Here is a 144,179-nt window from a genome sequence, read left to right as displayed (position 1 = left end):
ATGAAATTAACATAGTTAAAAAGAATTTTAGTCATAGATTATAAATTACTAGGTCTAAATTTAGTTCAATTGATTGTACTAAATGATTTATTTACATGACCTCCCTATTCAAATTTTTTAAAAATATGTATGTGATAACAGACATATAATATTTCTTTATTACATCACTGGAAGGAAAAAAAAGATGCCTAGTGCTTCAGCTAACTGAACCATATCAAATAAGTGTTTAGATCATATAATTGCATAGAAGTAAAATTTATCGTACTCTTATTATCTTCAAACCTATCCTATTGGATTGTTTTAGTTTTAGTTCAGCTTTTAATTAGAGGATTAAATTAGAGGTAAAATTAGAGGTTTTTAATCTTAGCTTTTCGACATCGTAAAAGCGAGTCTACGTAACTAAGGCCGTGATAAGGCCAGAAGTATATATGTGCTTCTAAAATATTGTTATTTTTATCATATAGAGACCATATCTCCTTGACATGGTTGGTTGGGGTCGGAAGATTATGAGTAGTAACTGGGTTAGTGAAAATATTTGGTTTTTTTTTATGAACATGAACAATATGAAGCAACCAATACTACATGTTTTGCGAACACAAGAAAAACAGATTTGTTTACGATAGATTTTTATAGAAAATGGTGGTTCTTCTGCAGATGAATCCAAAAATTTGGTACTGAAATTTAAAATCTCTGTCGAAATTTTGGAAGAAAATTAAATTATTCTGTACTAAGTACATAATATGTGGCACTAGAAACATGTTTAACGAATGGAAATAATACAGCTACTGTACATGAATATTGTTGCGTGCGCACGGGTTTGTTACGAAATGAATGCACAAAACCGATGAAAAATCAACAAAATTTATTATTATCACAACAAAAATGTTTAAATCTCCTCAAATATTCGCGCAGTATTATATCTCACAGTAGTTATATTTTGACTACTCAAACGTTCAAGAGAACTTAATTCAAAACAGCTAACGAAAGCTAATCCGCGAATTCGTTAGTCAACAAGAGCAGTCTTCTAAACAAACTCTTAAAACAACAACAAACTAAGTAACTACAACGAACTGAAAGGTTTTCCTCTTTTTATAAGATTTTAAAATCGCACGCGAGAATTTTCTAGTATTTTCTCGAAATCAAAGAGAGATATTTATTAAATGTTACATGCACGCATTCTAGTATTTTCAATTTTCCGGCTTAGCTTTCTTTTAATATTCGTCATTCGCTGCACTGCGCGGGAAGTAAAACCATTTAATTTACAATTCAACTAACATAAGCTATTTAAATACCAAATCCGTAACACTGCCCCCTTCCCAAGGACTGCACGTCCCGGGCAGTATAATCCCTGGACAGGAAGCCAAACTTACAACTGTGGCATAAATGCAATAATAAGCATTACACTACACTAATAAACAGCATGAACAATAAATGTAATAAATAAAACAAATCAAATGCTATCAAATACAAATCAAATACTAAATACACATTTAGAAACAAAAAGGACCATGGTCTTACACAATTTACAATTATTTACATTACGTACTATGGCCATAGTAATGAGCTAACCTGTCGTAATGAACGACTTTAGGTTTAGAGTTCGAAGACTTACGATTCCGAACCACGACGTCATTCAGTCTGTTTAGGACTGTGTACGGACCATCCCAAGGTGACTTGTCCCTTCCGTTGAATCGGTTTCCACACCCACACCTTGTCTCCTCTGTTGAATCTATGTCCAGTAGCTCTCGTGTTGTATCTGGTCTTCACTTTCTCCGTCGCCAAGTTCACTCGCTTTTGTACGGAACGGTGCATCACTTCAAACCGGGCTTGGACATCTTGGATGTGTTCCTCAGGCGATGAAGGCGCATCGGTAGGGTGACCAAACAAGCGGTCACAAGGCAGACGAAGGTCTCGACCGAAGAGCATCTGAGATGGAGAATAGCTGGTAGTCTTGCGTTTCTTTTCGACCCTAACATGATTTCGACAGCTTCTCGAGCTGGTTCTTTCGGACAAAGCGTCGGCATTTCCAAGCGAGGATCCCTTCTGAGAATGGATAGTCATGTCTTCAGATCCTGAAAGCAGTTTATTGTTTTTGAAGTCTAAGGAAAAATTGTATTTCCTTAAAACGTCCGGTCCGAGTATGCATGGATTTGTAATATCCGACACATATGCCGTGTGATGGTAGGCGGCACTTCCAAACGTGATGTTCAGGTTTAACTTCCCAGCTATGTCGATCTTGTCACCAGACGCAGTCTGAAGGGTAACACTGGATGGCGTCCAAATAAGTTTATCTTTAAACTGTTCAGCTAAATCTTTCCTAATGATGGTAACATTAGCTCCTGTGTCAATGATTATATTCTAAGGAACTCCATCGATATGCCCATTGATGGACAGTCCGTTACTGTTGCCACTCATCGTAGAAATCTTTAGTGCTTTAAAACAAGGTTTCTCATTATCTGGCAACCTCCTTTCCTTGATATGGTTATTAATTTGTTTCCTGCCTCGTTGCTCAGAAATGGTCTCAATTTTCGTACCTTGGGGTGCTCTGCAATTCTTTTGTACGTGGCCTTCAGCTCCACAGTTCCAGCACTTTAGTTTCTTGTCAATCTTTTTTCGTCCTGTGGCATTTAATTGTCTGTTTAACCCACCTCTCTTATTTTCCGTGCTCTGGGGTGTTCTGTAGTTCCTTCGTATGTGGCCTTCAACACCGCAGTTCCAGCACTTTATGGTTGGTTTCTTCTCACCAATATTTCGTCTCAAGGCATTCACTGGTCTTGTCAAATCATCCATTTTATTATCCGTGCCCTGGGGTGTTCTGCAATGCCGTCGTATGTGCCCTTCAATACGACATTTCCAACATCTTAGAGCCACTTTGTTCTCACTCCTACTCCGTATCAAAGCAGTGACTTCTCTTCCTAAATCATCTAAACGAGCCATCAGTTGATCCACTGGCTCGTGGACTCGCTCAGCTCTGACTGGGTAGCGATCTATACTAGTTGCTTGCTGGGCTGCCTCGAACTTCATGGCGTACAACAGAGCGCTTTTTATGTCCCTCACATCTGCCATTCGAAGAGCTTTCTGTATTTCAGGATCCCGGATGCCGTCGAAGTATTGCAGGGACAGGATTTCCCTTGTTTCTGTCGGGCACTCCGAAAAGGCGTGATGTGACAGCCTTTCAACATCCGTGGCGAGCTCCTGAAGTGTTTCGGTGGGCTTCTCCTGACGGGATTTTAGTTGAAGCCTGCTGTAGTCTTTTTAAACACTTTTCTCCGAAGCGCAGCTCCAATGCGCCAGACAGAGCTTCAAAGTCTAATCTTTGGTTTTCGGGAAGAGTTTGCAGGATATCCGCTGCGTCTGCTCTCAGGGAAGCGGCGAGATGACAGGCCTTAGCTTGGGAATCCCATCCATTCGCATCCGCCACTATAGAAAACTGTGTTTTATACACTTGCCAAGAGGTCTTCCCATCATATGTAGATAACTTCAGAGAGGGACGAGCAGGCATGTGTAAAAATTTAAAACCATCACTATTGTTCCCTGCCGTCGCTACGAATTTCTTTAAAATATTCACTTCCTTTGCTACTGCAGAAACCTTATCATCAATTGTTGTTCGATTTGGTGTTGGACGGCACAAACTCTTCCTTCAATTCGTTCCTCCACACCAGAAACTCTCCCTTCTATTTGTTCTTTGACGGAGGAGACTTTCTTCAATTTCTCCAACCTTACTTTCGATTGAGTCTATTCTACCTTCTATAGCCTCGAATTTGTTTTCTATTACGCAGGTAATTTCTCTTTTTATTTCCTCTTGACCTGCTTTCATTTCGTCTTTAATGGATTTCATCTCCTCTTTAACGAATTCCAGTCCTGCTTTCATTTCTTCCTGTACCGCTTCAATATTTTCCTGATTAGATTTCATCTCTTCTTTCATTTCTTCTTTAAACGAGGCAAAGGCTGATATCAACTGCGCTAATTGCTCTTCCATCGCTCTTCTTATTGGCATTCAAACCCCACTCCTGACACCAAAAATTGTTGCGTGCGTACGGGTTCGTTACGAAATGAATGCACAAGACCGATGAAAAATCAACAAAATTTATTATTATTACAACAAAAATACTTAAATCTCCTCAGATATTAGTGCAGTATTATAATATCTCACAGTAGTTTCTTTTGACTACTCAAACGTTCAAGAGAACTCAATTCAAAACAGCTAAAGAAAGCTAATCCGTGAATTCGCTAGTCAACAAGAGCAGTTTTCTAAACAAAGTCTTAAAACAACAACAAACTAAGTAACTACAACGAACTTATTTATTTATTTCTTATTCACCGCAGGTATACAACTACATTGAGTTTTGACCTGTTCATTCTGTGCAGCCTATGAGGGCCATTCACGGTTTTTAGTACATTAAGGTGTTACTGCACCTCGCCCGGGTGCGTGACATTAGAACAAGGTGCAATCATTCCGTAGCGAAGTCAAGCTGAATATTCGAAAATTGGGAAATTAGTACTTGGAAAACAAAATCATCCAGAATTCAAGTCCATGCATGATGCATTCGGTCAGGATAGTAGCGTAAGGTTACTGAGATAGGGTGCGCAGTCCAGCAGGTAATCAGGAGTAGAACCACAGCAGTGGGCGTGGTGAGATCACACAATCCTTAACTCTTTCGCATCAAAGTCGCCCCAAACGCCCAAACATTCAGACATCGGTTGGACGCCCGAAACGCCTGAATAATTTCCTACCCAGTGCTTTCCCCCATCACGTTACTGCATTACTCATTGCTTTCAGGTGTTGTTAAATCACATGACAATCATTCTTTTGAAGCTACTAAAAGTAGCTTCCTTGTTTCCTTTGTTCCTTCCTTTCCTTTGTTTACTGTCAGTGTTTAGCTTTTGATGCCCGAAGTTGCAATCCCGTCCCAAGGGGAAATTTCACATAGTGTCAAAGCGTCGAAGAAAGAAGTTGTCGCTTTACTTAAGTAAGGCTATTGTTAGCGCTGTAGTATTCAACTTGTCATGGGGGAAGGAAAAGCATTCCAGGAGAAATTCTTAGGTACGGGCGTTTTCGATGTTTGGGGAATTGAGATTTTGCCCTCTCTCGATGCGAAAGAGTTAACACATATTAACACAGTCCTTAACACATATTAATTAATTCAGAGTCTCTAGCCTGCTTCCAGGCAAATAGCCAATTTTGGCAGTAACACAGTACTTGGTTAAATAAGATTAGATAGAGCAAAAGACACAACTTCATATGTACACTATTTACATATTTACATCACCACCGCGCATTATGGTGAATTGACCTAGGTCTCTTCACCACGCTGTCCACCGTAGGATCATAATTACCGAGTTCTCTTAGCGTGTGCACTGGAGAATTATCCACTTTTTCGAAGAAGTTGTGCGCCTCCATGAGGATTTGTTCAGGAATGGGCTTTATTTTCAAGTCTGCATGAATGATGCTATTTCGTACAAACCAGGGCGCGTTAGTGATGGCTCTCAAAATTTTGTTTTGAAGGATTTCTAGTTTTCTCCTATCCGTCTTATTGGCAATTGCTCACGCTGGGGCGGCGTAGAGCATAACTGGCCTAATCATAGTGAGATAGATCATGCGTTTAGCTTTTAAGCTCAATTTCAAATTCCTACCTATAACAATATAAAGCGACATGAAAACTCCGTTTGCTTTATTTAGTTGGTCGTGCTCTTTGAAGGTGAGCCTGTCATCTAGGGTAACTCCCAAGTACTTTGCGGACGAGCAAACTGGAATCACATCATTCTCTATCTTGATATCCGTGTTCGTAGTGACATTTCTTCTGTAGCGACGGAATTGGACAATTTTACATTTCGCGGTATTAATTTTAATTCTCCAAAGTTGACACCAAGCAGCTACTATGTTGATGTGAAACTGTAGGTTAGTAAGAGCAAGTTGGGGGCTTTTAGATTCCGATAAAATCACCGTGTCTTCTGCATATTTCAGGGTTTTAGCATTCAGTAGGTTGGGTAAATCATTAACGAAAATTTTGAATAATTTTGGGCCAATAACAGACCCTTGCGGGACGCCGCTGGCAATGATTTTCCTTCCGGAAAGGGAGTCTCCAACTCTCACCTGGAAGGTTCTTCTTTTTAGGTATGAGATGATTAACTTTACAAGGCTGACAGGAAAAAGAAAGTTATTTAGCTTGTAAATCAGTTCTTCGTGCCCGACCTTGTCGAAGGCCTTCTCAAGGTCTATGAAGCACGCTGCCACACCAGTCTTGTGGAAAAAAGCTCTCGTGATAAACTCAACGATATTTAGTACTTGATGGGTTGTACTGTGGTTTTTCCGGAAACCAAATTGGGCCGGGTCTATCAGATCCAATCTTTCTAGGTGGTCTGTAATTTTGTTGTTTAAAGCTTTCTCAAATATTTTTCCGATAGCCGGAAGAAGGCTAATAGGACGATAACTGTCTGCATGTGAGGGGTTTTTCCCCGGCTTCAGTATAGTGATAATAATCGAGTGTTTCCACTGCGAAGGGTAATAACTCGTCCTGATGCAAGCATTAAAGATGTTTGTAAGTAGCACTATACACATTGGAGGGAGGGCCTTCAGAGCACGATTGCTGATCCCGTCAAACCTGTGAGCTTTCTTGGTATTGATATATTTAATAATAGTATGGACTTCTTTCGGGGAGATGAATTTTATATAATCCGTATTATCCCTGTTTTTGAACATGTTAACGACATTTTGAACCTCCTCTTCGTGCTGGGGGTTGGTCGAGGGGTTGGGCCTAAACGTCTCCTCAAGTTTCTCTGCGGACACATTGGCTATGTCTTCTTTAGAATAGTGGGTGGATCCCATGTGACTAATTGGAGCAATGTGATACGTCCTATCTTTTTTCATCGCATTTACAATTACTCTGACGTAATTTAAAGCGTTTCGAAGCGCGTCACAAATCACAAATTTTCAGAAACGTATTTTAACACCAACTTACTTACTTCAGTTACTACGAACACTTACAAAATCTATAACTTAACTTAACTGCGAATATGAAGACAACTTTCATTAAATTCTAATACCTACAACGAACTGAGAGATTTTCCTCCTTTTATAAGATTTTAAAATCGCAAACGAGTATTTTCTAGTACTTTCACGAAATCAAAGAGACATATTCATTAAATGTTACATGCACGCTCTCTTGTATTTTCAATTTTCCGGCTTAGCTTTCTTTTAATATTCGTCACGCGCTGCACTGCGCGGGAAATAAAACCATTTAATTTACAATTCAGCTAACATAAGCTATTTAAATACCAAATCCGTAACAATATTATAACGTAGAAATATTATAAAATGAACGTCGTTAAAATCATCTAGGCAAATTAGTACTAAAGTTAAATTAAACAACGATGGCTATAAGTTTTTTTTGCCTTGCTGATATAAGGGTTTTCGGTTATCCTTCATTGATATACTGTAAATTATTCAGCTTGCTAAATTTAAATTAAATCGGTGATTGGTGACCAATAATTTTGTCAAGCAAATTTAGCTTGATTATTAAAATAAAATTAAACTGAAAAAAAGACGTATTATAGGGTATGTATGAGCTCACTATTAATTACGTCATCTGTGGCTCTATTAGTGGTCATTATGGTTTGAAAGATATGGGTGTCGGTTAATACAATGTTTGGTGCAAAGGCAACTTTTGCCAAAGTGCTTGGATGATAAGTAAGAGTTGCATAATATAGCGTAAAGTAATAGCGTAAAATAACCGTAAATTGCCGTATCGTTCCAAAAATTTTTCAAGACTCTGCTAAAGACGTTTCTAATTTCAATATTTTTATCCATAACTATGATAAGGTAAAATAAATATATTAGAGATATAAGCATACTAGTATTCTGTTTATGATGATCTGAATTAATGCCGGCAATTAAAGAGAATTATCTGATTGTGTCTGAAAGACCATAAATGCAAATAACTTAGGCATTAAATGATATTTTCACACTGTTTGAGACAGTAACTTGTCATCTAAAAACGTAAATTAATTAATTAATCAGTTGATTATGTAAATATACGTGGCATTTGGTTTCTAATTGTTATTATTTCTTAATAAAAGTTATTCCAGGCTGTACATTTAATGTTCAAACGGAATATTTCATAGAATGAGAGATTTTATCGAAAAGAGTTGCACTTTTGCCTCTCATAAGAAATATTGCCTTAAAATGCACGAAACAACAGCTGATATCCCTAACGGTATTTTAGAAAATCAATGCTTAGCTTATTTTGATTATTCGAATGCTATGTGAAATTAGCTAAAAGAGAAATATTTTCTGAAATTCATTCTAAGGCAATAATGATGTCTTGCAATTCATAACGATGATATTACTGCAAGTGTAATTAGCTGTCCACTTTCAGTAGTCAGTATTTTATTAACTTAAGCAAGCAGAAAGAAACTTCTTTTACTTCTACATCTAGATGTTCGAATCGGATAGAACATTCATTCTTATTTATGGCGAAAATTACAGTCACTGTTATAAATAGAACTGATTAAGCACTGATAACTAACTTCGCGTAATTTTCTATCGCTGTTTGTCGAAATTAAGCTAGGTGCAGCGTACTAAATTAGGTAAACGTGTATCTCATTATGCATGTAATTAGATCACTAGAGAGAATACACGTGCTTCCTTTGAAGTTTAATTTCCTTCTGTACAAAAGAGTTAATCCGGCGCTTTTCCAGAACTTTTCGTTGAACCTCTCATGAAAAGTAATTGTATTTTACAAGATTACTCATGTTATTTTTACAAAAGAAGTGAGCATCATTCTAATTATTCACGTAACATTTTTAACTAATTTATTAGCTAATGAGGCATATGATTTTTTGACGTGACATAATCCAAAAGGATTTCTTTTAAAACAGGCTATTTGATTCTATCCTAAATACTTAATGTTAATGTTTTAAGTTATTTTCACAAAGCACAACAGTTCAAGATAATATGGCGTTATTAAGGTGCATTTAATTTCCTTATCGCACAGGTAAAATAACAGCATCGCAACTAAGGGGAGAAAATGGTAGACTTAATTTTATATGACTTAGGGATTAATAAAACTAGATCTTTAAATGAATTAAATGTTTTTCAAGCAGTTCAAAATCTTACTATTAGGGGTAGAAGTGCTGTTTGTGGAATGAACTATGTTTTAATTGAATCAGTACAGTTACTATCATTTTACAGTAGGTATGAATACTTTCATGCTATTTCTAGCACAGAAACAAGGCATTTCAGAAACTAAGTAACCATAGCATTCCAGACGCAGGAGTCAGTTGGGGTTTTGCGATTGAACATTTTTCAAAAATCGGTGCATTGGCATAGCTAAAAAGCAAAATTTTCTCCTTTTATTTATTTATGTTTTTATCATTTTGAAGATTTGAGATATATTGACGTACGATGTTACTCTTCTAAAGGGTAATATTTCCAGTTTATTGTATTGTTACGTTTTTCTTCTGACACCAGTTTTTACGTTTTTCTTCTGACACCAGTTGTCACCTTATTTTCTTCCTTCACGTTCGCACGGGGTTCGTATGGATTTGGAATGAATAATGATGACACTACTTGATGAAATACCGAAACACACTTTAATTAGCTAATATTAACGAGGACAGCTCCAAAATCACGTTGCAGCCATCGAAGAACTACTCTAAACACGTTGACACAATCAGCGACACAGCCTCCAGGTTATCAGGGTATCACGGTGGAGACAGCTTTACTGCAAAGCACCAGAGTACAGCTCCCGACTCTGCTCGGTCGTTCTCGAAACACGTACTCTCGAGACTCTCCACGTTACAACTCGCGATGCACTCGACGACAAACAGAGCACAGCTCCTGACTCTTCGGTTCAGTCTTTCCCGGAGCTCAACACACTCTCTCGACGATGCACTAACCGCGATACACTAAGAGATTCTTCGATGCACTAACCGCGATACACTAAGAGATTCTTCGATGCACTCGACGACCAACTCGGCGCTAGACTTCGGGACACTCGCTCAATGACTTACTACCAGCTCGCTAGACGAGGCACACACTCGATACTAACTATTTCGCACTCTATGAGGCACTCTCTCAATGACTGACTATCAGCTCGCCAGGCGAGGAGCACGCAGTAACTGACTGCGGGCCAGCAAATTTTCTATAGTTTTCGGCTTGTGTTCGAGAACATTCTGGGCTAAACCGGTAAGAAATCGTTCCAGAAGGTTCTCCAACCGTCCATGGTATATCGCCAATTTTGTCGCTAAATGTGGCAACCCTGCTATTTTATGGCAACCCTAAAATTGCTTTGCGGAGATGGCATCTCACCGCGCCTGTACATTTCGTAACAGTATATATTCAACGAGAAACCTTTCTCAAAAGCAAAAATGAAAATCAAATACATAGTTACAATCACTTAGATCCTCATTTACGTAACATGAATGTGACTGGCACCACTTTCGTTTGATGTCTGGATCTATGGCCAGATATTACGTAAGAAAGCCATGTTACTCCGAAAATTAGAGCTTCAGAGTTTACATAAATTGCCATTCAAAAATTAAAATTGAAAACTGAATTGTTGAAAAGTAGGACGAAACGGAAAGACTGAAAAAGTATGTAACACTACGTTTGTAATGTATGTAAAATTACCTTTTGATGAATCAAATGGGAATTTTTAATTTTTAAAGAAGTAACAGAAGTTATCTGGTGAGTACAAGACTGCTAAATACGAAAGCATACATCGCATTTAGAAAAGCAATAGCCAATACAGTCGATGAATGTCTGTTCGTCAAAGGTTCGGCTATAATAATTTTACAGCCAGCGAACAGAAGGTAAAGCAACGTTGTATTAAAATATTTTCTAATTATGTTGTGTTATCTGCATCTCCAATATAATGATATTTTTTGTTATTCCTTTGAAAACTATTACATGTGTGTTTGAATTTATTCTAAAATGTTGAAAAATACTACGGAAATGACATAGCAAAATATTACATCAGAAGAAGGGGATAGAATTCTCTGAAGAATAAAACATTTGTAAAAATGTTATGTGGCAAGATCCCAATGCAGATAATTAGCATTTACTGTTGATAATATCAGTTGATGAATGAAATAGTAACTTCATATAAGCTAGAAGTATTAAGTTTTTATTTGTCTGCATGGTGTGTGTCACTATCAGCCATATGTTGAATCGCATTCGAACCGTTCATATGTCATTATAGAGGCTGCTGAACCACTTTCAAACCGATTTCAGGGCCATTTAATTAACATTTGAAATGTAAAGAATACATTATAAAATGACCATTCTGATAGCCGTTTTTTTTGGATTATACATATGCATTTTGATTTCCACGATACTAGAGTTTTTCTTAAAATTTCTAGATATATTTATTTGCATTCCTCTTTCACTACCTTTCAGAGTCGTGATAAGATTTCGCTGAGAAAGAGCTCCTTTCAGGAGACCAAAGGCGCAATAGTCCATAAGTAAAACGTTAAGGAACTTCCAAGTAATACACTTATAAGGCATTTCTCCCGCCTTCTTGGCATGCCTTCGTGGTGTGGTGGTATGCACACTGGGCGCGTATTCCAGAGGTCCACGGTTGGATTCCAGGCAAAGGCGTTGCTAACTTTTCCTCTTTCCTGCTTCTAAAAAATTACCTAATGTCTCTACACACTGAAAAGGTATGTATGCAGTACTTGTGTCAATCTTTATTTTTCTAAGTAATGCAGTGGTTAGTTTCAAAGTATAACTTATTGCTTTTCTTGTTGAAGTTTCACGGAGTTTCAGTAGTTTGAAAGTCACTGGGATAAAGGAAAGGGCATTTTTTTTTTTTAATATTGGAAGGAAAACATTTTTCTTGATAGTACGTTGAGTTGATTTTTAAATAAAAATCCCCTCTTCTTATTTTTAATTTCCCACTGCAAGAGAATCCTGCGACAATCATACACGCCTTACTGAAACTGCCTTTGCATTGACAGAACTAGATGGTTACTTTTTCTCCTCTTTGTTTTCGATAATAAATAGATAAACACATTCTTGATTAAGTGTCACAATACATTTCCATTTATCTGCTGCTATATAGATTTCGCACACGTTTCTGAAAATTGTTCTACGTTCAGCCACATGCCTCGGCATTATAATTTTTAGCTTTTGTTGAAAATCTTGGTTTCATTATTTTATTTATTGTTGCTAAAGATGTATTCAGAGATTCTGCAACTGATTTCCACATCGGTGAATTTTCTCTTTTTACCAACGATTTAACTTTAGAAACATCGGAAACAGTGTGTACCTTTCACACAATGTTTTAAATTATAGACTAAGAATACTTCTTAATGGAAAGTACAAAACATAGCCTTCAGTCCACAACTTGTTTACGTGCGACATTTCGAAAGAACTATAAATCTAAAAGTAGCAGACGATATTTCACATTTCATATCGCTGTAAAAGTGTTCAAACACCATCTGCATAACTGGTTACGGCAGTTTGAATACATCATTTGAATTACGGTTACATATTAAATATGCAGGGAGATTTCACTGTAAATAAAGATCTGTTTTCTATATTTATTACCTTATCGAGAGAGCTTTCTGATAATGAAATATGAAAAATATGTTGTGGGCTACCACATGACTTCCTTATATGGTCTATTAAGTTATTCACATTTTTACTGCATTTCATTTAAACTTATTTCCTCGAATTTCATTAGAGATATATTTCTCATTCAATTAATTCAGTTCGCACTTGGCGGCAAAGCAAAAATTCATAAAAACTCAAAACATCTTCATTTAAAATTGTAAAATACAGAAAAACATAAAACACCCATTACAGCTAAAGCAGTTTAAAAAAATTACAATTAAAGTTAGAGTTCTTGCGCAAAAACAAGCAATTTGGACAGCGGGCAAGAAGGCATATTTTTCGATGCACAAAACTTAAAGTTCACTTTTGGTCCCACTCGGAAAAAAAACATTCAAGGTGCAGAAAGTGATATAATTACTGTTCTACTGAGTTTCAAATGCAAACAAATGGAGGTTCGTTACGCTTAACTCACCACTTAAAAAACTTTTAAATTCTTGGAAACTCTACAACTATTGCATGCAGAGTAACAAAGGCATAAAAACCTTAATAGGAACATAAAAAGTACAGAATTCAATCACTTTTAAAGCCAAAAATGCGCAATTTACTAACATATAAGAATTAAATATAATAAGCTTACTGGGACAGATAACAGAGCAGGAATATATCTATCAATGTATCTATCTATCTATCTATCTATATATATATATATATATATATATATATGCATTTTTATTTACAAGTGGTGCATCGGATTGCAACGAAAACGGGAGGTGCACAATTACATGTTATAGCAGTCCCATATACAAAATTTCAACGTTCTACGGCTACTCGGCTTGAGTTATGCGATTTGCATACATATGTACATACAGACGTCAAGAAACAGTTTCTTCTGAGTCCATTTTAAATCTATTTTATCTATTTTAAATCTTTTATTCTGCCCTTACGTACAGATGTCACGTAAAAACTTGGTTCAAATGGTTTCGTGAGAGGTTGAAATGGATATTTTCGTTGAAATATGATAAACGAAATCTTCCGAGATTATCATATATCCTTTACTTCGTACAGGGAAGTAAAAAGTATAAACAAAAGCATTTAAAATTAAAAAACAGTTTTTACAATGCTATGCAATGATGTAGCGCTGAGGAAATGGAAGACCAAACTCTTTTAAACTGCACTTCTTTCTTGGGAATGGATATCCAGCATTTCTGTTTGGAAGTACAGGGTTAAGAAACTCGCTTTCCTTTTATACAATTACAATGCTTGAAAGAAGGTGTAGGTTCAAGGTTAAATTTCTGCTTGTAATTAGCCTCGTCATTCTCATCTGTTGAGTAAAATAAAATGAAAATTCAGAAAGAAGTTCCTAATTGCAAACTGAAAGTGTCAGCAATTATGAAAGCATTGAAAAAAATTTGCCCCATCTATCACATGCTTGTCAGAAATTGTTTTAAACCGAAACGAACAAACCGTGAAAGGGCTGTGGTATTGAGGTTCCAGTTGTACATCGTTACTGGAAGCGTGCATATGTCAATCAAAGTAACAAATGAGGCACATAAACAAATTAAACCGCTACCCAAACACGTCTGTTCATATAAACTCTGTGTAAGTGTTACGTAAGAGAAATAACAAAGAATATAATGAGATAAACATCATGAGTGCGTTCTGAAAATATAACTCATACATTGCTTATTCTGGTATAATATAAACACTTAAAACTGTTCTAATTATAATCTCAAGTTGCATATTTACTGGATTTCTGATAAGTAAAGAAGAACTTTCAGTGCTCAATTTCTGAAATTAGAAGAACGGGAAACAAATGAAAGGCAATCAACAACGATGAATAAAAACAAATAAATAAAATAATAACAATTAAAATAAGATAATGCATGAACACATAAATATTTTTTTTCATTTACAGACACATACACGTTTCGAGAGCATTTGGAATAACGCCACTTTGGGCTAAATGTACTCAAAAACAGTATATCTTTAATAATTTCCGATAGAAAGTCTGGCGCGGTGGAGACCAAAAATGCCTTTTTTTCCTAGCTCGCAACACTGTAGTTGCGTTTTTATTAAAAATTTCGTTAAAGTTTTACAAAACATGAAACAGACAATGAAATAAATTCCAAATTCTGACTTCCAGGTGCCCATGTTGGGTGGAGGCTTATCTTATTCAAAAGTGAGTGCCGTTGTTTTTAACAGTACGAGAAACATAAATTCATGCAGATTCTTCATTATTTAGATTCTTTAAGTATAATACAAGGTGATAATATTTGGTGGCAATAATTTGGAAAGTGATACATCGCACTTAACTGATTAAACGCAAAATGCCGTTTCGAGACTGATAACCCTTCTGGACTAAGGCCCCTTTGGGCTATTAATAGGTTAAGTTACGAATGCTTAGATAACAAATTGGAACTGGAATTGCAATTTAAGGAAAAAATTAGAAGTAGCAGAGCAGATAGCTAAATAGAAGGTTTAGATTAAAAGAAAAGGTTAATTAAAATGTAAAAAAGACCCCCTCCTAAAGTTCAGTCAAATTTCTATCTAACAAAAAGTAAACCTTATATTTTTAACATAATGAAAGATACTTATATATATAATGAAAGGGATTACCTGAATAACTCATGCAAAATTGCTTTGTAAAACTACTGAATTGAAATCTGCTATTTTTCTTATTCCATTGGATAAACATATAGCGCAGTTTTTATGAAAATTATATCAAATTAAAATTTTGTATTATTACGAATACTAAAATATTACTTTAAATATTTATACGGAAAAAATAATGAACTTTTGAAATTCTTCAAGCATTTTAGTTAGGGAAGATTATTGAAATTCCTTATCACTAAATTTTTATGGCATTAGAAATTTACATTTCAGTAACTGAATAAAATAAATTCTATTATGAATTATAAAATTTTTAAACATTTGAATTAGGGAAAACTCTTTGAAAATTTAATGTAAAAACAATTAAGCATGCATTGTTGTTAAAATTTTGAATTAATTTGAAAATAAGACAGAACTTAAATAATAAGGAAACATTTTGAAGATTAGCTACGTTAAAAAAGTAATGATATTTATATGATGAAGATTGGTATAAAGTAAATTATGTAAAATGACTGCTGAATGTAAAGAATAGAGTTATGATGAAAATAATCTTGGGTCAGAATCTGAGGGCTGTTTTGATCTCTGAAAAATTGTTTCCTTTATCCTGACATACAAGGTATCATTAGTACGAATAGTGTAATATTTTTTACATAATTAAATTATTTTAGGAAAGTCTTAACGGAGTTCTGAAAAGGCCGATTACCTTAGACAAGGAATAGAGGCCTATTTTAAATAACTGCTCTTAGCATCCTTTAACCACTGATAAAATAACACACCAGTTAGCGACAGGAGACTGTCCATTTTCTTTAAAATTGTTTTGTATTAATTTAACTTTGTCCTGTGGAGGTCTTTTTAAGGGAAACTGACCCGTATCCGAGTTTCACATTAGGAAAACCACGAAAACAGCCATGCAATTAGCCCGTTCGTCGAGATCTGAACTCCGGACCGAATTACCAATATTCAGCGGCTTTTACCAGTCAGCCGCTGGTGCGCTCTTACCTTGTCTTAGGCAGATAGCTTTCGTGTACTTTGCCGTATTCAGATAACTTAACATAACCTGAGGTGTTTTGGTCGAAATATCAAAATATCATCTTATAGCATAGCTGTAGTTTATCTGAAATTTTATTTGTTTTTATTCTGACCTAAGATTATTTGCATTTTATTTGTTCTCATCTTATAATGATTTATCCTGTTTCTTTGCTCCACAAAAAATAACTGTTTATATGCAATTTGTGCATTTGACATTTGTCTTTCGCAGCCTGTTCCTACTCAGGCTTTTAGCTATTAAAGAGCTGTAACAATTATTTATCAACATTTGGCAAAATGTTTCACACTAGTTTATGTTTTTTTTTTTCATTTCATGACACTATCGCAAAAATCCTATTGATATCTCATTTTACACATTTGTTTATTTAACAAAATTTACCAGAGTTTACTTACTGCTCACTTTTCAAGACATTTCTACTGCAGTTCTTCGTTCAATCTGAAAGATCTACACCTAAGCTAAATTTAGAAAATTTTTGGAGACTTGATACATGTTGGATATAACAAGACAGTTTGCACTTTTATATCAAACAATTCAAATCGCGCAGGAAAAATGCTTAATTGTTGCTGTTGTTATTATTATTCTCTCAGCTTTCTTTTTGTTAAGGTATCTCAAAATATATTAGGGATGAATTAGATTTCGATGAAGCCTTCTGTTTCAAATTTAACAGTATCAGTAGTATTAATGGTTTAAATTCAATTTTCATTATGTATGGCTGTTTCCATTACTTAGATCACGCATTATTTTTTCAAGTATTTTAAGTGTGAAAACGTGCTACATATTGATTTAGTAGAGCGTAAGACAATAACAGGAAGTATTAAATTACGTGGTTCTCAATTACAATGAGTATGAAAACTGTATTCTGTGATAATACATTGAGTTTTAATTGATATTAATGTCAAACAAAATAAGATTTTTTTTTTAATTATTCTGTATTAATACGGAAATTTTCTTTTCTTATTTCATTGCTTACATATAATTAAAAAAAATATGGTATTTATGAATATCAAGGAACGCAGCGTTTGGAGAAATACATGATGAAATAGATGCAAAAACTTTAGACATATGTGCCTTAATAAATTCTAAACGACTGATTGATTGATTTAGTTTGGAAAAAAATGCTTTGAATATTTTTTTTCTAATTTTTATAATGTTTCGCAGACGATATAGTAAATAGTCAATTTTTCAGCTTGGCACAGGGAGGATTTTTGCATTTCATTCAATCCTGTCACATTAACTAACTATTCCCGATTTAATTAGCAGATTGTTCAGATACTCTAGCGCTGATGGATTATCAAAAACTAATAAACTCGATAAAACTTGCAGACTCTGGAATTTCTCTAAATGCCACTGATAGACTGCCGTCATTTCACGATTATAGTACAAGTGTACGGATCACGAAAGCAATGCTATAAACAAATAATTACTCAAGAGAGACTTTCCCTTTTCCCAAACTGTTGACAGAACACCACAAAACTGTAATTGGCGTACATAATGGGAAAAGGATGTTTACATACTCCGTCAACTAATGGAGAAAACCCTCGGGTTTACGAAGCAAAACAGAATATCATACTTGAAGATCACTGGTATGCGCACTGTTCACAAATAAACAGAGCGGTCGAAGACAGGCTGTAGAATGTGTAGATCTGGTTGGTAAGCTGTAGCAACCTAATCTGCTAATACATGAACCGTATTGTGTACTAATTAGTTAATGAGGCTAATATTTGATCATTTAAGCCCAAGTTTCTCTAAATGCGTTAAATTTCTTTAAATAAATAGTTAAAATTTTAGTATAGTTAGAAGCAGATGATTTTTCATATGCTGTTATTCAGGAAGGTTCCAAGGTCGTCGCGACTACAACGTGTTTTAAAATTAAGAGAAACAATACCAAAATGTTCTAAAAACTATTTAGAAATAGATATATTTTAATTATTTTTCTGTACTGCTGCCGCAATAAACCCTGATAGAGAATATCAAGATTTGATTCTCATGTGTCTTAATAACTTAAATGATGACTTACCCAAATTATAATACCACATATTAAACATGTATTTACTCCGAACATTAATGTTGTAGTAGAAATTTAGATAACACCAGTCATATAAAGAAATTCTCCACTTCATCGTAAGAGAGGAGACATCGAAAGAAGTGATATGTCGAAACATCGTCAAAGTCACAAATTAAATTTCGACGTCTTGCTTACAGGACTACAGGACTTAATAACAAATAAAAATATTAAACTGTTTTTAACGAAATGCGCTGCTGCTTAGTCGATCTCTTGACAACGGCTTAAAGAATTTGCTATAGGATTCAATTGTGAATTTACAAATACTTCTTCATCATAGCAATGCATGCGGTGAGGAAAAAATATCTTGATGAACGAATATTAAACACGTTCACAGATATGAAAACAAGTAGTTATATGAAGAAGCACAAGGACTTGCCAATGAAAACTGTGGCATCAAATTTGCGTTGGACAAAAAATTACCGGACGTGTCCTGCAGCCTTCATTCGTAAGTGCAAGCGTAATAAAGAGAGAAGAGACCCCGAGGAAACTTCAAAACCGGTCTCCTGCAGCTAACCAAACTTATCATGTAAACGACCAACCATATATTCCTATTGGTCAGCAGATTTCAAAATTGGTGGAATTAAATCCACGAAAATCTTAAATGATTATAATTATGCGTGATAATATATTTTGATACATTCAATTAACAAAAAAAAAAAAAAAAAAAGCTCTATTAAATGAAATGCTTTTAATTTGTCAGATTAAATCTGAAGCGAAATCTTTACTAGTTGAAATGATTGATATAATCTTTTCTATAGTCATTATTACCTCTGTAAGAATGTAATGTCTTCAAATAGTGTTGCGAGCATAATAATGTCCTCTATATGCTCTCTGGGAATACTTATCTTGTTTAGGAAGTTACCACCAATTTGCTGTTAAATGATTCTATTGCATATATGACAGGATACTCCCTAAAAATCTATCTATGTTAGGGGAGCTAGAAGCATTATGATTGATTCTTACATTAAGAGTACTTACCGGAGTTTTTTGAGGAAGGTTATTTATTTCATCTTTTAATTCCTTAATAATTTTATCTCTTTCATTTCTTTCTTCGACGAGAGCATTACTTTCTAAATCTCGTTCAATGTTTATACTAGTCAAGTATTTTTTTTTCATTTAATGCATTTTCTATATTTCTTACTACTTCTACAGCATGGTCAAATAAATAGGGACCTAAATATTTTACCTCAATTCTAATATCCACTCTAAGATCCTCAAAAAATTTGCGAATTTCATGTTTTCTACAAGTTTGTTTAAACTAGGATTCTCAACCGAATCTTCATTTATATGCTTTGTGATTGCTGCAGTTATCTTTTCAGCTAATTCCCTAACCGACGAAAACATTTTTGGGATATTTTCGAAAATAATTTTTGTATTACTTGAAAGGATTCAATTTTTGCAAAATTACCGTTTAGTGATTTTTCAAAGTGATCTTCTTTATCTGCTCCTGGGTCATTAATTAAAATTTCAAAGGATTTGTCTCTGCAATTGATTTTAGGTATTATTATTTTCTTTTCATTTGGCCATTTTTTTTTAAATTTAGTTTCGCTGTTTATCTGGTATATGAAGAAATGCACATTTTTAGAAATCTTTCCACTAAATGAGGCAAAGCAGATGCTAAGGAAGTTCCCATAACTGTTGTTGAAACACTTTATTGATTAGGCACTTGATTTGAAACCAGAATCACTTACAATTCTCTTTTAGCACACGAATAAATATTTCAAATATGTTGTATCACATATGATGCTACTATGCACTAATAACACTACAATTTTCTAGCATACTATAATACATTTACCTGGTCATACATATATTATCAATTACTGTGTATGAAATGACGAATTTTTTAACTAGTTTAAGAAGTCAGATTCAATATTGTAGCTAATGAATGCGCTAATTCAGAATGCGTAATATTAATAGTTCATCACATATTTTATATTTATCAAATGCTAATTACTAAATATCTCATTTATTACCATGTTTAAACATCACTCAGTTTTTGAAATAACCATTGATTCGAACTGAATCTTAGATCTTCATCTACATCTGTATTTGAAAATAGAAGTCAATTTTTTGGTACCTCCAAAACAGAATTATCATTATCATTTCATGACACATACTGTCAATATTTCAACAACAGGTAGTTAATTATTTGAATCACATGTGTAGCACTTTTGTTACTAGGCACACACAATGTCTGGGTTCTCAACCTGACTTAATATTCCTATCAATTATTATTATTGTTATTATTTTGGAACGGCATCAAATGCTGTCAAATTTAAAGTCACGATACAAAACGTTAGTGAATTATTTAGAGATAGATATTTTAATTACTTTTGGTGCACTGCAGGCGCAATAAGCTTGAATGAAGAAAATATTAAGATTCAATTCTGGTGTGCCTTCATAACTTAAAACTGACGAAAGGTAAATGCTGGATTATCCATGTATAGTACCAGAAAGGTAAGTAATATCTTCACTTGTATTGTTCAGAACACTTTAGCAGAAATTTAAATACACACAAGAAACCTAGATAACGCCAGTGGCATAATGGTATTCGAGAGTTCGTCGTAGTCATGACTCGCAAGTTCGTATTTTTTTAAGAGTTTTTATTCAAAATTTCTGAACGGGAATTTATACTGGAGTTTTTTGAGGAAGTTCGTTTACTTTATCTTTTAGTTCCTGAATAATTTAATATATTTCAATTCTTTATTTAACACGTGCATTAATTTCCAAATCTTGTTCAATGTTTATACTGTTCAAGTATGTTTTTAATCTTTTAATGATTCTATATATTTCTTCCTAATTCTGCAGCATCCGATACGTGAATTTATATATCGGCGCGTTATATATATTGTTAGGAAATGTCAAGGCGCGGTAAGATGGCTTCCCCCGCAAAGCAGTTTTAGGGTTGCCATAAAATGGCAAGGGAAGGCATGGTTGCCACATTTGGCGAGAAATCACCCATTTGGCGACAAAATTGTCGATATATCATGGATAGATGGAGAACCTCTTGGAACAAATTCTTACCGGTTTAGCCCAGAATGTTCTCGAACACAAGCCGAAAGCTGTATAAACCCTGCTGGTCCGCAGTCAGTGTGTGTCTCTCATCGAGAGTGTGTCCCGTCTAGCGAGTCAATTCCTGCGGAGTCGATCGAGTTGACTGCCGGACAGCTAGTGCCGAGTGGGTCGTCGAGTGCACCAAAGGAGTCCGTTAGTGTAGCGCGGTTAGTGCATCGTCGAGAAAGCGTATTGAGCTCCGAGAACGACTGATCAAAGAGTCGGGAGCTGTGCTCGTATGTCATCGAGTGCATCGCGAGTTGTAGTGTGGAGAGTCTCGAGAGTACGTGAAGTTCCGGGAACGACCAAGCAGAGTCGGGAGCTGTACTCAGGAAAGGAGAGTCGGGTGCTTTGCAGGAAGCTGTCTCCACCGTTATTGCCTGACAGTGTGAAGGCTGTGTCGCTGATTGTTCCAGCTTGTTTATAGTAGATCTTCGACGACTGTGAAAGTGTTTTGGAGCTGTCCTGATTAATATTGATAAATAAAGTGTGTTTCGATACTTCATCCAGGTCGTCGTTCTTCACTCCAGATCTACGAACCCCGTACGAACTGGTGTCAGAAAAGAAAAACGCAACAATATTTATACATCCGCGCGTTTTAAATTTGCCATATTTATTACAAGCGATAATAACGTCAAATGGGGTTTACGCTCTTTCTAACAATCTTCAATTGAACTGCAACATTTATTTTTAATCTTAAATTTCCAATCTTCTACTAAGTATTATTCTTATGGAATTCTTTTATTCTAATTTTATTAATGATGCATAATAAATATTTATTAATACCAAATGAAAAGTTATTTTTTTAATTTGTAAAACATATTAATTAAAAGTTTTTTTTTTTTTTTTTTTTTTCCGAGAGTAAATGTTTACCTTCGTCATTTTATAGTCTGTTATATTATTTAACTTCATTTTATATAAAACGAAATTTATTTACGGATCTGAAAATTGAGCATCACATGTATTTATTACTTCTGAATACTTCAAATAATACGCCAGAAATATTGTAAAGAAAGCATGCTGCCTTCTACTGCAGAAATGTTAAACAGGGGTAAAACTTACTATCTACAATGTTAAGAGCTTTTATTTTTTCTTCTTCTTTCTGTATATAACAAAAATAATATAATGAAACTGATTCTGAAGATGATTTATGTCCAAAGATATTTTGTGACATTAACTGCGTAATATATTTTAAAAGAAATTGTTGTTTATATTTGAAAGGGACGTCTATATTATCAACAAAGACCCTTTTTTCCAAACCATAAAATACTTTTTATATAAACATAAAATTTGGTAAAATCTAGTTTTTAAAATTCAAATTGTGATACAAATTTCCAGTCCTGTAGTGATCGAATTAATCAGTCAACTTATCAAAATGAGACTGATTTTTCCTCATAAATATGTTATAGAGCATGTTTTAAACAGATTCAATCAATATTTTTATAGACTGTTTTTAACTAAATCTTTTTTTTTACTATGTTAAATTTCCTAATTTGTTTAGCAAATAGTTTTTTTTTATTAATTAAAAAAAATTTCTCCTTTTCACACTTTTCATAGCTACTAAATATGTTAATTTGTAAATATTCAAATATTTTTCCTCCTCTTTCCCTCTTTTCATAGCAACTAAATGTGCTTATGTTGGAGCTTTCGCGGAGCCACAGTTTTTGGTAACTTTTTGGCGAGCTTTCTAAAATTTATCTTCTAATTTCCTTAATTTTGCAGCACAATGCGCAAAATTTTGACCTAAATTGGCCTTTTTTCGTTTGTTCTTACAACCTTACTTATAATATATATATATAATCAGTTTCAGAGAAATATGCATTTGCTTACATAACATAAGAAAATAATAATTTACATGCGTATGTGTTTTAACTTTTAAAAAATTTCAATGTGTTCATAACGTTTAGATTCAAAAAAGTGTCACAAAATAAGTGAATAACATTACTCTGCCTTAAATTCATCTCTTAGAGTTTTACAATATATATATATGAAATGTAATTTCTATACATTATTTGTTTTGTGCAGCCGGGGCAACAGGAATGAGACAAATTTTGGAATATAAAGTGGTAAGTTTATTTTAGCATCCATCTCGTAAGCGTTCTCCTCGTACCTTGAGCAGAAGCCCTACTTATACATATGTGTACGTCACGAAGCTCCTCCAATCAGCGATATTAATTGAAATCACGAGGTGACGCTATCTTCTCATCAGGAGTGTTCTTAAGTACTTTATGTAATATGACAGATTTATGAGTTTGGCGATTTGGCGGGCGCCAACAGGTTAATATATTTTATACTAAAGAAAGGATTTCGCCAAAATTTAGGAACAGGGATGCAATTTAAGTAGAGAATCGCCAATACATTATTAAGCAATATTAATAGAATTTAATTTAATCAATTGCTTCAAAAATATCATTACAGATTATCCCCCCATCTGAAAAGGCTTGCAGTCGCGGCCGTCGACCCAAGACAGTCCAGATAGTGATAGCAGAAAATTTAGTTATTAGGAAATTAAGTGAGTAGGAAAACTGATTGGATTTACCTCAAGGGACACAAAATGTTTACATAAAATATGACATAAAATATTTGAATATAATTAATACAGTATATAAAATATAATAAATGATTAATGAAATTATAATATCGTAACTAAGTGCAGAACAAATAAAGCACTAATAACATATTGCTGATTAGCTACGCGGCAATAGGAAATAGTAATATAACTGAATTTGTAAGTTTATATCTTAGGGCATGCATTCACAGTTTGTGTATGAGTCCATACAATCATTAGAGTTGTCATTCACTCTCATCTTCAGTCTTTTACTGGTCTTTGGAGATCTCCGGATCATTTAATTAGCGCTAGAATTATGGATCAGCATTGGCACTGAAAACATTTGAGTTTTTATGTCACGATACTAGAGCTCTTATACTCTTGTTGAAAATACACATTTTGCTAGGTTTTTAACATATTTTGTCACTCTATTTTTCTCTTATTAATGATAACAAAACAAAATTTAACTTCCAACATCCATACCAGTTTTTTGTATACGATGCTGCAGAAACATAAAATGAAATTCAGAAATTTCAACAACTGAAATTTAACTTTTTCAACTGTTACTACAATTTATAACACAAACATAGGAAAACATGAGCTCAAGGAAATGTGAGGGTATAGTACTCTACTTGTAGTATAGCCTCAATTGAGTGTTTCCCACACGGAAAGTGCATTGAACCTGAAACTCAAGTTTGAAGGAGCCCAGTAAAAGAAAACGGCAGACAAACTTTTCAGGCACTGAGAGATACATCAACTATTAAGGGGGACAACAGGATGAAAACTAAAAGAAGGGTTATGGATTGTTTATTGATTTATAAATTTTGATTTATTCATGATGTAATTTAAAGTTTTCAGGTGGATAATAGAACCTTAATTTTGACGCATGTACAATCTCAGTTGGTTTCTTCGTGTGAAAATTTTCCCTGTCGATTTCATAATTAACTTCAGATAATTTATTCATAATCTGATAAGGGCCTGAATAGGGTGAAGTCAATTTTCTAGTATTTGGGTATTCAAATTCCTCGTAAAGGACAAAATCTCCAGGTTGAAATTTAGATTCTAGAAATCTGATGTCATATCTAGTTTTATTCTTTCGGTGGTACTCGATAGTTCTTTTCTTTGCTAAAGCCCTTGCTTCATTTAGGGAAGGGTATTTATTTTGATCAATTGGAGATTCAAAAGGGAGGTTACCAAATACTAAGTATGCTGGGGTGAACTTAGTTACCGTATGAGGGGAGTTGTTATATTCGATAACAACTTGCTCTAGCACTTTAGTCCATGGTACTTTTTTAGAAGAAGAATTTACTTTACATTTTAGTCGACTTACTATTGATTGATTTACTCTTTCTACTTTACCATTTGTCTGGGGATGGTGAGATGAAGTTAAAAGTTGTTTAACATTATGCTTTTTAAGAAATTTTTTAAATCTAGAGGAAGTGAAGGCTGCATTCCTGTCACTCAGAATTTTTTCGGGGACTTGTATTTGAAATATTTGTTTTAGACAATTGGCATAGGTTCCTGAAGTTACACTTTTAGAGGGAAAAGCCCAGACATATCTTGTTGCATGGTCAATAACTATATGCAAATATTTTTTTGTAGAATTATAATAATTAAATCCTCCCACAGTGTCAATAGAGAGACATTCGAAAGGTTTGTCGGTTGGGGGTACGTCTTGCATAAGACCAAATTTTTTTTTTTTGTTTTTCCTTTTTATTAAGTTGACAAGTATGACAATGTTTAACAAAATTTCCAATATCTTCGCTAATATGAGGCCAATAATATTGAGGTGATTAAGTTAAGCATAATTTGAACTCCCGGGTGACCAAAATTTTCATGGGTTGTATTCAACAATTTTAATCTTAAAGATTTAGGTGCTACAATTTTATAAAAATTCTTTTTCTTAATTACCATCATATCATTTATCTCTTGGTAATTTTTTCCGCAGACATTATCAGTTTTTTGTTGTTGGATTATTTCATTTCTATCAAGTAAATGTACATAATGTTGGGGGTGCTGTGAAACAGGATGTCTAGAAAGCATGTCAGCTTCAATATTGGTAGAGCCCTTCTGATACTTTACTTCATAATTGAACATACTTAGTTTGAGTGACCAACGGAAGAGTCTACCTTTTAAATTTTTAACATTTTTGAGCCAAACGAGGGCCGCATGGTCCGTATGTATAACAAATTTTTGTCCATGCAGATAGTAATAGAATTTGTCTAGGGCATCTACTATGGCCAAACATTCTAACTCAGTAATCGTATAATTTTTCTCATAATTTCTTAAAGTTCGGGAATGATATGATACAGGGTGAAGGACATCATTTTCATCTGGTTGTTTCAAAACAGCTCCAACAGCAGTTTGAGAAGCGTCAACAAAAATATGACATGGCCTACTGGAATCATACAATTGTAAAACAGGTTTGGAAATCAGTATTCTTTTCATTTCGTCGAAAGCTTTTTGACATTGGTCATCCCATTCCCACTTGACATCTTTTTTCAAGAGTCTGTTTAATGGAGCTCTAATAGTTGCATAATTCGGAATGAATCTATGATACACATTCACACTTCCCAAAACTCTTTGTAACTCTTTGGTGTTACTGGGGTTTTTAAGTTTCTTAATAACTTCTATATTATGGTTATCGGGAATTATTCTACCATTTTTTATTTCATAGCCAAGAAATGTGATCTGATCTCGGGCGAACACACATTTGTTTCGATTCAATTTAATATGCTCCTCTTTAAACACCTCAAATAAAATTTTTAAATGTTCTAAATGTTCCTTCTCAGAGGAAGAGTAAACGATTATATCATCAAAGTAACTGCAAGCGAAATTAATTTTATTTTTTGTTAATATTCGTCTAATTGTTCTGTTAAAAATTGCAGGAGCATTTTTGAAACCAAAAGGGAGTCTTAACCATTCGAATAATCCAAAATTCGTGCAAAAAGCTAATTTCTCAGTATCTGCAGGGTGAATCGGGATATGCCAGAAACCAGATCTCAAATCAATTGTAGAAAATACTTTTGCTTTACTTAATTTGTCTAACAAAGTGTCAATGCGAGGAAGAGGGTTTGCATCTGTTTTAGCCAGGGAATTCAATTTTCGATAATCTATACATAATCTAGTTTTTTTTCCTTCCTCACGTTTAAGTACTAAAGTCACGGGGGACGAATATGGGCTACAACTTTCTTTAATTATACCTGCTTGTAATAATTGATCAAGTTGGGTCTTAATTTCCTCTTCTTCCATAGGGGATGTTCTATAAGGTCTTAATGATACAGGCAAATCAGAATTTAAATTAATTCGTTGAGGTTCAATATTAATTTTTCCTACATCATACTTATTTTTAGAAAACACAGATGAATAATCATTTAACAATTTTTCCAAGTTATACCCTTTGTTATCGACAGTATTAGAAACAGCATTTTTCGCATAAATGTTAGACTGAGAAACTAATTCCTTTGGATTTGTAGTCCGAGATTTACAGGTTGGAAAATTTCTTACATCATCATCATTATTATTAACACATGGATAAACATTTGTTGTACCACCTTGAAGTTGGAGGTGTAGAGATATGGGTCGGCTGTCAAAATGGCAGTCATCATTAACTACAATAGCTCTCTGTTTAATTTTTAAATTAGTACAATCAATACTCAACTCAAATAATTTGCATTCATAAAGTCCTAAAATTACATAATTCAAATTATTATCAAGAACAAACAAGGTAATTTGTTTACTAATCCGTCCAATTTTCATTTGTATACAACATATTTTGTTGAAGATTATTTTTCCTTTAGTTTGGGTTACTGAAAATGATCTAACTAATTGTACTTTTAAACGTAATTGTCTAGCTGTTTTCGAAGAAATTATTGATATGGTGGCACCACTGTCTACAACACACTCTAGACGTTTCTTATTGATCAAATATCCCGACACCTTTAATAGTCAACTACTGTGAGGGGTTTCTGGGGTTGGTTCTATTGCAAGGGGCGTAACATTAGATGTATCAGATTTCTCCCCTCTAAAAGGACAAACCTGAAACCAGTGAAAAGCATTTGGGATTCCGTTCCGGGTGCAAAGTCTACAGGGACTGGGTGGCAACAATCTATTCTGAGAATTATAATTATGATGGCTTGTAAATCCTGGACCACTGAACCGATTATAAAAATTACTTGGTCTCTGAAAACGTTGGAAATTGTTGGGTCTAGGAGAATCTTGTCTCACAGTAGCTGAAATTCTACTTCTATTAAATCGATTGTAATCTTGGGGACTGTTCTCAATCGGAGTAACAAATCTGGGTGGTGCACTTTTGATTTGTTGATTTTCTCTAATCTTAATAAGCTTATGGACATGAGTAAGCCAAGAGATGGGGTCAGAGGGTGCGTTGATCGTCATTAAGGATTTTAATTCTGTAGGAAGGCCATCCGTCAGACCCTCCAAGATCATTTCATGAGTTAGATTTAATTTTTTACCAATATCTAATTTTTTGCGAAAATATTGCGTTATGTCCTCTTTATGATTGTACTTGTAATTGGCAAAATCACCAAACGTAGTTAAAGTGTGGTCGAAAAAATTTTCCTTTAAAATTTGGACTAATTCCACATATTTAGTAATTTTATGGCAGTTTTTGACATATACGCTAAGTGCATTACCTTTTAGATATCGAGCTACATTATTAAGCTTCCACGTTTCATCTTTATCTAAATGAGTTTTGTTAAAGTACTCAAGCCATGAATTTATATCCATATCATTCTTCGCGTCAAAGGGAATTATACTTGTTTCAGGTTCAGCGCTAGCTGCCCTTAATGAATCATCAGGATCAGAGAGGTTTTCATTAGCCATTATTCTTTTAATAATACTTTCATAAATAAAACTAATAATACTTTATAAATAAAACTAATTCAAAAAAATTACTCTTTAAATTTCCCCAAAACAATATTAAAACCAAAATACATCCTTTAAATACCAAATTAAAATACATTTATACCAAAATAATACTTTTTAAAATTTTCAAAATAAAAACACTATTATTAAATCAGTAATTATAACTCAATAGTAATAATATCATTTGCATCGCCAATCTTTTTACTAATTGCTTCTGTTTGACTTATTGTGACGAGAATACGAGTGATGAAATCGACACGCAAATACACATTTTTGTGCACTCTTGATTAGATTTTCGCAAAACACGATCAATCACCACACAAGCACAAAGCTCTCGAGAGCAACACAGAACGGCGTAGACGTAGGGAAAGATTTCCATCCTCAAAAGTAGGTCAATGGTAAGAGCACATTTGATGAACGACGAACTTTCGATGGAAACACAAATCACACATCACAGGGGGCAGAAGGATGCTTCTCTGGACGTAAAATAATCTGCAGAATACCAGAATACAGGTAACAGAAGGATGATTCTCTTGAAGCAAGAACGCCTACAGAAAAATGTAGAAACATAGAAGTCGCACAGCGGCAAATTCATCTTAAGTGCGTAACATTTTATCCGTATAATCCTTGGGGTATCTTCTTTTTTAGATAATCCCTTTGAAGGTGGTATCCTACCGGCTTTCTGAAATGTAATTTCTCAAACATTATTTGTTTTGTGCAGCCGGGGCAACAGGAATGAGACAAATTTTGGAATATAAAGTGGTAAGTTTATTTTAGCATCCATCTCGTAAGCGTTCTCCTCGTACCAACTCCAACTTCAACTTGCTTTATTTGCCGCGATTAACCTGCGAAATCGCAGGTTGTGTTCCGGCTATCGAACTTTGGTTCTTCTAGGAGCGCTGCAGGTAAGGAAATGCCGAACGTTTGCTTGCTTAAATGCTAATTGCTTATGCTTATATTAGCCCAGTTGGGCTTTAATAAGCTATATTGATCTAATCCCCTAAGGACAATCAGAATGTCAACTATCAGCTAGTTCCCAGCCAGGAAATCGGAGCGGGTAAGGAAAAGAGGGCCCATCGGCCATAGTGACAAAGTCCAATCATCAAAGTAACTTAACTCTTACCCCTGAGACAAGAGTAATAATCACGTGTATGGAGCTATGAAGATGCAAAAGAAATGAAAATACATGAAATGTGCATAGGATACAGTGTTGAACATGTAATAAACAAATGAAAGTGAAGTAATGTACGCATAAAAATGTGTTATTTACATATTTGAAAACGAGTGGGCTAAGTGACAAAATTGTGATCCCTCATTCTGTGAGCCGTAAAAGGCCTGATATCGTAGTCCTCAGGAATGCAGACATAGTTCAGTACAGCAATGCCGAACGTAGTTTTCGTGAAGACAGGATAGCAGATGCAGGGGGTGTGACCAATGTCACGTGATGAGCGATAAGACATCTGGTTGGCGATGAGGTATCCAGGCATCGTAGCGCTGTAAATCTGAAGTTTTACAGTAGTTATACATAAAATAGTACTAAATCAGTTCATAAAAGGTGTGTGTTGCAGTCATAAATGCAGAAAATAAAATACGATTCCAAAAAGTATAATAGTATATACAGGAAAAATATAAGTAATATCTTGTGGGCGTGGCTGTGTGTGTCACATGATCATCCGGCTAAGATTTCTAAACATCATTATTTACAAGTTCTCCTCGTACCTTGAGCAGAAGCCCTACTTATACATATGTGTACGTCACGAAGCTCCTCCAATCAGCGATATTAATTGAAATCACGAGGTGACGCTATCTTCTCATCAGGAGTGTTCTTAAGTACTTTATGTAAAATGACAGATTTATGAGTTTGGCGATTTGGCGGGCGCCAACAGGTTAATATATTTTATACTAAAAAAAGGATTTCGCCAAAATTTAGGAACAGGGATGCAATTTAAGTAGAGAATCGCCAATACATTATTAAGCAATATTAATAGAATTTAATTTAATCAATTGCTTTAAAAATATCATTACATATATATAAATATACGAGATCTTCAGATCTCGTAGATCTTCACTAAGATATTGAATTCTGTCGTCAAAATTTATCATAAAGAATTCATGTCTTCTTTGTTGTTTGAATCAAAATGGGATAATAAAATATATGCATCCCTTAATCATTTTGCTTAATCAATGAAAATTAATTCAGATTTTATAGAATTTATAAATTCTCTAAAGCAACGGTCGCCAACCTGTGGTCCGGGATAACCTTTTGCTGGTCCGCAGAAAAATTGGGACATTATTTATATTTTTATGAAGATTCATTTCACAAGTAACAAAACCTATTACGACATTTGAAAGTGAGATTTGTCATCCATGGATATGATGATGTTATTAATATTAGCGCGAACTGGAATTCTCTTTCCTTTTGAATTACAAACATATGCTATTGTAGTCGTTAATAATACAGTTTTACTCCGTGTCAGTAGGCAACTTGATGGATTTTTATGAGAACCATCTGCGTTCTTGTTTGTAATTGCAACACTGGAAGTTTCCATTTTTGTTTTGTCTAACTGTTGATCGATTGCTCCATTGCTGAGTAAGTGATGATTGTTATGTTCAGAATAATTAAAAATTGGCGGCATAACACAATCAGTTTAATTGATATTGCTTTGCTTTGCCGATTTGGTGTTTCTTTTCGTGCAGTTCCTTTTCAGTGATATGGAAATGTGAAGCTTTCTGTACAAGAAGGTAAGATTTTTGTACTTTTCATGTAATTTTTCAGTGTGAACGAAATGTGTGTAGTTTGCTGATTATTATTGTATAAATGTATTTACCATTTTTTAAATTCATATTAGTGGCCCGCCAAATAAAAAATTACGTATGTAGTGGTCCGTGAAGTTTTAAGGGTTGACGACCGCTGCTTTAAAGAGTTCGTCATCATCACTTGGTTCACCAGACCAATTGTTTACTGTTATTTTTGTTACTGAACAACTGTTAATTTTGATTTGATTAAATCATTAGACACATCTGGAATAATTTTTTTCAATTGTTTTTTAAAGTTCATAGTCTAATTTTAAATAAATAGGTTTTATTTTAAAAGCACATTCATTCTGTTTAAAAATTTGTTGTAAAATTCATTAACTTTCTATACTGGTGAATAACCATCTCATTATAACAAATGGAGATTGTACTTGTATAAATAAGATTAAATTCAAGGATTTTTTAAATAAACTTCCTTGCACGTTGTAGGAGTCATGACAATACCGCGTGAAGCAGGGTACAACTTTGTATTTTGATGTACAAACTCGCGTCGGTGAACGTTCATTCAGTTTTCGAACTGAACTATGGGTATGAAGTATTCCCAACAAAGTGTCCATTGTGTTATCAACTTCGAATTTTCTTTTTTTTCTTCTCTTGAACATCATACATGAAGATATTTGCAGGAGTATATTTTATATAGTTGTCAAGCCAGTAGTCATATAGTAGTTCATAATCATCATCATCTTCCAGTCGTCGCTTTTTAATATTTGATATTTTAATGCCACGAAATTAGAGAGTAATTCTCAGACGTTTAATATCAGGCAGAAAAGGTATTTCATACATCCGAAACTAATTTGTTGATGACTTCATTACAATAAGATGCCCATGATTTATGTCCAAGGTATGAGATGTAAAATTTCGTCTGGATAATATCATTCAACGTTTTGCACTTAAACTGATGATAGGTACATGGCATTCTTGTCGAGAAGCTTCGTTGTGTTTATGCGTCTGTATCTTAGTAAATTCGTCAGGATAGTTTTCAATGAGACAAAATTATATTTTTTTCTAATACTGCTTCAAAGTGTTCTTTGATTTAGGTGACCCAGCTGGTAATGGATTCTTTGATATTTAGAAGAGATTGCGTCCACTGTTCTGTAACATCCAGAGAATTCGCAACTAATTCCGTCGTCAACAAATCATACTGATTTCCGTTAATATGAATATTAATATTTTTAAATTGATAATTTGACAGTTCTAGTAAATATCAGCTTCATTCCGCTAATAAAATTCTTGATATACTTACACGTTTAATTCTGTGTCAATCAAATCTATCATAGTCGTTTTATACGCCCAATGTGGAGGGAAAAAAAAACTAAGACGATAATTCTACCTGAAAACAGGAACAAGTACAGCTTTCTTAAATGTAACACACAGCTCTTCCTTGTCATTGATATAACATTATTTACTCACTCGTATAGAAGAAAAATAAAGGTGTCATTTGATTCGTTCACATCAAAAATACACTCAACATAAAAACTTCTTTAACGATTATTAAAGTTCTGAAAAGTTTCAGAATATCCCATCAACGCACTATAATCACGCAGTTATGCGCTTCTCGAAGACATTTATTAGTGCAATCATTTTAATAAAAAATGAACTAATAAATGTCTTATTTGTTCTATTTTAAGAAATTAAATAAATATGACAAACCTTCAATATGTAAAGATTTCGGTCATGGATATATAATTAGATATATTAACTTTCGTAACAATGCAAGGAGGGTAAGCTGTGAAATTGTGTGCGACAGCCTAATAAATCTTTCTTTAAAAAAGTCATCTTAATTGGATCAAAAATACCCAAGACATGATTAACTCTATTTTGGTAAGACTGCTTCAGGCGTGATAAGTTTCTGCATGCTAATTTCTGATTTTCCATTTGGAAAGCAATAATTTATGGGAAATAAAGCAGTTTTAAAAATTCGTTTGTAGAAATGATAAAATTTGATACGATACATTTAATCCCATTCAGTTTTACATTATCCCAGAATCAATGTTCTTAATGAACAATTTTGTCGAAATGGATGTTTTGTGGATGAACATGATTTCAGTTATGGAGTTTTACCAATTTTTTCGCAGTGCCAGTTTTGCATATTGCAGTGCGATGTGTTTTCAACCGACCCGAAATGGTCTGAGGCTAAGAAACAATCTATTAATCGAACCTCCTTCATAGGCATCCCGTATAAAATCGTTAGGCAACATATCTGCTTGCTAAAAAATATCATGTCACCCAAAATGCCACAGGCAAAAAACTTGACTTATTTCATTCATTTCTTAATTTAATGTCTATGACTATTTATTCAAAGTATTTAATTTTTCAATTTTTTTCAACACCCTATCTATCGCATTAGCACGCATTATTAGTTACGATCGACAATGATTTGGACTCCTGCTGATATTAAAGCGCAACAAACAGCTGGATGTTATGACAATTTTCGTTTAAAATGGTGGTGTGAGTTCAACATTCTACTGTCAGATGCTTGGCTAGTCCCAGTACAACATCAGGGAGTCATGAAATGAACTGTGGTGCAGAGGATAGTAAATAAATATTTACGTGAGGAATTGGAGAACGATGTTAATTCTGAAAGGCTGACTGCATGATTTCTTTAGAAAGAAGGACAGTAAGCAGCAGAAGTTCACTAATGGAGTAGTGGGCTGTATGCAGTGAGCAAGCTTCTGCTCGAAGCTCATTTAACTGGAATAAGAATATCAGCATGGGAATAAAGTTTAATAAACGAAGTGAGCATTGGCAGACCAGTAATGAGGCGTACACCAGCCGCAGACTAGCAGGTTCCCAACCAGAAGTACTCTATATACGATACTACATAAAAATTTGAAAGTGCATATAACTTGGGCTCAATGAGTACCTCCCCAGACTCATTCGCCTGCAGAATGAACAGCGTTTGATAGAACGCTATAATTTGTTGCATCATAGCCCTGAAGGCAGCGATTTTGTTTCCGTGTAGTGACTGGTGATTACTCTGTATTGCTGTTTGAAACACTACCGAGGAAAGGTAATGAATGGAATAAAAACACGCATCTTCAGATAGGGCCATACCCAGTCTTACACCAAAGAATGGGCATAGTATTTTTTCTGGAATCCTCCTGATATATTGGCTTTCCAGCCGCTCAGGCTATTAACAGTGGTATTCATTGCTACCTTCCGGCTAGATTAAAACACAGAATTTAACAGCGACGCATAGGAAAATGCTACCGAATGCGTTTCTACGGCACGATCTACTATTAACTAAAACCGGAGGAAAACCTGCGTGGGCGACGATTCGAAAAAAAAAAAAAAAAAGAGAATTGCAAGAGGCTTTCTATGAGTGGCTCCGCAATGTTTCGAAAAAATTATTTGCTGCAGCAATCGGAAAACTTCTTGAATATAAGAACGTTGTATTCGTTTGGCATTAACTGCGAAAAGAAGGCAGAACAGTATTAAAAAGAAAGAATGTATTTTAGAATATACAGTTTTATAGTTTCATGTCCTACCTATTGTTTTACATTCTAATAATCTGATGATTCTACCCGAATCCATTAGTATATAGAAAGCAAGAAATACAAATGTTAACATCTAAGTATCTGTCGCGTAAGTAGTAATATTGATAAACCTACATGTTAAAGGTATTTTCTCCCTCCTTTTCGCATGCCTTCGTGGTATAATTGGAAGTATACTCGATGTGTATTCGAAAGGTCCAGAGCTCAAGTGCCCATTTTTCACCTCTCCTGATTCAAAAAACCCTAATGAGTGTATAAATGGCGCTCGAACTAGAAAGCTGGTGGATGATAATTCGTCACCACCAGGATTTGGCGACTGAGTCCCCTCACTCCAAGTCGCCCTTTGAAAGGGGAGTATATAAGGTATTTTCTTCCTCTTTTCTGCAGGCTTTCATGGTGTATTGACTTTTGTAACAATGCAAGGAGGGTAAGATGTGAAATTGTGTGCGACAGCCTAATAAATCTTCCCTAAAAAAAGTCATATTAATTGGATTAAAAATACCCAAGACATGAACTTATTTTGGTAAGACTACTTCGGGCGTGATCAGTGCATGCTAATTTCTAATTTTCCATTTGGAAAGCAATAATTTATGAAAAAATGGCAATAATTTATGGAATAAAAAAAGAGACAGTTCTATAAGGAAGCACACTCGACGTGTATTCGAGAGATCCAGGGTTCCAGTGCCGGTGAGAGAATTGCACAATTTCGTGTTTCCTGCTTCAAAAACACCCAATGACTCTAGACCTGAACCTAAAATTTGTTAATAATTTAACATTTATTCACTGGTAAACAAGTATATAAGCTAACATGTAGGTCACAGCAAGCCAAAGCATATTTAAATGAGTTTATAACACTTATATAGAAGCGCTGTATAGAAAATGTGAATTTTATTACCGTGATCTCTGCATGTACACTGCGAACAAATAAAATAAAATAAAATAAAATATAAAAAAAATAAAAAAAAAAGACAGTTCTATATCTTCCGTTTTTCTGGGCCGATTGACGAAATTCAACTTGCCTTTTTCATGTCTCCATCGCGCGACTTAGGATATGTATTAGATTTACGAGCATATATAGCATTGTTCTAACACAGGTATTTTGACAGAAACTCAGACTTTCTATGAAATAACATACCAATTTTTTCCATATTTCAATTGTACGACTCAAATAACGTCAAACTACCAAGTTTTGTAAAAATCTCACTAGTAGTTTTCTAAAAAATTAGCTCTCAAAATTTTAGCTCCTCAGCGTTAGTTGAGTTTGATATATATTTATTAATCTCTCTTTATTTATTAAACTTATTTGATTCCTACTTTCACATTTCGAAATTCAGGGTAATTCCAAATAAAATACCTCCATTTTTTTATGATTTATTTTTAAAATTTGTAGTTTTAAATAATTTTCTATAAATTTTTCAAAACAACTTTTGAATTGTAATCTATAAAATTTTTACCATCCTCTTAAAGTAGACGTATTTCTAAGCATACCTGCAAAAGTTTTTTTAATTCAAAATTTCCGAAGATACACGTGAATTTATATATTGGGCCGTTTTGAAATCTGGCATAGTTTTTGTAAGCAATAAAACATCAAATGTGGTTTAGACACTTTGCTAAAATTAATTTGGAAGTAGAAACGATGTGACTTTTCTTCCGCTCATGCACAATGTAAAAAGATATTAACGGGGTGCCTTTTTTCCTCTCCGGCATAATGGAAGGAAAAGGAAAACTGATTGCCACATATGAAGAGGTTCGCCAAGTGAATTATTTTTGGTGCAAACTGAAAAAATTATGCCAAGATAAATGTTTGAATTTCTCCGTAAATTTCGTACCAAATTTTGCAAAACTTAATATCTAGGTATAATGTGAGTCGTAGAATCGAAATATGGAAAAATAAAATTGGTATGTTATTTCAGAAAAAGTCCCATTTTGTGTCAAAATACCTATGTTAGAATAATGCTATATATAAATCTAATGCATATCCTAAGTCGCACGTTCAAGACATGAAAAACGCAATTTGAATTTTGTCAATCGGCCCAGTAGAATGGGAGATTTAGAACTGCCACCCCTCTTTTTTTTTCGCAGTGTGCATAGACTGAGAGATTTTACTAAAAATGAGATGTGCAATGACTTGTAATGTGTAAACTTTATTTTAATTAACAAGTTATTTTTTATGTTGAATATGTTTTGCATGTCTATGCTTTTGTCTCCACTAAACTTAAGCAGAAGTGAAATTAAATGAATTTAATTTCACTTCTGCAATGGGAATATTAGCTCAAATATCAATTGCTTTATTTTGCATTTGTTTTCATTCTATATCATAATAATTAGGTAAAGAAAAATGAACTTTTACTACAGAAATATTTCTGTAGCAAATTCGTTTTTTTTTTCTCCTTTCAGACTGCGCGTGAAATTTGGCGAATCTTTCTTGTAGAACTACGAAAGAAAACAAGAAAGGAGCTTAAAACGATATTATCGCAAGGTATATGGCAGACTGGACAGACTAAAGGTAACGAATACTGAAAACGTTTCATACGAATCATTAGCACAAGACCAGCTAGGCAATACCATTGCATCTAAAGTCTTGAAATTATAATGTAACTCATGTCTTAATGCGTCTGTTCATCGGTACAGGAGACGGGGAAAATGTGCAATATCCTCGCCAGGATTTGAACATCGGAGCTCCCGATGCTAGCCTGACGTGCTGTTCTGTTATACCAAGAAAGCATGCGGAAAGGAATAATCTTCCTCTATCTTGCAGAAAATAAGCCTTTTGTATTACAACAAAATTCAGTATCTAACTGAATCTAACTAAATGTCCATTAATATTGTTTGATGATTTATGTATTTTATTGCTGGTAGTACTAATGCAGTTTCTTTTAAAACTGAGTTTGTTGATTAAATCTGAAATTTACAATTTGGCGAATGTAAAAACACTGGCACGTGGAAGATGAATGATTTATTTCGAGCACTGACAACACAATGCTTTTAAATATTTGAATTTGTTGATCAAAAATTCAATAAATTTGCAAAAGCTATGAAACAAATACAAGAGAAATTCGAAATTAAAATTTTAGATTCACACGTTTAGACAAAGAATTATATGCGTTCAACATTCGGTGGTTCTAAATGCCGCTATTTTGGCATAGTAAGGAAGAAACAAACAAACATACACATAATAGATTTTTCATTATTTAGTAACGGTTGTAGGAAAAAATGTCTCCCGGAAAAAAAGGAACGGAAAGATGGTCACCGGAAAATAAGGAAACGGAAAATAAGTCACCCTTCGTCTGCAATGGGGAATGTAAGGCATGTTTAGAAAGATCGCCAAGCTGGGAGATAAACGTTTTATCACAGTAACCGTAGCTTCGGATAATCGAAACTTCTGAGAATGATTGCAAGAAGATGTGCGCGCTTCTGTTTCTGCCTTATGGTAAAAATACAGTGGTGTACAGCGGGCGAAGGCGGGTTGTGCAGCGAGTGTCATTGTCAGGTCATTAGTAACTGCTCCCCACGTAGCGATAAGAATAGTACTCAATTTTTTAGCCTAATTAATTGTCGCATATTTAGAGCACAAATAAATGACTTTTAGTTCTTGTATATCAACAAAGCCTGGTACCGTTTCTCATAAAAATAAATTACTAGAAATATTAGTAAAAAGACATGTAAGTATTTTAGTTGAGCTTGTATTCAATTAATCACCTTCATGTAACATATAGGGATATTATTTACATGATGATGCGGTAAATTTTTGAACACGTTAGGATCCTAAAAAAAGTTAGCAAAAGTTAATGACGGGAACGAGATTTAAATAAATAAACACTGTTCTACGCCAATGCTGTAATTCGACCAAATGTGTTTCGCTTATATACCAATGTCTGCAGAAGGGTAAAAATTGTAACCAATGCAGAAATTTCTAAATTCACTTTAGCCGCATAAATTTTCCATAAAATGAAAAAACAACTTTTAATACACATAAATCATTATATGAATGAATCGTAAATCTTTACTGCAGAATACATAAACCTTATTTCCAACTTATGTAAAACTTTTCGCCCACAAAATGAGATAAAAAAAGGTAAATGTATATTACTTTAAAAACTTCTTTACTTACATAAATAAAATCCAAGTCTAAAATGTTTGCATTATTTAACATTAGTACTACATTCTGCATGTTAATATTAAAAAAAAAAAAAAAAATACCTGACTAAATTACTCCTGAACGATTGTTTATAAACCTATAATTTGTTTGATCAAGTGTGACTAAGCTGCAAAGTACTAAACAATATATTCTCTTGCAAAATCTTGTGGACTTTGTGAAGTCTTGGAAAATCGGAACTGCAAATTATACGTATGATTGCTAAATATTATATTCGTAAGATAATTAATTGAATTAATTTCACAATCATCATAAAGAGAGCCTGAAATGCTCTAACATACACATTTTCAAAACATAAAGTATGAAAAAGTACAAATGCGATGGGACTCGGAGACATGAAACAAAGAATACAGTATCTGCAGAACGAAATAAAAAATAAGAAAATAGCATAAAATCTGCGAAACACAATAAATTACGGGCGGGAGGGGGAGACTTGAAACTATTTTAGAATTATTCTAAGCGTTCAAAATATCACCTACTGCTGAAGTAGAATGTCTTTAAAAAAACCATTTATGACTTACCTAAAAGATAAAAAGAAAAAAACACAAGTACACTATAAATTCATTAATACAATCGTCCTATACAAGTAATCGAATATTTAAGAATGCTTTTTTAAAATCATTATTTATCTCTTACGCTGTTCATCTTTTATATTAAAAAAACATACTGTTGAACATTGAAGAATGAGGGACCATAGAGATAGTTCTAATTATTCTAAGGGGTGTATCCATAATATTTTTTAACCAGTAAGACTTTTTCCATTTTTTTTATTCCCTTTTTGTTCTAGTGATCTCCAGCTTAATTTTTATGACATTCTGTGAATATCTATAAGGTACTCGTATTTCTCCCGCCTTCTTAGCATGCCTTCATGTTGTAGTGGTCAGTACACTCTGTGCGTATTCGAGAGGTCGGTGGTTCAAGTCCCGGCGAGAGTATTGCTCATTCTCCTGCTTTCAGGGAAAAAAAATTACCTCTACATATCTACTGAAAAGTCTAAACAGCTTAATCTAATAAATTGTTTTAATGTCCTCAGACTAAATACTATTATAATCACCACAAGACATAAGTTGAACGCCAGAATGTTATCGATGAAAAAGAAACGTAAAATTTTAATTCACTTCCTCAGAATAATGATTTATTAATAATAAGCTACATTCATGAGATGGCTCTACCTAGTATACAGGATGGTTCAAAACTATATGTCAAAAATGTAAAGGCAGGTGGAGGAAATAAGCAGATTTCGTAATGTGTGTGCGGTAATGCCGCATTAAAACGCTAGCACGTAAAGCAGTATGAATCGCAGGAAACTGAAAAGATAAGTAAAGGAAAAAATTACTAACAGTTTACAATAGATGCTCGAAAGAGCGGCCACCAACAGCGATACAAGATTCACAGCGGCGGCGCATTGATCGGCAGACATTAGGAAAGACGTCAGGCATGTAGAGCACATGTCCAGCAGCAACAGACAAGTGGCCAACAAGATTTTCTGCAGATGTGACTGGACTCTCGTACACGATGTTTTTAATGTGACCCCAAAAGAAGAAATCTAAGTAGATTAAATCCGGAGAACGCGGTGGCCAGGAAACTGGTCCTCCCCGTCCTATCCAGTTCTGGTCGTAGACACGTCCAGGTAATTCCTGATGTTCCAGTTGACGTAAGTTGGGGCTCCATCGTGCTGGAAGAAAGAACAGAGTTCATTCACGAACAGCTCGAGGAACATCGACGAAAAGTTCAGGTAAGACGCCCTGTAAGAAGATGCTGTACATGTGGCCAGTTAAATGATTGGGTAGAATGTACGGTCATATTAAGTTATCGTGCGCAATGCTTGCCCAAACATTAATGGAAAACCTTTCTTGGTAGGCGTGTGTTATTGTGCCATGTTGGTTATCATGAGAGCACAGGTGAGAATGATGAATGTTAAATGTACCCAACTGCATAAAGGTAGCCTTATCAGTGAATAAAGCATCTGCAGGAGGGAAAATTTGATTGCCTCTCGACTGCTATGGGTACCAACGAGCAAAGTTGAGACGTGGAAGATAATTGTCAGGAGTCATTGCTTGCACTCTTTGTGAATGATACGGATGTATTCCATCTTCATGTAAAGGCCTCAAAACAATTGCATGGCTCACACCCAGCGCACGTCCTACAACTCTCGAGCTTGACGAAGGATTATACCCTATTGTGTTTAGTATTCTTTCTTCCATTACAGGAATTATGAGATATTTTCCAATGCCAGTATAACACCTGAACGCATAAGACGATACACTCACGCTTAACTCTTGATGAAGACGCTTGAATGTTCTACTATCCGGCTGATTCCACTCCGGGAATCTCTTCCTGTACATCCTTTGAATAGCTAATTCAACTCCTCGTGCAGCCCCGTACATGAATTGTATGTCGGTAAACTCCGCATTAATGAAACGATTCACGATGCTCAAGATCTGTGCGGGAAAAGAAGAATACAGCTAGCCTCGCACTCATCCGCTAGCCGCGCTAGCTTTTATACGCCGCACTTATCAATGCTCCCTACTGGCTCAACGCGGCATTACACACACATTCCTATAATAAATCTGCTTATTTAGGTCCCCTCTACCTGCCTTTACATTTTTGACATATAGTTTTAAACCACCCAGTATATAGTTGTCAAAAACATTTTCAGAATAACTCGAAATTTGATTATTTTTTTTTTACATCCTCTTCTACTTATAATTTCTAAGAATCAACATGTATTATTTAATACTTTTCATTCATGAGCTCACATTCACTTAGTTTTAAATTGTATCTTTAGTCAAATATTTACGTAATACACAGTACATATACAAAAAAATGCTATTTTTCTCCCTCCTTTCTGCACGCCTTCGTGGTGTAACGCGGGAGCACACTCGGCAGGTATTCGAGAGGTCCAGGTTCGAGTCCCGGCGAGAGCATTGCTCATTTTTCATGTTTCTTGCTTCATAAAAACCTAATGACTCTACAAAGCGACACATTCGTATTTGATTCGCTTTGTATAAAAATGAGGTCAGTGCTACGAAATCTATTTGTTGTAGTTTGTTCTATCGATCATTAAGAATTGACACAAATAATGCTTCATAACTGAAAATATTCCACCATAAATGGGTAAAATTTTAAAGCATGAGATATTACTAAAATATTTTCAGCTAAGTTTTGCATCATGAATCCTAACAGTTGACGTTGTTAGTGATGCAATATATGTTATCATTAAAGCATATAATTCAATTAATTCATAGAATAACTAGGTATTTCATGAATTAACTAGTTAAGTCGATTAAAGTGTATAATAGATTAATAAGTCAAACAACCGGGATAGTGGTTAGTGAAGCTGACTGCCATATCGAAGATGAACTCGGAGAAGGCATGGATGTTCGAATAGAGGTGTTCGAATCCCGGAGAAGGCATGGATGTTTGTAAATGTATAGTGTCTGTGCGGCATGGGAGCACGTTAAATTTGCGGCAAGCCGAAAGGCTTCTTGAGAGGTTGGTTGCAGAGGGGAAGCGATGGGAGACCCTCGGACCTGTCCTCTCCTCAGGGCATCCTCCTTCAAAATTTAGGCCGGAACTGAGCAAAGTCGTACTGTCAACAGTAGAGTGCGCAAGGCTTTTGCCAACGACAGACGCAATCTTGCACTCCATGCCACAATGGATTTCGTGGGCTTGCTTTCATGTTACTGTCAGACAAGGGAGATAAGTTACGACAAAAATAACAACAACAATGGATTAATAATTTCACACTTTACTAATTGTTCTATAAAATAACTAGTTATTCTGTAAATTAACTAAAGATAGATTGTTAAAGTAAAAAAATAAACAATTTGGCTTTAAAACAAATCCTTTGTTTTATAAAACAAATGATGATAAATCTCTATTCTCTTGAAGAATATATTTCATATTACGGATAGATTAAATGATGAATAATAAAATAAAACAGAATACATAAAAAAATCTGAAAGAATTCAGATTTTAAATTACGTCCAAAGGGGCGTTTTTTTAACATTTTGTGTGTTACCTTTATTTATTAAATATCATGTTCTTTGCACTTAAACCATAAAATTCAATTCAACGGATATATTTCAAAATAATTTTGAAATAAGCGTATCCTTTTGAATTTCCTATACATAGTCTAATACGCTGGAGACAAATCCCCCCCCGTACACTGTTGGAATTCCTCCCTTTGAAATCGTCGAGTTTGTTAATCAAAAATTTCTAACAGCTTTACAAAATATGAAATAGATAATAAAACAAATTAGAAATTCAAACTTCGGGCTTCCAGGTGCCCATATTCGAATGGAGGACTACGTTATTCAAAATTTGATGGCTCTAAGCATCTTTCACAATGCGAGGAACATACATTTATTTATGCAGATTCTTCATTATTTCATTTCTTTAAATATAATACAGGACGATAATATTTGATGGCAACAGTTTGAAAAATGAAACGGACATTCAGAGCGATTCGACGCAAAATCGCAAAACGGAAACAATAGTATCTTAGGGGCAAAGCCCCTTTGGACTAATAATAAATATTGTTGCTATATTAATTAAATAGCAATGAAAAATAACAGACTATACTACACCAATAGTTATATTTAAATTTTTAAAACTTATAAAAATAATTAGGCTACTTAGTCTTGCTTTCAATAAAGCAGGACGCGTGCCACCTTTGCTAACGATCAGGCATTTTCTAATACAATAACGAAGGTATTTTCTAATACTTCATAACAATTAGGCCATCATTACTCTATGAAATAACTAGTTATATCGCAGAATCCAATAATTTCATATACTTTAACTGATTCATTAAGGTATATCATGAAATATAGTTATTTTATGAGACAGCGAATTCCAGGCCTTTAACGGCAACATAAAATCGAGCTGTGAACAAACTGTTAGTTTTCAATGAGGGACATACGAAATCGTTTAATTCCACAAAAGGTAATCATTAATACGTAAGAGCAAAAAAATTGTTTCCCCATTTATTCTTTTCTTCCGAGAGACCTACCCTGAAACTAGATCTCTTTCCAGAATGGGGCGAAACAAAGTGTGGGAGAAATAAGATTTTTCCAGAGGCATCTTGAAAAAAACATCTTTTCTAAGTGACCTTGGTAAGGTGCAGCTAGCTCAGCGTCTTACACTTAACACTCCCTCAAGCCCTCTATAACCCTCCTGGTTAGATGAGAATTTGGCTGTTTTCTCCAACTCAGATTAGCGATAATATTTGGCGAGATTTTAGAGTTCCTTTTTTTCCGTTCCTTATTTTCCGGGGACATTCTTTCCGTTTCCTTTTTTTCCGGGTGACATTTTTTCCGCACACCTTTAGTAACAGAAGATTATTGTTATCACTTTTGCGTTATTGGAGACAGGAAGAAACTTAATCTCGCAGCTCAGCAAAGTTTACCCAGTGTTTAGATTTAATGTAATCAGAGTATTACCAATCATTTTGAAAGTAAAACTAGATATTATCTATGCAGCGATTCTCAGCCGGTGGTACACAAGACAAAAGTAGGTGGAACGCAAAGAAACGGGGTATTCTTAATCATTAAATTCAAAAATCTCGTGAAGAAAAAGAACGATTGATAGAAATTTCCTGTGATTGAACTCCAACTGAAGATTTTGTTAACACACTTGTTAACTTTTGGCTGAACTGAAAAAAAGAATTTAAAGGCATTTCAAATAAAGGTATTAAATTTTTATTCCCTTTTTGCACAACCTATTTGTGTGAACAAGGATTTTCTTCTATGTTATATTTGAAAAACAAGTACAGAAAAAAATTAAAAGTGGATCCTAATTTACGGTTAAAGTTAAGTGAAATACGACCAGACATAAAGAAATCGATATCTCCTTAACTGGCCCAAATTCCACAATAAATTTTAGAATTAAAATAGTATAACCTGAATTTTGATAATTCAAATGGTAACCAAATTTTAATCTAATATTTTTTATGTGTGCATATTTAATACAAATAGCCAAAACGTTGTGCAAATGGCAAATATGTTTTTTTTCTTTTAATTTCTATTGAGAAATTGTAAAATAATCATTGCAAAATGTAGTGGTGGTACTAAAGGTTTTCAGTTTTTGTTTAAATGATACGCGTTAGTCAAAAGGTTGAGAACCGCTGATCTAGAGTGAAACAAAACTAATTCTCAATCCAAATTTCATTAAATTAGGAGTAAAAAAAATAAATATTTTATATGCAGTGCAGGAGAATTTTTCTTTTTAAAAATTTTCTTCTAACTCTTTATATTATTATAATCTAATTTTATTTTCCACTAATTAATGTAAAATTACTTGCACTATGAATTTTTATTAAATGTATTGTTATATATCCTAAGTAGGTAGGAAGGTAGAAAGCCAGTGAATACTGCTATTTTGTCCATATTCAGTTTACAGTAGAATAATGTAGGGAATTTTATCAGTTTTCTAGACATTAATGTAAATTTAGTGTTTATAAGGCAGCTTCCATAATGAAATCTTATTATATCTTGCAGAAAATAAGCCTTTCATGTTCCAATAATATTAAGTATGTAACTGAAAGTAACCATTGTGCATTAATATCGTATTCTGAAAAAAAAAAAGTGAAAATTAGAACCTAAAAGCTATTTATGTAAGAAAAATAACTGATGTGTCTGTTTACGGTTAAAGTTAAGTGAAATATGACCAGACATAAAGAAATCGATATCTCCTTAACTGGCCCAAATTCCACAATAAATTTTAGAATTAAAATAGTATAAGCTGAATTTTGATAATTCAAATGGTAACCAAATTTTAATCTAATATTTTTTATGTGTGCATATTTAATACAAATATCCAAAACGTTGTGCAAATGGCAAATATGTTTTTTTTTTCTTTTAATTTCTATTGAGAAATTGTAAAATAATCATTGCAAAATGTAGTGGTGGTACTAAAGGTTTTCAGTTTTTATTTAAATGATACGCGTTAATCAAAAGGTTGAGAACCGCTGATCTAGAGTAAAACAAAACTAATTCTCAATCCAAAATTCATTAAATTAGAAGTAAAAAAAAATAAATATTTTATATGCAGTGCAGGAGAATTTTTCTTTTTAAAAATGTTCTTCTAACTCTTTATATTATTATAATCTAATTTTATATTCCACTAATTAATGTAAAATTACTTGCACTATGAATTTTTATTAAATGTATTGTTATATATCCTAAAGGAAGGTAGAAAGTCAGTGAATACTGCTATTTTGTCCATATTCAGTTTACAGTAGAATAATGTAGGGAATTTTATCAGTTTTCTAGACATTAATGTAAATTTAGTGTTTATAAGGCAGCTTCCATAATGAAATCTTATTATATCTTGCAGAAAATAAGCCTTTCATGTTCCAATAATATTAAGTATGTAACTGAACGTAACCATTGTACATTAATATCGTATTCTGAAAAAAAAAAAAAAAAAAAAAAAAGTGAAATTTAGAACCTAAAAACTATTTATGTAAGAAAAATAACTGATCTGTCTTCTGAAACTCAAAACCTTCTGTGAAGGAAAATGACACATCTCAGCGACATGTGCAAGAATTGCGTCAAGGGAGTAATTGAGAGAGAACTCCAGAAGGGGGTGTAAAAGAGTGGGGGCAAAGAAAAAAGAACGAAAAAATAAAGCACTTCCATCCAGAGGCTTCTAAGTAGCACCGTTATAAAAGAACAATTTTCTGAGTTGCCGTCAAACAACTTGACCCCCATGTCGTTCTCTTATAATGGGAAAAGAGAGATAGAGCCTGGAAAAAAAGTAGCCAACAGTTTATCTTGAGCAATCTTTACGTTTGGTTGAGGCGCGCTAATGGCCAAAAGTGAATTAGCCTTAAGGGTCCACCGTCTTGACTAACGTCTTACTTGGAAAGAGGAAGCGATAAACAAAAGCAGCCAGATCGAAGAAAAATGGTTGCCGACTATTTGGAAGCGACTAGCAACAAATGAGTAACAGCTACCCTCGATTTTATTGAGGGGGACGTAATTCATCCGGGATTATCACTTTCAGCAATTTGCTTTTTCATAATCGGTTTCGTGTTTTGAGTACATGGTGCTTGAGAGTTGAAACACGTTCTCTTTCGTAAATATTTATCTACGTTTAAGTCTGTAAATTTCATAAAAATATTTTGCGACTTAGCATACCTAGTTAATGTTCCCTGAGTGTGTAATTAAATTACAGCAGAACATAGCCACGAATTTCTACAGGAAATATTTTTTTTTAAAAAAAAATCTGAAAGGTTTATATTATTGAGGTTTTTCTACGCTCTCGCTGAGCTCCTGTAGCACTTACGCCTGCTAACCCATTTCCTTTTTTGTCTTTTTAGATTTATTATTAAGCAAAATTCTGTCCTTGTTGTTTTGACTTATCTTACTTCTCTGACATTAACATCAGAACAAGTCCACGAAATTCATCTTAGCAAGCAGTGCAAGATGCGAGCAGCCATGGATGTTTGTAAATGTATGGTGTCTGTGCGGCATGGGGGCACATATTTAAAGTACCCCGACGCCGCACAGATACTATACATTTACAAAGATCCATGGCTGCTCAGCAATTTGAAACCGGGCTCTTCGGTACGGCAGTCAGCGTCGCTAACCACTGTTCAGAACAGTTCAGAACATTCATCCACGTGAATTTGTGGAACAAAACAAAAACTTGCATCCTACTACATGCGGTGTTGTTATGACTTTCCCTACATGGCAAGAATTGTCTTCCAAAATATATCAATTCAATTTTGTGTATACAAGTGTCAGTCTCATTTGCAATAATGAAATGGTAGTCTTCAACAAAGGAGGTGAGTGCATTTTACAACAAGTTTTTAAACAGGAGGAATATTCCTTTAAACGGAAACCTACTTATTTACAATTAGACTATGATATTTTAAAAAGACTAAAAGAAATTATTCCTGATGTGTCAAATACTTTATATGAATGTATTTTTGAAGTTACTTTCCCTTTGCAAATTATATGTAAAAACAATTGTTCGGATGAAACAAATGATGATGATAAACTTTTCAAAGAACTCATAAACTTTATCAAAACTGAATTAAATTCAGTGATTAAAAAACTGTTTAAATGCGAGGGGTGTATTATAGATCATCCTTCACAAACAAGACACGAATGCATTACGATAAGTGTTGATGACAAAATTAAATATATTGGTGAAGATGTATTTTTATGTATAAATTTTTAAAATGCAACGAGATTCTTTAAGACAGAAAAATATTATTCACTTATTTCATGACATGTTTTTTGAATCTAAATGTTATGAAGATTATAAAAATGCTTTGATATAAGTACAGATTTTTCAGATAAATTTCTGTGTTTGACTAATGTTATGTCTATTTTGGTTTTCTAGTATTTTTTATAAAAATATATTGAAATTTTAGTTTTAATTTTAAAGCAAACATGTATATCAAATGTCAATAAATGGATATTGCTGTTAATTTGATATTAACTAATGAAAGAAAATTCTAAGTATATTTTATGTATAATACAGAAACTGGTTCTTTGAAAATAAATAAATGTATTTAAATAGAAAAGCTTCTTGGTGAAATGAATGTATTTTTATTTTTTATACCAATTTGTTTAAGTGTTATATGTTTCCAATGCAGTATATGCTTCAAGCGATTCACTCGTGTTGAAAATTTAAGAGTTTATGAAGCGATTATTCGCTGAAGTTTTACTTATATGATATATTTGCGAGATTTCTTGAATACGAGTAATCTGAAGAGATATTTGAAATCTCATGAAAGAAACATCAGATGTAGTGTATGTCCTAAGAAATTTAAGTTTATAGTTTGAAAAGTCGCGAAGCTTCTCGTCTTAGAATTTGTAGTGAATAATCACAAGTCCTTTTCATGTAAAAAGGATATGAAAACTTATAAAGTTACTTTTAAGAGTAAATCATGATAAAAAAGATAAAAAATATCTAGTGAGCATGAGGATTTAAAAAAATATGAAACTTTACATCGTATTGAATGTTCGGACATTTTTTTCAAGTAAAACAGAATTTGAAGAAAATCTCACGAAACTTTTTTTTTTTTTTTTTAATGTAGCCGGTGTCAAAAGAAACAGAAATATGCTGATGATGATGTTTTGAAACAGCATGATACTTCTCTTCTTATAAATTGCATCCATTGTTTACAAGTGTTTAAAAGAAAACGTGATCTCTTACACCACATTCGAATGCGACATGGTTTGATGCGAATCTTACAAAAACGAAGAAACGTTGACATCGTTAATACCTGCAAGTCTTCTAAAATCGCAAATCTTAATAGTATGTTCGCAATTGAAGCGATTTTCTAGAACATAGAAAATGATCATCTCTTAGATGTACTTCTTGAACATATAAAATTGTAGTTAGTAGGGAAAAAATGAGTTATGGTGTTAGTTGAGTTACACTGAGTTATAATATCGGTGTTTGAAATGGTAATCAATAGTTACATTTAAAATGTGTCGTGAGTGTGAAAATGCAGAAATAAAAGAGCTTTGGAGAATTTAATAAACGTGGTTCAATGTGGTTGATGGGAAAATTTGTTCCATGTGAATTAAATAGTGCAAAATATGAACCTCTTTCTCTCAATAGTTAAATATTCAATTGTAAGACAATTAAAATTTAAATATATATGCATATAGTACATGTAATGATTAATATTACATTGATTAATATAAATAACTGATGATATGTGTATTAACATAGTGAATGTTCACTTTTATGAAGTTCTAAGCATTACTTTAAATATCATTCATAAAATTTTATCTCATATATACAAACATAACAATATCTATTTAGTTTTCTTTTGTTCTTTGGAATGTATGAAAGTTTAAATATTTTTTTTTTAATTTAATGTAGATTGCAGTAAAATATCTGTATCTTTCTTCATTTCAATCGGTAATATCTGTATGCTGGTAAAGGTACGTATGATTCGTAAGAGTTATACTGTGTCACATTTTTTACAATCTTTCATTCATATTAGCTAATAAGAGAATTATTGAAATTAGTAAAGTAATGAAAATCAACGTTATTGAAAGAAAACTTTAGAAGCATTTACATTTCCAGAAATATATCAAAGTTCCTTTTCTTAAAAACAGCAGGTGTAGTTTTTATTTCTATTTCGTTAAAAGTTGAACTTGTGAAATAAAAATTTTCTATTAGTGTAAGGTAAACAAAAAATCAAGAGACAATCCGTATCATGAATGAAATTCAAGTCTTACATCGGATTAAAAAGAAATATTCTGAATCTAAATGTTTATGCCTATTTAGCATAAAATGTGTTTATTTGTCTTATAAATTTAACTAAAACCATTCTTATAACAGTATGTTGCCTTTAAACTGGGTAAAAATTTCAATTATATTTTCTGATGGTCTTGATATACTTGCCAAAGAAGTTTAAAACCTCAAATGTCGAAAGAGCATATGATAAGAGTCTCCTTTCCTATCGCTACGTCAGTTACAGGCTAAGGGGTGTCTTGAATGGATGAAGGTAATGTTTGTGCAAAAATATAGTAGTTCTATTTTGAAATGAGAAATAATTCGCTTTTTAGCAATTAAGGAAACTTGTAGTATTATCAAACAGAATGTCAGTGAAAGACATTGCGTTTGCATAGTGAATTATGAAAGAATGTCTTTCACAATGCGTTTGCATAATGAATTATGAAGGTACTGAAAGTAAAGAAGGTGAATAAAAGAATAAGGTAGTAAAGAAGGTGAATTAAAGAATTAATTTGAACAAATAAGGTAAGGTTATACGCTATCATTAAAAGAAAAAACTGTTCAAAAGATGTATGTTAGAATTAAAAGTAAGATGTTAAAATTTAAAAAGATGTTACAGAGTAAAATCAAGGAATACTGGTAATTCCCATCTGGAAAACAGTAATTTGAGTACGATATTGAAAAAGTTGGTTTTAAGAATTTCTTTACGCATGTAATGCAAAACAATTGCTAGTTTGTCATGAATGCTGACAAAGATGCAATTAGTGTAGGAAAAATAGTAAAATTATATAGTCAGTGAGTCTCAAACATGAAAAAATAATAGTCTGAGCAGTGTAAATTTATTTGAAGTACTGAAATATGACATAGACTAAATATCAGAAGATGTAAGAAATATTTTGGTATGTGTCGATGGAACACTGAATGTGGTTGTAAAATTAGAAATGAAAATTATCAATATACTTAAAAGTAATCGAGATTTAAATCTGAACATGATGTTAGACACTTTGAAGATCTTAATACTGTATGAGAAAGAGTATGACTATATGGAGTAAATGAAAACAATCCATATCCTTAAAATTAATAAAAAGGGATAAAATTTTGGAATTACGAGTGATGAGACAGAAATAAAAACATTATAATAAATAAGTTAAACTAGAATTAAGAAATATAAACACAGAAGGGAAATCATGAACGTAAGAAAAGCATTTAACAGTTATAGACTTAAATTTTTTTAAAAAAATATTCGGTAATGTAAGGAAGATATTGTTGAACATGTGAAAGAAATTAGAAAATCTGTAGAAAATTTAGTAAAAGTACTAAGGTCACGAAAAATAAAGTTTCTTTTTAAATAGAATTTCAAGCTACTAAGTTAAAGTGTGTATAGAATACTCGAATGGTTTAAAAAAAGTAAATGAAGTTAAAATTCAGAATATATTGAACATTATAACGTTAAAAAATGTGTGAAATTGCATCTAAAATTAAGTAATGTAACAAATAAACAGCTTGTGCGGGAACGTTTGTGAAATATAACATATAAGTTACAAATCAGGGTATGCTAAAATTTATGAAAGGTATGAAAAAAATAGTATGTGGAAATTAAATAAAATATTACAAATTAGAATCGTTAAGTATTAAAAAAATATGAGAGTAAATGAATATGTTATTATGAACAGAAAACCTAAGAAATAAGTTAAAATTTCATGGAAAACTAGAAAGGATAAAAGTATCAGAATAAATTGAGTAATAAAAACAAATTATCTTGTAGTTTCAACCTTCAAACTACTGAGCTGGTGAGATATTTTGTTTCAGGGTTCGATCCTATATTTTGAATAATAGAACATTCTTTTTTTAAAAAAGGAACTTCTAAATAAATTATTTTCTTTTTTCGTCCCTAGAGGACGGCATGAGCAATTTACCCCGTAGCCAATTTAAAAAAACCAAGGAAGTTAGAATAGAAGGAGGGAAGGTTCAACTCAAACGGTGAAGCTTGACGGCCATGTTTCTGTTATCGCTGTGACTTGTGCGAGAAGTCTGTAATTGCAATTTTTTTTTTTTTTAAATTATGTCAGCTTGTGTTGCATATGGATGCACAAACAGATTTTCGAAAAAAGATTCCTAAGATTACTTTTCTTTCGTAAGTATTGGTTTTCTTTTTCTATGTAATTTGATAAATATGTTTAAAAATATTACAATGTCATGTTTTTTTTCTTTCCAGATGTGAAAAAAAGTACTTAATAATAATCAAAATACCTTAAATGCATTTTAATGTTTCTGTTTATAGCTGGTATCTTCGTTCCTTAGCATAAAATAATATATGGTAGAATTTAAACTCTATAATTTGAACGTTTTAGGTAATTCGTTTTATAATTTTCTTTAAAAGTAAGAAATCAATTGTTACTGTTTTTATGAATTGTAAAGGTGTTAAATAAAGTAATGCTTTTCTTTATGTATTAAATATTATTAATTTTTAAGTTTTGTGAACTGTTAGGAATATAATTTGTGCATTTGATCAAGATAAACTAACTCTTCTGTTGTTAAAAATGTTTTGCATAAACTTACAAATCTGTGGGCAGTATAGCGATAAAAGTAAGTAAAATATTTACACATCTGAACATGTGGAAAGATGTATCCAAAAATTTATATAGGTGTATTTCTGTAATTCATCTTAATTCAAGGCAATTTCTTTGAGATTTATAAATAGGAATCTCGCATAAACTGAAATCACTGAATTCACATAAATCCGTTTTATTTTATTAATATTTATTTTCTTGTTGTTATAAGGTTGTTGGTTGTGAAAAGAATCTATTTAAAACTTTCATTTAAAAAAAATGCAACCTGTGACTATTTTTTTAGATAATTATCTGCTATTAATTTCAGGTTAAAATTATTTTAAATGATTCTTTAATAAATTATAATATTGTGAATAAATCAGAAATATCATTTCTTAAAGGAAAAATTGGAAAGTACATCCAACAGGTTGCTAATAAAACCTAAACAAATTCTTGAAATATGCTGAAATATCATTTTTAAAGGCTTTAATGTTATGCACATGCATTTAGATTTCGAACTATTTCTTAATGATTTTCTGTACGTAGTAAATTACGGATATCATCTGTATAACTTTAAAACAAAAAACTAACAATAGCGTATTATTTCATTATAAATGTAACATATTTTTACTGGAAAATGCATGCACGGAACAGCTTAAAAACACGTACGTTTCACTGCCGTAATGCAATGTTTTGAAGTTACAAACATGGACGCCGCTTGTTGGGTGGAGTTTCATTTCCGATAGTGGAAGAAACTGCGAACCCTCCCTCCTTCTATTCTAACCTCCTTGTAAAAAACTAACTTTAAATGAAAAGCAGGAGGTCTACAACTTAATCAGCAATCTAAAAACAACTCAACTCTACTCGAAACCACGCCTCCTAGTGTGATGACGTTGCCTTTATCCCCGCCCTCTGTGTGACGTCATTGACCACGCCCCTTGACCCTCTGACCCTCCTGATGCAGGACTGTCATTGTGATGACTTCATGGTTTAATAAGGCACCATTTAGCAAGACGAAACAAACATTTATTAAATATATAATTCAAAGCATAATATAATAGTTACTCAGAGCAGTACGTCGCTCCTACCGCATAGTACAATCTACTACCTTCCTCTTCCGAGGCTAACATGCAACTCCTAATAAATACATTAACCCTTCTCGAAGAAGAGCTACCTGCGCCAAGCATGCTCTGTTGATTGCCAAACAGTCGCCAGATATCACACCCCCGTCGTAAGATTGTTGTTGATATTATTTACAAATCAATCAGCAATCTGGAAACTAAAATCTAGCAAGTGTTTGCGATCAACGTGAAAAAGAAAAAAAACTACATATACTTTTATACATTCTATCCTAATTTTCAAATCTCAATTACTATAGACATACCTCAATTTACTACATAAACATAGATAACACATTTTTATATATAAACATAGATAAATCATTTTTTAACTTCACTTGTTCCGAACCTTATTATTATTGTAACAATTTATCAATTCTTAATTCAAAGAAACCAAGTTGATATTTTCTTTTATAAACATAGTATTATTCCCTAGTATTATTCCAATGATGACAGTAAAATTATTAAGTTTCTTATATATATATAAAATTATATTCTTAACATTCCTTTTAATTAATGATGCTGCAGCATGATTTAAATCCTTGGGAGACAAATATCTAAATTTACCACTTACCTCGAATATTTGTTATCCAATAATTTCTCTATCTATTTCAAATTACATAAACATCTTATTTGCACAAAATTGTAAAATGATTATGAAAAGCAAAGAAACTATCTAATTATTAACTATACAAAATGTTCGTGAAGATGAACAGTAAATTAATGTTCAAAGTTCACAAGTGGGAAGTCTGGATAATGCATCCGCGTTTGACAGTTTTTTTTCCAGGGCAATGTTCTATTTCGAGATTATATTTCTGCAAAGCTATGGCCCATCGTTGTAATTTGGACGATTGCGGAGCATTTCTCACTATAAAGGCTAGAGGATTATGATCAGTCACAATTTTCACCGATGAACCGAATATCCAAGGTTCAAACTTCTTCAATGCCCATACTATAGCATAAGTTTCTCGCTCTATTGTCGGCCAGCTCTGTTGAGGTTTCGATAATTTCTTGCTCGCGTAGCAGATGGGAAATTGCTTTTCTCCCCTTTGCTGTGACAAACATGCACCTATTCCGATTTGGGATGCATCAGAATGAATGACAAACGGATCCTGCAGTGTTGGGGTGATCAGCTCCGTTGACATCGCTAATCGTTCCTTCAGTTGTTGAAATGTTGACTCATGAATTTCTTTCCATTCGAGTATTTCCGGTTGTTTATTTTTCGTGAGTTCTGTGAGTGGGTAGGCGATCTCTGCATACCCTGGGATATAATCGCGATAATAATTACATAGTCCTAACAGACTTTTAAGATCTCTTTTCGTTTTCGGCGTTTCCAGCTTCTTGATTGCCTCTATTTTCTCGGGATCTGGTTGATGTTTTCCTGATCCAATGATGTGTCCTAAATATTTAATTTGAGGTTTTGCAAACGAACATTTCTTCGAATTGATAGTAAATCCAAGTGACTCTAGTTTGGTAAAAACTTTATCCAGATGTCGGAGATGAGTGTCGAAATCCGTGGAAAATATAGCTATGTCATCAATATAGGCTCTTGAAAATTGTTGAAATTCTTTCAGTGCGTTATTCATTACTCTCTGAAAAGTTGCTGCTGCATTCCTTAATCCAAAGGGTAGCACTTTAAACTGATATTGACCTCGATGAGTTTTGAACGATGTGTACTCTTTACTTTGTTCCTCCATGGGAATTGCCCAATATCCTTTCAGCAAATCTAAAGTTGTTATGACGTTGGCTCTTCCTATACTGTACATTAAATCAATGGCATTTTGCATAGGAAAGTCATCTGGCTTCGTCACTGCATTCAAAGCTCGATAATCTAAGCACAATCTGATATCTCCATTTTTTTTGCTTACACAAACTACTGGATGAGCTATTTCTGCATTACTTTCTTCTATTAGTCCCGATTTCAATAATTCTTCTACTTCTTCATCGACCTTGGGTTTCAATGCTTCAGGAATCCTATAAATGTAAGGTTTCTTCCTCTCCATATTGGGTATTAATCTAATTTTATGAGCTTCAACTTTAGCTATTTTCAGCTTTCCGGTGAATAGTGCTCGGTGTTTGTTGATAAGAGCTATCAATTTTCTTCTCTGCTGCGGATTCAAATTTTCTAAATTCAGATTTGCATCTATTTTAAAATCTTCCAGGGGGGTCGAGAGATCTTTTCCTGGTAAAGTTATAATTTCTCCAAATTCTTCTTCATTTTCAAATATCACTCCAACTGCATTGACACTAGCTTGGAATTTTCTAATTTTATTTGCATGAACATGTTTGATCTTTCCATCAGGTAGTTTTACTTTATAGGAATGAGGTGGGCAATGATTCACGATTTCTCCTGGACCAGTCCATCGTGCATAGAGTTTGTTATTTGAATCTGGTATGAGTAAATAAACTTGTTCTCCGATTTTGAAATTTTTTGGTATTGATCTCCGATTAAAGTACTCAGCATATTTTTGTTGTTTATCACTTGCAATTAAATTGGCTTGTTCGGCTGCTTGTTCTAACCTTATTTTTAAAAGTTGTAAGTAATCCACTGCCGATTCACTTAGATTAGGTGGTATAGGTATTTCTCCTGACCATGAAGACTTCAGTACTGCTAAAGGACCTCTTGGTTGTCTTCCATACATCAGCTGAAATGGTGAGACACCCGTGGTGCAGTTTGGTACTTCTCTGTATGCAAAGATCAGGTATGGAATGTGCTTATCCCAATTCGAAGGATCAGTCCTGATGACATGATGTAACATTTGCTTGAAGGACTTGTTCCATCTTTCTACTAATCCATTTGAAGCACTGTAAGCAGGTGTAGAGAACCTAGGGTGAGAACCTAGTCTTTTCTGGAATTCTTTAGTTAATTTTGAAACGAAGTTACTTCCGTTGTCACTAGCTATTGTATTAGGGATTCCTGTTCTCATGAAAATCTCCAAAAGCGCGTCGCAAGTGGCTTTTGCTGTCAAGCTTCTCAGTGGAATGGCTTCTGGCCATCGGGAATGTTGATCTACCAGACATAACACATATTTATGTTTCCTAGCAGAGGAAGGTTCAATAGGTCCAATAATGTCGATGTTAACTGTTTCGAAAGGTAATCCTGGCCTTCTGACCGGTGTGATGGGAATCTTGTCAGATCGCTTTTCTGGACTTTTCAACTGACAATCTTTGCACGTTTTACAAAAGGTTTCAACATCTTGTGCTAATCCAGGCCAATAAAATGAATATCGTATTCGCTCCTTTGTTTTTCTTATCCCAAGATGTGCACCGAAAATGGAACTATGTGCTAATTCCAACACTTGTGCTCTTCTACTAAGTGGAAGCACTAACTGAAAAACATTCTGTCCTAATATTTTTTCTTGGTGATGTAAAAGATGATCAATAAATAAATAATTTTCTTTTTTTTTATTGCTAGCTTCCATGCTTCTCTCAGAGAGGGACAGTTAACTTGCTCTTCGCGTAGGCGTTCAGCAGACGATAAGTCTGTGTTTACATAAACACTCGCCTTCTTGACTTCCTCCTCTTCGTTTTTCTCCTCCATAAGCATTAGCGGGGGGGAATCGACGCTGTCGTTTGACTGTGCATTGGCGAATAAAGTTTGTAAGTTTTCGCTTCCGTAATTATTTCTTTCTGCGTTTGGTTCTTCTGCCGCAGGATTAATCAACAGTTCGTATATTTCTGGAGTTATTAGGCAAGGCACATTTAGCTTATCAGTCACTGCAATTAATGTATCCACAAAATTAAATATATTGCTTCCATGATCTTTATGGTAAATAGGTACACGGCAAACTTTTGCTTCAATTGGTTGTCCGAAAGCAGGTGTTAGCAATATTTTACCTCCTTCTCTCTCCTCTAAATTTGGAATGAGCGATGAATGTACGATCGTTATCTGCGTTCCAGAGTCTACGATAGCTTCGATTTTCTCAGAGTTAATAAAAATATCTACTTTTTGCAGTGGTTGAACGATGCGTTCTGCGAATTCAGATCGTAGATGGGATGAGTCTACTTTAGCTACGATGGCTTCTTCTTTTGATGTTCTGTTTGAATTTTTTTGAGTTTTGGAATCATCCTTTCCCTTCTTATTTACTGCAGTTTCGTTCTTTCTTCTTTTGTCTGGGCAATCTCTCGCGATGTGTTGATAATTTCCACAAATATAACATTCTTTTCTTCTCGCGTGAAATCTTTCGTGTTTTGGATATTCTTTTCTCATGGGTGGTGGAATATATTTGTCGTGTGCACATGTTGTATCCAGGAATCTCGGTGATCGCTTAATTCCATTTCGAACTTCGTCGAAAGATTTTCCTTTGGCCGTGAAATAAATATCACATTCTGTAGCTAATTCTTGAGGCTTCAGCCATTTATTTCCTTGGCGTATTGCGACGTGTGCAGCTCTTTCTTCATCTAATGCTTGGAATAATTTATCGGAAATAATTAACTCCTTGAGTGTTTCGAAATCCTTTACTTCTCTTGACTTGCAGTAATAGTCCCATGTAGCTGTTAGTCTTGAAGCGAACTGGATATGCGTTTCGCCGGAATAACGTTTAGTTTTTCTGAAGTTTTCTAAACAGGTTTGAGGAGTAGGTTGATATTACTTCAGAACAAGAGTTTTAACTTTTTCGTAATTTTGCAGATCTTCCTCCTTTATATAAACAAGAACATTTGAAGCTTTTTCTCCAATTAATTTCAATAATATTTCTGATTTGTATTCTTCAGGAACCTTCTTGTGCTTAAATGCTCTTTCGATAGAATCGAAAAATATATTCCATTCTTCTGCTCTCTTCGGTACTGGTATAGTCAGTGTTTCTACTCCTTTGATCAGCTTGTCCAGGGAAATTTCGGTTTCTCGTTCTGTGTTTTGTATTAAAGGTGTTGGACTTCTACTTCCTTCATTTTGAGTTGCTCGAATTTTCGCTAGTTCTATTTCGTGTTCTCTTACTGTTCTTATTCTTTCTTCTTCCATTTGCATTCTTTCCATTTCTTCTTTTCTTTTTATATTCTCCACTGTAGTAATCAGAATTTCTTTCACGAAATCAGCATCTTCGATGTATTCCTTGCTATTCTGGAGTTTGTGTTTCAGTTCTACCAGCTTCAAATCTGGGGATGCTTCTTCGCCAATTTCCAATAGAACTGTTACTAAATCCTCTTTCTTTGAGTTTTTGAACATTTTCTTCTATTTTCCTTTAGAATCAAGCTTTTCAAACTCTCGATTAAATAATTCTCACGTTTCTACTCTCTTTTGCAAATGAACACTTCTTTCGTTAGTTAGGCTTAACTTTACGCCTCTTCCGTTTTCAACGCTCTAAGCTTCTAACCTCTCTGGTTTTCTCGTAAGAGAGCGTGTTGTGATGACTTCATGGTTTAATAAGGCACCATTTAGCAAGACGAAACAAACATTTATTAAATATATAATTCAAAGCATAATATAATAGTTACTCAGAGCAGTACGTCGCTCCTACCGCATAGTACAATCTACTACCTTCCTCTTCCAAGGCTAACATGCAACTCCTAATAAATACATTAACCCTTCTCGAAGAAGAGCTACCTGCGCCAAGCATGCTCTGTTGATTGCCAAACAGTCGCCAGATATCACAGTCATTTATATGCTACTTTCGTTGCTTGCAGTGGAAGAATTTCTTTCGCGACCGATTTTTTTATAGAAATAAGCTCGTGTTGTTCAGTCAGGGTTTCATATGAAGACGTGGTAGGTTGCAGATCCACTTGAATATTTTTCTTTGGAATATAGCTTTTGGTATGGCCACTTCTCAGATTTTGTTCAAAAGTATTAACTGTTCCTTCAAGCTACTCTACGGTTTCAAAAGTATTAACAGTTTCTTCGAGTTGTTCTTTGGTTTCAATATTTGCGATTTGTTCGCCATGCAAAAAAAGACGGTGCTATGCCTCTTCATGGTTTAATGCCAATCATGGCTTCATAAGGATTTTGGCGTATTCCTTCATGATACATAGTATTCTTGGCAAACCATCTGACCATTTATTTGTATCGTTATCGTTCATCCGCGGAGTTAACATATTCTATATATTCTGATTAGCCCTTTCAACTGAGTCTTGCGTTTGACCATGAAGAGGATTCCCATGAACTATCTTAACATCTTTCCACATAGCGCATAGTTCCTATATGAGTTGATTACTGAATTCCCCGCCGTTATCTGAATGCAATATAGCTGGAGCACCAAATGTTAAAAATATTTCAAGACGATGATACACTACTTCTTCAGCTGTCTGTTTTCAATGGCCATAGCTAGACAAACTTAGTTAAATGATCTTGATACACATTATGAACTTATATTCGCCATCCCTGTGTGACTGCAGATCTATAAGATCAACTTGAGATCTTGCGTTCAACTCAGAACTCACCATTGGTTTCACAACAATACCTTTCTTAGGTGCACTATTCTTCATTTGACATTGTTTACATAAATTTAAATACAACATTACAACTTCATATGTAATATTTTTGTATTTACGTTGCAAATCTTTAAGTATACGTATTCTTTCTCCATAGCCTATTCTAGTGTGAGTTTCAAATAGTATGCTGAGCAATTCATCATTAGTAACATAATACTAGATTTTCGTTTCTCTTGGTTTTAAGGGTACAATTAATTTTTCTTTATCATTAATATTTAAAAGTCAAAACGCTTTAACCATCTGTAATCCAAGGTATGTTGCACTTTGTTTATTCCGGTTATATGCGAAGAAAATCACGAAAGCACCTTCTGAAATAGACTGTTCGTCGGAATTTGAACTGGATCGAATTACTAGTATTGAGCGTTTTAGTCCATTTGAACTAGGAGTGGGCATACTGATCTGTATGTGTAACTCCTCAATTTAAAATCTGTGAGTTCAAATGCAATTTTATTATGTAGTGTTTTATCCCATTTATAAAATATAGTATGAAGTATAAAAATTTAATAATCATCATTATTTAAAATCGACCCCCAAATCTATTTAATCAAAAAGGTATCTTTTTGGAATGAATAAAGCGTAGCTTTTCTGAAAATATTTTAAAGTTGTTTTCTTACTCAAAAATATCATTTCATTTCTTAATTCTGTGAAAAGCAATCAGTCTTTATATCATCTAAATGCTTAATAATACCATGAACAAACAAATGAAGACTTTGAAGACATGGAATCCACAAAATTAGTTCACTCTTTGATAATATTTAAGGATTAATTTTGAGCATGAGCATGCCTTCTGAATTTTTCATCTCTAAAATGTTAATATGAATGTAAACAAGTGCATTAAAACGGAATAGTCACGTGATTGCATAAATCTGAAGCGAATTAAGTCGCCTTACGAAAACTTGAACTAATAAAATATTATATAGAATTATAACATGAATTATTCGAAACATCTCCATTTTGGGCAATATCTTTCATCTTTCTGGTTTATTCAGAATCCCCCCTAGTGAATGTATTAAGCAATATCCCTAGACAATTAATCTGATGTCGCCATCCCTAAGTCCATCAATCACTTGCTTTGACATTAAATTGTATATGGCAAGTGGCTATGTATCCAATATTCTCAATGGCAAACATCATCTCCAGTTTATTTTAGTGAGTGGACATGAATCAGAAATAAAGGCGACCGTGGAAAGTTAGGAATAAAAGGGTATTAATTAATTTTTCATCTCGGTTATGAGCGATTCTGCAATGACTACATTTTGACACCCCCGCTCCCATGAAGCGTTTCCGTTTTAATACGTTCTTTAATGGTTATACTTCGACACTTATTTTTTTCTTTTTCTTTTGTAAAAAACTGCGTTCTATTAAGCTCACTATTATATTCACGTTCCATACAATTATGTTTACGTACTATTAAGTATTGTATACTCATTTATATACTCATTTATTATTTATTTCTTGATATGCTTATCAAAGATTAAAGTTTTTGATACAACACCTAGACAGTACAATGATTAACAGAGATTAACTGTTAGTCCGAACTCCGGGGGATTTAATTCCTGGATCAGTCTTGGTTATTTTGCGGGTCATATCCCTTTTCTCTAGGTTCCAGTACAAGTCTACTCGTAAGGTATTTTCTCCCTTCTTTTCGTATGCCTTCGTGGTGAAATTGCAAGCCTACTGTACGCATATTCGAGAGATCCAAGGTCCGATTTCCGGCAAGGGCATGTCTCCTGCTTCAAAAAAATCTAATTTCTCTAAAGTGGCGCCCGAACTAAGAAGTGGTGGACAGTAATTCGTCACCACCAGGATATGGCAATTGGGTCTCTAATCTACAGTCGCCTTTTGGAAAAAGAGAGTGTATGAGATATTTTCTTCTTCCTTCCAGCAAGCCTTCGTGGTGTAACGGCAGCACACTCGGTGAGTACTCGAGAGGTCCAGGTTCGAGTTCCAGCAAGGGCATTGCTCATTTTTCAAGTACTCCTGCTTCAAAATTACCTAATGATTCAACATACTTACTGTGGTATATCCTGGGTAATGTTCTCGGTGATGACGCTTCTAAGAAACCAATGGGTTCAGCCATTCATGACGAATTACTTTCGATTAAGAATCCCACTACTTTATTTAAAATAAAACTACATACATAAATTGAAAAAAAATGATACCTTAAGACACATTTATGCAGGTGAAATTTTAAAATCCCTACTTTAAGACCATAATTCATGAAGATGAGAGGATGTTTTCAGAATTTTGAAATGTGTTTGCGTAAAATACCTTAAAAATAAGTTTCACAAAATATTAAAGTACATTATATTTTATTAAACAATTTATACAAAATATTAAAGTACATTATACCTTGCTATTATAAAGTACGAGCATTATAATAGCAAAGTAATTAAAATACATAGAAACTGATTTATATGTTGTTAAATTTAATTACGCTGAGATAAACTGCATCTTAATTATTATAATTATTTTCATTTTGAACTTTCAGAGCTGATAATCTATATATATATACTAAAACAGTTCATGGAAAAAGCCGAAAAGAAATATCTTTTCAAATTAAAAAAACACATTGCCCATCTAACTTCTCAGCAATAATTATTGGAATGTGCACAGACTTATATCAATAATCTAGGAATTCTTGTATGCCGTGAGATAAATGCTTCTTTTGATTTCTTTTATAGACAGGCACTCACACAATTTTGGATAGTCTGATGTGTAAACGTATGAAATTATAAACTGATTTTGGTGAAAGATAAAATTCAGAAACTAAAAACTGACATACCTGGTGAATAAGGTTATTATGGAATGGGTCTCTTTCATTTATTCTTTGCTAAAACTGCGACATTGAACAAACGTCCAAAATATAGTTTAATTCGTTTTAATGCAATACAAACTATACGTTATTCCAGAGAGGTTCACTTAACGCATTCTTTCTATAAAAAATACGCCTAGACTCTCTGAATACCAAATACTACAAATTTAGATCATATGACAAACTTTTTGAGCACTAGAACAACGCCAAAAATTTACTAATTACAGACCTTTTCCATTTAAACTATATTGTCATTTGAAGGTATGCTGCAAAGAGAGAGAAAATACCTTATATACTCCCCCTTTTAAATGGCGACTGGAGATTAGAGGACTCAATCGCCAAATCCTGGTTGTGAAGAATCATCATCTACCACCTCTTTTTTTTTTACAGTTTGGACGCCACTGTAGAGTCATTAGATTATTTTAAAGCAGGATGCATGAAAAATGAGCAATGCCCTCACCGGGACTCAAACCTGGACCTCTCGAATACGTGTCGAGTGTGCTAATGGTTACGCCACGAAGGCAGGCTTGTAAAAGAAACAAAATACCTTATAAAACTATGAAGATTTTCAAAAGCCGAGATAGTTTGTTTGCAGGATACCATCACGAAAAAGAGTCCACCTTCAGTACAGTGCCATTCTTTTCAGAGGAGGTCGTAGCCTTTGCTCGCAATGTACCGACTCTCCTTCTGCCTGGAGCCTGGTTGTCGTCAAAGTGTTCCAGCCTTATTTTGCTTTCCTGTTCACTCTTTTTTGTACGTCACCCCAGAAAGAGAATATTCATCTTGTCATATTATTACCGGAGGCCGGCACCCTTTTCGTGAGGAAGCCTGTATAAATTAATTTTTGGTATGCTTAATATTAGGCTCTTAAAATGTTATACATTCTGTGTAAGCACCAGGACTATACTTTAAGGAGTATGATTATGATTTAATACTACTAATTTTATTTTTATTCTCTGGAATATTAATGATATTTTAAATTATATTTCATGCATTAATGGATCGAAGGTATGGTATACGTACGAACAGCTTGAACATTCTCAAGAATAAACAAATAACTCAGGATCTTGAAAATGAAATGCCTAATTTAAACAAAATATCGAAATTGATAGATTTTTGTACTTATTAAGTTTATATATATATATATTATGTATGAATAAATATGATTTAAATGTAAATTTTGAAAATGCCCTAATCTCGAATCTCGATCAAAGAATTTAATGGCTTTAAAGACCAGCACATGTTGCAGAACTTATTTTATTGCCCTTTAAAGGGCTGAGTTACTGGTTATGCGATACTGTTACTAATACTACTAATAATAAGTATTAATAATAATATAAAGAAATAAATATTTCGTTGTTGAGTCTATAACGGTATGAGTTCATTGATAATTCTTAATTTTTCCCTCCATCTTCTTTTATAAAATATAAGTGGAGAAAGCTCGTTGCTGTAATGAAATACAGCTTGTATGTGCCATAAAATATGGAGGGCACTCAATAAATGTGTAAACAGAAGAAATATCGCAAAGATGTGGGGAGGATGACTAACTTGCTGGAAGGAAAAATGCCAGATCACCATGAAATCTTGCCAAAGAATAAAAAGAACAATTGTAAAAAAGGCTGTTTAAAGCAACTACAATCCGAAGATTTCTGATTAAAATCTAAGATATCAGAAAACAGTTTACTATTAAAAATTTCAGAAAGTTTTAAATTATTTAAAAAGTAAAAATGATTAGAACTTAATATAAATTAAAAAATAAGTACTGTTTCTACACTATTTACATAATACACACGGTTAGTAACATATTGATATATTGTAAATAAAATATATTTCACTTTATATCCATTTAATACATTATTTTAATAATTAAAAATTATTATTAAATTATTTATATCCATTAGATACATTTTAATAACTCAAAAAACAACTATTAAAAACTACGTTTATTGCTTTGAAACTTCTCATTTTATTAAATAATAACACAATGATTAAATTTGAAAAATAAGTCAAATGTCTTATGCTTTGCTATATGCCCAAACGGTGGCAGATCCAGAATTTTAAATTTAATTGTTTGCTCCTCGCATCGCTCTCTAATAAAAGCACCTGAATTACAAATGTAGTCATAAAAATCATTCACAGACTACTTCTAAAAGTACGTTGATTGATTTAATAAAGCATTCGAGTGTGGTATGTCAATGAAGTTTGTCCTCGTAAAGAACATTTTAAAAACAATTGGCTGGTATTCATGTTACACATAGGGCAAACCAGGACACAACCAGCCCTTCCGTCGGAATTCGAATCTTGGTAAAGCTATGCAATGTTATTTGAATATGCGAAAGCACACGATAGCTATTAGTCTAAGGAGAATAAAGCCTTCGTGGATGACATTCTAAGGGAAATTGTCTTGTACTCACGTTACTTCATGAGAAAAACCACAAAAATACCCATGCTATCAGCTTGAACCCAGGTCAAGCTACAAATATTCACTGTAATTCAATTATTAAGCACTCGACTAATTAAATTCGGTTAAGACTACACGGGTACGAAGATCTTATTCACTTGGCAACTAGACAGCTCTAATAGGGCACTGAAGTCTAGGTTCTGAAATACGAACATATCAGCTACAGGATTTGAAAAGAAATAAAACTCCAAACAAGCTCGTAATTACGATGTTTAAAAGATTGAAGAATCATCGGATAATCCTGGCATATTTGGTCTTGGGTTCTTGCAGATTTCTGTTCTTTCTAAGTTTTCACAATAGATTATTAATGAAAAGCACATGCATATATATTATACGTATTTATGTAAAATATTGATGACAGCTTAAAATTTATTTTACCTAATATACTAATAAAGGCAAATGACTAACACATCCCAGAAGTAATAACACGTAACTGAATTCAGACATAAGAACAAAAGCTCATTTTATACTTTATTTACAGTTGACAGAATAATTATGCAAATTTCTTAAGAAAATACTTTAAACGTTTTTAATCCGTAACAGAAGATTCTTTTTAACTATCTTTATAATTTATTTAATCTCTGCATAATATCCAAAGACTCTTAAAAGTGTTTAACGTAACCCAATGTAAATTATAAATTTTTATTCCTGTCTTACTGAATACTTATGAAGTGAAAGCCTTCCATCTTTCTCCACGTTCAATATCTATTATTGATCATGAAGACAGAAGAACGGACTAACAGCAAGTCACTCCAAAAGACCAAGAAGACTTCCTAAGACGCATGACGATGATTTATGACCATGAACAAACTTAGTTTCTGCCGCTAGAGGGACCCGACAAAGCTAGACAATAAATTCTTCGGGATGTCCCCCTTTAGAGCTGGAAACAATGGGATGCAGTGTCTTCTCTTGTAACACTAAACTGTCGCCAAATTCCATTAACAACAATTGCCTTTCACGTGGTAGGAAGAGAGCTTGATTTATTGAGTTTGTTTCTTTGAGTTGAAATGGTCTTATTTATGTGTAAGTAAAGAAGACTATATAATCTTACACATGCGACTTTAAGATGTAACGCGAAACCTCAAACAGTACTAATAGTGAACCTTTGGGGATTAGGTGTGGCATTGAGCTATTATCTCTAATTTAGTAGATAAGTGCCTAATCAGTACGAATTTTCTTGCTAGTGTTAGGAGTATTCAGGTGAATTCTCTTCTGCCTTATATAATAATGTGTTTAAGTAAATACCATGGAGTCTGTTATGCATATTTGCATATTTTATTTACACATTATCAAATAATAAAGACAAAAAGTTGGCTAATAATCTCAGAAATGATAAAATAAATCAATAGCATTTCTTATAGTCCTATAAAGGTGTATCCCTTTTCGAATTTCAAAATAAATGCTTAGTTTCTAAAAATAAAAAGATAGCTATTCAAGTCCACAAATATTTTTAAATGTAAAATGATAAGTCTAAAAAATTGAATTCGATTTTGGTACGCATATTCCAGTTTAATACATTTGAAACACGTTAGCAATTTTAAGCTGAATAGGTCTGTTAGTTTAAAAATGTGTCCCATACAAATTAAAGATATAGAATATATTAACTATACAAAATGGTAAAATCAGACTGCAGAGAAACCAAAATTGCCATAGTTTTTGCAGTAATCCCACCCCTTAACACGAACTTGCTTAATGCGAAAACTGGGCTAACATAAACAAAATTTTGGTCCCGACAGCGATGCAGATGATCTTATACGAAGTTTCATCGGATAATGAGAATTTCGGTTAGCTCGAAATACGAACTGTTTTTTTTTTAGTCCTTTGCATCGTTAGATTTGTTTCATTTCAGACATTTCAGACAAACTTTCAAAGTTTCTGACATTTTTTCCCCCTGTTGGTTCTCAGCTAGGGCTGCGTTAAATAATGTTCTATCCCGTTTAATTGAGAGTCCTCGCAGAATATACTTGAACTCTTTAAAACATAGCCAACGTGAGTAACACTGCTTGATATTTGCGATTATTGCGTCAACAGTGAGCTTCAGACTCCTCAAACAATGAACTTTGATCAAAAAGTGTAAATTTACGTACAGATATACTTTTTTATTCTTAAAACGTAAGTCGGTAGGACTAATGGACTGTAATCTAGTTGTATACGAATTTTTAGCATGTTTCAGCATGTCTTTATTTCCCGAAAATTCTAGCGGCACTGTTCGACAGTCCTATAAGTGGTGAACTGGTAGCTTTCAGGACATAATAACTAAACGTTAAATTAAGTAAACGAGAAAATGATGACCAAACAGGAAGCAAACAGACAACTGCAAACTAAACTAAAAATACTAGAGGAAACAGACTGCGGCGCATTGGATAAAAGTACTATTGCCGAAATGTATGGAATTGCCAATTTACCTTATCCATAATACTTAAAGATAGTGAAAAATTCTTAATGCTGCTTCATCGGGTCCCGGGAACAAATCCAAGTGACTTCGCAGTATTAAATACGAAAATTTCGAAACTAGTTCTAGATTGGTTCAACCACATGCGCGCACCCAGTGCACCTTTAAGTGGACCTAAAACTCAGTCGAAAGCAAAGGAGATTGTAAAAAAATTTATAATTTCAAGATTGCAGTTGTTCTGCTGGTTGGCTGTCCTGATTCCAAAAGAGAAAGTCAGTGTCTTCATTATTGACTTATGGTGAAGCGAATAAAGTTGATGAAGAAGGAGCAAACAACTGGCTGCATGAAATTTACCAAGTAAGAGAAAAGTATATATTTTATGATGTCTACAATATGAACGAAACTGGACTGTTTTACAATGTTTTCCGAAGTTGTACCCTCGGAATAAAAGTTAAAAATTGCCATGGAGCCCTCAGTAAAAAATGTTTAGCTGTTGTTCTTGTATGTTATGCAAACGGCAGTGATAAACACCGCCCTTGAGTGATTTTTGGGTACATAATCAGTAAATTACCTCGCATCTACTCTCGTTAAAAATAGCTTGCCTAGACAGCTCAATGTTGCATCAGAATAGACGTATTCTTATAATATGTGTACTGCCCATAACATAGATGATCTGAACTTAATCAATGTCAAGGTTAATTCCCTCCCAAATGCAATAAGTCGGCTTCAGCTTTTAAATAATTGAATTATTTCTCTTATGAAGAAATTTTTCAGCAATATCATTCTGCACACCGCCAGGAAGTGTTATACGTCTTGGATGAAACATCTGAACTGAACGGCAGTTTTACAGAAACCACGAGAACGGTTGCCGTGAAGTTACCAAGCATTTTCGTTTTCGTCTACCGCAACGCAATACATAGGAACTGTTCACTAGAAAATGATTTGTAAGTACATTTTGTCAAGTTATAGTACAATAATTAATATAACACTGTATGTTTTCTAAGATCGTATACATAACGTACGTAATTTAACGTACGTAATCGTTTATGTAATTTAACATTTAGTTATTTAACGTTTAGTTACCGTAGTACGTATATACCTGTACTCTGTAAGTGGTTAATATGTATAAAAACCTATTCTGGACATAACATTTGAGACTCCAGTCAACATAAAATCTTTATTGTTTGGTCTGGAAAATCGTATTAACGATGATTTATTGTAATTCATCAAAATTTTAGGCCGCGCGGATAATTGAGCATTTATTAAAAAATATATAATTTATAGGAGAAAGCTGTGCATTTATTTCATTAAATTATTTCTGCGCTATGTTTGCGACGATTCTGAAAGCTCAAAAACAATGAAGAGGGAGGGGATATCTCCATCTAAGTGTATAATAATAAGTTTAATGTTAGTGTTAATGATAGTAAAGAGGCACCTTGGTTGCATATTTTTATTTAATTGAATTTTTAAAGTGAATTTAATTTGTACATTTTTTTACAAAGAAACCATTCTCTAGTTTAAAAATACACACATCCTGTCTTTCTTTTAAACGTTTTTAGAATTTTTAAAAATTTGTTTTGTAGAAAATAAAATAATTAATAATTTTGTTGCATTAAAAACTGGAATTTACTTCCTTTGCTGTATTATGCAATAAATTATCATGCATAATCACGTAATTTAAACTGAATTAGCAAGTCTCAAACAGAGCTCAAATCAAAGACGGCTTATATCAAAATTACAGTTCTGCTAATATTAAAAATACTTCGAAAGATTTGAACCATATTTTATTTAGAGATTTAAATAGTGAATTCATTTCTTGTATTTATGCCGATTAAACTTTAAATACTTCGAGAAACACTTCTAGTGCATGCTAAAGAATAATGTAAACATTACAGCTGAAAGATAAAATCCTCATCAGAAGAAAAGTGATTTGTATTTCTTAAAATTTTAAGCATACTCTTGAATGAAGGCTAATTATTGCAATTAAAAATAGGAAGTTTCCGTTATGTTTTTTTCAGAGAAAAACTGTTCACTTGTGCTATTTTCAACACAATAATTAAAGTAAATTACTGCGCAAAAATTAATTTGATTTCATGTTTATTTTACTCTGGTTTAAAACAGTCAAGAAATGGGTTTGCAAACATTAATACAGCTAGCTTTAAAATCTTCATTCTATTATTAATTCTAGTGTGAAATCAAAATTTTCACCTTTAAATATCCGAGGCTCTTAAAAGTCAGCGGGAGGTTGCAACTAAAATATTCTAATTTATCTTCTTAAAATCACTGGAAAAGTTTGTTACTTTTCTTGAAAAATAATTAAACAATGAAATTAGATGTATATGATGTCGTCAAGCATCTCTTGACTTATTGCAAAGTTACAGACGTTAAGTTACATGTTTTTCACTTATTTTCGTGTACACTGCGGGAAAAAAAAAAAAAAAAAAGTTCTATATCTCTCGTTCTACTGGGCCGATTGAAGAAATTCAGCTTGCATTTTTCATGTCTCGAAAGCCCAACTTAGGATAAGTGCTAGATTTACATATAGTTTTGATCAAATATAAGTTGATCAAATCAAAATCGAAATATTTCGATTCTACGACTCAAATTATGCAAGACTGCTAAGTTTTTTTAAAAATCTCACGAGTAGTTTTTAAAAAATTAGTTCTCAAAATTTTAGCTCCTCCATGTTAATTAAAGCTTGTTAATCTTTTTTTTATTAAACTTAATTGAGTCTTCCTTTCACATTTCGAAATTTAGGTTCATTCGAAATAAAATTCGCCCAATTTTTTATGATTTATTTTTAAAATTTGTACTTTTAAATAATTTTTATAAATTTTTCGAAAAACATTTGAACTATAACCTATCAAATTTTTGCCATCGTCTTAAAATAGATGGATTTCTAAGCGCAACCTGGAAAAAATTAGTGTTTTTTTTTTTTCCACGTTTCATTGTTTACGTTGTTTATTAAGTAGTTTTATTAGCGGTATACATAATTTATAGGTGGTTAAATTAGGGTAAATACGTGAATTTACATTTAGGGAAGTTTTGAAATTTGTTGTATTTACTATAAGACAAGAAAAGACGTAGAAAGAAAAAAAAAAGAAAAATAGGTTGCTATAAATTAAGAAGTTCGCCAAGTGAATTATTCTTGCCTCAAAGTGAAAAAAATGCGCCAAAGTAAATTTTTGAATTTTTCCGTAAATTTCACACCAAATGTTACAAAATTTAATATTAAGGTAAAATTTGAGTAGTAAGATTGAAATATGGAAAAAAAAATGGCATGTCATTTCAGAAAAAGTCCGATTTTGTGTCAAAACACCTATTATAGAAAAATGCTATATATAAATCTAACGTATATCCTAAGTCGCGCATTCGAGACATGAAAAACGTAATTTGAATTGCGTCAATCGACACAGTAGAACGGGAGATATAAAACTTCCCCCCTCTTTTTTTTTTTTTTTTTTTCAAAAAAAAATCTTAATTTGGCGGAGATTTTCAAAATAACTGTGCCTATTTCAAGTGCGCTTAAAGGTTGCATTTCTTCAGGAGGGAAAAAGAAAAAAAAAATTCTAAATTATAGCAAAAATTTTTTTGCTTTTGACCAGTGTCCGATTGCCTTCTAAATCGATAGAGTTTTAAATAAAATCTGCGCCAAACTAAGCCTGCAGTGATATTTTTTATTACATTGTTAACAGAGTGAAGAAAAAGTCACACACCCGGAAAAGTGAGGGTATTGTAACTTAACGCTTTGCACTGGAAGTACTCCTCACACTCACTGCCTGAGTTTGGGTTTGTACTCGAAGTCTGCCTCTGAGGCACACCAGCAATATTGTTACAAAATGGCCACTTGCCGTAAGATAGCAACCCTAAATCCTCAAAGCGGGTTTAGGGTTGCCAGAAATAAAGCAAAGGATGGCAGCGTTGGCATATTTGGAGAGAAATCGCACATTTTTTCGATAAAATTGGCGGTATGCCATAGACGAATGGAGAAGCTTCTCGAATGAATTCTGACCGGTTTGGACCAGAATGTTTTTCGAAGGAAAGCCAAACGCTATGTAAACCTGCCTGTAAGAGGAGTGAGTCAATCAGTGTCTCGTCTAGTTTCGAGTGGGTCGTCGGAGTACCGTTTGTCTAGTGAGTGCATCGTCGAAAGCATATCGAAGTGCAAATCTTGAGTGTTTCGTCAGTACCGCGACTTAATGCATCGAGAATGTGCATCGTTGAGTCTATCGAGTGTATCGTAAGTTGGTGCATCGAGAGTGTGCAGCGTTGAGCCTATCGAGTGCATCGTGAGTTGTAGCGTGGGGAGTCTCGATAGTACGTTGAGTTCCAAGAACGACCGAACCGAGTCGGGAGCTGTACTCTATACCGTGAAGCTGTCTTCATCGTTATAGCCTGATAGCCTGAAGGCTGTGTTTCTGACTGTTACAGCGTGTTTGTCGTAATTTTTCGACGACTGTAAACGTGCTGTTGGTGCTGTCGGTGCTGTCCTGAGTAATACTTCCTACTAAATTGTTTTCATTCTTCATCAAGTGTTGTCGTTTATCCCTCCAAATTCAGGAACTCGTGCAAAAAACTTAACAATATACTACATTGAAGACCACGGGATTGTAATTTATAGCTAAATTTTAATTGCATTTATACTTCGTTGATTTCAGTATTGATTTTTGATACTAATACTTAGTCATTTGTTTGGAAGATAAACAAGGGCCTGAAAATGCCATCTAAATGAATAGTACAAGAAATATAAAAAAATAAAGTCAATTCCTACTTATGCAAACCAAGAAAAATTGTGTTTTAATTACTTTTAAAAACAGCATATTTTTAGTTCCGATAAACAGGAATAAATATCTAGGAATTGACTTTAATTTGTGAAAAAAAAAATGTGTTAACATCAAGTGTCATCCAATACAAGTTTCAAAAGTGTATTTGAACTAAAAAGTATTTTATTAACGGATGAATAAAAAGTATTTTATTAACGATCGAAAATTTGAACTAATAAGTAGGAATTTAAAGTGTGAGCTAAAAGTAGGAATTTAAAGTATGAGCTAAAAGTAGAATAAAAAAAAATATTCACCATACCGAAAAATGTGATAGAAGAAGCGTCGTTTCAATATAGAAGTGATGATGAATTTAGCAAGGGTAAATATGAAAGAGACATTATTCCACCAGTGAAGATAAAACAAAAAAGTATTGCAATAATAGTGCTTCTGGTGAAAAAGATGAAAATCCGTCAGATAATTTCGATAGTGTAAGTCAGATAATTTCGATAGTGTAAGCGAAATATAGGTAGTGATAGGGAAACCTACTGTGTCTGTTCAACCCAAAAGGTCAAGAGACAATTCGTTTATTTTTCTGAAACTTGCGATCGTCAACCAAGGTTTACAACCTGCTAATTGCTTATCATACTCTTGAAATTACAAATAATTACCATTTTCGGTACTATTAGGTTTTGAGGGCCGTAAAAAATCGCCAAACTATTGTTGATGCCAGTGCTGCCAAAAACAATTGCGGCAACCCTAACGCAAGAAAAGAAGTATAATAGTAATAGTAAACTATTTAAGATTGATGTTTTAATTTAGATGAAATGTTAATTTCGTATAATACCTTTTTATTATAATTTATATAAAAAAGGCTAAACATGACTGAATGAAAGCATAAGAGAAAAATAACTATTTCAGATCATTTTTATAATTTATATAAAAATTGCTAAGCATAACTGAATGAATGCCTGCATCGCTATTTCGCTACCGAGTTATCGCTAAAGCATAATTTAATCTCGTTAGTTGTTCAAACATAATTTTCTATAATGAATGCTGCCTTTTCTATGAAAAAATTCGCGGTAAAGTGCAAAATCGCCCACTTATTTGTTTGCCGCTTTTTACAAGGGTAAAAACAATTGGATTTTTGTCAATTTTCTTTTACTTTTTAAAGTGAAAAATAGGTTGATGTGTACCTAGATAAAGTCAAGGGCGTGCGCAGTGCCATTTTTGTGCAATTCTGGGATTTTTTTTTTTTTAAGTGAAAATAGGTCAATTTGTACATAGATACCGAGTATGTGGAATTCTTAAAAACGCGTCAAGCAGTGGGTGATTCTGCACATTACTCAAAATTCTATTGCAGACTTTTCGTCACGGGAAATTCCCAAATTGTTAAATCCATAGGATATCAAAAAAGGATTTTTAAATTAAACTAGTATTTCAATGGCGTCTTAAGAAATATAGAACTATATAAACTTATATAAACTAACGCAATTTGAAAAAAATCAGCGCGTTTGCTAGATTTGGCGCTTTTGCGCATACATTTTCGCTGCAATTTTTTTACGGTCTTCAAAACGGAATAGTACCAAATTTTCATTTACAAAATGTTCACATTATAGTAATAATAAAGTATGTTAAAAATATCTTTCGTTTTATATTTTATATGCAAATTTTACCTTCAAATAAATCACACATTACACAGCCAGGTACAGCAAGAAAACGTCCGAGCTGCTGAAAGCTTTAGACGAGAAAAATTCGGAGTGCAAAGGGTATTTCTTGACTAGTGACAAATATTCTTTGAATGAATTTAAAAGGCAGATTGTAATATATATGAATAGAAATCTTTTGCGGTAGGCTTCAGTTTATATATTAATTAGCGGGCATTTCAAAGGAACGAATGACCCATCAGTGCCGAGCAGTAAAGTTATTAAAAACTGGTAGTTCGGTTCGGGACTCGAATCTAGCCGAACGGGCTAGCTGCATGGCTGTTTTCGTGGATTTCCCCATATGTAACATGTATACGAGCCAATTTTTTTTAACCCGCGGGAAAGCGCGTGGGGTGTATCATACCCCAACCCTACATAAAAGTGGAATATTCCTAACTGAAACTGAAATTCTGTGCTGCTTTCAGTAGCTGAGTTTCTAGTTGTGGTTGACTTTCAGAACCGCTTTTTCTTTGCCTGTGTGTTTCAGAAAAAGATTTCTTGGTATTTTGTTGGAACTGGGGTATTGAGTATGGGGTATGACACACCCTATGCGCCTGTCCGTGTAATTGTTTTTCTGACTGAATATTTAGTTCAGAAATTTATTTCTAGAGTGTAACAGTAAATATTTCTACTCGCAAATGATTTTAAAGTACTGGGCATTAAATTCTTAAAATTTTCTAACTGCATTATGGTAAAAAGAATGAGTCCCTATGAACTGAAGATACAACGTATGTGAGATTTATTAGAAATATTTGAAAGCGATGAAGATTGCATTTCGGAAACTGAAGATGACTCTAAGAATATTTTCTACAATGTTTCGAAATGGTTTCGAAAAACGTAAAACATTAATTCCTGATGTTCCTAAAAAAGGAAAAACTGTTCTTATGCTTTCAACATTATATAACGATCATACTATAGATGATACTGTTGGAGAAAATAAAACGTCAGGAATTATGTTTTAATAATATGATTAAAGGAGCAGTGGATATGGGGGATGAAATGTCAGCTAATTATTTAATTGCCAGAATAACAAGGAGGTGGCCAATGGTAATTTTCTTTCCTACACTGAATGTTGCTGTAATAAATGCTTGAATTATATTACATTCAACTGCTAATCCACCAACCAGAAACAGAAGTCTGTTTTTGTAGGACTTAGCATTACAATTAATGAAAAAAAGTATTGAACAAAGATCAGAGATTAATACTTTTCCAAGAAATTGACGTACTGCATGCAAAACAAAAGTTTCGACGAAGAATTAAAACGAATACATGAAATTTGAAACAACTAAGTATGAAAGATGTGATAAATTTTTTGTCCTCGCGCCAAGGACAGAAGAACGTGAATGCAATGTTTAAAATGTGAAGACATTCTGTGCCAAGAACACATGAATGTATTTCGTTCAAAGTGTGAAGAAATAAAATAAGCATGGTGTATTAGAGATGCAATGAAAATTAGAGGCATGATGTTTATTTTTTTTATTATTTTCATTTATCTTAATTTTAACTCTAAGATTATTTAGGAAATTAATTTTTTTAAACCCAATTATTATTCACTTATTTATAATGCAAAAAAAAAAAAAAAAAAAAAAAAACAGTTTTAAAACAAAATAATTTTATTTTTATTGTATTTTAAATATTTGGGGTATGTGATATCCCACGCGCCCACTCTAGTAACTTTCCTTGGTGCGACTTCCGCCGGGTTAAAAAGCTCTCCACGAAGGCATCCTTCCCCTTACGCAGTATTACCCACTGTAGCTCTTGTGTGTTGTGACGTAATTAAATAAACGAAACCAAGAAGGAATGTAGGTACCGACAAACTTGAAAAACTAAGGAAATTAGCTTACGCACTTTTAATACACTACTAATACATAATTATATTCTTCATTTAAACAATATTCGCATTCTTTTTTTCTGCCAACGTATTTTTAATTGTAGTTTATAATCATAATAATAAATTAAAATGTATCTTTATCGAAATATTTTTATTAATGATTTCTAAGTTATAATCCTTCTTATTCGCGTTATACATAGGCTATAAAAATAAGTAACCACTCTAACTTCCTTAAAAAATCGACACCCAAATTACCAAACCAAACTAAGCCATAATAAGAACGAATGTACGTTCCAACAAACTTAAGGAAATTAACGCACTACTAATACTCACTAATTATATCTCGCATTAAACAATATGCGCATTCTTTTTTTCCTGTTCTATCCTAACTCCCGAATCATTAATTTTACCGTTCCATTATGATTTATGAAACGTGCGTCTCAGGACTTGATTTATCAGATTGCAGCAAAATACGATAACACTGTTTAATGAAACAGATGCCTTCGTGGAAGGCTTTCTAAGCCGGCCTGTACCGCATTCACGTTATACGTAGAGGAAAACCACAGAAACGAACTTACAGCCAGCCCGTTGGAGAAGATCTGAACCCGGGTCCAGCAGTCAGAGATAAGCGTTCTAAAAGCTCATCCGCTGACAGGCGGATAGCCTGTCAGCGGATGAGCTACTAGGTAATAATCGATTATTACCTAGTGGATGAACCCACTAGGTAATAATCTACCTAGTGGGTTCCTATTCGCAAGCAACGAAACGTGAGAAAAATATTCGTTATGAATCATATTTATATACTTGAAAATTAATAGAAGGAAATAAAGAATAACTACAAAATTATAATTCACCTATTAAAATAAAATGAAGTTACCCTGCAGGAATATGCCTCGCATCTAATCTATGAAGTACTGGGACTTTGTCCGATTTGAATACGGTATGTGCCTAAAAATTGTATGGTTTTTCATGCGAAAATAGTTATTAGTTTTGGTATAGAGAATATGCAATTTTGATTACTCTTTCCTTGAAAACCCTTGAACTTAGTAGTTTTGTGTAGGTTCAAGTTTCCGTGAGCGGGCTCGCTTCACGGGTTTTCGTGATTCTTCCCATTAAGTAAGTAAAATAATCTCAAGTTTTGTTTAGGAAGTTCTGCACTGAGGTATCCACTATTTTATTCAGATAATCCCCTCTGGCTGTGATTTAATAAATTGGCATAGCTTAATCCTTTAGACAGACAGCCTTCGTTACAGCTTTATTATGTCTTAACGCAATCCTAAGAATATAAAACATAATGAATATCAATTAATTATTAAGCTAGAGTATTGTACGTAATTCTTTAAAAAATATTATCTTATCCTATGAAAAATTTCTATAGGACATAAAAGTGCTACTTGCAATCGAGAGTGAGAATGCGTTATTATTTGATATTATTATTTATATTATTAAAGTTGGAAAATATTTGGCAAATCTGATTCTTAAAAGGGAAATGAGAAAAGTAATTAAAGTATCAAAAATAAACAAGGGATAAACAATAAAAACTGTTGATCATCTTTTGCTTAATGTTTCAAATTGAACTATTCAAGGGATAAGTATTTAAAACATTAAACCTGAATAGTTTATGAGTGGTGAATATATGTTTCGTCCTTCCTCTCATCATATACGAGTATATATAATTGGGTACTTAAGTACTATGGCGACTACCTAGATTTCTCGCCAAAAATCGCGACCCTTGTAGGTTATAGAGGAGCAAAATGGAGGAACAAGCGACAACGTGGGAAAAGCCGCCTTCATTTGAATACCTAATTTAGCTGAATTTATTTGGCGGAAAAAAAACAGGAAACGCCTTTCGATGCTATTTTGAAAGCTATTTCCCGCCAATTTCCTCACCATTAACTTCAACGTTTTCTTTTAACCAGTTTTAGGTAAGTTGATTTAATTTTTTAATTCGTATTTAGTATATAAGTTATACATATATACGTTTATTTATAATATATATATATATATATAAGTATAATTTATTTCTTAAACAGTATTGATTAATTGATTATATTATCTCCTAAGTTTAATTAAAGTAGAATTATTTTAAAAGTGTGAATCCATACTGGTAAGTTATATTTTAAAAGATGTTTTGAAGTAATTTGAAAGCAAAATGTTAATAATGTTTTAACGGGGACTGAAGTTTATATACTTAAAAACCAAAAATCTCGTATGTATATATATATATATATATATATATATATATATATATATATACATACGATATATATATATATATATATATATATATGAAATTTTTGGTTTTTAAGTTTTTGTTCTTTTATAATTAGGGCTTTTATTTTTAAAAGAATTTATAAACATAAAAAACTACCAATGAAGATTTTTATCGGCAAATGTTGCCAAGGTAGTAGTCATAGTACGTAAGTACCTATAATTGTATGGTGAGAAGAATTACATAGCGACCATTTTCCCGACGATTCTAAGACTCTTCAGTATAATCAGAAAATACGCTACTAAAGTATTTTGATGTAAACTCTTATATATTTTATATATATATTAGATATTTAAAGTGTTCCTATTTTTACTGATGCCTTGTCCTTCGAATATGAAATAATAGTAATAATAATATTGAAAATACGGCGAGCCGAAAGTCTGGTGTGGATTGGTGGCAGGGGAGAGGAGTGGGGTACCCACGGACCACCCTCAAAATTGGGAGGGGGATAGAAGTCCATCCCAATTTAAGCTCTGGCAACCATTCTTCCATGAAATTCATAGACACGACACCAACAATAATAATATTGAAATCTTTAAATATGTTTAAAAATAAAGTGATAAATTTATTTATAGACACATAAAAAGTATTATATTTCACATAAAAATTCTCTCAATAGACTTCACATCAAAATTCTTTGACTAAATGATTCGAATCTTTACCAACTATAATGCCCTTTCATAAGTCTCGTATACGATGTAGTAAAAATAACTATGTTTCTGTCTTCAGATCCAACTATAGGATCTTCCATAATGATTTCATAAAATGCGTAAACGTGTTTTTAAGGTATTATGCAAAAATCACGAAATTTCACTTTATAAGTGTATGAAAGTGCTTCAAAAAGTAAAACATCAATGTAAAGCAAATATTGTCATCATGACTATCATAATTAATATTTCTTGTCAAACTGTCTATCATATCGCCAACGGTGCGACACAGATAAATAGCGTGCATCGGAGCGGTAACGAGCAGATGGTATATTGCCCGAAATGAAACTGCAAAGTTTGCAGGCATCGCCGAACATTGGCTTCTTTCCATTGGAAATGCATCCCTGTCCCTGCTGATTTATAGCAGTGGTGCTCCTGACTTCCCTAACTTAATAGCACCCATTCCTAATTGAACCCTCTGAGAGCAAGATAGGAAAAAGTTAGGTTTTAGTATACAACACAAGTTTTTTTTTTTTTTTTTTTTTTTGTACCAATTCCATTTCTTTTTCGCCCAAGCTTCTTGTTGGCAAGTATAGACATCTAGCGGCAAAACATCGATACGAAGGGAGAGGGAATAGGGACAAATGACAAGCATTTTTACTTTTAGTATTTTATTTTCGAGGGCTGTGGGAGGAGTGTTTCTAGTATGGGGTTATTCCTGAAGTTGACCCCGCAGTAGCTGGCATTGGAAGGCCACGCCCGACGCCATTAAGGGAAATATCGCAGAACTAAGGTTGGGTGGGAACGAACAGAAATAATTTACGGCTATGCTCTCAGATACTAAGTTCATATCGATAACCTTTCTAACCTCATTAGAGCAGATAAGTAGGAGGTTTTGAATACTTAACTCGACCGAATCTCCTCTTTCCATTAATTAATACAAAACTGTAAATATTTAACGAAATGCTAAACTTGTTTCAAATATCCCCAAACTTGGTTTCTTCTCTCTTTTTCTAGTGAATTAAGTTACATGTACCTCAATACTGAATTTAAAAGAATAACAAATATATCAAATTAAGTTATAAATTATATTAGCAAGTTGATTATAGCGAATTATAAAATTAAAGTCTTGATAAAGTACCGACTTAAGACTTAAAATACAGATGACATTCGATTTCATATTTAAGAAAAATTATCATATACAATAACATTATTTTTCTCTTTTTGATAGTGTTGCTTTTTAAATTAATTTATTAAGTTATTTAAATTAAAGGCAGAAGAAAAAATAAGGCTCTCAACTGCAATCATTATAGAAAATCTTAAAATTACGAACTTCTGAATATTCAGTATACTTTACGTCAATTTTTTTTTTCGTGTTTGCATGCAATAATATTACGCATTCGCTCCTTCTTGGTTTCTTTCTTCTCTTTCCTTCCTAGCTGATATTGTTATATTTTTATTTCATTTACAGTTCCTTACTTTAATTCAATGTAAAATAAAATGCACCTAAATGAACTGTAAGTGGGTATGTTTACTTAAATGTGAAGTATTATTAGACTGAAATACAGAAACCATCATCAATTTTAGAATTTTCAACTATAAATGAAACGAAAGTTCGATGTCATAAATAGCAAATCTTCTTTTGCTTCGATTTGCAGCAAATTAATGCTGCCAATCGAACATTAACATTGAATAAATAAACTACAGGAAAATAATGTTCATTTAAAAATAGAATGACTTTTAATAATTCGTAAACTTTTACAATAGCTGTTAAATAACATACACGAATTGAAATGTAAGATAACGCCGATTGTTTAAACAAAATTAAAAATTACAACCCTGCATTTATGAAAATTTCTATACTTTCGATTTTTAAAGCTCGAACGTTAGCTCGTTGAGAGCTTGGCAAAACACCCGGGGCTAACTGCCTAATGGAAGAATTCTTCCGCGGAGGACATTCTAAGGCAGACACTCTTGCATATACACTACACATGAGGCGAAACATAAAATCAAACTCTAAGTATTCAGTGGTCTTAACCACTCGGTCCCCAGAGCATCCACATACTATAGTTAAGCTTTGCACCAACAATTATTATTATGCAAGTGAATATTATTTCAAAGAACAAGAATTAATTCAGGAAGCTAATTTTTTTAATCTCCCTCGTAATCCTACATAAAACACACACAAAAAATAAAAACTTTTAATTTATCACCAGTATTTATTGCAAAAGTTTTGCTTAATATTTGAGACACTTTTAGTAACTTAAGCTTTCAAAAATTAAAACAGTTTCATTCTCAAATAAAAAAGGCTATTATAATTAGGCTTCATAAAGCTACAATAATAAAATGGTAATAATTATTACCATTTTATTATAGCGGTTTCTAATCAAAGTCGTGCTTGATTTTTCGTATGAAAATTGAGGTCTAGAGATGAATTCTGTGGTGTACATAAATTCATATAAAACAGCTTTTTTAGAATTCTTGATATTGCATTATTTAAAACTGCCCCAAAGTAAGAAAATAAATCATAATTTAAAAATGAACTAATAATAATATTAATAAGACTTGTTTTGTGATAAGCATTAATTATAAAAATTCTGACAAATTCTGTGCTTGACACAAGAAAGCAAATTTGGATGTTCACAAATATAAACATTGGCGTCTTTCACGGTACAAATATTACCTGATTTTTTAAATCGCATGACTTTGCTGAAATTGTAGAAAAAATGAGGTTTGAAACTTCTGTTGCCGTTGAATGTGAAGAGGTACAACATGGAAGAAAAGGACATATTTCTTATTCAGTTTTCCTCATGTTTCCACCATTTAGAAGAATGTGTGGCGAATGGCGTGTGAAAGTTCTTGTTTATCTTAATGCAGTCTTTGCGTTATCACTGCATTTTGTAATACAGATTGCTGTGTGTCAGACATGTCGTATTCAAAAGGAATTTTCAACAGTCGAAGAGGCTTTAGTTTGAGATTTTCAGATGATTCTAATGAAACTGTTGTTGACATCTGTCTATTCCCTGACGAAAGTGGAAGTCTAACTGGTAAAGAAGATATAAATGAGAATAATTTCGAATGCATTACGCCTGCAGATGTGTGTGGACAAATGGAAGTTTCCTCTAATATTTATGATAAGGATTCAATCAGACACACGGATGATTCTGACATTATTTCATTTTCCAAAGTGTTAGCGATGGCCTCCTAAAGTAAAAAGGTCTAGCAGCGGCAAAATCGTTGAAGACTGGTCTGGGTTCGATTCCAGCTGAAAGGCTGGCTGCATAGGAGTTTTCGTGCTTTCCCTACGTGTAAAGTGTATACGAGCCAATTTCCCTTAGAAAGTCCTCCATGAATGCATCCCTCCCCTTTAGCAGATAGCCCTAGTAGGCTTTGCCATAATCATATAAACTAAATCAAAACAAACCTGAAAGTGAAAACATCAATTATCGCTGGAGCAAAATTTCAGTTTTCTAGAAAAATACTGGAACTGTAGCTATTAAAAATACTTACCTAGTTTTTCTAAAGAGCTACTCTACCTCCTATTCAAAATTTTCACAAATTTTTACCAACAGATTATTTTATTCATCAGGCACAAGTGACAGAACTCTATGTCTTACAGAAAGGTGAAACATTGGATGTTGACGAAAGCGGATATGGTCAGGTTTTCGGATTACTCTTATTGAGTGGATTTCGTCATTTACCTGGAGAACATTTATGCTGGAACACGCAAGATTCCATGGTTAAAGCTGTTATTAGATAGGAGTGGAATTGGACAGTTAAAAAAATACTTTAATGCTATTGATAATCCGAAATTTTTCCTGGCGATAAAATGAAAAACGTTTCTCTTTAAAAAACTTCAGAAAAACTTTTTCCAACTTGGCATATGTCATGAAGAACACAATAATGGTAAATCATTAGTGTCTTATTATAGTCATCATTCAGTTAAATTGCTCGTCAAAGGTAAACCAATACGCTTCGTTGGAAGACGTTCTGAAAACGCAAACTAACCTGTGAGATCAAGAGTTAACTCCAAAACATCAAGTATTCTTTGATAAATTTTTATATCACTTATACGGATGACTGACTGATGCGCTAAAGATTTAAAGCGGCTGTAACAGAAGTCAAACAATAAATTGTCCTTTGAGACCTCCTAAGGGAATTTTAAAGTGGCAAAGAGGAAAGTTTTTATTCTGTAGTGAGGATAAAGTATAATATGCCTTTGGAAAGACAGTGCTGCAATATTCCTGGATCTCTTGTAAATCAGTTACAGTTTTTAAAGAAATCTAAAGCACGTATTTTTACACAATCTTCTTCGGAAAAGTTGTTTTGTCTGCTGAAAATACACATGAAAAAGGTGCTGTAAGTGTGAAAAGACTGCTTGAAAAATATTTTATTCAGTACAATGGATAATAAGCAAAATTGCATTCTAACAAATTAGAACTTAAATGCTTAAAAATTTGTAAAAAGCTCTGCAAAACATTTGGTAAGTCTGTTATTTTTAAATTTCTTATATACTAGTCCTTTTATCCAAGTGTGTATTATTTTCTTCAGTCAATATTTCTATGTGCTTTAATATTTTTCTATTATTAATTTCTTTAAAAAATGTATTGATAAGGAACTGTATGCTTTATAGCTGATTTAAGTTAACTTCGTTATTCTAGAATAAAATTTAAAATGTTAGAACTATTTCGAGATTGTATATAAAACAGTATGTTTTGAATTTTTTTTTTTTTTTTTTTTTTTTCTTTTCCTATTTTGTTTTATAAGTATGTTTAAAAACGACTTTATATTTTAAAGGTATTCTATAATAAAGTAAACTTTTAATCAGAACTATTTAAAATGCCAGCTCATACGCCAGTTTTTAACGTTAAGTTACTGCAAATCAAAAACATACAGCGATTTACCGTGGAATATTCTCATTCCTCTATTGCAAGATTTGAAACAAAAGTTCGTAATAACCAAAATTGACAAAGGCAATAATAATTTTAGCTTAATATGAAAATTTTTTATGTCTCATTAATTAATACTGAACTGAATAATACCATTACTTACAAATTCACCAATATACAAGAAAATGTTATTGCAAAAAAACAAAAAGCATTTCACAAGAAACTGCAAATTTCAGCACCATCTAACTACAATAGATTAGCTAATCTATATGCCCTCCCAAAATTTCATAAATCACCACTCAAATTTAGATTTATTGCTAATGGTACAAATAATTATAAAAAGAATATAGATTACATATTTTCAATTAAACTTAAAAAAATCTGTAATTTAATCCAACAACTCGTTAACAAACGACACAACTATAGTTGGATTATTTATAATAATGCTCCAGTTCTCAGCATTATTATAAAATTTAAAAGTTTAGAAATCAAGAACTTTAACTGCTATGACTTTGAAAACCTTTATACTTCTCTACCATTAGAAAAATGTTTTACTAGTTTAATGCAACTCCCACAACGTTTTCCTGACATACTTGACATTCTTTGTATTGAAAAATGGAATACTTATCTGAATTGTGCATTATTTAATAACTACATTAAATTCAATAATAAGATCTTTCAGCAAGTGAGAGGAATTCCTATGGGAGCAAACAGTTCTACACAAATATATAACCTATTTCTTTTTATTTATGAATATAAATTCCAACTAAGTTTAAATAAGAATGAATTAAAGCTATTTGCACATACATTTAGATACATAGATGGTATTATAACTTTCAGTAATAATTCTGCTTTTGAGCAATTCAAAATTTACCCAAATAGTTTAACACTTAATAAAACGAATACGAATCAAGATACTATTGAATACCTAGACCTGCTAATTATTAAACACAGCAAAATTAAATTATATGATAAAAGAAGGAATTTCCCAAATTCCTTTTCATACTATTAAGCTAATTAATTGAAACTCTAATATCTCTAGAATTTTAATAGAAAACACGTTTCATAGCCAAATAATCAGAATAAAAAATATATGTACTGAAATAGAAGATTTAAAGGAAGAAATAATAAAGCTAATTAATGTTCAAGTTGATAACCAAGTACCACCAAAATTTATTAATTTATGTATTAAAAAGACAGGCATTAACTTTACTTTATAATTTTTTGGCTCTTTATGGTATGATAACATTACCTACCTTAGCTGGAGGATAAGGGAGGATATAGAAGAGTAAAGGAATTATCTTGTAAATTTTTATTGTAAATAAATTTGTAAATATGTATATTTAATCAATACTGGATTCTTTCCTTTTACTAATAAAGGGCCAACTCTTTTCAAAAGTCTCAATTATAGCCCGAATTGAGTGAAGATTTTAATCTACTTCTAATATTCCATACTTTAGCCAGTATTTAGTAAAGTTTTGATATACCAGTTAGAATCAAGTTTATTAAAACTTTCAATATTTTGATTATTTAAATTTAGCTTTTAATAAAAATTTTTTAAGGAATTTTTTGGGAAATTTCTTTTTTTTACTTTTTCTTTTTTAAAATTTAATAATTAAAAATTTTTTAAGGATTTCATTTCAAAATTTAAATTTTACTTGAAAAAATTTGGGAAATGTTTAAAGACATTTTAAGATTTTTAAAATTTAAATTAAAATTTTTAATTTTATTTTAAAACATTTTTAAAATTTTAAAACTTTTCAGTTTTACTTAATACTTTTTAATTTGCAATTTTCACAAAAAAATAATTTTTTCACTTAACGATGTTATTTGCATTATTTACACAATTTTGCAACAGAGCACACATTTAACATTACAAACAAGTTTACATTTATTAATTCACAATAACCACTTCATTGGCTCAGCTACTAAACACCCTACCATAAATAGTTGGCCACTTTAAATTAAAACTTGAATTACATACTTTTAGGATATTCTTTGATTTTTTCTAGATTTATATTATTTAAATATTTTAATATTAAAGATAGTAGCTTGGCACTCAACTTTACTTATATTAGCGCCATCTATATAATTTGCAGGACACACTTACATCACTTAGGAAATACTTTTGCAGGCTCCAACGCTTGTCTGGTAGGTAAGTGTTGGCGCCTGCGCATCTGTAATGTAATCCACGCATGCGCATCTGTAATGTGATGATCTGACGAGTTTGAGATTCGCCATCGACGGTGTGAGAGGGCTGGTGACAGCTATGAGTTAATGAGTGATTGTAATTAATTATGAGAATTAATAAAGAATCGAACCAGCGAATTTATTTAGTGTGTGTTATTTGGGACGAGACCCAAACATATCTGGTCGTAGTCGACCGGAGCGTGAGTAAATAGTGTTTCGTTTTTGAGAACACAGGAGTGTTTGTGTTTGCCAGTATTCCAAGCTTGTTCTTTTCAACGAATATCGCTGATTTTGGATACGGATATTCATCAAAAGTGAATCACTGCAGAGGTAAGTGATTCCTCTCTTGTTAATTCTGTACTTTCTGTGCTTGTTCTGTTATAAATAACAATGTTATTTAAGGGTGCTAAAAAAGAAGATTTAAGGCTTATTGCCTTAGAAATAAATCTAAATGTTGACGAAAAAATGACTATAGCAGATTTGACTGATATTATTGAGAATAGTGAAATTCTCAAAACTAAACAAGATTTAGTAAAAGAGATAGCAAACTCTATTATCGAAAATAGAAAACAGGAAGAGCAAAAAGAGCAAAAACTTGTCGAGTTAGAAAAAATAAAACTTGAGAGATCAAAGAATGAGTTAGAGTTGGCTAAGCTTAAAGCAGAAACTAAACTTGATGGTGTAAGCGAAACCGAAACAAAATCAGAGTCACTAGATCAATTAATAAAAAGTATCAGAACCTTAACTGTAAAAATTCCTATACGGCCTGAGAGTTGGGGATTTTTCTTTTCGTCATTAGAACGAGCGTTTATTACAAAAAATGTTTCGGAGGACTATAAAGCAGACATTCTGTTAAATCTGTTAGGAGACAAAGCTTCGAATATTATAACTTATTTACATGATAAGGATATCGCGAATTATGAAAGAATAAAAGAAGTAGTTCTGAAGGAGTTTCAGCCAACACCATATTCGTGTTTAGAAAACTTTAGAAAAACTGTTAAACAACCACATGAAACTCATGTGCAGTTTGCTTCACGCTTAGTAACTACTTGGGATTATTATTTAAAATTAAGGAAGGTAACTGACTTCGAGACCCTCAAGCAACTAATAGTTTCAGATAGGTTATACCAATCTTTAGATACGGGAACAGCTTCTCACATTGCTGTGAGGCAAGGCGATTCATGGTTTTCACCTAGTGAGTTAGGTAAAGAAATAGATTTATATTTAACGTCACGAGGAAAACCTCTTACTGAGAATTCTCATGTTAATCGTAAGTATAATAGCTCAAAAAGTGTAGCTAAAGTGTTTTTATCAGATGTTAAAACAGAGAACTGTATTTTATGCCACGAGAATCACGGATTGGCAAAATGCCCATCGTATTTAAAATTACCGTTACAAGAAAGAGTACAGGTTGTGAAATCTAATAAATTATGCTTTAACTGTCTACATATGCATTCAGTATCAAATTGCCCATCGAAATATTCTTGTTTTTGTCAAAAACGGCACCACAAAACTATTCACTTTCCGAAAGCAAATAATATCGTAAAGGAATCGGAACAAAATAAAAACAAAACAAATGTATCTGACTGCAACATTCCCAAACGAGATGACTCATCGACCTTGAATGTTAATGCGCAGGAGTTCGTTCAAAAGGCATTTATTAGCAATTATTCGAATAAACAGAGTACAGTTCTGCTTTCAACAGTCGTATGTTTTCTAATTGATAACGAGGGTAAAAAACACAGAGTGAAGTGTCTGCTGAACGGGGGCAGTATGTCGAACTTTTTGACACGGAATCTTATTGAGCATTTGCAGTTAGAGAAAGAAAAAACAAACATTTCCGTTTCGGGAATAAATGATGCTACTTTAACAATAAAGCATAAAATTAATGCTTCGATATGCAATAAAGAAGGAACTTTTATAAAGAATTTGGACTTTTTAGTAATTCCAAAAATAACTGCTGATTTAACACCTTCGCACAAAATTAAAATTTCAGTGCAAGATCTTCCTAATTTAAAATTAGCAGATGAAGGATTTAATGTTCCAGAAAGGGTAGATATGTTGTTGGGAGCGGGAGTTTTTTTATGAACTTTTGAAACCGAGTCAAATTCGAATGAATAATCCTGATCTTATTTTTCAAGATACAGTTTTTGGTTTTATCGTGTCTGGAAGTATTCCAACAGAGACTGAAAACAGGGTTCATTGTGGGTTGATAAAGGAAGAAGACAACTTAGATAAAACTCTTAGAAAATTTTGGGAATTAGAAAATATTGAAACTGATAAACCCAAAAACAAAGAATTTTTAATTTGTGAGAAACATTTCGTAGAAAATTATACACGAGATAAAACCGGTAGGTACGTTGTTAAAATGCCATTAAAGGAGGATCCGGACACTTTAGGAAGTTCTAAACAAATTGCAACGAGTAAATTAAATTCCTTATGGAAACGCTTAGTAAAGAATCCCGAATATTTAAAATTATATTCAGATTTTTTAAAAGAATATCAACAGTTAGGACATATGGTTGAGGTGAGTGAAAGCGAGGAGGAACGAGGTTCATATTACATTCCTCATATTGGAGTATATAGGGGAGAAGAGAAAAGTAAGTCGACTCCCTTGAGGGTAGTATTTAACGCTTCTTCTTTGACAAGCAAAGGAAACTCTCTAAATTCTATACAGTATAATGGAGGTGTGATACAAGATGATTTATTCTCAATTATGGTGAGATTCAGGAAATATATTTTTGCTTTCACTGCTGATATACAAAAGATGTATCGAGCTATTTCTATCCATCCAGATCAATGGAAGTTGCAAAGGATTTTATGGAAAGAAGGCATTGATAAGCCAGTTAAAAACTTTGAGCTAACCACCGTTACCTATGGAACTGTGAGTGCAACATTTTTAGCAATGAGAACACTTGTACAGCTGTCAAAGGACGAAGGAGATAAATTTCCTTTAGCAGCACCTGTACTGAGAGAAGACATGTACATGGACGATATTCTATCTGGAGCTGAGTCGCTAAGTTCTGCGTTAGAACTTCAAAATCAGTTAATAGGCATTTTGAAGAGTGGAGGTATGTTACTCCATTAGTGGTGTAGTAATGCTACTGAACTGTGTCAAACAAACGACAAAACATATCCCTTTGGTAAATCAGAAGAATCTAAAGCATTAGGTATTTTATGGAAGTCAAAAGGAGATTGTTTGAGCTTCAACGTTAAAATCGAAGACAACGTAAAGGTTACGAAACGGCAAGTGTTATCCGTCATATCTCGGATCTTTGACCCATTGGGTATAATTTCTCCAGTTATAATTGTAGCAAAAATATTTATGCAGAAATTATGGCTGTTAAAATTGAGCTGGAATGATGTTTTGCCAGAAAAGGAGGCTAAAGAATGGAAAGAATTCTCCACTACCTTGCAGCTAATTAACAACATTGAAGTCCCTAGGTGTATTTTATTACCGGATAGAATCAAGATTGAATTACATGGTTTCTGTGATGCCTCAGATGCCGCCTATGGAGCAGTTATCTACTGTAAAGCAACACCAGCAACAAACCATACATCAGTGAGGTTGGTGTGCAGTAAATCGCGTGTCTCCCCCCTAAAGAAGACTACAATCCCAAGACTTGAGCTTTGCGCAGCAGTGCTATTAGCTAAACTGATGCATCGAGTGAAATCATCATTAAAATTGGAGCTTACTGCTATTCACCTTTGGACCGATTCAATGATTGTGCTGTCATGGATCAACAAAGAGCCACACCTGCTCAAGACATTTGTTGCAAACCGGATTTCAAAGATACAGGATCTGACTGAAATAGCACAGTGGCATCATATCGCTTCTGAAGAAAACCCATCAGATCTCATATCTAGAGGTATGTCTGCCAAAAAACTGCAACTAAGTCAACTGTGGTGGAACGGTCCTGACTTCTTAATGAAGGATGAGTACCCTATAAGAGTTATACCTGAAGCAATTACTGAAAAGGACAGTAATGAACTTAAAAACTTTGCTGATTCTGAACTATCTACATGTTTAAATCTGAATGTGAATAATTTTGTTAATGATTTATTGAATTGCAGTAATAAGTATTTAAAATTAATTCGTATTATAAGTTTTTGTTTTAGGTTTTACAAGAATTGTAAGCAAGATCAAAAGCAGGTAGGTAATTTACAAGTGGGAGAATTGAGAGCAGCTGAAGAAACTTTAATAAAATTAGTACAGGGTGAGTATTTTATGAATGAGATAAATGATCTTAAAAAATCAGGTATTGTTCCAAGAAATAGTTCTATTAAATGTCTTAACCCTTTCATTGACAGTAATGGACTGTTGAGAGTTGGAGGTAGATTAAAAAATAGCAATTTAACTTATGAGAAAAAATTTCCTATTATTCTGCCTTCTAAACATAAATTAACAGAGTTAATAGTTAATTATTATCATTTAAAATATTTGCATGTGGGTCCTCAGTCTTTGTTATATTATATAAGACAAAAATTTTGGATTGTAAGTGGTAGAAATGTTTGTAGAAAAATTGTAAAAAATTGTATAATATGTTTTAAAGCCAATCCCATTGTAGCTCAGCAAATCATGGGTGATTTACCCAAGGAAAGAATCACAGCTAATCTTACATTCAATTGTACTGGAGTTGACCTCTGTGGCCCATTCTTAATTAAGTACAAAAACCAGAGAAAAGGTACATATCAAAAAGTTTATGTGTGTATATTCATTTGTATGGTTACTAAGGCCATTCATTTAGAGCTTATAACAGATCTAACATCTGAAGCATTAATAGCTACCTTGAAACGTTTCTTTGCACGAAGAGGTAAAAGTTTAACACTATTTAGTGATAACGCTACGAATTTTGTAGGTGCAAATGCAGAATTAAAGAGGTTAAACAAACTAGTGAACGAACAAGATGAGATTTTAGCTGGTTATTTGAGTTCTGAGAATATCGAATGGAAATTTCTCCCTCCCAGAGCACCTAATTTTGGAGGCCTTTGGGAGGCTGGAGTTAAATCTTTTAAGTACCACTTCAAACGTGTCGTAGGTAATGCAAAATTGACATTTGAACAATTTTTAACAATTATGATTCAGATTGAAGGAATTTTAAATTCCCGACCATTGACACCCTTGTCTTCGGACATTGATGATTTAGAGGTTTTAACACCTGGGCATTTTTTAATTGGTAGAGCAATTAATTCGATCCCTGAGCCAGATATCACGGAAGTTAACATTAACAGGTTAAAATTGTGGAAACAGATCACAAGATTAGTACAAATTATCAGGAAAAAATGGAACTCCAATTATTTAAGTCATTTACAAAATCGATCTAAATGGCAAAGTTCTAAAAACAATATACAAGTTGGAGACATGGTCTTAATTAAAGATAATTTGCCTTGTTGTAATTGGGCGGTTGGTCGTATAATAGAAGTATTTTATGGTAAAGATGGAAAGGTTCGCGTGTGTAATGTAAAAACTCAAACTGGAACTTTCAAACGACCAATTACCAAATTATGTGTCTTACCAATACAAAAATGAGTATTGTCTTTATAGTTATTGTACAGTATTGAATGTGTTTCACAAAAAATGTCATTATGTAACTGAAATGCTTTATTGTATTGCTTTGAGTTGTACGCTAATGTATATGGTAAATGTCTAATTATAATAATGATTTTTATGTAATAGTACTTATTCAAAATTGTTTATGATATACTTGTTTAATTTTTTCATGCTATATCTTAATTACAATAGTTGAATGCTAAGCATTGCAACGCGGGGCGGCATGTTCGCGCCTGCGCATCTGTAATGTAATCCACGCATGCGCATCTGTAATGTGATGATCTGACGAGTTTGAGATTCGCCATCGACGGTGTGAGAGGGCTGGTGACAGCTATGAGTTAATGAGTGATTGTAATTAATTATGAGAATTAATAAAGAATCGAACCAGCGAATTTATTTAGTGTGTGTTATTTGGGACGAGACCCAAACAGTAAGTTAGAATAAAAACTTACTATTTACTTGCTTTTAAGTATTTTTTATGTAGTATTTAAGTATTTTCTAGATATATAATTATATTTTTAAGTATATATTTGTTTTTTATAAATTATGAATTAGTTCTTTTTAGTTTCTTATTGGTTTATATTAATTTTGTCTAGTTCCTTTTTAGTTTCTTTTTGATTAATATGCATATTCGTGTCGGGGAGGTTTCTGTAGACGAGGGTTTTTAAAATGCATTGGTTTCTAAATTAATTTTTCTGGAAAATTTATTTTTTAAAATTTTAATTTAATACTAAACTTTACATTGCTTATTTCTCAAAATGCTTCATTATTGGTTTTTTTCCTTTAGAACTTTAATTTTTAATTGCTAATTACTCAAGGTACCACTTAGTTGGTATTTCACAATGTATTTACTTTTTGACTTTTACCCTTGCTTGCATGAATGACGAAACACGAATTGAATGATTGAAGAGTTAGGTTTGGAGGCAACTTCCCCTTGATAAGTCTGTCTCCTGCCTACTCAACAGTCATTCACTTATGCAATTAAAAAAAAAAATAGATTAATTTTAATTTGCTAATTTGGTGAATTTATTTTCATGTTTTGTTTTTGCACTTGATTTACTTATGCTATCTGAATTTAAATGATATTGTAGATTAGTTCGAAAATTAAATCTTTTATATGTTTGCACATTATTTTAACTTTAATTTGCTTTTTTACGTGTATACATGTTTGTTAAAATTTAAATTTGATTCCTTGCAGCAATGGCGCAAAGAATTAATTAAATTTGTATTTATTCAAAGTATTTATTCAGTTTATTCTTTTAAAAAATATCTTGTAACATGCCATTGTTCTTTTTAGTTTCTTATTGGTTTATATTAATTTTGTTTAGTTCCTTTTTAGTTTCTTTTTGATTAATATGCATATTCGTGTCGGGGAGGTTTCTGTAGACGAGGGTTTTTAAAATGCATTGGTTTCTAAATTAATTTTTCTGGAAAATTTATTTTTTAAAATTTTAATTTAATACTAAACTTTACATTGCTTATTTCTCAAAATGCTTCATTATTGGTTTTTTTTCCTTTAGAACTTTAATTTTTAATTGCTAATTACTCAAGGTACCACTTAGTTGGTATTTCACAATGTATTTACTTTTTGACTTTTACCCTTGCTTGCATGAATGACGAAACACGAATTGAATGATTGAAGAGTTAGGTTTGGAGGCAACTTCCCCTTGATAAGTCTGTCTCCTGCCTACTCAACAGTCATTCACTTATGCAATTAAAAAAAAAATAGATTAATTTTAATTTGCTAATTTGGTGAATTTATTTTCATGTTTTGTTTTTGCACTTGATTTACTTATGCTATCTGAATTTAAATGATATTGTAGATTAGTTCGAAAATTAAATCTTTTATATGTTTGCACATTATTTTAACTTTAATTTGCTTTTTTACGTGTATACATGTTCGTTAAAATTTAAATTTGATTCCTTGCAGCAATGGCGCAAAGAATTAATTAAATTTGTATTTATTCAAAGTATTTATTCAGTTTATTCTTTTAAAAAATATCTTGTAACATGCCATTGTTCTCAGTTGGGAACATGCTAAAAACCAATGGCATTTTTTTATATAATTATTTTCTAATGTAATTTTTATGAGTAAACAACCTTTCTTAATCTTTGATCACAGTGCGGCCTTTAAAATGCTAAATATGTTATCATTTATTTTTTTTTTTCTAAATGAACATAAACATGCATATTTTTTTATTACAGTCAACTACGAAATTTCAATTAAAACATTTATTTCAAAACCTTAAAACATCAGCTCTATATAAATAAACCAATATATTATATAATTGTTCCCGTACAAAAATTCTTATTTACTGATCAAAATATTATAGAATTTTCACATAAAATTTCATTATTCTTTTTACTCTTTATGAAATACCTTTTGTCCTAAATATAGTCTTTTACTGTATTTGATCGCGTATTTTTCTCCCTTCTGTTTCACGGGGGAATAGTGCATACACTTGGGTATCTGGGCCGAAGGCCTCTACCCATAACGAACAAAATTAAAAATTACTAATGTATGCATTAACACAAAGAAAATTTCTAAATTTAAAAAAAAAAAAAAAAAAAAAAAAAAAAAAAAAAAAAAAAAATCAGCTGTATGAAGAAATTTAAGTTAAAAGTCACAGAATAAATTTTGTCGCAAATAACTTTGAGGTAATAGTTAAATTATAATAAAAAGGTAATGAAGTTAAGCAAGATATTAACATTAAATTATTAATAACAAGTTAATATGAGATAAGAATTTAAAGGTGTTGCGAAACAGAGGCGACTAATAGGGGAAGCATCTGGTGAAAGGCTTTCGAGCCGGTGACTAATATCTTGAAAGGAAGACATACAACAAATAGAAGAATAAACAATAAGTAGGTGTAACTCCTTCGGTGAAAAAATTAAAACCTGAAAAGAATAAATAAAAGAGTAAATAATGGATAAGTTTGAGCAATCTGAAATATTCAATTGACACTGGTCCTGCCAAAAGGCATAAGAAGATACAAAATATGTGCATATATTAGAGGAGACATATACATAATATAATAAGCATGGTTACAATATATGATACAAGTGCTGAGTAATAATGCAGGTAACAGTAAGAAAACATCAATCAATATTTACATTAAGTATGGCCATAGGGCGTTTGCAGTTAACAGGATCATTACTGTCGTAATTACATATTTAAATGGCAGGGTTTTGAATATTTTTTTGACTTTCGGAAAAGTTCCTTGCTAATTTACAATATATAGTTTTTAAGCTCGTCCATTTTGAGCTCAAAATCGATACGGTTATTACGAATGTACAAGGATGAGTTTGAAATTTGACGTAATATACAACTTTGGGCTGTTTGAAGAATATTTCTATTCGATTTGCAAGAATATGCCCATACTGGGCAGGCATAACAGAGCATGGGGCGCAATACAGAGCCGTAAATGAGTAATTTGCTGTCTATAGATAGAACGCTGTTTCTAGCAATTAAAAGGGAATAGTATTGCTTTACGAGCTTGAGACTTCTGTAAGAGAGATGTTATGTGTAGGGTCTATGTGAGTGAATTATTGAGGATCACCCCGAGGTAAGGGACCTTCTTAGCCCAGGGGATGGATACTCCATAGAAATGCAAGTTTTTATTATTTTTTTTCTTGGTAAACAAGATGGCAGGCGTCTTGTTCACATTAACAAGGATTTTCGATTTTTGCAGCGAAATCTCAAGTGTGTTTATGTGATCTTGTAACCGTTGTATGGCTGATCCAACAAAGGCACATTGCGTCAGGACCGCTGTGTCATCTGTGTACATTGCGAGTGTCGTGTTGGGTGTTGTAGGGAATATTAAAAGGTGTGGGTGCCAAGAGGGACCGCTGGGCTAAGCCTGCTAATATGGGACGTTGTGTAGAATGCGAACCGAAAACATCCAACTGGAAAGGTGTGATGATATTATTATCTTCCAGATGCTTGTTCCCTCTTTGAAGAATGACTGCTTCGGTAATTTTGCTTAGTATTTTTCTCCCTTTCTTATTAGCTGTAGGTTTTGAAAATTAAAAAAATAATATTCACATGATTTTTTCCTTTATGTACTGTACATAATTTTTCCCCTGATGGCTAGTTTATTGGTAAATTTGTTACTTTTATCAATTTGTACTCGCATTTTTTATTAGCATTTAATATATTTTATTTTTCCTTCTATTTATTGTTTGAAACGTATTTTGTATAGTTCCTTTGTTAAGTTACCCACACGTGGCAAGTGTTCTCGCACTTAAGAAACGTTCAAGCATGGGATTTCACTTTACTTCTTTTATTTACGTTCCAACTCATTGTAGCCTTTTCTACTACTGATGTGTTCGATATTTAGAAATCGGTCTTTTATTCGCCCTCCTTCTCCTTCATACCTCCGATATCCTTCTTGGTAACTGCGGTAAAGTCTTATTCATGTAAGTTACCCCTGGAGCTAATTGAGCCGGCTTGCATAGTGGCGCTAATGAATCTGTTTTAGCCCGTGGACGTGTCCGAGACCCCTCTCTGTCCCTGCAAGTTTCGTCATTCCTGTGGATCGACGTTATTGTGGAATACAGCTGGTACTCAGCGACAGCAGATGCCAGTGATTTCCTAAGGTTACCAATATGGCGACGTTGTTAAGTTTAGTTTTAGCCGCTGTAAAACTTTGCCTGTCTTTGGTACCATCTATAACTAATAATATGAACCAGTTGCTCATGATCTACGCATTGCGGAGTTGTTAATGACGATGTTCGCTGAAAATAAAAAAAAAATGAAAAAAAAAAAAAAAAAGGCTTCTGTGAAAGTTCACATCTTTAACTGCTCTGCTCGTGGCCGGGTTAGTTAATTTGATACTTAGGCCAATGAAGACGAAACAGCTATCTGGACACAAACGATTGTTAAATTGCTTAAGTTCACGCCAAGAAATAATGTTATGAATCTTACCTCACGGCACCAATGTTATATAGATTTCCGTGAGAATTCAATCCAAAAAAAAAAAAATTACTTATCTGGTAAAGACGTCTGGCACCAATGTTATATCTTAAATTCATATATGTTAAATGTTAAATATGAAACTACTTGCCGTGAAAGGTTTCTACTTCCTCTTAGGGAGGAAAACTAAACTCTTAAGAATTTGCCAACTAACAAACTTTTAGTGATCGTATAGTGAAACGTGTACAGCATTTTTGCGTTGTGAAAAAAAATGCATCCCGGGACCGCGCCGTGAGAGGATCGAAAACATAAAACATATACAAGATATAAAGGAAAAGTTCATATTAAATATATAAAGAAAACATACTGTAAGAGGTTCCAGATTAAATATCAGTTTATTCAATTACATCACCATAAGAAAAATCTTAACCTCATCTGAGAGTCTTTTCATTTAAATTCATAAAAAAACTTAAGGTTTGTCTGGTAATTTAAAAGAAAGGAAAGGGAAACAATTTATGGCCTGAGAGTTAAATTTTAGATTCGACGTTGTTTTTACTGCTAAGGACGTTTTTGAAAAACTTGCTTAAAGTTCAAACACACCAAAAAAATAAAACTTATCTTGAGTGGACATCTTGAAGGTCGACCGGGCTCATCGTTACACTGGTATGTTATTTTTCCACTGTAGAACAGAAACAGGAGCACTGCTGCCCAGGACGGCTATCCGCTTGGTCCTGAAAGTCCTATGTCAACACGCAGGTAACTCGTTCAAATTTCGCCTCTTTACCAGCACGCCGCACGGAAGAGTGTTTTCAGCTTCAGGCCAGAAACGTTTTTTCTAGGCAATTACGGCTCGCCTGTTCTTACTCATCCCAAGAGCAAGCTTCACGAGTAACGTCCCAAGTAAGTTCCACCCGCCAGTCAGTAAGAGAGAGAATCCAACTCGAATTTCCTTCAAGCCAGTTTTCAAGAGCAACGTCCACAAGTCCAGCAAGCCCGAAAGTCAGCGAGTCCAAGAGTGAGCGAGTCCAAGAGTGAGTGCGTAAGAGAGTCGCCTCTTAACCCAAAACGCGGCCGGGGAGCATATTTGCCGCTCCCCGCCGGAAAACATCTCTCGTAGTCAATTACATTTATCTCCTTCAAGCCAGTTTTCAAGAGCAACGTCCACTAGTCCAGCCAGCCCAAAAATCAGTGAATCCAAGCGTGAGTGCGTAAGCGAGTGAATCCAACTCGAATTTCCTTCGTCTCCTTCACAACGCGGGCTCCCACTATGACTTCACTTATCGCCCCCTTAATTATGGCAAAATCTTCGTTTTCAACTCCAGAATGCGGAAATAAGGGTGATCGCGCATGCGCGTCCTTCTTCACTTAGCCAACAACCGGACCCTCAATCGCCAAAAACCTGAATGACTTACATTGAAAGACAAGTAGCAACCTTTGACCTTTCTGTCACGTACTTTCCTCTCTTAAGGTCAACTAACAATGAAAATTCTTTCTCGAACATTCTAAAGGACAAAGCGCGCAAAATCATGACTTGGCAAAAATTGCCTCCCTTTCCCTGCTTCTTTCACAATGAATAAAAGTTTGTACAAGATTTGCAAATAGAGGAAAATAAATAATACTCTTTTAAACTAAATAATATTCCCAGAAGCATCTGTTTTTCCCCAAAATTAAAGCCTTAAAATAAATAATTCATAATCAAAATAAAATTTAAATTTCCATAAGTCATAAAATCATTCACATAGTTTTTATAACGCTATCAGACAAATTCTCTACATAACACGATTTGACATTAACTTAAATGAAATCACCAATCGTCGACGTACATGAAGTTCTGTAATTTTTCTACAGTTTCTTGACAGATAACTTCTAATTTCTTCAAATGATTCTTGATATAGACGCTCAGCAAAAATGGACTTGATTTCATTCCAAATATTACACGGCATATCCGATAAATTTATATTCGACAGCTCAATATTTCTTGAGTTGTCGAATATAAATTATTACCAATCTGTAAAAATCGCATAACTACTCTACCTTTAGAAGCAATATAAATTTGCACGAAAGCCGTTCTACTATCTGTGGCAAATGCAATTTGATGAAAGCGGAATTTTTCTAATCTTTCTAAAATTCAGGAAGACGATTTGGACAAAATTGGTGTAAATTATTTAGGGATTCATAATTTTTTTAAAAGCAATATATACAACGTGAGGTTTTGTTGAATTGAGGTCTCTAATCAACAAGATGGAGAATACAATAAATTCGCTTCCATAAAGGAATGTCTGTATTAAATAAAGTATAGAAAGAACATTAGTATTTCCAGAAGTTTTGTACCTACCAGTCACATCAGTGTTGATTATGCCTTCCTTAATTGACTAGCTTCTTCTTCTTCTTCTTGAAGCTTGGCTTCCCTTTGGAGCCTTATGCTCCAACTCAAATAGAATGTTATTTACAAGTTAAACCACAAGGACGCATTCCCTCCAATTCAGGGGGAACTTCGGTTCGAAAACCAACCCTTACACTTATAGTACTTAAGAATTCTTTAGGATGTAATTGATGACAAATTTGCCTAGGAAATAATATCTCCAAGGTTTCTTATTACAATGATTTAAAAGATCAGCTAAGAGTCAATATTGCTAATTTTCATCTTCTTGAGCATAATGGGCCCACCAGCGGCCGAGCGGTAAAGGCGCTGAACACTGGTAGTTCGGTCCGAGGTTCGAATCCCGCGAACGGGCTGACTGCATGGGTGTTTTCGTGGTTTTCCCCATGTGTAACGTGTATACGAGCTAGTTCCCTTAGAAAGTCCTCCACGAAGGCATCCCTTCCCTTAGGCAGATAGCCGTAGTGTGCTTTGCCATAATTAAATACACACACTTGAGCATAATGTTTCTGGCACTATCTTACTTTCTGCAGTGAATAACTGCATGTTCTGTACTATCAATCATATAACATGAGTCACAAAATGGCGAATTCGCTCTATTGACTAACTATTACTTCTTATATTGCTTACGAAAGTTCAGGGTTTTAATATATTTGGCTAAATTCAAAACATCGACTTTCAGCATACTTGTAATTATCATTCAGAGTCATATTTTCCATGAAAAAAAAATCTCGCATCAATATCCTTTCTGATTTCTGAAGATTTTAAATATTTGTAAATTCATCTTCTTTTGTTTTTGATCAGAAATACATTTTATTATTTATGAATTAGCTATCACCAAATATTCGAAACATTTTAGAAACTTCTTTCTACCAAATTTTAAAGACGCTTTTTGCATCTGAAAGTCTGTAGAAGAAAATCTCTCTTATACAATAGACGCCAGTTAATGTTAACATTCGGATACTGTCATTGATTTGTAGAAGTCCTGTTCGTTTGCATATGATAACACGGAAAACACATTGCTTAATGCGATAAACAATTCGGTGTTCATTTGAAGAAACTATTTTTATTATTTACGTGTTTCACTAAGGCACTACACGGCAGGGAGGGTTACTTTCGCGAAGAACTTTCTAAGGGTAACTGGCTCGTATTAACACGTTACACTTGGAGAAAATCACGAAAACACCCATACAGCTAGCCCGTTCACGGGATTCGAAACTCGGACCGAACTAGTGTTCAGGGACTTTTACCGCTCGGCCACTGGTTGGCCTGAAGAAATTATTACAGAATAAATTTCTGAAAGTCACCGAATGAAAGATAAATTCGCCAAATAAGATTAAAATAGACTATAAATATTCCCGAACGAGAGGTTATTTCGCCAAACAACTTGTTTTCGATTTCAGTCAACCATTTGAAATTTCACAAAAAGCAACTAGTTTAAAGTATGTTTTGGAATAACACTCTCGATATTCAGTGTGATCAAACAGAAGTCTTTCTCCTTCAGAGGAAAAAAAAATCCGCAGACTGTAAACATTTACGGAAAACTCAGTTTTTTTTTGTTTGTTTGTTTTATTTCTAATCAATTAAAAATTTTATATTCTTATCGTCTCTTCAAATAAGGATTGCATTCCGAATATTAAGATTAAGGATATATCATCGTTCAAATAATTTCCAGAAAAGTGGTGAATTAACTAAATTAGAAATTTTTTGCCTTTTCTTAATTAAAGTAATTCCTAATTAAAATGAAAATACTTATTTATATGCTGATGATATTTTTATATTAATTAGTTAAATTGCTTTGATATTTTGAAGATTTTTTTTCATCGATTAATGTTATCAAATAACTGGAGACAAACCTGCGACAGCTGTATACACACACACATACACGAAGGAAAAAACGCAGTGTTTATTGTTATGGTGTTCTATTTATAATTTTTAGTTCTTCCTTTGCAATATTCCTTATGTTACCGCGCCAATTAAAATTCCTGAGTGAAACCGAGTCGCCGCTACATGGTTGGTTTGGTTTATGTGATTACAGCAAAGCCTCGAGGGTTATCTGCCTAAGTGGAGCGATGCATTCGTGGAGAACTTTCTAAGAGAAACTGGCTCGTATACACGTTACACATGGGAGAAACCACGAAAACGCCCATGCAGCTAACCATTCGAGGAAATTCGAACTACCGGTGTTTAGCGACTTTTCTGCTCGGCCGCTGGTGGGCACGTCGCTACTTGAATCTGCTAAATTAGCCAAGCCAGAATGACCATTTGTAGCACATACGTACTAAATCCGGGATTTTTTTGTAAATTTTACTGTTCAGTGCGATTAACATTAGATCTATTTATTTTCACCGTTCTCAGTAATAGCAATAAAATAACTTTGAGTAGCAATAAATGAAGTTCCAGAGAAAAGCATTAAGGCGAAATCGAAATTGATCTTAGTTGAACTTTTAGCCATGTTTCCGAAAGTATAAATTTCAAAGGCCTTGTATTTGAAAGCTTAGCAATACTGATTTTTGAAATGTGCAAATCAGATTTTTTAATTTCCCCGTATGAGTTGAATTACGATTTTTAGTGGCCTTAACTATTTAAGATTTTTGTGCACTGTATAAATTTATACCACTGTTTTTTCTCCCACGGTATGGGTTTAGCTGTATTATACATACCATGGTAAAACTAGACTTGAATATTTTTTGTGGTGCCTCATTTCCCGAGTCCCTAAGTATCCTTTTGTGGGTCCCCTTTCCCTTGACGCCAAAAGCTCGTGCTTATTTTGCTTAATTCGACGTTGCCTCTATCTCACTGAATAAATTAGCATTAAAAATCTAGATAAAGTATTATCGATTGAACACTGGAAAAGCGCTGAAGAAAAGATAAAAATAAAATTATGGTTTTGGAACAGAAGTTTGAAATGAAAATTGTTATAAGAGAGCAAATATCTTCTAATTTAACAATATTTGTTAAAGTTCTGCTGTACCTCCATTGTTTGTCAATAGCAAATAAAAGCATATTTTCCAACATCGATCATGAATAAGAATAAGATTAAAAAAACTTCTACGAAATCCCTTGAAGAATGAATCTTTTCGACAAAGGAAAGATTAGACTGTTAATCAGCGATACATTTTACTGAGAAGTTATTAATTTAACAAGATATGCTAAAACAATGAATGAATATTTTCACTGTTTTATTGTATGCTAGAATATATGAAACTAGTGTATTAAATAAATGAAATATCTGCATAGAAATAGAAAATTAATTTACGAAAAATTTGTAACGTTCATAGATAGATAACAATAATGCAATGATTCGTGTCATTTTCCTTTTAATATTTTTCGGGAATAAGTTAATTTAGTATTCTTGAATTGAATTTATCTGTGATAGAAAGCAATGTATCATAAAATGCCTAAAGAAAGTAAAACAACTATCAATTTAGAACTTTTTCAATGTGAAAGCAGGTATGAAATTTTCCTTATCTGCCTGCGGGCTTTCTCTCACACGTTGCGGGAAAATCTGCATACTTATTGTTTAGAACTGGTTGTATCGCAATTTATTATTATGTTTTAGTTAAAGCAAATGACTCTCCGGAGGGCTGTACTTCTATAAATTATCTCCGTTACAGTGAACATAGTACTTCTCACAATGCTGAGCACTATGCTATGCTAACTCACGAACTTCCTATTTTCCGCCAAGAATTAAATTCCTTTAAAAAAAATCTTGAATAGTTATTAAGATTTACTTAACTTACTAATCTGTATATTTAATCTAATTTGAAAATGAATTCATTTTGTAAAATTGTTAACATTGTCTATAGAACATACAGATTTAGTTTGTTTTCATTTATAATATTCTGACATATTAATGAAAGGTAGTCCACGATTTGCGTATAATTTCATACATATAATAACTTTAACTATCTTATAGTATTTCTTATTGAATTTTATTTATCTCCAAGGGAATTTTTGGTATTTACGGAAAATCCCGTCCACCATTTTTGCCAGTTAAAGAAAAGAATTTAACCTACGCGATTTTTCGCCCAAAACGGAAAATCCTCTTCAAACACGCTGGGTTTGGTGTAACCTTGATTACACGTGTTAGTTATTATTCTTGAGTAAAGACTCCTTTTCCCCCCCTCTTTCACGCATTTTCGAAAAAAAAAAAAAAAAAAAAAAAAAAAAGATGATTAAAATTTGGGATCTGCCTACTACGGAAGAGCATGCTGTTGAATATTTCCAAAATTATGGAATCTTACCGGCCTCAAAAAATATGTTAATGGCCACGAAATGGCGCTTTATTTAAAAACTGAGAAACAATATCGGTGCAACGTTAAGCAAAGCTTATGCGAAGCGAGTGTTGATTCGAAAGGGAACGTGGTTCAAGGGTTCTACTATTTCATTTTTGACTGCACTCGGATTCATTTATAGTTGGCGCTGGTACGATTGTCGCCGTATCTTGCGGTCGACGGGATTTTCCATAAGTACCGAATTTTTATAAATTATATAGTCTACATAGTCATTGGAAACTATGTTTGATACCTGAGTTTTAATGCCTTACTCTGCTAGTTACAGATAGAGAAGCATTAATTTGCGTACCATGTAATGTTTTATATAGCATAATTGTGGGTAATCTGTAATGCTAGAAATTGTCAGTAAGAATAAGGGAACTACGCTGTTATGCGCCCTGAAGTCGCCAAATTTCTTGCCAAAACTCTACGCTGCCATATTACTATCTAAATTTTTTGTCTACATTTCGAACTTTAAGCCTAAAATGTCTCCGAAAACGCGAATTTCCGACACACAAAAACCACGTTTTGAACACACAAATTAAGCTAAAAATCCGAAACGAAAAATTTAGATAGCGAAAACGTTAAGTTTCTAACCAAAAATATTTGACAAGAATCCATGTACACAGCCATATGTTTTAACTTAAAAAAAATCTACGAATGGCACAATCTAGGCAACGACGGATCTACGAACTGCGCACACCTCGCTTTAATAAATTAACATAACAATAAATTTCAAGACTCTACTCTCATATGCGCCGTAAGATCACCAAATGTGGCGATATGTGTTCTACGCTGGCTTTTGGCGTGATTCCGTGCTGTGGGATGGTTTGGCGGGCGATGCTGTTTGTATGGCAACTCTTTTGACGTTGAAACTTAACTCTTTTGCTACAGTGGTTTAATTGCTCGTTGGTTCGTGTCGTGCGTGTTTTCAATGTTGCAATGAGAGACGTGGTGCAAGATTTCAATCGCGTATTCTAGATTGTCTGCAAAGTAAATTTAGTATTAAAAGGTACGATGTTGGGACTTGTTAACGAGTCTTTTGTTCACGGGTGTGTTTATGCGCATAGAAGTGCATTTTTGGAAATTCTGTGGGAGTCAGGATTTTTAAAACGGAGCCCAGCGTGTATAAAATGCGGAGCTGATATGAGAACTCGGAAGAAGAATGGCGTTTCTGATATATTTGTGTAGGTTTGCAGTCAAATGCTTGCTGGTAAATAATGTGGCTTTCAGCGGAGTTTAAGATTTGGATCGCGGTTTTCGTGTAGTAAGTTAACTTTGGAGGAAGTTTTTATCTTTACTTTGGAAATTTTAAATAAACATGTGATATAGCAAAATCGTGGCACTTTTGTTCACAGACGTTGTGTTACTGGCGAAATTTTATTCACGTATGTATTATGGTAAGCATTTTATTTTATTGTTTTTATTTTGTAGAATTATGTTCATTGTTTTTACTATGAATTTCTGTTGTTATTTGAATGGTTTGTAATTTATTTTAGTTTATTTTGCTGATTTGTGCGCAATGCCTAGATTGTGCAATTCGTAGATTTTTTTTTTTTTTCTTAAGATTAAACATAATGTTTTATATATGGTATTCTTTGAAATTTATTGTTGTTATGTTAATTTATTAAAGCGAGGTGTGTACTTCATAGATTCATTCGCTGCCTACATTGTACAATTCGTATATATATATATATATATATTTTTAAAGTTAAAACATATCTCTGTGCACATGGATTCTTGTCAAATATTTTTGGTTAGAAACATTACGTTTTTGTTACCTAAATTTTTTGTTTTTGTTTCGGAATATTAGCTTAAATTGTGTGTTCAAAACGTGGTTTTTTGTATGTGCGGAAACCGCGTTTTTGGAGACATTTTAGGCTTGAAATTCGAAATGTAGACAAAAAATTTATACAGTAGTATGGCACCGTGGAGTTTCTCGTCAAAAATGTTTGGCGACCTGCGGGCGCACATAAGAGTAGTTCCAATTTCAAAGAACACCATGTAGACAGCATCCTGTTTAAACTTTAAAAAACTCTACGAATTGCACAATTTAGGCAACGAACGAATCTACGAACTACTCACACCTTGCTTTAATAAATTAACATAACAATAAATTTCAAAGAATACCATGCACACAGCGTTCTGTTTCAACTTTAAAAAAACATCTACGAATTGCACAATCTAGACACTAAGCACTAATCAACAAAATAAACTAAAATAAATTTCAAACAATTCAAGAAAACAACAATAATGACAGAATTTTATACTAAAAAACAATGAACATGACATTCTACAAAATAAGAACAAAAATAAAATAAAATGCACTTACCATGAATTAATGCTTTTTGGAACAGCAGAAATACCAATTTCATACCGCCTTTAACATGCCGCCACGTAATTATTATCGTATTTATATGACAGCCAGTCACAGTATCCAGAAAATTCCTACTATGGTTCATAAATAAATAAAATCACAAATCCCTACTTCTATCATGCACAGCCACTAAAAATAATCTTTCATACCTTCTTTTCACTCCTTCAAACACCCACTGTCCCTCAGCAGGATGGCCACAATAATATTTTCTTTTGCCGAACTTCAATTCAACAACTTCCACCATTTTATCTCCCCCCCCCATCTTCTCAGACACAGACGCGAACCAACGAACTAAGGAGCATGAAGCATGACGCGAACCAACGAACTAAGGAGCATGACGCATGATGCGAACCAACGAACTCCAGCGAAAGATTTTTCAACGTCTGTAATTTAACAGTATGTAACCTGTAACGCTTGAATCAGAAAATGTGTGTAACGCTTGAATCAGAAAATGTGCCTGTTTTTTTCGTCGGGATGACATTAATCCGTTAAGCACACAGCCTTAGGCCGGATGTCATCTCGACGACGAGAAGAAGTTAAAGCAAATGCCAGTTCTGCTTCGAAGTTTGCATTAAGGTTAAAGTACCAAGCAATGTGCATTGTATGTAACATAAATTGTTTAACAATGTTTTTGACTGGAACACTGTGTACAGTGAAGGTTTTGATTAATTTCATGAGCTGATTTATTTTAAATTTGTTGCGAAACGTTTGAATTAAGTTGTAAATTAAACAATACAATAATTGATTCAACTGCACTTATTCTTATCGCCTATTCACAAAATTTATATATAAAGCTGTATTTATTATTGCCTTTTCAACTTTTCACATTACCATGCAATTCATACCGTAAGGGCGCACCAGCGGCCGACCGGTAAAGACGTTGAACACTGGTAATTCGGTATGAGGTTCCAATCCCGCAAACGGGCTGACTGCATGGGCGTTTTCGTGGTTTTTCCCATGTGACACGTGTATACGAGCCAGTTTCTCTAAGAAAGTCCTCGACGAAGGCATCCCTTCCCTTAGGCAGACAACCCTCGAGGCTTTGCCGTAATCACATAAACCAAATCAAAGAGAATCAGAGGCTAATAGAAATTCCTATCAATTAAAGCGAAATCCAAAATGGGAGCTAAACCTTTACTGCCAAAAAAAATTAGATAAGCAAATTTTTCAGTTTTTCTCAATCAGTTGTTAATATAAATCGTATTTTTGAATTGACACCAAAAGCTCCAACTATTTACTCGTGTCTCCGTAATACATTGTGGTCTGTAAATGTGAAAACTTCATTACTTTCGTTTCTGGTTCATCTACAGATGCAACATTTACCGTTTCATTTCGATGCACAACAGCTCTGGAGCACCCAGAAGCATATCCCAGAAATAATTGCATTCTTTCTTTCCTTGTAATAGTTGTATTTTGGAATATCTGACTTTAAGTACCGTATATACCCGCGTATAAGTCGAGATATTTTGGACAAAAAAAATACTTCAAAGTGGAGGGGGGGGTCGACTTATACGCGGGGCCATAAAAAATTAAAAGAATCGGAAGTTCAAAAATTTCTTTATATAATGCAGTTGTTTTCTTCTCGCACTCAAATTGGACGACTTATCAAATAAGTCACTTACTTGAAGTAATTTCATGACTTAAATTATGTGACGAACTAATCACAGAGTTTCATACTTTAACTAGAGTAAGTTTCGATAAAACGTACGTATAAGTCTTTATAATAGTTATTGTTCATTCATGAAATACTTTTGTTAACAGGCGTACACGTCAAAATTTAAAAAATAGCCCACGCAATAACTGAACAGTTTTGAATATTTCTTTTAACTTTTAAAAAGGGGAAATGCAAATAGATTTTACGTACGCGAATCTTTTCCGGAACAAATTCTAGAATTTTAATTCTAGAATTCTAGAATTTCCAGAACAAATTCTAGAAGAAGGATTTTGATTTTGTTTATTTACCAAGGTATTTTTTATCGTATATTTACTTTTTTTTCCTCAGATGATTTTGAATAAATGTAGTACTTAAAAAAATTTTTCGAAGTTTCTCGATCGATTTCGGAAGTGGGGGGTCGACTTATACGCGGGTTTCTTATTTTCTACGAATTTTTTATGTCGAAGTGGGGGTCGACTTACACGCGGTATCGACTTATACGCGGGTATATACGGTAATTTAACTTTCAGCGTTCGAAGTCACTTTCGTTTCCATTTACGGTTCTAGGTTTTTATTAATTCCTTTTCTTACTTATTTTTTCAGATAATTACTGTGTTGTTTCAATTACTTTACTCTTGTGGAATAACATTTGCTGATTTCGATTTTAATTAACATGTTAAAACTTCTCTGCCTTACAACAGATCTTTCTCTTTCAGATTTTTAAGTACTCCTACCATTTTTTTAAAATTAATGTTCATTCGTTTAAAATATTTCGTAATAGTTCCCGTTATTCGGCATCAGGAAAACAAATATATAATAATTCAGTAAATCAGATTAGGTCTCAAAAAGTAATAAAAATATAGTATTTTCCAAGTACTATGCATTCACGAATGCCCGAACTTAAATTATTTCTTGAACAAAAAATGCTGAGATGCTAAAGTAGTTATAATACAGCAAAAATAATCCGTTCAATAACGAAGAAATTTTTTTTTTTTTTTTTTTTTTTTTTTTTTACTGAGAAACCCGATCAGGTTTTGTAAGCCGCCTGGGTCTCTATACCTGCTGTCACCTGTTCTTCTCTGTACGGGGTACTTACTGTTCATTGCAGCAGTTAAATAATGATTTTATACTGCATTATAATTAAATCATTTAATTCATTCTTCAGCCTAAAATGTAACTCAAATGTTAAACATTGATATACTAACGGTTTGTATGCAATGACTGATAACAATATATTAGCAAAATGAAAACTAACGATAAAAGAAACTACCTTGCTTCTTCTAGGAACCGCTAGAACTGTTCGTTCACATTTCTTTTACTTTTCGTTTTAGCACAGCCTTAAATAATGCATTACAACACGTTAACATTTTTATTTTTTATTTTTTATTTTGATGGCCATTTAACTTAAATACTTTAAAGGGAATGAAATTTCTTCTGCTACTTCCCTGAGTTCTTTTCTATAAGAAGTCTCATTGTTTAAATTCTTCTTCATATATAAAAGTTAAACCACAGCTTTTTTAACCTTAAATTTAACAAAGCAATAACGCTTTCGGGAGAGAAATAACCCCATAACCGTATCTTAAAAGCTCATCACAACTTTGCTTCAACACCGAGTGGAAGAAGAGAAAAAAATCATAAAATAATGCAATAAAGAGCTGACTTTACTAACCTTTAACAAAAAAAAGCAACGAATTTGAAGGCAGCTTTTATGGCCTGCGTTCCATGACATTATCGCGCCTTTGACCATAGAGCACAATTCCAGTGATGGCCATTTCGCTCAAGTAGCCATACTTTTTATTGCGCTGTTACGTTTTACGTATTCAATTTTCAGTCTTGTGTCGGGTTTACTGTCTCTAATAAGAGAAGAAAGTACTTGAGTTGTAGAACACCAGGCATACTACATATTTATACTATAAAAAGTAAGCCTGGTTATCGATGTGATTAGTAAAACTTTCTGGTGAGAAGGCTGTTCAACTTTAAATGGGTTATACTCGGAACAAAATACGTGAAAAAATTACAAATAGTTTGGCTACAATTTACGATATTAACCAATGCACTGCTAAAACAAGCAATAAACTTGGTCCCTCTATTAGTAGCTTTTTAGAAGGAAAAATCTATGTTACTAAAAGGATTAAAAATCAAATTTTCAAAATAAAAAAAATTTCACAACATGTACTCAGGAATTCACTACCTCTCCTAAGGTTAATTTTAGTAGAATTATCTTAAAAGAGTGAATCCATAGTTAGTAAGTTCAATTTCGAAAATTATTTTAAAGTAACTTGAATGTAAATTGTTAAAAATGCTTAAAGGGGACTTGAATTAAATCATGAATAACAGAATTTCAATTGTAAGAAAGAAATAAATTAAAAGCAAGTAATTAAATTAACTGCAAGTAATCATTGTCATTGATCGGAAATTAGTTGACTTTTTAAGGGGAACAAACCAACTCCCGTTCAATGAACAATAATTAAGAAATAAATACGAAGGTGTTTCGTCCTTTACTCGAGTAATAAGGCGATGCTAAACCGGCAATTCAAGCTAGACCAAATATTTCCGTGAATAGAAGGGATCAAGAACCAATGCAGAGAAACAAAGAACTCATTCCGATTAAGCATTTTAGCTAATTCAATTTTGAGTGAAAAGCAATTTCTGCAGTAAAATTCATAATGCTCGAGTAATTGTCCCCCGACACCCTCGTGTTTATGCATTTTAATTCAAAACTATTTGTAAAAATCAAACATTGGAAATTGGCATTATGAAATAGAATTCAATGTAATTGAAATAAACATTAGAAAATTACAAAATATAAGAACACGAGGGTGTCGGGGGCACAATTACTCGAGCAATATGAATTTTACTGCAGAAATTGCTTTTCACTCAAAATTGAATTAGCTAAAATGCTTAATCGGAATGAGTTCTTTGTTTCTCTGCATTGGTTCTTGATCCCTTCTATTCACGGAATATTTGGTCTAGCTTGAATTGCCGGTTTAGCATCGCCTTATTACTCGAGTAAAGGACGAAACACCTTCGTATTTATTTCTTAATTATTGTTCATTGAACGGGAGTTGGTTTGTTCCCCTTGAAAAGTCAACTAATTTCCGATCAATGACAATGATTACTTGCAGTTAATTTAATTACTTGCTTTTAATTTATTTCTTTCTTACAATTGAATTCTGTTATTCATGATTTAATTCAAGTCCCCTTTAAGCATTTTTAACAATTTACATTCAAGTTACTTTAAAATAATTTTCGAAATTGAACTTACTAACTATGGATTCACTCTTTTAAGATAATTCTACTAAAATTAACCTTAGGAGATAATATAATCAATATTTCTTTAGCAAATAAATTATTATTAACTTATTTTGCAGCAAATGCGCAAGTAGTAGAATAACTCGATTTCGCACTAAGTGAATTTAAGATCGTACAACATTATATATATATATAATACACATCTGATAATTGTGGGCCGTAGAATGCAAAATGTAGAAAACATAGAATATTTTGATACTACAATAAACTACAAACTCTTTGTTTCTGCCCCTCCAAGTTTGAAACTCCGAATAGAAGCAATAACTACTACCTTATAGCGTTTCAAATAGGTCTAAACCCCCATACAACGAAAACGCTAACTAAATCGGTCATCTTCAAAGTGATTAAATATGATGCTGCAATACGGGCGCATCCAGTGACTGCCAGAAAAATAAGAACACTTAGAGCGATCCAAAGACTTTTCTTACTGCCAATCACTAAGACTTACAGAACGGCATCGAGTGTAGTCCTAAGTGTTCTTGTGGCAGTAACTCCCCTCAACATTGTGACAGAAACTGAAGCAGCAAAAACTAGACTTCTAGAACTAAAAGTGTGCAGTTGAGAGGACAACTTTTTATCCGAGACCAATTCGAAGAAAAACATCTTGTCCACCAAAAACATGCAGTATACCCTGCAATCAAAATGTGGTATAACATCCAGTCAAGCATAATCCACAAACAATATTCAGTAGCATACGTAGATGGTTCAAAAACTGATAACAAGGTAGGGGCATCGGCTGTGATCGAAATGTCTCTAGAAAATTCCGCTAAGTGGCAGGGGTACCTTTCAAACAATAGCTTTTTCCAAGCAGAAGTAAATGTTATACAAGCAGAAATCTTCTACGAAATTGCACTCAAAGAACGTAAGATGTTTCACTGACGGCCAAACAGCGCTTCTGGTTATCAAAAATCCAATGATTTTTATCTTCAATAAAAAATAATAAAACATCTCGGACATTGAAAACATTAACGACATTAAACATCTTCGATATTAAAAAAAATCTCAACCCAAAACATAATCTATTGTATAACATCCTGCATGGGAGAACAGCCCAGCCACCAAGGAAATACAACGGCAAGCAGCTCAAATGCAAATAGGTCATTTGTTAACATCCCTTGACCACTCCCTCACCTAAAGTATAAATTGCAGGAAATAGCTCTGGGAACAAGAACGATGCTCCTTAAAAAGTTTCATTGAATCCAACAAACTCCCACTGGATTCTTATCCAGTTTGTAACGTATCATCGCCTATAACCCATAAGTTTATTCGAAAAAATATTCCTTTTGCTAACATTAGTATATGTGAGGAACGGGGAGACAAATACTGCTACATCTTAATGCCCATTAACCAAGAAATTTCATCTGAAACATCCTCAAATTATTGAGTGGGTATTTAAAAGACTTGCCATTAAAACTACAGCCTTGAACAAAGTAGGAAGGGAATAATAGTATTAGGTAGTAGTAACAAAGTAGGAAGAAGGAAGTGAAAGCACGGACTTGTATCACATAACATAACACTAAACCTGCTATTACTAGTATTACCATTGAGCTACTACAGTAATTCTTAAATGAAGTAAAGTTTTAAAACTGTATTTAGTTCTATATTTTATTTTTATTTATTATTAAATTCAATAAGATAGTTTTATTTATTAAAACTTATTTTTATCAGGACAAAATTTACAACTACATTATTTCAGGCCTAAACTTTTATTACTATACAATTAAGAAAGAACTAACTTGATCACTGTGCCAAGTAATATTGTAATAAAGCAATAATATAAATGCAAATATTTAAGCTTCTTTTGAACCAAATAAATAACTGGAGTTCGTCATTTCTGAAGTGCTTCTTTAAACAGTGTAGTCGCGCTTCTACCAGGCTTTGTGGACTTGCGCGTGGTTACCCAATGTGGATGCTCACAGCTCGTTGCGAGTGCTCGTTGAGTGGTTGTTCTCATGGTTAATGGGTAGAGGCGTTACCTGGAGGCTAATTAGCGATGGACTGGTACCTCTTTGACTTGGGTCTCTACCTTTATCTCATTAGGCAATTCTTTCAATACTGGAGACAACAAAAACTAAATTTTTGGAAACTGTATGCACAAAAGCTTTCAGTATGGAAAAAATGTAACGGCAGTACATTTAGAACAAAGCTCGAAACATTTGAAAGGAATCAAACATTTCATGATTTTGGAATATAAACTGATGTTTAAGAGCTGAATGGAATCAATATGAGCCGCATTTTTATACTTGACCACTGCATACATTAATATTCCGTAATATGTTGGCTTGTAAATGAAAAATACAGCAATTAAAATCATAATAAACGTTTAATAATGTAGAATTAAAAACGAGATAATTAAAATATAACAAAAGTTCGATAAAATGCTGTGTTTTAGATAGAAAAAGTATTGCAATTTGATAAGACGCTAAGCTGCTGAATTGTGATAGTTGCGCATGTAATCTCTTTAATCTTTGAAATAAAAATAATGAGCTTGAATGAAACATTCCGATTCACATTTTACTTATACTTACTTCACATTTTATTATTTAGGAGGGTTTTGAGAGCATCTTTCAGAACGGAAAAGTTCAGCATCTCTTGTGCATCTTTTAAGTGCAATCAAGAACGTGCAAATTTCAACAAGTAATAAGGAAGACAGGCTCTTACCAATGATTCCAACAGTAGCTGCATTAAATGTAAGTGATCGAGGGCCTTTCTTTGAGTTTATTTAAGCCTTTATCAAGATACAAAAATTAAGGGATTTAAATGCACATCTCGCGATGAACAACGAAGCAAACAGATAAACAGAGAAGATCTCAAACACTTATCGAAGACTGAAAAGGCTTATCCAATCTGGAAGTTATTGTAAACTATGTAAAATAAGGGTAATGGCATTTCTTAGTAAAAAAATTATCCATTGATTGCATTTATTTTTTCTGATTTGAATTATAAAAATTAATTGATAAACATGCATACAAATGCACTCAAGCACACATGTGCTTACTTTTGGAAATATACTTAAATACATTTCTTGGCAAGGAAAAAAACGCCCTTTAGGGTGAATCACTTTATTCAAACTAGCTAGGAGACTCCTAATGAGTTTATTGCGTCAAACATTTAGTATCCCTAAACCCTGGTGCTTTTTAAAGTATTTATTACATATTTTAAAAGCACCAGTGTTGCATGCGTTATTCTTTTAAACGTAATGATACTGAAGAGTTTGGATATATTTTCTTAAATTTTACGGATCGAGAAATTCTTTTTATTTTATGAAATATTTTACCAGTAACTTTTCATTTTACAAAGTTTTAGCAATTAAAGCAAATTCTTAAGTGTTATTTTTTTAAGATTTAAGGAAACATGCAGCTATCACAAAATTTTATTTCGGGAAATCATGCGAATCTGAAAGGTTTATAAATTTCGCAAGAAGCAGAAATCATACTGTTTCGAAACTTTTTATTTTCTTGTACACGTAAAAGTTTAATGAGCCTTTGAATATTATTACACCCATTACTTGATCATTAAGTTCTCTAGAATCTGCATCCATAGTAATGAGTAATTAAGCTTAGATTTTATGAAATTTATTGAGAGTAACTTTTATAATAACATAAATGAGCTATTTTCTAAGTATGAGATTCAAGGGACATTTTCTGGTGATTTAAAGTTTCGAGAAATCTTACTTTCGGTTTATCATTAATGGTTTCACCAAAATTATCGTTGTCAAAAAGAGACTTTTTTTTTCTTTACAATGTGCAAAGTATTTTCAGTCCTAAAGATTTGCCTAATAATTACCGATAAATATCCGCTTTTTAAATAACTGCACTGCTAAAATTAAACTAATTTAATCCACACAGATTTGGCTAGATACTTGAATATTAAGCAGTCATTTCGATTATAGCGCTTCTTAATTTTTACCAATTACGAAAAGAAAAAAAATCTAATAATGTGCATCTTCAGATTTTGGAAGCAAAATTCTATCTTAAAATGTGAATTTATTGAATATCGTTAACGATGTTAGACGTAAGTTTTCTTATTAATATTTCTCCCGTTGAATAAATGGAAAAACAGTTTCAATTATGTGAGAATCTTAATTACGTTTAATGGAAAACATAACTTGTAATACATGCATGCTATTAATATAAAAATTTTAACTAAATGTGCAATGATAATATCTATATAATTCGTAAATTAATATCGAATTGATATGTAAAGATAGATAAAGAATGTTAAAATTTTAGCTCTTCATACGCATTTCCAGCTTGGTTCATTGCTTCATCTAGAGAAATTAGAAAACTGTAAATATGTCAAAACAAGATACACGACTCCCCCACGTATGACGCTTGATTTCGGAGAAAGTCTTCACTGCTTAAAGACTTGGACCTACAACATATGCAAATATTTCTTCAAAGACTGACTTCAAAGCTCTTGGATAACTCTGTAAAATTTCACAAAATAAATTGTTCGAAAAGCTTCGACTATGTATTTTTATCACAGGACTACACACTTATACCTGTTAGCCGATATTTTTTCTTCGCTCTCATTTTCTATCATACTCGCCAGAGTCACATACCTGGATCCTTTCATTAACCTTCTATTAGATGATTATTTGTGGAGTCATTTAATTTATTCTTCATGTGATGACCAGCTTTGGATTAGTTGTGAGTGCAAGATAAGACGTCACTCTGCAGCGTCGACTCTTCTTTTTCAAGAAGTATCGCAACAGTATATGAATTTAACACAAAAAATAATGAAGTAAAAGTTCATTAATTGCTTTTCATTTGTATATAAGAAATTAAGGGTTGGATCCTAGCAGAGCCCACACCCTTGGCGCGAAACATTTTGCTTATGGTGCGTATCAATGTGTACATAGACAAAGAAAGGGAGTGTGCAATGCCAAGTTTGTGCAATTCTCTGATGTTTTTCTAAGTGAAAATAGGTCGATGTGTACATGGATACCAAATTTGTGCAATTCTTTGACTTGTTATTTTCAAGTTGGTGATTTTGAGAAACGCGCAAAGCAGTGCGCACTTTCCCAGTTTGTTGCCAAGGGTGTGGGCTCTCCTAGGATTTTATTAAGTTACGTGCCTGTCACATTACGTGTATCAGAACTTATAGAAATCATATGACTTATTCTGTACTTATTCTCCTATAATAAGCATAATATACGGTTCTATGTTTTCATCCTTAGGATGGCAATTCAGATATTTAGAGCATGGAATATGTAATTGATAATTCAGAATAAAAAATTATTTGTTCCACAATAATTTTTAAGATAGAGAAACTCATCACACTAAAGCTAAATTAAACACTTACCTCAAAGAAATCGAGTATTTTTTTGAATGGGTGGAAGTGAGATTTTTGTGTGCTTTATGTTGGTACATCTATCGCGACACCTGCAGTACGTCTCTTGAGCATACTTACAGTGGATTAAAAAAAATATTGGCAATCGCCTATAATTGATCAATCTAGCTAACGAAGGAAATGCTTAACAATTTTAGCTGGACATAATGAAAACAGGAAGCAATAAAGACAGAAATCTAATGCAATTTTCGTTTTACACAAAATATACAACAAAAACGTAAATTTGTATGTCAAAACATATTGGCAAGATCATACAGCAAAATAGGGGAAAAAATTTAATACTTTGTATTTCTACATTTTGCATTTATAACAGCTTGTAATCTATTTCTCATAGAGAAAATCAATGTCCTGATTGTCGAAAAAGTCCTGTTGGGAAAAAAACCTGTTGTTGAAAGTCCTGTTAGGAATTGTATGCCATTCTTTCAGGAGTATACGCATAAGTTCATCTTTACACGAAATTTTATGTTTCCTGACTTCTAGGTGCGATTTGTACCATAAAGTTTCAATTGAATTTATGTCAGGTGATTGCGGCGGTGTGTAACTAGCGAGGAGCGGTATAGAGTAACTATTGCCAGGTGAGGTTCACTGTAACCTTAGGGTCATTGTCCTGTTGAAACAGAAGTGATGTTCCTAATCCAAGTTTTTGGGCCATGAGTTTCATATTATGGCGCAATATGTCAATGTACGTATGTGCTGTCATAATACCATCAATGAGCGACAGGTTATCATCTTCATTTGCTGCCATGTAGTCCCAAACTACGATGCTCCCTCCAACATGTTTTACACTCAGTGTTAACCTTTTGAAGACGGGATGGCCATTATAGTGGCCATACAGTCCTCTCTTTGAAAAGACGGCCTTGTCCACTTTAGTGGCCATATCTTTTTCCCCCATTTTCCAGGCTGAAAAGTGGGGTGAAATGTCAAATTTGACGTCCCTAGGGTTTTAACCACTTATCTCTTTCAAAGATCTTCCTTTTGTGACATAGATGCACCCCTCTAAGAATCCATTCAACTACACACAAGAATCTTTGTTGCAAATAGGAGGTGATTTCTTAAAGGGGGAAAGCATTCGGTTCAAGATTCGTCGTCCTTTGGTAGCTTTTACTGCTACCAAAGCCTTTTGACCTTTTGAGGCCGGGCTTTGGTAGCTTAAATGCTGTTTTTCCAGTTCGTTGTTATGCTTTCTCCACACATATTGTCGTCCATCACTCTCGAAAATGTTAAGCTTTGATTCGTTGAACAAAATAATTGTGTTCCAAAATTCATCTGATAAATTAACAAGAGATATTGCAAAATCCAATCTCTTTCTCCTGTGTCTTTCTGAAACGAAAGGTTTCTAGAATGAAAGGTGTGTAGACTAAAAGTTTCATGTGAAGTATTAGTAACATACTAATTCAGAAGTCACATATCAAAAATCAGCCTTATATTTTCGAAATGTTTCGCAGGACTAGTTTCAATGGTTTTACCGAACCACCTTTCTCAGCAAAACCATCGAAACTTGTCCTGTGAAAAATTTCGAAAATATAACGCTGATTTTTGTTGTTTGACTTCTGAATTAGTATTTGTTCGGCGTGTTATTGTGTCTTAATTATTAGCAACATCTTTGGCTAACTGGGGTGCACTTATTTAGGGTTTTCCCTAACCTCTTTGGCAACGCCACGTTTTCCCTTTCAGAAAATTTTCGAGGCCGTCCACGTCTAATCTTATTTTAACGTCGACCCTGTCTCTTTGAACTTTTTTACAACACTTCTAACAGCAAATAAACTTATCTTCAGTTGTAATCCTATAGCACGATAAGTTAAACCCTCATTTCTGAGCTGAATAATCATGTTTTTAACATTAACATCCATCTCCTTCGACTTCGAAGCCAGTTTATCACAGTATTAGCAACATAGCGTTTTTAAAGTTTTGAAGTAGAACTACAGACTTTATCTTAACAAGGTTTCTTATCAGTCTAAACGCGTGACCTCAACATAACAAAATTCGCATAGCAGTTAGAACTTTGCCAATAAATTTTTGGCATGCAAACAGTGGCGTAGCAAGGGGTGCATGATGCCCCGTGCGCCGCTCGTAGAAGGGCGCCAAATGGTCTCCAAACAAGATTTTCCGGAAAATTTCGGTTTTTATTTTGATCGATTTCTGGAAAATATATTTAAAATTAATAACTTTTGCAATATACTTAATTATTTATTTTCTTGATTTGCCTGATAAAATGTGTAATAAAATGTTGTAGTACATGAACCAAAACGTTTTTTCTGACCACTTTATTTCTCCAAAGTAGAGATATATTTGTATTTTTATAAACGAAATGCACGTTTATCTCCCGCTTTTTATTTTAAAACGATAACACGACCTTGTCCCGAATTTCTCAAACATATCCAGTTTCCATAATCTGGAAATGATATTTTGGGGAAATCCTAACGCTTCCGCTACAGTGGATTGCGTTTGACTCGTCAGTAAACGACTGATGGCCTTCCTGGCTACCGATTCAACTAAGTCATCTTGCTGAGACATCGTATATTCACTGCTACGAAGCATACGTTTTCAACGTATGTCAGTTATTGTTTTTAATCTTCTATTGCAAAAGGAATACTGCAGGTCGCTCCTAACTCCTTATCTAAAAAGGCATAGTTTTCGACGTCACAGACTAAATTTGCATACTCCTAACTTTGTAAACGTTATAATTTTCCTTTTATAATCTCTTCTATTTCCTTTTGTTCAAAAAGATTCTGGATTATATAGTTAGTTCATACCGAACCCACGATATCCCCTAATTGTTTTGAGCAGGGAATGTGACCGAATGACGTTACTCCGCAGTAGAAAAGAAACGGAACCTAAAACTCCACTACAGATCTATAGAGAAAATGTTTTTCCAAACCTAAGAGTCGCACTTGAAATACTACTTACTATTTCATTATCATTCGTTCAGCAAATTAAAATAAATTGTCACATATTTGCAATCAACGATGGGACAAGATCCCCTAAGTCATCTAGCAGTTTTAAATGTGAAAAGAGAAAAATTTGAAAGGATCGACTTTGATGGAGTAAATGATAAATTTGCTTCATCCAAGGTAAGAAAAATGTATACATAGTAATTAATTGTACTCATGTATTATATTATTATTAATAAATATACGTGCCCGACCAAGTCGAGGTGCTCGTGATTGAAGCGAGATGAGGGCAAATTAAAATTTTTAAGTTGGCTGGTGGTGTGTCTGAATATTTTTTATCTTTGGTACTCCAAGCACGAACGTGTCCAGTTGGCTATGTCCTTTTGCATGCTAGGCCATACGAAACGTTGCTGTATCAGGTAACAGCCAGGTAATTTTTTTTCCAGATTTTCCAGGTAACAGCTGCATAGGCTGCAAGTTGAGATTGGTGGAAGGTTTGCTTTTCAAGAGGGTTTGTAGTTCTGAATCCCGGTGTTGTTCATCCGCAAGGGCAGCAAAGTTTATTGGCGAAGGAACGGCTAGTTCTTCAATACGAGACAAGGTGTCTGCTACAATATTCTGCGAACCCTCAATATAACGGATTATGTGTTGAAAATTGCCCTATGAAGTCTAAGTGTCTCATTCGACGAGGTGAATCATTTGATTTCATAAACCCTCAACCTGCTGAAAAGCATAGGTTGAGGGTTTGTGATCTGTGAAGATCATGAAAACGCGTCCCTATAGCATATGTCGAAAATATTTGACAGCTTCATAAATTCCTAATAATTCGCGATGGTAAGTGCTGTATCTGGTTTGCGCTGGTGAGAGGTTTTTAAAAAAAAATATGAAAGTGGTCTCCATAATTATTGATCTTTCTGTTGTAAAACTGCTCCTATACCTGTTGTTGATGCGTCAACGCGTAGAGACATTAGGTTATTTTTTTGAAAGCAGAAGAAATGAAAAATATGCAACGCCTTCGCCGGTAATCAAACCGCGGACCTCTGGAGTACCGGCCCAGCGTACAGAACCACTACACCACGAAGGCACGCCAAGAAAGCGGGGCAAATACCTTATATACTCCCCTTTTTAAAGGGCGACTGGGGTTTTTAGGGGACCCAATCGCGAAATCCTGGGTGTGGTGAATCCAACACCTCTTTTATTTCGGGCGCCACTGTAGAGACATTATAGGATATTTGGAAGCAAGAGAAATTGAAAAATTAGCAACCGCCTTCGCCAGGAATCGAACCGCGGACCTCTGGAGTGCCGGCCCAGCGTGCAGAACCACTACACCACGAAGGCACGCTAGGAAAGCGGGGAAAACACCTTATAAACGTAAGAGTGGTAATGGTTTCGATGCGGAAGAATACTGCAAATTTGTTGCCGAAATTAAATCATTTTTGCATTTTTGGAACGCTTCGTGAGATTGTGTGGTCCAGGTTATAGCACGTTTATCGTTTTTCTTGCTTCCAACGAAAAAAGAATTTAGAGGTGCTTGTATGGTTGCTGCATGAGGTAAGAAACGTCGATAAAAATTGAGCATAGCAAGAAATCTTCTTAAGTCCTTCACTGTAGATGGTTCGGGCATATCGCGGATAGCAGTGACTCTATCGGGAAGGGGAAGGGGTCGAACTCCATCAGCGGAAATTTGATGACCAAGAAAGAATACTCTTGGTTGGCAAAAAACGCATTTGGAAGGATTAAGAATTGATACCGTACCTTTGAAAATGTTCAAAAACTATTCTCAAATGTGATAGGTCTTCTTACTCTGAAGAGGAGGCGACTAAGACGTCATCAAAATAAGGTACACAAAAGTCGAGGCCGTTTAACACCTGATTCATGAAGCGTTGGAACGTTTGAGCAGCATTGCATACGCCGAAAGTCATGACCGGAAACTCGAATAGTCCGAAAGGCGTAATATCCGCAGTTTTTGGAATATCAGCTGGGTTAATGGGCACTTGGTGATACGGCCGCTCAAGATCAAGGGTTGTAAATATAGCTTTTCCCTCTAAAACTTGCATACAGTCTTGAATGTGCGGGACTGGGTAACGATCAGGAATGTAGCTGCATTTAACCAGCGATAATCGCCACTTACCATTTCGTTTCCGAACTAGAGGAGCGGACTGGCCCATGAACTTTTTGAAGGACGGCAAATTCCTTGTTCCATGATGTACTGAAATTCTTCTTTGGTGGCTTTAACTTTTCCGGAGGTTAGCGTCTTGGTTTAGCGGCCATTGGAGGTCCGGTAGTTTCAATATAATGTAGTACATCGTACTTGGGTTCGGAAATATCCATAACTGGGCGCGTGTTTGTAGGGAATTCTCTGAGAAGTTGATGGCATGGGGGAGTTACCCGACATCAGCTTAATGCTCAAATCTTGACTATTGCGAATTACTCCCGGATAAGTTAAGTTGGTTGTGAAATCTATCAAACGGCGATTCCTAAGATCGACAAGCAAAGAAAATTTTTGAAAAAAAGTCAGCGCCAATAATAGCACTTGAAACAGTAGCAATATAGAATGGCCATTGAAAGATGCGGCGCAATCCTAAATCAACAGATATCAGGCATTCACCAAAAGTTTGAATAGGAGTTTTATAAAGTTGTAACTTGGTAAGGCGCTTTTGTTCGTGAAAATGTGGTAGAACGACAGAAACATCAGCCCCGGTGTCTACAGACAGACCAGACGAAGGACCTCCGACTGAGGTCCATATTCTAGAGGACACATACAGAGTTTGGAATATTCGTCGTCCGTGGGACCTCGTTCTCGGGGGTGCAACCCCCCGAAGTCCCCGCCCGGCTTTTACAAAGCATTGGGCAGAACTTAATCGTTGCAAAATCAAAAACTCTGTCACCTTGCCTCTGGGCACCACTCCATCGGCAAAATTTCCATTGTTTGTGGGTGCTCTGTCCACTCTGTTAGTCCCCGCCACGAGAACGGAATAGGGTCAAACCCCTAGAGACTTAGTCGACGATCTCCGATATAGCTCCACCACAGCCGAAGGAACAGACACAACAGTACCAATACGGTCCTTGCCAACCAACTTGAGTACAATACTCGGGCTCTAGTCCTGTGAAGTCAAATTATATACCCTTGAGTTGCCTTGACTGCCTAGGTACAGATCCTAACCAGTACTTCCCAGGCGTTCGCCTGAGTCAACCCACCGGGGCGGGCGGTGTCTACAAGAAACCTTAAGCCCGAATTCTTTTCGATGATGAAAAGGCGTGCAAAATTCCGTCCGCTGTCGTTCACAACTTCGAGCAACGGCCCTTCTCGTTTCCCTGGTCGATGTAGCGACACGGTGGGCGGCATTTGTTTGCCTTGTTTTCAAATTTGTGGTGGTAAAAACAAATACTCGGAGGAGGGTTTTCATAACGTTTCCTCAGTGGGCTACGACTTGTATTTCGATTACGTGATTTGCTGAAAACGTTTAGCTTGGATGGCTTCTAACTGAGCAACCTCTTTGGACAAATCACCAATTTGAGCCTGTAACGCTACAATACCTAGACCAGGAGCCTGCACTGCGTGTATTTGCGCTGGAATGGCCAGCACGTGAATTTTATCAACGATTTCGGGAAGAATTTTAAGTGGCTCGCTTACTTGCCGCTAAAATGGTTTGCATGTTAGATGGGGGTCTATTCATCCATAATGTTTTAAGAATGTTATCCCTTAGGTTACCGGCGGCTAAGTATAACATTTTAGACAGCAATTGAGAGGGCTTCATATCACCCAACCGTAAATCGTGCAACAGCTACTTGATTTTAACTGTCTCCGGATCTTCATAAACAGAAATTATTTTTTTTTTTTTTTAAGATTTGTATTTGTCCGTCGCCGGTGGTATTTCACGAGCTGATTGCATTACCTCTGATTCTAAGGTCCCAATCACATTATGTTTCGGCTACGCAGGACTTGACGTCGAAAGAGACAATTCTCAGAACCCGCACAATTCCAGAAAACACACGTAGCTAGATTACCATTCTAACTTACTACAAAGACTTGAACGCCAAACAGTAATCGATTATCGCTTAAATTGGGATCACGTGATCATTCAGAAGCAGAACTTTCGTCTGATTGGTTGTCTCTACGCGGAACTGAGGTCCAGCCGAGATATTTTCGGTGAGGTTTGAAAAAATCCCGCTTAGCCGCAACATTTTTCCGTAGCTAGGCGGGACTTCGCTTCCAGCGGGGCTCTTTTTTCTAAGAATCCTCCCATTTTAACCAGTGCTACCAGAATTTCGTTTCTCAGAAAAGTTCCGTCTAGCAGGGACTGTAGCCATATGTAATAACCTCTTAACGTGGCGATCGCTGTATAAAATTGAGTTTCGTCTGCAGTAATGGGACTCAGCTGCGCATCCAATTGAATGAACCATAACGATGGGTCTCGCCGACAAAAGGGCGGTGGCTTAACCGCCACTCGCGCCAATTGCGAAGCAGCATCGTTGTCAACCACTTTAGATCAATCAAATATGCACAATAATAATATAGAATATGCACAATAATAATATGTATAGAAAAATAATATGTATATAGTGACACAGTTTCTTGGTACTTGAAATCAGACAAATTGGCGGCTCAAATGCAGCAGACGATACATATATCTGCTGAAATTATGACAGAAATATGTTGACTCAGCGGAATGCCGCACAACGCTTGAAATGACAGGTGAAATGTCTTACTTGCATCTTATCACACTGGATAACTACTTCTGCTGCTCAGAATTTTGACATATAAACTCCATATTCGTGCAACATTGAAGGTTGCTATTCGTAATAAATACGGATCACCAATTATGGTAGTACAATTTTTTGAGACAGATGGTTAAATAATTATAACAATTGAATAGAATAAATATTATTTTGCTTTTGGTTGCTATGGGTTACCAGACTGGCAGAGTTGAGTTGTAGTTGGCAAGTTGCCACATATCTATTTATTTATAACGTATATTAAATGTACTTTTTAAAAACACTTATATAAATATGTAAAATAAATAACACCTTTTTAACTAATTCTAGATCATCGTATGTCTGATTTTTCCGCCGACACAGATGCATTTCCGAATCCAAGCCTAGTGTGGTTAGGTAGTGACTATTCTTATTATATTTTTGAGTATTTTATGACAGATTCAGCATTTTATTACTATTTGCATTATTTTCTTGTTACGAATATATTCTATACATTATATTACTGAAAGTTTTTTGTGGGGGGGCAAAAAGGTATTTTGCCCCGGGCGCCAGTTATGCTTGCTACGACCCTGCATGCAAATTTACGTTTTTGTTGTATATGTTCTGTAAAACGCATATTAAATTGAAAATTTCATTAGATTTGTGTTTTGTTTTAATACCTGTGTTCGTTATGTCCAGCTAAAATTGTCAAACATTTCCTTTGTTAGGAATATGATCAATTATAGGCAATTGCCAAAACTTTTTTTTACCCACTTTATAAGATTATATTCTACAGTTTCGTTAGATAACAACAGAAGAAATTGAAATTAGTGTAAATTCATTACTTTAAGTGGATATATCTTCACTTTCTAGTATCCGTGTAAGGTAACTTGATAAAAGCTTGTGCTATCATCTACGGATATGAATTCAAATCACTTCTGGAGAAAGGGCATATATTACAGAATGAGACTGCCCCTACGCTATGACCGTTTCTTTATTTTTTCTATATTGTTGTTTTATTATGCGCTCGACGACCAACTCGGCGCTAGACTTCGAGACACTCGCTCAATGACTAACTATCAGCTCGCTAGACGAGGCGCATACTCGATACTGACTGGCTGCGGACCAGCAGTGTTTATATAGCTTTCAGCTTGTGTTCGAGAACATTCTGGGATAAACCGATAAGAATTCGTTTCAGAAGGTTCTCCAACCGCCCATGGCATATCGCCAATTTTGCCGGCAAATGGGCGATTTCTCACCACATGTGGCAACCCTGCCTTCCCTTGCCATTTTATGGCAACCCTAAAACTGCTTTGCGGGGAAGCCATTTTACCGCGCCTGTACATTTCGTAACAATATTAATGTGACTCGTTTTATAACAAAATAAAATCAACACGAATCTTAATCGAGCAGATTCTGGATAAACATTCATCACAAAACATACTCACTACAAACTAATTAAAATAATTTTAAAAATATATTCTGAGAAATATTTTTATATGACAAATACATTAGCTGAGGCCGATAAAGCGTTGGGTGATAGCAACTAACGCATGTTTATTTATCATAACATATGTTTGCTTTGTGATCCATTAGTAAATAATTTTGCTAAAACATGCTTACGACATTTTCCTACATACATTAAAAGCTTCTTGGAATAAAGTAATAACAGTTCTTAAAAATAGCTCTTGGATCTATTCAGCAAACCTGCAATATAAATATTGATACATTTTTAAATAGGAAAATTTTTCTTAACGAAAACTTCCTAAAAGTAGACACTCCTTAATGGCGCTCTTTAAATTACATAATTATATATTATTATGGACACTTCAGAGAAGAAATGTCTATCCTTTTCTGAGAAATGGATTCTTTGCTCCATAAAGTGGTATTAAAATCGATCATTTTAATCGGAATTTTTTTAATAACTTCTCAGTGTATGTATTCAGCTTAGAAAAGAATATACCGCATGATCAAATTTCACCTATAATTAATGTCATAGCTTTTAAAATATACCTCTGAAAGCGACACATCAGTTTATCGAAATAATGCTAGAATTATTTACTTCAGTAAAAGTTTTATATTTTTGTTCAAGAATATTTACAAATATTTTAATACAATGTGCAGCTCACAAATTATTCAGACACTAAAGTAAATTTTCAATAAATAAATAAATAAATAAATAAAAGAAACAAGTTACAAAGGTTTGAAAAATATTAATTGCAACCTACGAAAAAATATTTGAAAGCAAAGACGCTTTTGACAAAAAATGAATGCTCTACTTCTATTAATACATTTGATTCAAGAAGAATAATAGCAGAGCATTCATATTCATTTACAATTAAACTTAACCATTTCAAGAGAACACAAACGATAAATTACCTTTTCAAAATATATATATGTTCGCTTCGCTCCATTTTTGATTTTCTGCTTAGCTTCTAAACCCTTCTGAAAATAAATATTAATTTTATTAGGAAAATAAATCATAAATGGATAGAAAAATTTAGTCCTGTTCTAGAGAAAACTATATATATATTTGTCAGATTATAAGGTTTCATTAAATGTTTACATACAGTTCTAAGCTATAGAAACTGAGTAATCTGAGATCGTCTCGCTTTGGATAAATTCGGGTTTTTAATCTATTAGACTATAATGTAAGATGCTGTATGATATTATCTGACGATAAAGAAGATCTTGTCCTTAAAAATAACTTTTCGCATAAATAATGAATAAATAGATAATAATGAATAAGTTGCCACATAAATGCGAAATTTTTATGTTTGATCTTTTATTTTTTGAAGCTTCCATTTTTTAATATAAAAGTTACGTATCCCTAATTACAGTGTTCCATACTGTTCACAAAGCTCAGAATTTTTCATTTCCAGTTTTACATTTTTATTCTACCTAAAATTGAAAATCAAAAGCGGACTATATTATTGTCCGAGCTATAAAATATGAGTTGATTAAATGATGCTGTTGACCGTTTGAAAGAAGTTTGGAACTATTGTTCACTAATACATTGATTTCTGTGAACAAACATGTCAGAAAAGCAAAAATTAATAAATATTTCTTCGTTTATTATTGTTGGTCTCTCAGGCATCGATTAGTAGATCTCTTTTCGCTTTATTATCCAAACACAAAGCTTCGTTTAATCAAGAAAACACTTTACATCTTAAGCAATTAGCAGAATTTAAGTTTTAATGAGTGCTTCGGATTTTAAGATTTTTCATTTTTACATCTCATTGTATCAATATATTTTAGATTGTTTTCTATTATCGGCTAGGACGGTTGAAGCACACTCGTATATTAAATTATCTTACCTTTATTTTCTTACTACTACTTATAAGTAAAATAGAATTTTCTGAAGATATCTAAAGCTGCATTCTGTATACTGTCATTTTCAGTAGGCAAGGTTATTTCAAATTTAATTTTCTAGGTGCAGTTACACGTAATGCATTCCTCTTTTTAAATTAAGCTCAGATTTTTTTTAATTTTAATAAAATTTTAATTAAAGCATTTTCTACAAATCTAAATTCAAATTCGATTCCTGCTTGTCTGAATAAATATTTATAAATGTTTTCGAAATTTATTACTGTAATTAATGTTTCTGCCCAGAATACGTAGAGAATATCTGCATCTTTTATTAGTAAAACAGTCGGCTAAGTAATAAATTAAATTTTGTCTACTAAGCTTACAATTGTTAAAAGCTTTAAGCGGAGTTTAGTCACTTTAAAGTATTCTTTTCATTACCAACTAATATAACCCTACTTCGCTATCCCTAATTACTCAAAGTAATTGCAGAAAAGGCTTAATTAAATTTTAAGAAAGTCGGAAAGAATTTAAAGGGATTGTTCAGAACAGATGATGTTTCTGCTATCACAAACCAGTATAAAATTTAAAAGTCACCGAATATATATTATGTATCAGAGGAATTGGAAATTTAAAGAAAAGTATTTATTCACTTACTCTGTTTTTCTTCCAGTTAATGAATAAAATTAATTGCTTGCCTCATTCCATTACTGTCGTGAAATTACTTTTGGATTTCACTTAGTATTTTCATCCGCATCATTCTAGTTCCATGAACTAATTAAGATTTTGAAGATTATATGTACGCCATACTGTGCATGGCTGCAAAATTATTAGTCCAAAGGGATTTGAATCCCGAAGGACTATTAGTTTCGTTTTGGCATTTTGCGTCGGACTCATAAATGTCGGTTCACTTTTCAAACTGTTGCCACAAAATGTTAGAGTCCTGCATTATATTTGAAGAAATTAAATAATGAAAAATCTGCATAAATGTATGTATATTTCTCGTATTGTGATAAAACAACGGTACATAGAGTCATCGAATTTTGAATAACGTAATCCTCCAACGAATATGAGCATGTGGAAGACCAAATTTGAAATTTGAAATTTGTTTTATGATCGATTTCCTATTTTTTAAAACTTTGACGAATTTTTGATTAACAAACTCAAGGATTTCAAAGCGAGCAATGGCAACGTTGTGCAGAAAAAACATTTTTATCTCCAGTGCATGAGTCTCTGTATCGGAAATTCTAAAGATATGCTCGTTTTAAAACTATTTTGCGATATTGCTGTTGCACTGGATCTTATGGTTTAAGTGCGAGGAACATGATATTTAATAAAGAAAGGTAACACACAAAATGTTAAAAAACGCCCCTTTGGACGTAATTTAAAATCTGAAACATTTCAGATTTTTTTTTATTATTTGTATTTTTATTATTGGTAAATTCAATTTTATTTTGGTTTTAATTTCAGTTTCAGTTCTAAGTCAGCATTGTTATATCATGTTAAAACAATTGTAATAAAACTGAAATTGCTAAAATTCATGAAAGTCTTATTAAACATAATCTATAACTTAAAACTTGAAATGAGAAACCCTAAACTTTCATGCTATATCAACGCCAGTACATATTGATCAAATTTATATAATAAACAATATTATTTAATATTTAAACTATGTTAGTTAAATACTTAAATATTACAGCAACTATAAAAAATGGGCAATCTCAAGTTAAAGATGTACGAAAATGTACGTGTTTGAAATTATGTGTAAAATAATTTCATGCCCTATTCAAAATTCATTCAGAATGGCGATTAAAATTGATTTTCTGAAAAATGCCTTGGATTAAAAATTTCTATAAAAGCTTTCTTGCATTTTTTATTAATAGAATTATGTTCTGATTTCTTGAAAATGATTTTACATTCAGACATTTACAAGAAATATGTTTGATAAATAATTTGATTTATTTTAGCATAAAATATTCGCACGTCTTCGGTATTTTATTTCACTTTAGAAGCTAATATCTGAGAAAACCATTTTTCAAATATTTTGAAATATTTGTATCAAAACCCATGGTTAAAAATATTCTTGTATCTTAATAAAGCACTTTTTAGCATTATACTTCATGATGAGAAACAGAAACATCAGATGTTATGACTCTAATTTAATTTAAAATTACGAAAATGACGACTTATTTTCATTTCTCAAATTTTATTACATATGTCTTTTCTGATCTTGAAGAGCCCTCCACACTTACTCCAGACCACCTGTTGATTGGTAAATGACTGTTGAATTTGCCAGCTGCAAAGAAGAATGACTTGAATTTCCAGGTTCCAGAGAAGTAATGTTAAAACGTTTCCGTACACGAGAAAATCTAATAAATCCCTTTTGGAACAGATGGAAAAAAGAATATCTCCTGTGCTTGAGATCTGCTCATTATACCGGTCAGAAGAAACCATCTACATTCAAAGTAAATGATACAGTGCTTGTTCATGATGAAAACGTACCTAGAAGATGGTGAAAATTAGGAAGAATAACCAAAACTTTTATTGGTAGAAATGAAATGATCAGATCGTGTGAAGTGAAAACTGGTAATTCGGCAATCAAACGTCCTGTGCAGCTATTATACAATTTAGAAATTGATGATATCAGTAATTGCAATAATCAGTGACTGGTCAAAAATAGACTGAATGACTGATAAACTGATAAAAAATTATTCTGTTTCATAATGTTTCCATTTATTCATTTTATTATTTTCCTTCGTTTAATGTTTTGTGGTGATCTTGAGAAATGCTAATTTAAATGTTTTGATTTTTCCATTGTTTCAGAAAACTTTTGTCTTGTTATTAAGAAATTATTGATATAATGTGACCTGCATATGTAAGTAATTTTTATTTGTTTCTTATTGTTAGAGTAATACTGTAATGGTTAGTTAAATTTGTGATGAACCTCTTGTTCATCGGGGGGGGGGAGAGATTGTTGAAATTATTTCTTTTTCCCTCCGAAGGAGTAAATTTTTCTTTTATTATTTATCGTCTGTCGCCGACTAGGTCACGTGACCGGCGGCAAAAAAGAATGTACTAACTCTTTAAGTTTAACTTGAGTGTGACACTTGAAATGATATGTTCTTGGCCGTATAGCGGTAATCAACTATTATAATAATTGTTCTTTATAAAACTAATCTTGGCCCCATGATGGGGAAATTTATATTATATGTAAATTTTGTGTTTTGAATAATGTAAATAATGTACATAGGCTCTTCATTAAATATTTCTGTGTTTCAACTGGAACTCTTCATTCTTGAGTCCTTTACGTGAAAATGGATATATTGACTCTTGATATACTCGTTGAATTGATGCTCTCCGAACTCGTGAATAAAAGAGAATCGTGATCATAACGTTCAAGTTTATACAAGACTTGTTCCATAAAACTAAAATCGCGTTTTTAGGATTTCTGAAATATTTAGTCCTACGTCTAAATTTTTAACTTTATTTCAGCTGTGTAATATGTTCCTCGCTTGCAATATTATAATGCTAATAAGTGCATTAAATTTCTATTTATAGTGTGATTCTTTTATAGAATAATTGCAATGTTTTAGCTGTTGTCATCTCATCTGTTATTTCTAAAAAAATACTTTCTAAAAAGGACTTTCGTCTCGCCCATATTTGGCGTGCCCCCATGCGGCACAGACACTGTACATTTACAAACATCCATGCCTTCTCTGGGATTCGAGCTCCGACCCTTCGGTACCGCAGTAGACTTCCCTAACTAGTATACCGTTTGGGCGGCAAGAATGTTTTATATCAAACTGAAATGCAAAATGTATACTAAAGCTTTTCATCCATCTAAGGTACTTCAAAAATGCTTAAAACCTCATTTAGTATCGATAATAAATTAAATATTCAAATAAAGTACATAGCTAAAAAAGAAATTAGAGACAAAATAGTATCAGAGGTATGAGTAAAATATGAAAAAGCAACATTTCGAAATTCTAATGGAATAGCAAGCACTTCTTGACGTCACGATCTAAAATTCTTTATTTCGAGAAAGAAATAAGATATTTGATTTTCCTCACCTCGGTGAATTAAAATAATAAAGGATTTTCAGCAAAATGATTTTCTTCCGTCATTTATTTTAAAATCATTCCGCACAGAACAATATTTTTTTTTTTTTTTTTTCATTTTTGTTTGCCAGCCTTAAGAGCCAAAATACATAAATCACTCAGCAGACTATAAATTATTGAAAGGAAAATGTCATTACGTTATTTATGTGCCCCCTTAATGAGTTTTTTAGTTTTCTTTCATTTAAAAAAGCATAAAAAACAATCTTTATATATGAAACAAATATTTTCTATCCTTTTTGAAACATTATGCAACTTCTAAAACGATCAATAAACAATTCTATTCGACAAGAAAAGTCGATAAAACTCCCAAAAATTAACAGTATATTGTCAAAAATTTAATAAACTTTTAAATGCGGTCTTGTATACAATCAAGTTATATTTAATTAATGTTTTAGTACTTGTTTGTTTGCTTAATTGAATACATGTTAGGGCTACTTGCATAAAGGAAGGGATATCTGAAAAACTTTGCATTTGAAATTTGTTTATATTTATATTAGATTCGGTGAAAACTGCGAGACTATTGTCCTGTCAGCCCATTCACAGGTATTCCAATACAAATTTTAAGAAAGCAAAAGTCAAAGCAAAGCAAGCAAAGTTTTCTAAGCAAAAGTCATCTTTTGCTTATCTTTTGCATCATTATCATACAGAAATTTTTTAAATTCTAAATTCATCATCTAGAACATACTTTAAACATAATTTCAGATTTATATCGATATATCTTCAGAAAATTAGCAAACAGATTTTAGCAAAATATTCTTATACATATTAGCATACTTATGTAAGAATATTTACAGAAGAATATAAATTTCTGAAACACCTGAAAAATAAATTTAAAAAGATAATATTTTGCTTAAACTTATGACAATATCTTTGGTAGTAAAAGCTTAATTAAGCTTCAGTCTTGAATTTCAGTACTAAAAAAAGTGCTTTATATCAGGATGATGGATAAATGCCTTTTGTCGCACTCAATATAGGTTTGAATCAAACATATTAGTATTAATAACTCAGTATTAAAAATTGCAATTATTTTAAATTCATTACTAGTTTTGTACTCAGTATCATATGTTTTTCATGTACCAATAATTACTCTTAATCTGTTCATACAAAATTTGTTTTCATTGATACAAAATTGTGACATTTTTAACAGTAAATAAATTGTCCTCGAAATTTACATTTTTTGGTCCAAATTCAATAGTAGTTTGAATGCGCAAGTTGAAACATTATTAAAAACATCTGTCAGGTTTATACATATTCATGCATATAACCTATCTGAATAACCATGCACACAAAGACCTGAAAAACCTGGATCTCTATTTCTGTTAGCATTGCAAAAATTTCAGACGAGATACTAGACGGGATAACTATTATGAATTCATAGTTATCTGCTTCAATATTCGATAAATGAATATTTGCTTTGAAAATTAAATAAAAGGCAGCATTTGCCCTACTAATCTAAAATCATTGTAATAATTTTCTTGGACGTCCCAAGTAAATATTTTAATCAGAAATGCGCTATAAATACTAATATGTGATATCAAGTACGAGTAAGCCGTTTTATGCTATACAAAAGCACATTTTTTCACCAATCATACATAATTTCTCAGAAAAAAATTTATATATATTCATTTGCTAATGATTTTTAAAGCATTAAAGTGAGAAGTTACAGCTATTTGCGTTTTAGGGAATCGGAGGCCTAGATTTTAAAAAGAATATAAATTAATTTTAATTTCTTTTAATAATGTTAACATAAATATATCGTAAAATTCTGATCAAGTTATTAAATTACGAAATAGAAAACCAGATCTCTCCCTCTGATATCATTAAACTAAAAGTTAAATTCATTTCCATGGTTTAATTATTATTTACGAAACATTACGTAATTTAGATGTTAAATTCCTCGCATTTATGATAAATTTTCAAATACAATTAACTCAGTAACTATACCAAATTAAAACAATATTAAAAGTGAAAGAAAGTGATTCTATTCAGAATCGAATCACTTTCTGTATTTCTGCATTAAATACAGGTTTTTATTACTTTGTTTATGGGTCTGAAACGAAGATATATGTATAAGAAGAATTGCTTTTTTGTAAAGCATCGGCTTTTTTACAGTAACATTCTCTATAAAATTCATTACTATTTGAATTAATTTTCAAATATACTTTCTAGATGTCTGCAGTATTCCTAACAAATCCAGTTAGTTTAAAATATTCAGGTATTTATTTTAGTATAATTTGCGAAATACGTTTATTTCTATAAAATTTAAGTGTTAATTTATTTTGTGCTTTCTAGTTTCGCAACGTTTCTGTAAAATCTTTTGCACTGCGTTTTGAGTTCTAGGAAGGCAATATGTAGCAGCAGTATTAGTGTGTCTCTCCCTTTCATCTTCATTGATTGATTACTATCATCATTTTCACCATCACTTTCCTTTGAAATTATGCTATGAAATTAGCAATTGTTTTTCATTTTCAGCTTCATTTAATTTTAAATATTTTAGATACAAATTTGTGTATTTACTAGCGAACGTAATTATTCACCGCTTTTACCTAGTCATTCAAGTACCTAGAGTAATATTTCAAAAGTTTTTCTTTAAGTACTGTTCTTTTATTCAATCTAGTACAAAGTTTTGTTCTCAAAATAATGTCACAACCTAAAATTAAAATCTGTTTAATTCTATATTAATAGACTGATGAAAAAATAATCATAACTTTCATTTAACAGTGTCATTACTGCAGGCTTCCAACATTTTATGCAATTTACTTTAAATATCACGGTGAATAACAATCAAAAACAAAGTCCAACATTAAGAATCAGCGTAAATTTTTAAAAAGTTTTTTGCAGTACAAGTTTCCATAGTTTTTGAACTACTTTCTTCAGCTGCTAAGTGCAAATGAACTAAATAAAGGGTTAAGAAATATAATATAAGAAAGGAGATAAGATAAGAAAAGTTGGACAGAAGTTAAGCTACCGTCGCCATCTATTGATGAAACAAGAAAAACTAAAACAAAATTTCTAAAGGCTGAAGGTAAAGATGGATTGCAATTGGGGTCATTAACTAGAACAGAAATGTTTTATTTTATTATATTTTTTGGATGTGAAACGTTTCTAAAAATCTAATTCACCAATGGAGCATGTTTTCTGAATAATTTTGGCTGCAGAAAAATGGAAAGTGTAATTTTTATTCTAATAGTGCTGAGCAACAGCAAATATCTGTGTTTCCTTTTTCCTAACATATGCCTGACGTTCTTTAACACGAAATTTTAAGGCTCTTTTTGTTTGACCGATGTAATTTAAACCACATTGGCAAGGAATCCTGTAAATACCCCAAGAATTCATATCCGGAATGGAGTCCTTAAGTATGGAACTAGGTATTTATTGATAGGAGAGAAAACAACTCAAAAGTTGAATTTCTGCAAAACACGTGCAATTTCATAGCTAATTGACAGAAAGAAAGGAATGACAACAGAATTCCTATAATCACTTAAAACAGGATTGTATCTTTTGATGTGTTTCGATGAGAATTTTTTAACTGCACGGTTAATAATGTTGGGGAAAATGCTCCTGTCGGTCGCAACTGCTTTTAAATAATATTAAATAAACTGCTTTTAAACTGCAACTGCTTTTAAATAATATTGATTCTTAACCCATTCCTTGCCATGATCCCCATATGGGGATCGCCTACATTTGTATACATTGTGACGTCATGCTGCACCTGGGTGGTCCTTTACGGGTGGTCATGCTTTCCTGAAGATTGCAACTAAGGGTATAAATCTTAAACAAACATGAGGACTCTGTTAGTTGAGCTCACGAATTTATTTTTCTTGCTCTCTCGTTACTTTTCACGAGAAAAATAATACGGTTACTTTCAAAGCACAAAAAAGTTACTTATGAACAATTATTTTTGTTGTACTGAATTTCCCTTGATCATTGGTAAGTAATTAATGTATTTATATATTATTTATCCTCATAATATAATTTGGATGGGTACAATGAACCTAAATATATCGATCCCCATTTGGGGATCATGGCTGATACTGACTAAAATTGTAAAAAAAGGATGCTTTTCTTTTTTTTTTCCAGGAAATGTCGCGTAAAAGATATCTTTCTTTAAAAGAAATAGAAGAAATTGTAAATTCTGATGATTTTTTTGCATCTGACGATGATGACGATAATAGCCCCATAGATATTGTTGAAATTTCACCTGAGCAGGTTGATGAGATTTCAGAGAATCAGGATATGGGTGACAACGTAATTGATAATGAAGAACCACTTGATGTTTCCGGGTGTGTTGAAATTCACCGTGTGGCAGGATTTGAGGAAAATGTTTTAGTGAATGCAACTGAATCTTCAGCAAATGAAGTAACAAAAGGTACCGGCTTACCACCTGCTAAAAAGAGAAAAGAAGTATTGACTTCTAATTGGATAAAGAAGCAACCTAAGTACTCGAAACTATATGAAAATTTTGGCGTTATAGAGACAAGGCGAAATGATGTCATTAGAAAACTCAGGGGAAAATCTCCGGTAGAGTGTTTTGAAATGCTTTTTGATAATGAAACTGTCACCTATATTGTCCAGCAGTCTGTAATATACGCCAGACAGAAAAACAATCATCAATTTCAGCTTTCTAATAACGGTCTAAAAATTTATTGTAATACTTCTTTTCACTGGCTATCATTCACCTCCACAAGAACAATTATATTAGTATGAAGATGAAGACATGAACATTCTGTATGTTAGAGCATGTATGGGTCGGAATAGGTATCTGGAAGTTAAATGGTACCTACATATCAGTGACAACTCCGATTTAAAAAGAATTCCACTAGGTGAACGTGATAACCTCTTCAAAATTCGCCCATTGATTGGCAAGCTGAATGAAAAATTTCAACAATTTGGGGTGTTTTCTGAAAGTTTGAGCATTGACGAACAAATGATTCGTTACTATGGACATCACTACCTCAAACAATTTATACGTGGTAAGCCAGTGCGGTTTGGGTTCAAACAATGGGCTATGTGTTGTTCACAGACTGGATATTGTTATCAGACTCAAGTGTATGAAGGCAAATCAAAGAAATTAGGAGATGATGAAAGCATCAGTCGTCTTGCGACATCTGTTGTCCTTCAGATGGTATCTATTCTTCAGACACCAAATGCTCATAAAGTTTACTTCGACAATTTTTTCACGGGATTTTCTCTGATGAAACATTTGCAGGACATTGACGTTAGAGCAACAGGAACTGTTCGATTCAACATAATGAACAAATGCCCTGTTGCAACAGACAAAGAGATAATAAAAAAGAACGCGGGGCATATGTCTACAGATTTGATTCCCGTAATGAAATTTTAGCTGTCACGTGGAATGACAACATTTGTGTAAGGCTTCTGTCTAATCATGAAACTATCGAACCAATATCAGAGGTGAAGCGATGGAGTAGAGCAGAGAAGAAAGATATTCAAGTACCACAACTCAAACTGATATCAGAACATAAAAAATACTTGGGTGGAGTAGACAAGATGGATTGGAATGTTCAAAAATACAGAATCAGAATAAGGGGGAAAAATGGTATTTTCTTTTGCTTACTAATGCCATCGACGTAACACTAGTTAACGCCCACGCTCTGTATTGTATTTCAAATGATATAATTCCATTGCTAGATTTTAGGAGGATGGTTACTTAAGGATATCTTGGTTTATCTTCAGAACCCTCAGATGCAAAAAAGGGTAGAAAGAATTCTTTCACTAAAGCATCAATTAATCGTGTCGCTACTGTTATCAGAACATCTGGTAATCATTATATTGAACGGACCGAAAATGGTAAACAAAGAAAATGTGCAGTGTGCAAAACAAATGCAAGAAAACAATGTAAAAAATGTAATGTTGGATTACACGTAGACTGTTTTGAACTCTGCCATTAAAAGTAGATAGTATCAGCTATGAATCCCCATATGGGGATCGGACTTAAATTTAAAATTTCTGAAAAAAAAAAAATTGCATTTATGAGAAAAACATGTTTTTCTTATTATTTAGATGTAAACTAAGAGAAATAAAATAAAAATTGATGAAATAAAAATTTGGCAGTTAATGGGTTAATGTTGGAATTTGATTTTGATTTTAAAGCAAATTAGAAATTCGGTATGATAATATAAAATTTTTGTAGCGGTTTTTTAAAACAGTAAATTATCCTTAATTCAGTAACTCATTCCTAATTTAACAGAGATACGGCAGTCTTATTAATATATTTTCGAAGAATTCAAGTTACATTAAAGTTACACTGATATGTTACATTTGTATTACAGTGCTTTAATAAATTACCAATAAGGAATAAACAAAATTGTAACATTTCATTACTGACAAATTAAAAAATAATATTTTGTTGAACTACTGATCAGAGCGCCATGACGGAAAATAACTTTAAAATATTTTGAAAATAGGCATTATTGCTACAAAAGTTAAAGAGGGGGAACGTTTTGGTCAGGTTAGGTTAACAGCTAGTTACATTTATTTATATGGAAAGCACACAGGGGATATATGACGAAGGGGGAATAGCTTCAGCAATAATTTCTAAATAAGACTGACTAGTATTTTTATTACACACATACACATACACACACACACACATATATATATATATGTCTTGGAATTTAGAATAAAAGCACCTGCATCTGTAAAAAATTAGACAAACGATACAGATAAATCGTTTCATAGTGCGGATAAAAGTTTATCATCTCTTCATCTGCTTTGCGGCCCATCAGGGATCAAGTGGATAAAACTGCTAAACAATGGTAAATCTATACATTTTTTAATCCTGGCGCACAAGTTGCTTGCACGGCATTTCTGTGAGTTTCTTCATGTGCAGCGTAAATCTTAACCATTTTTCTTAGAAAGTCTTCCATAAAGCCGCTCTTTATCTTAGGGAAAAAGCCTCACGATTCGCGCCATAACTGGTTTTCAGAACAGTGGAGCGCAGACAAGATGAGAGAAGATGACTAGTTTTACAAGAGCTTTCTGTTTCTTAACAATGGCGAATATTTGAAGAATTATGTAAAGAGAGTAATTAATTTAGTTACTGAAAATCAGAAGGTAGGTTTTCCACATATCTATTAAGACATGCCAAAAGGAGCCTAAGTTATGATAACTTACATTATAAAATTGCCCTAGAATTCCTACATAATTCCCTAGAATTCCTATATTTGGCTTTACAGTAGAAATAAAAATAGTATTAACCATATTATCTATGTATGGCAGTTTTTGATGTGTAAAAATAAGCGTCGTCAAAAATAATAGTAAAGCCTTTTGTGAAACATTTATTATGCACATGATTTATTATTATACGAGTACGTATGGAGTAACTTTGATTTTGAGACTTGCATTTTAAAATAAGTGTATATTTTTATTTTGTTCGACATATTCTGAATTCTAAATGTATTTTTTAATATGTAAAATAATAACGAGGATGAGATATTTGGTGTTAGTTTATTGTATTTTTCAACGTTTTTTATTCATTATTCCTGCTTTAAAATATCAACTGGCAGCTAATAATGCATTTTTCAATAAGTATGAATAATGATGCATTTTAATGAAACTGTCCAAATTTAATAAAATATAAAGAACAAGAAACTAAATTCTTAAAAAATCCTAGACTAGAGCTCTTCATTTTTGAATAATATCAAAATTAGGATGCTGCAGCGCCATCGATGGCATCATGCGTGTTAGATGCATATAACGTTGAATGCATTACCTTGCAAAATATATGGTCATAGAAGCTAGAATATAATTTAACTGTTTCTTTTAATTAAAATATAAGTCATAGAAGTAAGAACATAATTTAAATCATTCTTTTAATTCAATTTTTATTATCTTTGTGTTAGGAAGCTTTGTCGTTCTCCTAGTCATCGACTAATTATATGTCACTAGACTGCGGTTTCCACAAGCCTCTAGCTGCAGTTCTATCGGATTACCACATCCGTTCTCCTAATGTATCGCTTCACTGAACCAACTGAAGCTGAAATCGAATGATTCAGACTATCCTGATCTTACATATTCCCCCTATGCCTTCAGCTATAACAGGCAAGGTGTACTTATAAGTCCGCTGTGGTTCACGGGACTATAATCCATTGCCCCACATGTCCTTGCTTTCGAGCGTTTGGTTGAAATGCCTACATTCCTTGAACATTTATGAGATTAGGTTATTTCTCTGAATATTTATGCTTTAATTAGTTGCATTTTTCTCCCTGAAATACTGGCACGACAAATTGCATTGTGGTATAGTGGCATGACTAATTTTTCGCATTTAAAAAAAATCAGGAAGAGATTGAGGTTGTTAAATGTAAGAGATTTTTTTTTTTTTTTTTAGTCCAAAGTGCGGCACTTAAAAGAAAGCTTACTATTATTATTATTAGTCCAAAGGGACTTTGTCCCTGAGTTTTGCGATTTCGCGTCAAATCACTCAGAATGTCAGTTTCACTTTTCAAACTGTTGCCACAAAATGTTAGAGTCCTGCATTATATTTGAAGAAATTAAATAATGAAAAATCTGCATAAATGTATGTATATTTCTCGTATTGTGATAAAACAACGGTACATGGAGCCATCGAATTTTGAATGACTTAATCCTACTGCGAATATGGGCATGTCGAAGCCCAAATTTGAAATCTGGATTTTTTTATTATTGATTTCATATTTTGTAGACCTTTAACAAATTTTTGATTAACAAACTGAAGGATTTCAAAGCGAGCAATGGCAACATTTTATAGAAACAACATTTTTATCTCCAGCGCGCGAGACTGTATCCGAAATTCTAAAGATATACTGAATTTAAAACTATTTTGCGATATTGCTCTTGAAGTGAATTTTATAGTTTAAGTGCGAAGAACGTGATATTTAATAAATAAATGTAACAGAGAAAATGTTTAAAAAAAAGAAAAAAATAAGGCCCATTTACACGTAATTTAAAATCTGAAACCTTTCAGATTTTCTTTTCTTTCTTCCCCCCCCATCGCTGGAAACCGAATTATATACAGTATCCTCTCCCCTCTTGAATTACTTAAGTAATGGGTTTCATAAACCCTTAGGTTGAATTTAAAAATTGCATAAGTATCACTTCGTAAGAAACAGCAATATTTTATATCTATGTATGAAAGTGCGTATGTGTATTATACACTGTATTGTTTTATCAATGACGTATGTAGCTCTATTTACCCTGATATAAAATATAAAAATATGAAAAATATCAAAGAAAAAAAACAATCTTAAATAACACTTTTTTAAATAATAGAAAAGTATCGTGAAAGCTAAATTTTCTCCGTAGTGGAAGAGTCGGTGGTGGGTAGGTGAAGTAAAGATAATTCCTGTTCTTTAGCAATTTCTGCCCTTCAGGTATTGAAGTTTGAGTGTAGTCTTGGTTATCTGAACTGCTAGCGTGACGCCGGTGAGAACAACATCTCACAAACATAGCAAATCAGAGATTCGCAACCTTCTTTGGTTTATTCATCCCTTTCATCACTGCTAGAATATATTTCTTCCTTTTTCCAAACCTCAAAAAAATAAATCTATATCTTTATAAAGATTCAGATGATTTTTAACGTGCTTTATAAATTAAATAGCTGATTAGTACCAAAATTTGAATTAAAGTAGTTTTTTATATTCGTAAATTTAATTAAATACTTAACAGCTAAATAAAAGGCTGATCACATTCCCAATTGAATCTATGAAATCCCACCCTTTATTTTCAGAGTAAATTGTGTGAACCCATGCTTTTTGTGATCGTAAATGGCTTGTAGCTAGACCTATCGGAATAGATACTGCTGCCAGCATTTTTAAAACCTTCATGTTCTAATGTCAGTTTTTTTTTTTTTTTTTTTTTGTAAATATTTCCCTTCATCATTAGCGGCACTTTCATGCTTTCAACAATGTGAAATTAATGTCTTATTATAGTATTCAGTGTCAAAGTAAACGCATTTATATCTCATGCTGGTGATATCATTTTTCCGTTTTCATACGTGTGAATTATATTCAACATTTCTTCTACTACGCAGATTTTTAGACTTATAACCAGCATATTCTTTTTGTTTTCGTTTTGCATCCATTTTAAGGATAAATAAACAACAAGCGGTGATAATGGTAAGCAAGTGACTGAAATAATCACACGAATATTGTTTCAATGCGTAATATTTGGTTCGGAGAAAAGATGAGTTGTTTAAAAAGTTTTCATTTTCTTTTCGTAGCTTTCAATTTCAATGTTAAGACATTCCACGCCTTACGTAAGGCAAATTTACCTAGTAATGTTTACGTAAGTCGGAGATTTTTATTTACCGGGCTGTGCTATATATTGTTACATATCAAAATTAATGTTTTAGATCACTCTTCCTCTTTCAGTATGGAACAGAACTAATTTCAACTATCACTTCCACTGGAAATGTTATGGTTGAGAAGATCTTAATCTCAGATATATCTTTTGTATTCAATGTCTGCATGTTCAGATTAAGTCTTTTTCAGTATATTTAGGTGTAACATGCTAATATTTTTAAGGGAAAAAAGAGTTTACTTTGTTTTCTTCGACAAAATTTCTGTCATCACTGCCTTTTTTCTTCTTTTACATGAAAATGGAATTTTGGATAAGCTGGATCTCATAACAAAGCCAAATCCACGGATTTATGGTACCTTTATCATTTTATCTCCATTATTTGACATACTTCAAACATATTTTTTTTTTCCTGAAATCGTTCTAGTCACCGATGTGTTATATAGATAATAAATTTATATTGGTGTTTTAATACCTTATTCCTTTACAGCTTAAACTTAACTGACTGACTGTGGTGCCGGATAAATTAACAAAAAAAAAAAAAAAAAAAAAAAAAAAATCAAATATCAAATAATTCACATTCAAAATCTAATTCATAATATTCATATATCATTTCGACATTCTTATAAACATTCGTATAGTAAATCTATCAATCAATCGTATAGTGGTAGTAAAATTTAACTTTTAGGTTTTGCGTTGTGTGTAACCTATGCAAAGGAAAAAAAAAATCAATAACCCCAATCAATTAGTCTCCATGTTTCTTAAAAGCCTCCCGGCTCAAACAAATGGAGGGACAATGACAGACCACAGTAAATTATACGCTACATAAATACACAAATGCAATTAAATTTTAAACACACATTTATTAAATTCTTGAATATATTATATAATTAAATAATGGATAACTGATCAGGAATACATATTTTTCTAATCAAAATAACACATAATACTACACCAAATTACAGCTTACATTAATTAAGATTAACATTATCAAATTCTACTGTATCATAAGTGTAACACTAGTATTTTCTCCCACTTCACCTTCTAACTTTAAGTATTTATCATGGTAATTCACTTAAGTCACACATGATAATTATTGAAGTAAAACAAATAATAATAATAAAAAAAAAAACAGATCACTCACGGGGTGAAGTCCAAACCGCAACACTCACTTTACTCGGGAATACCTTCGTATACTGATTTAATAAGGTGATTTGACAGCTCCACAGATAGTCCAGCGTCCAAAGTTTACTCGAGCACCACATTATTCCTGCTCTCCTTTATTCACAAAATCATCGTTAATGGAGGCAGACAGTTCTTGCGAATTTTAAAGATGACTTGGTTGCAACACCACTGAAGCTGTCCTTACAATAAATAAATTCCAGAGCATGGAATGATGAAAAAAAATCAACGCAGCTGGCACAGGCAGAATAAACAGCAACGCACACCTTAGAAGGGTCCTACACGAGTCTCTTTCATTCTGGAAGCCCCGAAACTCGCCATAAGCGTAGAGCACCTTTGGAACAAAATCTAATTAGGAAGTCAAAGCCGGTAAAAAACAGGAATACCGCATCAGGATGTCAGGATCACCAAGAGAATCTGCCGTACAATTCTTGGGATAAGAGAAATCGAAATTCTTCTGCTGAGCTCTATGCCTTATGCCAAAGCAAATTCTCGCCAGCTAAAAGCCGAGAGAAAAATCATACCCGCTGCCTGCTGTTCACGCGGCTCGCGAGAAGCAAGACCCGAATGTTCAAGCCCCCACTTTTCTCCTCTTACTCTTCTTGAAAATCAGAATCAGAATGATCTCTAGCCTGGTGCAAGCACCCAGGAAATCTCGGTTTCGTTTCTCCGCCTCTGTGAGTTCATAGGCTTTCAAAAAAATCATAAAATTAAATCTTACCAATCCCGGAATTTTATGTTAACTAAAATGAGAAAATGACACACCCATGACGAATCAAACACCAGAAAATCTGACAATGAAATCCGAAAAACATCTGTACACATAACGTGAGAAAAAAATAGACCCCCAACTAACAAGCGAAAGTAAGGATTACGAGCATCCAATTATCTAACTTAGTACACCTCCCACTGTCTTGAAGTAAGAAAACTGCAACCTTAACAAAGCGACAAGACGAACGATTTCCGTTTCACACGCATTAGCTAAAAAGGGCGACACACATACCCTACTGCCTCCACTGTTGGTAAAAGGCCATAAACCAGATGGCTCCCGCAACCGTTTCCCGCCTTAGTTACAATTCCTACTCAAGAACAACAAGTTAAACAGCACCTTAAGAGCCTAAGAATACTTTTTTCCAGATTAAAATACACATGAATACAAATAAAAATATTAGAATAATAATAACTTGAAACACATATTAATAATTGAAATTTGCGACATAACAGATGTAATTTCTGGATAAGTTGATTAAACTTGATGCATGCCTTTGGAAATTTTTTAGCTGTGACTTTTAAGATTAGAATTATGTTATTAACTACAGAAAGAAGTAACTGTAGATTCTCACTCATTTTGTAATATACACTAAG

At 33.2% G+C, this 144,179-nt stretch overlaps 1 long non-coding RNA gene and 1 other non-coding gene across 2 annotated transcripts; one reads left to right on the top strand and one right to left on the bottom strand.

Moving 5' to 3' along the window:
• The first annotated feature begins 68,935 nt into the window (after nt 1-68,935).
• LOC146996840 (uncharacterized) lies at nt 68,936-115,406 on the top strand. The gene is made up of 3 exons (XR_015041484.1): nt 68,936-69,154; nt 113,519-113,661; nt 115,224-115,406. It is a non-coding gene; the product is annotated as an uncharacterized LOC146996840 (long non-coding RNA).
• Nucleotides 115,407-120,481: 5,075 nt separating this feature from the next.
• On the bottom strand, nt 120,482-120,555 carry TRNAA-GGC (transfer RNA alanine (anticodon GGC)). Its single transcript has one exon. It is a non-coding gene; the product is annotated as a tRNA-Ala (tRNA).
• Nucleotides 120,556-144,179: the final 23,624 nt, after the last annotated feature.

Source organism: Stegodyphus dumicola, chromosome 6, assembly GCF_044657685.1.
Source record: "Stegodyphus dumicola isolate Sdum_Otavi_A_Nest chromosome 6, ASM4465768v1".
NCBI lineage: Eukaryota > Metazoa > Arthropoda > Arachnida > Araneae > Eresidae > Stegodyphus > Stegodyphus dumicola.
The sequence above is the reverse complement of the archived record's forward strand: the minus strand, read 5'-3'. Positions and strand labels throughout refer to the sequence as shown.